General features: G+C 41.6%; 1 protein-coding gene, 1 non-coding gene and 1 pseudogene across 3 annotated transcripts; 1 reads left to right on the top strand and 2 right to left on the bottom strand.

The window, feature by feature from the left end:
• Nucleotides 1-36,777: 36,777 nt before the first annotated feature.
• On the top strand, nt 36,778-99,794 carry Efhb (EF hand domain family, member B). Of its 2 annotated transcripts, none has more exon segments than NM_001106879.1 (13): nt 36,778-37,664; nt 43,772-43,834; nt 44,903-45,046; nt 46,648-46,828; nt 48,052-48,162; nt 58,200-58,329; nt 72,576-72,659; nt 73,429-73,496; nt 77,340-77,494; nt 86,115-86,322; nt 97,229-97,444; nt 97,954-98,135; nt 99,567-99,791. In NM_001106879.1, coding segments are annotated over 13 exon segments (2,559 nt in total). In that variant the 5' UTR covers nt 36,778-36,818; the 3' UTR covers nt 99,738-99,791.
• Nucleotides 87,536-87,670, bottom strand: LOC120094882 (small nucleolar RNA SNORA70). Its single transcript, XR_015630012.1, has one exon. It is a non-coding gene; the product is annotated as a small nucleolar RNA SNORA70 (small nucleolar RNA).
• Nucleotides 89,503-90,072, bottom strand: LOC103690615 (transmembrane protein 234-like; annotated as a pseudogene).
• Nucleotides 99,795-129,221: the final 29,427 nt, after the last annotated feature.

Genomic DNA, 129,221 nt, shown 5'->3' with positions numbered 1-129,221 from the left:
CAGAAAGGTGAGGTTCCCAGTCTCTCTGTGGCCTATGTTTATAGTTTTATTGTATGCCAAAGGATCTTCAGTTAAACCTTAAACTCAAGATTTTTAAGGTTCACAGGGATAAAGCTGTAAAATCCTAATCTTATAAAACTTACTTCCTGTAAACTGTTAAAGATAATTAAGACATGCAAGTTAATAATCACCTTATAAATGTTTGATCAAAGTCTTTAATGTGATCAGAACTATGTTTGTAGTTATGCTATATACAAATATAATATATTTTAAAGGGACAAGATTTATTCAGCCTTCTGTTATATTTTCAAGGTTAAGCCTAAAGCCATTAACTAAAACAGTAAAGTTTTTTTTAAAAAAATCATATATATTTAATAGATGGTCCTCAAATTCCTCAGAGATCTGCTGAATATCAGATTTAAATTGTTTAATTAAAAAAAAAAAAGGTCCTATGACAGAATGCAGCTCCTAGGGGACAATGCTAAGTTACGGGCTATTTCTCTGATGCTGGTGAAATGAGCCAATTCAAGGCAGACTAGAGCGTGTGTGTGTGTGTGCGCGTGTGTGTGCGCGTGTGTGTGTGCGCGCGCGCGCATGCAGAGAGAAGGAGAGGCTAAAATGTCTGGAAGAGCCTCTGGGGAAAAGGCAGCCCAGCTGCTGATCTGGAAAGTTCAGGGTTGGGGGCAGGGTTTGCTAGGTAAGGACTAAAGGATGCTGGAAAATCTGGAAGTCAGGTCTGCTTTGGTAGACCTACTCTGCTCCACCAAGGAGGACCATCAGTCCTTTGTCCCAAGATCTGAAACTAAGGTTTTTAAAGAAGACAATGAGGCATAAATGACTCTCAACAAAATGAAGACATGACTGCTCCAGCGTATGGTTGAGGAGGTTTTCATTGTTAGTATGAGTGAAGGTACAGTCAGAGGCGTCTGCAAGAGAGCATGAAGAGAAGGAAGTAGACTGAACATGACCAGCAGACTGGACTGATCCACTATGGGGAAGGGAGTAGGAGGAAGATACAAACAGATACAAGAGAGCACATGGTCAAAATGGCAGGGCTATACAGGAATCAAAAGCTGGAGGAAGGAAAGTAAAGCCAATGGGCTGGAGAGGTTAATGTGAGAGCCAGGTAAGGAGCTGAGAGGGGCCATAGCTGAGTGGAGCTAGCACACACTAGTAGACATCCCAGTTAGCCACTTGTCCTAGGTTTATTTTGGACCTGACACACTCCACCTGGATTCTGGTAATGTGAATCACTGGGCAAATAACTAGCCCATGACTCACCTGCCACCAGGACCCTGCCTAGACTGTGGACACTGTTGGGTTGACCGACCTACTCTGCTCCACCAAGGTAGGCAGGTTTCTCAAGTTCTTCCTCCACAGGAAAATCTCCCAGAGATTCTGGGTCTGGCAGCTGAAGGCCAATGCTGTCCTGATTTGTGGTAGCTGGCACTGTGACAGCTGAAGACTGACTGACCCCAATGAAACTATCTGGAAGCCTAGGGAAACTGTTTAGGTGGGGGGTATGTCTCTGCCATTTTAGCTGATACAGAGGCCAGCACCTCTGATGGGGTTGATGGCTACTGCAGTATTCTTGTTTTAGTAAGAGCAAGCAAACCAGTTCCTCTCTGTAAGGCTGCAGCTGCCTGGCAGTTAATTTCATGTTCAACAATTAAGACTTGCTTTTCTCTATAGTCGTCAGGTCTCCTATGGAGACTGAAAGATAAATTCACAAAATGGATTTCAATGTAACTTTTTTTTTTACTAGTCATTTGTTTAAAAGCACTTCCTCTGAAATGACTGCTTTCAGTAATCAACCACTTATGTCTCATGATAATTGTTGGGACAGAAAAAAAAAAAGGTTGAAATGCTAAATTTACTAAGAAAGTAAATTTAGGGATGTAAATATAAGCCGTAAAGGTCTAGATGTGAAAGCTTCAGTAAGTTATGAGGGTCCAAGAAAGTGATTTAAAGTATGCAAAAATTTGAAATATTTCAGTTCTTTCCCTCTTATGGTATTGTTATACTAAAATTCCAAAAGGTTAATCAGTGGACTTCTGATAAACTATCAGTCAAGCCTTTGTGAAGCACAGACTACTGTTATCCTAGTCCCAAGCTAAAAATTTAAATTTCTTTGTCTTCTTATCATGCTGAACAGATCTCTGTCAGATGTATATATAGAGCCATCTAGACAGAGAAAAGAATATTCATGCTTTTAATCCAAAAACATAGCTTTTGCTATTACTAAACGTGTGAGGCTACTGATTTTTCTACAATGAGGATTTCAGTACAAATTGTAAACAGTGGTGATAATGGTATATCTAAAATTTTATCTTTTTGTAAACTTAAAAAGTCTCGTATGCTTCAGGTAGTCAAGAATTGGATCTAGGTCAAACACACTCCAGATAAATATTCTCATTAATCAACAGCTTTCAATCTACTCTCTATTCCTGAGGGTGGATGTCTTGTGTCCTGTGCCACCCACCACACTCTGCTTTCTCCCTCTGTCCCTCTGTCCGCTTCATCTAGTCTTGGGACTATTTCTGTACCTTAACTACCAGTAGTCCAGGTCTGCAAGTTTCAGATGTACGCCAAAGATAAAGATTGTCCTCCTTAACTTTACTTTCTGTCCCTAGTCTATATCTCTCCCAACAGATTTCCAATCAACTGAAGATGGTAAACTGCTCCAAATCAGAACCAGTGAGGCGTGAACTCGCTGGAAACAGATGCAAACTAGATGTGCATCTAGTGAAACAGATATCCCCCAGCCTCCTCTCTCCCTTCCATGCCTTTGACCAACACTCCTGTCTTCCTGAGTCCCTGACAATATTGCCCAAATTTCAGCTAAAAAGCAGAAGAGATCTCACCTTATCAACAAATGTCAGGTCCTGAAGAAACTTAGGACAAATGGCTAACTGTGGTGCCTATTAGCATCCCAAAGTGTCCACCTGGTCTCCATACGCCCTCAGTACCAGTAGCTCCTTTCAGTTCTTCTCACTCCCGGCCCCACCCTAAACCCATCTAGCCTGCTTTGCTTCTCCCCAGCTCCCCAAGACAGGGTTTCTCTGTATAGTCCTCACTGCCTTGAAACCTGCTCTGTAAACCAGGGTAGCCTCGAACTCACAGAGATACACCTTCCTCTGCCTCCCAAGGGCTGAAATTAAAGGCCTGTGCCACTAATGCCCAACTGCCCCTAGCTTCTGATTCCTGTATAACCCTGCCATTCTTGGTTCTCTTGCTCCTGTGCTCTTGGCTCTTGGTCTGCTTCCTCTCTCTCCTCCTCATCCTTCTCCTTCTTCTCCCCCTTCTTCCCCCCACCCTTACTTCTCTGTCTCTCTCTCTCTCTGTTTCTCTCTTTTTCTCCCCCATATGTCCCCAGCCAGCCTCTCATCTTCCCTCCCTCTTCCTCTTCCCTCTCTCCCTTCCCTTCTCACCAACAAACTTTTATATTAAATCTGGCCTTATTTGTCAGAGGAAATGCCTTGACATGGTCTGCCCAGGTGCTCTCTTCAACTGCACCATTGCCACTGTTTTATAAAACACAATACTCTCCCTCTCCCCATCTCTCCTCTTATGGTCCAGTTCAGTCTACTAGTCATGTTTCGTCCACAATTCTCTCTGCTCTGGACTCTTTCAGATGCCTCTAGCTGTGCCCTTTCTCATATCTACAATAAAACCCTTCTCCTCAACCATCCCTTGGAGCAGCCATGTCCTCTTTTTATTCAGGAGTTATGGACAAATGTGAGCCAATATGTAGGTTGTACCCCAGTGCTCTGTAAAACAAATACTCTGAAACATCGAATCATGTCTTTAGCCCCCTGAATCTACTTAATGCTGCAAGTTTGTGTAAGGGCTTATGACCTCATCCTAAAACATGAGCGGCTGTGAATTTTACATAGCTCCTTAGCTATAACTAGACCTTCATGAGTCTGTCCTCCAATCATGCTGGACTTTTGGCTGAACGGATCTTGTTGCAGGTGTTGTGCATGCAGTCATAGCAGCTATGAGTTCATTTGTGAGACATCTCTGTCATGTCTGGAAAACCCTGTTTCTTTGACACGGACCTGGGGAGAGCTATCCTGTGATTGCTCATTCCATGTTGTGCAATGGAGATGATTTGAACCCTTGAACAGCTCAGATCAACTCCCTGTGTATTAAAGGGCAGAATGTGTCATATATAAATCTGTGTGGCAGTTTATCCTAAGGGCTTGTTCTAATATACTAGTCATGTTAATAGCTTGTAACAACTACAGGAGGAATCAGGAAAGAGGATAGATGTATCACATCAGCTTTGTCATGTCAACAGCATGTGGCAAACACAAATCTATTTTCTAAACTTGCTTCTACTTGGTGACACATTAACAGTCATCTAGTCTCGGCACTTACTTCAGCATCTTTTCCAACTCTTTTCTTTCCCTCATAAACCATCATCCATTTTTATTACTAAAATGTAATTCCCAGACTTCCTTTAATCCCAATGTGTGGTCCATGTTGGTGTTCAGATGAACTGGAATTAACATGTACTCATGCCTTTTAAGCACATTCCTGACACGTTTGCCAGGCACGCTCTGACACAAATATGTTTGTCACTATCTTATTAATTGCTAATGGAGCCAATCCCTAAACTCTGATTTTATTTGCATTTTCTTCATTCTAGTTCTTTAAAAAGTTGTAAGTTACTTTAGTGTCTGTGTGAGAACACGCATGCCGTGCTGCGTGTGTGGAGATCAGACGGCAGCCTGTAGGAGTTGATTCTCTCCTTCTGCCTTGTGGGCCTTGGACATCAAGTTTAGGCCATCAGGATTGATGGCATTACCCCCCTCGCGTTGGCTATTCCTGGTTGTCATTTGACTACCTCTGAAATGAACCACAATCCGGAAATAGAACCTATGGTCCAGATCTTGAGACACAGGCTTCTGACCCAGATCTTGACATGAAGATCTTGAGGCATAGCGACCTTGAAAAGCTTAGACCCAGGCAAGGTAGTACACGTACATCTTTAATCCCAGGAGACAGGAAAACAGATCTCTGAGTTCAAGGCCAGCCCAGGACAGAGCAAGTCCCAAATCCAGATGTATTAGTCAGGATTTTCTAGAGTTGTAAAACTTATGGGTAGTCTCTATATAGTAAGGGAATTTGTTGATGACTTACAGTCTGTAGTCCAACTCCCCAACAATGGCCACCAGCAGCTGTGAATGGAAGTCCAAGGATCTAGCAGTTGCTCAGTCCCACAAGGCAGGTAGGTGAAGAATCTTCCTCCTTCCAATGTCCTTATGTAGGTCACCAGCAGAAGGTGTGTCCCAGATTAAAGGTATGTACCACCATGCCTGGGTCTGGGACTTGATTTGTCCCAGATGACCTTGAACTCAGAGATCTCCTGCCCTAGTCTCCTGGGATTCATAGCCACCCTACCTCAAGATCTCTGTGCCAAGATCCAGGCCAGAAACTTGTATCTCCCAGCCTCAAGATCAGGATCATGGGTGAGCCTTCCAGTTCTGGATTGTAGTTCATTCCAAATATAGGCAAGTTGACAACCAGGAATAGCCACTACACCAGGCCTGGTGGTACACACCTTTAATCTTGGCCATATCTTCTGCTGGAGGCCTACATAAGGACATTGGAAGAAGGAAGGCTCTTTCTGCTTCATCTGCTTGCACTTGCTTGCCAGCACATCTGTTGGAAACTACTTCAGGATTCCAGCTTGTACAGAAGGGCAGCTGAGAACAGCCTCATGGGACTGAGAAACTACTAGTTTCTTGGACTTCTCATTCATAGCTGTCCATTGTTGGGTTAGTTGGACTGCAGACTGTAAGCCATTACAATAAATTCCCTTAATCTATAGAGACACTCCATACGTTCTGTGACTCTAGAGAACTCTGACTGATATTCCCGAATCATATACGGGTCCTCTGTTTTCTATCCCTATAGCTTCCATCTCCACAGATTTGCTTTGTGCTCTTCCTGTGCATTTCCGCTCTTTGGATATATACCTGTGTTCTCGTGTCTTTGCTCTTTGCTCTCTTTGCTTTCTACCTGCAACACTGGTGCTGTCCATCACTTCTGTCTACCTCAGGCAATATACCAGTTTCTTAGAAAGTGTTCGAGGAAACTTCTATTGGACTTACTTAGTGTAATCTACAGAAAGAGAAACTCGCTACAGAGATTTACTGTCTATAATGATTCTGCATCTGCCACATTTTGTAATTAGTTTTTCCTTAGTCCTTCATTTCCTTATGACTATAAAGTTTTTAAGGTCAGACTCTTTATCATAATATATATATATATATATATATATATATATATATATATATATATATAGTCCAACGCCAGTGGAAAGTGGAACCACTCTTTCTCCTGCCTCAGCCTGCATGTTTCAGATCACACAGCCCAGTGCTCCCCACCTCTGCCTACACCAGAGGAAGTCAAATAGTTGGTTGCTGACAGGTTAAACTTCCTCTCTCCTTATAAGGTCAAGTTCAGCAAGCACCTGGAATTCTTCCTTATGCAAATGAGGCATCCTCAGCCTCAACCATCACCCAATAACTCCCACACACCACAAAGGTTCAAAGTCTTTGTCCCCACCCCAATAAACCAGTTGTTTCCAGAAGCCTGCCTCCCAAGAGTCTGTTTCTTGTCTAAGCACATTGTTCTTGCACTGCTCTGCTTCACCTCTCAGGATCCACCTGGTGATCCCCAATTGTAATATTATTTTTATTGTTACTTCATAAATAATTTTGCTACTGTTATGATAAGTAATGTAAATATTTGTGTTTTCTGATGGTCTTAGGTGACCTGTATGAAAGGATCGTTTGACCCCCAAAAGGATATGACCCATAAGTTGAGAACCACAGTTCTATCTGATGATTTTGTCTTTTAATTCTTTTAAGAATACACTCTGTATGTAACAATTTAGTAAGAATATCTACCTGGAAGTGTGCTGACCTATTGGCTAGCACTTTCAAAGATCTAGTATTTATTTAGTGTATTGGTGATATCAGGAATTAGACCAGGGGCTTTCACATGTTTCTCATGGGTTCTGTCTAGTGGTGATTTTAAAGAAAGTGGAATGCCATAGTAAGACTTTGCTGTGGGGTGTTGGGGATTTAGCTCAGTGGTAGAGCGCTTGCCTAGCAAGCACAAGGCCCTGGGTTCGGTCCTCAGCTCCAGGGTCCTCAGACTTTGCTGTTAGGTTGCCACTGATCCCATGCTACCATCCCTACCTGTTTTTCCTCTCCTGAGCATAGATAACTGGAGAAAACTGATAATTACTCATAGTTTAGTATATAATGTGGAATTCTACTAATTAATAGAAATTGTTAAAGCAAGATACAAAATGGATGGGCCTCATTACAGTTGTAATGACTAAAAATAATGTGCACAGTATCCATATTGCCTTCCACTCTCCAGACCCAGGATCACAAGTTCCCCGGTGTCTGTCTATCAACCACTCATAGCTTCCATATCATCTCCATAGTTCTCTTCAAGGTATCTTCTTTATTTCATTTTATTGTTTTGGAACAAGGTCTTACTATGTAGCTCTGGCTGTCCCAGAGCTCTCTATGTAGACCAGGCTAGCCTTGAACTTACAGAGATACTCCTGCCTCTTCCTCCCAAATGCTGCACCCCTCTGCCCAGCTTTTTTATTTTTCTTCAGTCCCTGTTTATCAGAAGAACTAATCTTTGTATATATGGAAATGAACGGTTGCATTTATTTTTATTGTTTTGAAACTGTTTTTACTAGGAAGCCAAAGCTGGCCTGAACACTCAAGATTCTCCTGTTTCTTACTTCAAACAGCATTGGGATTATTAGAGATGTGCTATCATGCGAGTTTACCATTTGTCTATTGAGACAGCTTCAAGTGTATAATTTAAACTTACCTGTAACTCCCCCCCCCCATCTTTCCATTTTTACTTTCGTAGAGCTGAGATTAAAGGTATGAGCCACCATGCCCAATTGACTCACTTTCATTTTTAAAAATTTTTTTTGTGACAATATTTGAGCCCAGGGTCCTTCACATGCTAGTCACCCTACAACTGAGTTAAGCTTTTCTGTATTTTTATTTTATTTCTAGGCAACTCATTTGTGTAACACACAACAAATGGCATGGAGGTTGTCTTAGTTAGGGTTTTACTGCTGTGAAGGGACACCGTAATCAAGGCAAGTCTTATACAGACAACATTTAATTGGGGCTGGCTTACAGGTTCAGAGGTTTGGTCCCTTATCGTCAAGGCAGGAGCATGGCAGCATCCAGGCAGGCATGGTGCAGGCATAGCTAAGAGTTCAACATCTTCATCTGAAGGCTGCTAATGGAAAACCGACTTCCAGGCATCTAGGGTGAGGGTCTTAAAGCCCATGCCCACAGTGACACACCTACTCCAACAAGACCATGCCTCCTAATAGTGCCACTCCCTCGGCTAAGCATATACAAACCATCAGAGAGGTTAATGTAGATTGTCAACAAGAAAGGATCTAGGATCTAGAATCATCTAGGTAACAAGGGTATATACCAATCTGTAAGGAATTACCTTAATTGAACTACCCTATATATTTTGGCAGCAGTCTCTGGCTAGTGTCTTGGGCTACATAAAAAGGAGAAAGCGTGTTGAACACCAGCATGGATCACTCTCTGTCTCTGTTGCTTTTCTATGGCTGTGACAAAACATCACGACTAAGGCAGCTTATAAAAGAAGGCATTTAATTTAGGGCTCACAGTTCCAGAGGATTGTAGTCCATGGCTCGATGACCACCAGGGCCATTATGGTGAGGAGCATGGTAGCAGACAGGAAGCCATGGTGCTGGAGCAGTGGCCGAGAGCTTAAATCTAACCCAAAAGTGGGTGGTGAAGAGGGAGGTAACTGAGAATAACGTGAGTGTTTGAAGCCTCACAGCCCACCCTGAAGGACACACCTCCTGGAACTCGGCCACGCCTCCTAATTCTTCCCAAAGGGCTCCACCACACACAGTTGTTACACCACACTCTCTTCCTCCTGACTGTGGATGTAATGCAGTCAGCTATTACAGGCCTCTGTGCCTTCATTTTTCTGCAATGATCGTACCCTGGACTTGTGAGCTAAAATAAATACTTTCTTCTCTAAGTTGCTTGTGTCAGATATTTTATCACAGCACTGAAGGAAATAATTTAGACATTTAATTTTGTAAGCCAGAAAACAAAGCAATGGTAAGAAGGGCTATTAATACTGGAGGTTGGGGCAAAGGAAATGGCTCAGCACAAGAACGCATGCAGGTATACCCAAAAGATGCTCCAACATACAACAAAGACACATGCTCCACTATGTTCATAACAGCCTTATTTATAATAGCCAGAAGCTGGAAAGAACCCAGATGCCCTTCAACAGAGGAATGGATACAGAAAATGTGGTGCATCTACACAATGGAATACTACTCAGCTATCAGAAATAATGACTTCATAAAATTCATAGGCAAATCGATGGAACTAGAAAATATCATCCTGAGTGAGGTAATCAAATCACAGAAAAACACACATGGTATGCACTCATTGATAAGTGGCTATTAGCCCAAATGCTGGAATTACCCAAGATGCACAGACCACATGAAACTCAAGAAGGATGACCAAAATGCAGATGCTTCACTCTTTCTTTAAAAGGGGAACAAAAATACCCATAGAAGGGGATAGGGAGGCAAAGTTTAGAACAGAGACTGAAGGAACGGCCATTCAGAGCCTGCCCCACATGTGGCCCATACAGTCAACAAAACTAGATAAGATGGATGAAGTTAAGAAGTGCAGACTGACAGGAACCAGATATAGATCTGTCCAGAGAGACACAGCCAGAATGTGTCAAATACAGAGGCAAATGCCAGCATCAAACTACTGAACTGAGAACGGGACCCCTGTGGGAGGAATCAGAGAAAGGACTGAAAGAGCTGCAAGGGATTGCAACCCCATAAGAACAACAATGCCAATAACCAGAGCTTCCAGGGACAAAAGCACTACTCAAAGAATGACCCTGGCTCCAAATTCATATGTAGCAGTGAATAGCCTTGTTGGGGCATCAGTGGAAGGGGAAGCCCTTGGTCCTGCCAAGGCTGGACTCCCAGCGTATGAGATTGTTGTGGGGGGCGGTAATGGGGGGTGACTGGGAAAGAGAACACCCATATAGAAGAGGAGGGGAAGGGGTTGGGGGGGCTGATGGCCTGGAAACTGGGAAGGGAATAACATTTGAAATGTAAATAAGAAATACCCAATTTAATAAAAATGAGGAAAAACATATACCAAAAGTAAAAAAATAAGGGGGGGGGGAGGATATTCACAGGAGGAAATAGGAAGACAAAGTTTGGAGCAGAGACTGAAGGGAATGGCCATTCAGAGCCTCCTCCACCTGAGGATTCAGCATGTATGTATGTATGTATGTATGTATGTATGTATGTATATATATATATATATACAGCCACCAAAACTAGACAATATTGATGAAACCAAGAAGTGCATGCAAACAGGAGCCTGATATACCTCTCTCCTGAGAGGCTCAGCCAGAGCATGACAGATACAGAGGTGAATGCTAGCAGCAAACCATTGAACTGAGAATGGGGTCCCCGTTGGAGGAATTAGAGAAAGGATTGAAGGAGCGGAAGGGGCTTGCAACCCCATAAGAACAACAATGCCAACCAACCAGAGCTCCCAGGGACTAAATCACCATCCAAAGAGTACACATGGACAGACCCATGGCTCCAGCTGCATATGTAGCAGAGGATGGCTTTGTTGGGCACCAATGGGAGGAGAGGCCCTTGGTTCTGCCAAGACTGGACCCCCAGTGTAGGGGAATGTCAGGGCAGGGAGGCAGGGAGGGGGGGTGGTTGGGGAGGGAGAACACCCTAATAGAAGAAGGGGGAGGGGAGGTGGGATGGGGGCTTATGGACTGGAAACCGGGAAAGGGAATAACATTTGAAATACAAATAAAGAATATTCAACAGGGGTTGGGGATTTAGCTCAGTGGTAGAGCGCTTGCCTAGCAAGTGCAAGGCCCTGGGTTCGGTCCCCAGCTCCAAAAAAAAAAAAAAAAAAAAAAAAAAAAATCAATAAAAAAAAAAAAAGAATGCATGCAAGCATGAGGGTATGAGCTCTAATACCAGCACTCCAAAGTGAAAAGCTGAGGGGTTTTTGTTGTTTTGTCATTTGTTTGTTTTTGTATTTGTTTTTTTTGCACATTTGCCTACAATCCCGGAACCAAGGGAGGCATAAACAGGAAGATCCTAGGGCTTCCTAGCTGCAAACCTAGTTTCAGGTTCAGTGAGAGATCCTGTCTATAGGGCATGGGATAGTGATAGAGCAGGATACTTGATGTCCTCCTTATTTCCTCTATGGGTACACACACACTGCACACAAGCAGAACATTAACTGGTCATGTTTAAAGCTATTGGTAAGAGTTTGAATATAACTATGTTAGACTTTATGTTTGGTAAGAGCAACACCTTGGGTTCAAATGTCACTTACTAAGAGGATGACTAAGCCTGTGCGGTCCTAAAGTGCTTTCTTCTGTGAAAAGCTTCCTGTTCTCTTCATAATTCTTTTTTTAAAAAAATTCTCATTATTTATTTATTTATTTAATGTATGTGCATATACTGTCACCATCTTTAGACACAGCAAAAGAGGGAATCGGGGTCCATTAGAGATGGTTATGAGCCACCAGGTGGTTCCTGGGAATTGAACTCAGGACCTCTGGAAGAGCAGTTGGTGCCCTTAACCACTGAGCCATCTCTTCTGCCCTTCTTCACAGTTCCTAAGACTATCTATCTGAAGTGCTTTTATTAGTTTAGTTGATATTTTCCCATTCCAACTAGAACATAAATCCAATGAGATAGTAATAATATTATCTTGATTCCCAGTACTGAAAAAAGTTGAGACTCAATATATATTTGTAGAATGAATGAGTAAATGAACCTTTAGAAAAGCACATACTGAGTTACAGATTGTCAAGTCATTTAATAACTGGAGGGGGGGAGACATTTATACTGATGATCTAGAACGTTCTGAAATAAGATGCAGGAATGGGGGATCATAGCTGAAATCCCAGTAACTGGGGGACTAAGGGAGGCAGATCTGGAGGTCAAGACCAGTCTCAATTATATATTAACTTCACTGGCCTGGGTTGGTTGAAACCCTATCTTAATGTGGAGCAGTGATGGTGGTGCATGCCTTTAATTCCAGTACTTGGGAGGCAGATGTAGGCAGATCTCTGAGGTCAAGGCCAGTCTGGTCTACCAAATGAATTCCAGGACAGCCTGAGCTACACAGAGAAAACCTGTCTCAAATAGCCAAAACCAAACCAAATCAAACCAAAAACCCCACAAAGTACTCCCCCCAAACAAACCAAAACAACAACAAAACAAACAAGAAGAAAGAACCATATCTCAAAAACAAACAATAAAAAGGTGGGGAAGGCGAGGAAGATGGCTCAGTGGTTAAGAGCAGGCACAGCTTTTTTTTTTTTTTTTTTTTTTTTTCTTTTCTTTTTTTCAGAGCTGGGGACCGAACCCAGGGCCTTGCGCTTGCTAGGCAAGTGCTCTACCACTGAGCCAAATCCTCAACCCTTTTTTCCTTTTTTAAAAACTTTTATTGAGAATAGATTCTTTCTGGGTGGTAGTGGCATACAATCATTAATCCCAGCACTCAGGAAGGAAAGCCAGGCAGATCTCTGAGTTTGAAGCCAGCATGTTCTATAGAGTGAGTTCTACGACATTCAGGGCTACACAGAGAAACCCTGTTTTGAAAACAAAGAAACAAACCAAAGACATAGACTCTTTTCTCATACAATATATCCTGATTATAGTTTCACCCCCTGTACTCCTCCCAGCCATTTCCCACCTCTTACCTTGCAGATACACTCTGTCTCTCATTGGAAAAAACAAAACAAAAACAAGACAAAACAAAGCAAAAACAAACAAACAAACAAACAAACAAAAAACAAACCAACAGGCTTCTAGCCAATAACAACTAAACATTAGAAAATAAAATAAACTGGGGTTGGGGATTTAGCTCAGTGGTAGAGCGCTTGCCTAGGAAGCGCAAGGCCCTGGGTGCAAGGCCCTGGGTTCGGTCCCCAGCTCCGAAAAAAAGAAAAAAAAATAAAATAAACTAAGATGAAACACTTATCCCACTGAGGATGGACAAGGCAACCCACAGAAGGAAGAGAGCCCCAAGAGTAGGCACAAGAATCAGAGACCAACTTGTTATACACTCAGGGGTCCATAAAAATGCTAAGCTGAAAGCTATGATAGCTTTCATACGTACACTCATAAATCCATAGCTGAAAACTATGAAGACCATGTGGGGCAGCCCTGTGCGTGCTGCTTCACTCTCTGAGTTCATATGAACTCTGCTCACGTTGACTTAAAGGCCCTGCTCTCCCGGTGTTCTCCCTCCCCTCTGGCTCTTATACTTTTTTCTACCTTCTCTTCTTTGGGGAAGAGAATCCTAAACTCTGAGGAGAAGGATTTGATGAAGACACCCCATTTAGAGCTGTGTGTTCCAAGGTCTCTTTCTCTTTCTGCACAATGTCTGGCTGTTGGTCTCTGCATCTGTTCCTGTCTGCTAGAGGAGGAAGCTTCTGTGATGATGACGGAATAGTGCACACATCTATGAGTACAGAAGAATGTCATTAGGAAGCATTTCATTGATACTTTTTTTTAGGCCAGTAGTGTTTGGTTTTACCCTAGTTTTCTGGGATATCTAGTCTAGTATAGTCTGGTTCTTGGTCACTCAAACAGTGTCAGGTATGAGTTCTGTCTCATGGAACACATGGGCTTTAAGTCAAACCAGGCATTAGTTGGCTACTCCCACAAGTTCTTGTGCCACCATTGTCCTAACATGTATTACAAGTAGGAGAGACTGTAGGTCAAAAGTTTTGTGGCTAGGTGTGTGTCCACATTTCTCTTTTGGTAGCCTTCGGAGTATCTTCCCACATTAACAAAACTAAAATACAGGGGTAAAGGCTCCATGTAGGCACCAGTTCAGCCTCTCCATGTTCAGTGAGTAGTGTGGGTATTATCATCAGCAATGGGGCCTCTCTGTCATTTTGTGGAGAGCAACCCCATTATCCTGGCAACAGCCTGCATTGTTTGGGGATTCCCATGGGACTCCCTCGGCCAACAACTCAATTGAATGAAACCCAGTTCTGTTACTGGAAGCTTCGTTTGGGGACCAGCTGGGGTTCCAGATACCTCATCATTAGGAGACCTCATTAGCATTGGCTTCATGTATTTTAAGGAGGTTTCTGCTGTACTAGGTTTCCATACCATCCCTCAAAAGCTTCTCTGTTTCAACTGTCTCTCCTCATATCCCCTCCATCAACCTCCAGTTCCCTCCCACTCTTCACCTGATGCTCCCATTTCTGCCTCCCTCCCTCAGTCCACCTGTAAAATCTATTGTATTTGCCCCTCCTAGGGGATCCATGTGTCCCCTTAGTCTGTTCCATATCTAATCTCTCTGGGTCTATGGCTTATAGGATGGTTATCATTATTTAAGGGAATTTTCTTTAATTTATATATATATATATATATATATATATATATATATATATATATATAATTTTTTTTTTTGAGCTGGGGACCGAACCCAGGGCCTTGCGCTTGCTAGGCAAGCGCTCTACCACTGAGCTAAATCCCCAACCCTGGGAATTTTCTTTAATTAAGTGTACCTGGTTTTGGTTTTATGTCGAGGTCTTTGATCCATTTGGAATTGAGTTTTGTGTATTGTGAAAAGTATGCATCTATTTGCATTCTTTTACATGCAGACATCCAGTTTGACCAGCACCATTTGCTAAAAATATTCTCTTTTTTTCCCAATGCATATTTCTGGCTTCTTTATCAAAATGTGTTCATAGGTGTGTGGATTTATGACTGGGTCTTCAGTTGGATCCCATTGATCAATGTGTCTGTTTTTATAGCAATACCATGCTGTTTTTATAACTATAGCTCTATAATACAACCTGAAATCAGAAATGGTGATATTTCCAGCAGTTATTGTATTGTTCAGTATTCTATTAGCTATCCTGTTTTTTTAATTTTTAAATTTAAATTTAAATTTTTACCTTTTTTTTTTTGTTTTTCTATATGAAGTTGAGTACTATTCTTTTAAGGTCTGTGAAGAATAATCCTGGAATTTTGATGGTATTGCATTGACTCTGTAGATTACTTTTGCTGGGATGGTCATTTTTACTATGTTAATTCTATGGCTCCATGAGCAATAGAGATATTTCCATCTTCTGATACCTTCTTCAATTTCTTTCTTCAAAGACTTAAACTTTGTATTTAAACAAGTCTTCTACTTACATGATTAGAGTTCCCCTGAGATATCTTATCTGAAGCTATTGTGAAAGTGTTCTTTCTCTGATTTCTTTCTCAACTCATTTGTCATTTATATATAGGAAGGCTCATTGATTTTGAACCATGATTTTGGTTCATTTTGTATTCATCTACTTTGTGAATCCTTATCAGCTGTTGATTCTTAGTTGAATTTTTAGGGTCATTGATGTATACTATCATATCATCTGTAACTAAAGATACTTTGACTTCTTTCTTTTCAAATTGTATCCCCTTGATCTCCTTTAGTTGTCTAATTGCTGTAGATAAAACTTCAAGTGATATATTGTATACATATCAAGAGAGTAGACAACTGTGTCTTGTTCCTGCTGTTAGTGGAATTGTTTTGAGTTTTTCTCCATTTAATTTGATGTTGGCTCTAGGCTTGCTGTAAACTGGTTTTATTATGCTGCAGCATATCTGTTTTATCCCTAATCTCTCCAAGACTTTTATCGTGAAAGGGTTGGATTTAGTCAAAGGCCTTTTCTGCATCTAATGAGATGACCATGTGATGTTTTTTTCTTTTAGTTTGTTTATATGGTGGATTATATTTACTGGTTTTCATGTATTGAAACATCCCTGAGTCTCTGGCATAAGGCCTAGTTGATCATGATGGATGATCTTTTTGATGTTCTTGGATTCCATTTGTGTTTTATTGAGAAATTTTGCATCTATCTTTTTAAGGGAAGATGGTCTGTAATTCTCTTTCTTTCTTGGGATCTTTCTTGGGTATCAGGGTGATTGTAGTCTCATAAAATTAATTGGGCAATGTTCCTAGTGATTTTATTCTGATATTAACTGTTTTTAAAAATTTGATAGAATACTGCACTAAAACCATCTGGCCTTGGACCTTTTGTTGTTGTAGTGATGGTGGTGGTGGTGTTAAGTTTTAAACCTCGGGCAAAAGGCTGAAGTGCTTATTTAACATATTAAAGTAGACTTGGCCTCCAGGTTATCCCAGCATGCTTTAGTACTTGTTACAAGGTATGGCAGGCATACCCAAACATCAAGCATAAACTCTCCAGTCTTTCCCCCAGAGGCTCTACCCTACATAGTCCAGACATTTGGCTACCTGCTTTCTTTTGCTCCTTTTGTAACTGCTGTACCTTGGTTCCCCTCTCTCCCTTCCCTCCTCTTCCCACATGATTCAGGGCTATGACTCTTAACATTCTGTCTAAGCTCCACCCCCACAGCTACCTGGCAACAGCCAGGTATGCTCTGCCCCACAGTTGCCCGACAACAGTCACCTGTGCCTGATTATAAAGGGGGCTGCTTGCTCTTTGCCCTTCTCTTTGCTCCCTTGCTCTTCCCCTCTTCCTCTTTGTCCCTTCTTTCCCCATTCCCCTCACTCTTCCCTCCACGTGCTCATGGCCAGCCTCTACTCTTCTCCTCTTCTCCTCTTCTTCTCTCACTAAATCTTTCCACGTGGTATCGTGTTGGTTTGGTGTGTCTGTCTGGACACAAGCAGAGATTTAAACCCCAAAATGACCACTGGACTTTCCCTTGTGTCTGCCTCTAGCTATGCTCTCCCACATATCTATACTAGTAGGTATTTCCTCCACCACACCTTGGAGCAGTCATGTCTTTTCCTTTCCTTTTTATTTTTATTTTTCCATTCAGGTTGTGTAAAATGAATTAATATTTTTTAAGATTTGTTTATTTATTCTATATAAGTACATTGTAGCTGTCTTCAGATACACCAGAAGAGGGCATCTCATTACAGATGGTTGTGAGCCACCATGTGGTTGCTGGGATTTGAACTCAGGTCCTCTGGAAGAGCAGTCAGTGCTCCTAACCACTGAGCCATCTTTCCAGCCCAAAATGAATTAATTTTAATGTAAATGTATGTAGTAAATTAATCCAGAGGCTGTGTTTCTTTTCCTTTGCTAGTCCTAAATAACCACACAGAGAAACCAAGATTTATTTCAGGCTGCACCTCAATATTTGGGCAGTTAAATGATTTATAATAACCCCTGTGCTACTCTGTCTACTTCCCAGCCCCATGCCATGATTCTTTTTTTTTTTAAAGATTTATTCATTTATTATATACAAGTACACTGTAGCTGTCTTCAGACACACTAGAAGAGGGGATCAGATCTCTTTACAGATGGTTGTGAGCCACCATGTGGTTGCTGGGAATTGAACTCAGGACCTCTGGAAGAGCAGTCAGTGCTCTTAACCACTGAGCCATCTCTCCAGCCCCGCATGCCATGATTCTTGCATATTATTATTGAACTGGATCTTTGGGTTGCAGATGTTTTCTTTTCTTTTCTTTTCTTTTTTTCTTTTTCTCTTTTTTCTTTTTTTTGGAGCTGGGGACCAAACCCAGGGCCTTGAGCTTGCTAGGCAAGCGCTCTACCACTGAGCTAAATCCCCGACCCCGCAGATGTTTTTTTCTTATGGTGTCTTCTCCAACCTTTTCCTCATGGAGATCTGATCTGAAACTCCTCCTGTTTTTCACCTTCCCCTGACTGGTGGAAGCCCTGTCCTATTTTCTGCCCAGCCACTGGGTGATCAGGATTTATACACCAGGCAGAGAATAAATGGAAAGAATCATTTACATAAACAGGAGATTCTTGATATAACCGTTATCATCCCATGTCTGGATTGAAACAGGATATAAAGGCAGAGAAATTGGCATTTAAATAACACAAGGATAACCTTTACACACTACACAAAACATTATGCCTATGAGGTTGGATAAATTTTAATGGCTACTTCTATTTCACTGGAGGTTATAGATCTGTTTTAAGTTGCTTATCTGATTGTGATTTAACTTTGGTAAGTAGCACCTTTCAAGAAAATTATTGCAAGAATGAGAGACCCACCCACCACAATGCCACATGGTACAGGCAGAAAAGACACCCAGAGGCCCACAAGCTCAGATGGGAGAGAGAGAAGCAGGACAGCTTGAGTATTATGAAAAGAGACAGAGCTAGAGATGTGAGGGCTACAAAGAATAGCCTGTCCACCTTCTGAGGCCATGGCGAAGTTCCAGCTCATGCTGCAGCTGAGAGGTAGTCTGGGTCTGCGGCCATGGAAACCATGGCTTTAAAAACCATGAGGACATCCCTGGTCTGGGCTGCAGTCTGGGACCCCATCAATGCCCAAGGGCTGTGCAAAGATGACCCTGTCCCTCACCCGCTGCAGTTCTTGGGAGCTGGCTTTGCCTGGGCAGCACGATAGGCTGCCAGCCCACCAGCTCTCCTGCACCTATACCACCAGTGTGAGCTCCAACACTGCCAAGGCTAGCTCACCCAGTGACGCAGCTTGCAAGGGCTTGCAGGGTCCGCTCACCCGCTCCCATGCCCAACTAGGGTCTGCTCTACTGTGCTGCCCTGTGTTGAGGTGTGGGGCCCATTCTCCTGAATGTTGCAGCCAGCAAGGGACTACGCCAGATCTCCTCCCTCCTTTGACGGTAGGGGCACTGATAAGCTGGCCTTCAGTACCTGAGTATGGGAAAGCTGGCCCTGCTCCTTGCCAGCTACAGCACTGGTGATATTGGTGCTGGAGATCTGGAGGGCTGACCAACTCAGCTACCGCCCAGGCCCAGATCCCCCAAATCTACCTTATCTATAGTTTCTTGGAGCCGGCGAAAGGGCCTGCCCTGCAGATCCAAAGCTTCAGGATCTCTGTGACACAGGACAATAACAGAATATCTGAAAGGAATCCTGGTGAGGACCCAGTGTTGATGGTGTAGCAGAAGCGGTCTCGAACCAGACCAATATTCATTGTAATGAACATTTGCAAATAAAGACGTGTGGACTAAAGGGCACACTGTGGGCTTGTGATACACCACAGCTTTCGTGACGAGATGTTTTCTATGCTTTGTTTCATTTTGATTTAAAAAAAATATTTTGCAAAGGAGGTTGCAAGGGCAGAGGGCAGATCTGAGAGAATTAGGGAAATGAGTGGGATTGGGGTGCAGAATGTGAATGAAACTCACAAAGAATCAATAAAAGAGTTTTAAAAAAAAAGGAAAGTTATCCATTTGATTTAGATTTTTCCATTTCGGTGGAGTACAGGTTTTAAAGTATGTCGTTATGATTCCTTGTCTGTTGTTATGGTCCCCCTTTTCTTTCCCTTCTTCTTTTGTTTAAATCATTATTACATTATTTTATTTATTTACTTTCCAAAAGTTGCCCCCCTTCTCATTTCTCCCTCCTCCAGTTCTTCAAACCACTCCCCCCACCTCCGAGAGGGTGCTCCCCCGCCCACGCTCTCATCCCCACGTCATCCCTACCAGCATCCCTCCTCCCTGGGGCATCAAGTTTCTCCAGGATTGAGTGTATCTTCTCCCACTGAGGCCAGACAAGGCCTTTGCTACTCACGTTCCTGAGTCCATGAACTGCTCATGTGTGCTCCTTGGTTTCTGGCTTAGTCTCTCAGAGATCTGAGGGGTCCAGGTTAACAGCGACTTGGTCTTCCTATGGGGTTGCCATCTCCTTCAGCTCCTTCCTTTAACTCTTCCGCATTGGTCCCTGACCTCAGTCAGGGATGCTTGGCTGTTAAGAATCAGCATTTGTCTCAGTCAGTTGCTGGTAGAGGCCCTCCGAGGACAGTCATGCCAGGTTCCCGTCTGCGCTCACAATGTGGGCTCAGTAATAGTGTCAGAATTTGGTTTGCACGCATGCCCGGGTTGGGCTGGCCACTGGGTAGTCATTCTTTCAGTCTGTGCTCCATTTTTGTCTCTGCATTTCCTTTAGACAGGAACAATTCTGGGTTAAAAATTTTGAAGATAGGTGGGTGCCCCCCCCCGCCTCAATTGGGGGCCATGTCTATCTACTGGAGGTGGTCTCTTTCGGTTCCATTTCCCCACTGTTGGACATTTAAGCTAATGTCATCCCCAATGAGTCCTGGTAGCCTCCCATATCCCAGGTCTCTCAGACTTGTAGAGGTTCTCCCTGACCCCTAACCCTCACTGATGCATATTTTGATTCATTCTCTTGGCCCTCTGGGCATCCCTCCTGTCTTTCCCCACTATTCCGAACTTTTGGCTAATATCTACTTATCAGCGAGTATATACCACGCATATTCTTTAGGGTCTGGGTTATCTCACTCAGATGATATTTTCTAGTTCCATCCATTTTCCTATGAATTTCATGTAGTCATTGTTTTTTAATATCTGAGTAGTACTCCGTTGTGTAAATGAACTACAATTTCTGTACCCATTTTTGGTTGAGGGACATCAGGGTTGTTTCTAGCTATTCCAAATAAGGCTGCTATGAACATAGTGGAGCATGTGTCCTTGTGGTATGGTGGAATATCTTTTGGGTATATTGCCAGTAGTAGTATAGCTGGGTCTTCAGGTGGATCTATTTCCAATTTTCTGAGGCACCGGGAGATTGATTTCTAGAGAGATTGTACCAGTTTGCAATCCCATCAGCAATGGAGGAGTGTTCCTCTTTCTCCACTTCCTTGCCAGCATGTACTGTCGCTTGGGGTTTTGATCTTAGTCCATTGGTGTAAGGTGGACTCTCAGGGTTGTTTTGATTTGCATTTCCCTGATGATTGAGGATTTTGAACATTTCTTTAAGTGCTTCTCAGCCATTCAAGATTCCTCTGTTGAGAATTCTCTGTCTAGCTCTGGACCCCATTTTTAAATTGGGTTATTTGATTATTTGGAACCTAATTTCTTGAGTTCTTTGTATATTTTGGATATTATCTCTCTAACAGATGTAAGGTTAGTGAAGATCTTTTCTTAGTTTGTAGGTTGCCGTTTTGTCCTATTGACAGTGTCCTTTGCCCTACAGAAGTTTTCATGAGGTCTCATTTGTCAATAGTTGATCTTAGAGCCTTAGCCATTGGTGATCTGTTGAGGAAATTTTCCCTTGTGCCAATGTGATTGAGGCTATTTCCCACTTTCCCTTCTATTAAATCCAGTATATCTTGTTTATGTAGAGGTCCTTGATCTACTTGGACTTGAGCTTTGTACAAGGAGATAAATGTGGATCAATTTGCATTCTTCTACATGCAAATCTTGGCCCATGCCAGGACAGACAACATGAAGACACCATGGTTCCACGTGGAGATGTTTAATGAGAGAAGAGTGGGGGTGGAGCTTAGACAGAATACCAACACAAACTACTAGTTAGATCAACATCATTTGTTGAAGATGGTTTCCTTTTTACCCACTGTATGGTTCTGGGGTTTGGTTTCTTTGTCAAAGATATGTAGGTTTATTTTTGGGTCTTCAGTTCTCTTCCACTGACCGCCCTGTCTGTCTCTGTACCAATACCATGGGGTTTTTATCACCATTCCTCTGTAGTTCAGCTTGAGGTAATGGATGGGGATTCCCCCAGATGTTCTTTTATTGCTGAGAGTTGTTTTTGCTATCCTTGTTTTTTTTTTTTCCATATGAAATTGAGAATTGCTCCTTCCACGTCTGTGAAGGATTGTGTTGGAATTTAAACGGGGGTTGCATTGAATCTGTAGGTTGCTTTTAGTAGGATGGTCATTCTTATCATGTTAATTCTTTCAGTCCTTGAGCATGGGGGAGTCTCTCCATTTTCTGAGGTCTTCTTCCATTTTTTTCTTCAGAGACCTCAAGTGCTTGTCATGCAGATTTCACGTGCTTAGAGTTATACCAAGATATTTTATATTATTTGTTACTATTGTGAAGGGTGTTGTTTCCTTATTTTTTATTGGATAATATTTCCTTATTTTTTATTTATTTATATTTCAAATATCATCCCTTTTCCTAGTTTCCCAGCCTATAAAACCCCTATTCCATCCCCGCCTCCCTTCTTCTATGGCAGAACCAAGGGCTTTTCCTCCCATTGGTGCCTAACAAGGCCATCGTCTACTTCATATGCGGCTGGAGCCGTGGGTCTGTCCATGTGTACTCTTTGGATGGTGGTTTAGTCCCTGGGAGCTCTGGTTGGTTGGCATTGTTGCTCTTATTGGGTTGCAAACCCCTTCAGCTCCTTCAATCCTTTCTCTAAATCCTCCAAGAGGGAATCTCAGAGTTGTTTTAATTTGCATTTCCCTGACAACTAAGGATGTTGAACATTTCTTTAGGTGCTTCTCAGCCTTGCTTCCCTAATTTCTTTCTGAGCCTGTTTATCCTTTGTGTAGAGGAAGGCTGCTGATTTGTTTGAGTTAATTTTATATCCAGCCACTTTGCTGAAGTTGTTTATCAGCTGTAGTAGTTTTCTGGTTGAATTTTTAGGGTCTCTTATGTATGCTATCATATCATCTGCAAATAGTGATACCTTGACTTCTTTTGCAATTGTATCCACTTGATCTTCTTTTGTTGTCTTATTGCCCTAGCTAGAACTTCAAGTACTATATTGAATAGGTAAGGAGAGAGTGGGCAGCCTTGTTTTGTCCCTGATTTTAATGGGATTGTTTCAAGTTTCTCTCCATTTAATATTGGCTGTTGGTTTGCTGTATATTGCTTTTATTATGTTTAGGTATGGGCCTTGAATTCCTTATCTTTCCAATACTTTTAACATGAATGGGTGCTATATTTTGTCAAAGGCTTTTTCAGCATCTAATGAGATGGTCGTGTAGTTTTTTTCTTTTAGTTTGTTTATATAGTGGATTATGTTGATGGATTTGCATATATTGAACCATTCCTGCATGCCTGGGATGAAGCCTACTTGATCATGATGGGTGATCATTTTGATGTGTTCTTGGATTCTGTGTGTAAGGATTTTATTGAGCATTTTTGCATCGATATACATTAGTGAAATTAGTCTAAGTTTTTTTTTTTTTGGGCTGGGTCTTTGTGTGATTTAGGTATCAGAATAGCTGTGGGCTTCATAGAATGCATCAGGTAGTGTTCCCTCTGCTTCTATTTTGCGGAGTAGTTTGAGAAGTATTAGCTCTTCTGTGAAGGTCTGGTAGAATTCCGTATTAAAACCATCTGGGCCTGGGCTTCTTTCAGTGGAGTGCTTTTAATGTCTGCTTCTATTTTCTTAAGGGCTAAGGGACTATTCATATAGTATTTTTTTTTAAGATTTATTTATTTTTAGTTATATGGGTACACTGCAGCTGTCTTCAGACACACACTAGAAGAGTGCACCAGTTCCCTTTATAGATTGTTGTGAGCCACCAGGTGGTTGTGAGCCACCATGTGGTTGCTGGAAATGGAACTCAGGACCTCTGGAAGAGCAGTCAGTGCTCTTAACTGCTGAGTCACCTCTCCAGCCCCTATTTATAGAGTTTACCTGCTCTTGATTTAACTTTGTTATGTGTTATCTGTCTAGAAAATCATCCATTTTATCTAAATTTCCCAGTTTTGTTAAGTATAGGCTTTTGTGGTAAGACCTGATTAGTTTTTTGAATTTCCTGTTTCTTTTATTATATCTCCCTTGTCATTTCTGATTTTGGTAATTTGGATACTGTCTCTGTGTCGTTTAGTTAGTTTGGCTAAGGATTTATCTATCTTGTCACTCTGGCAGCTAAAACACTCCTGCAGCATCTTGTAGAAAAACACAAACATGCCCTCTTCACTGTGTGAAACACCTGATCAGGATCATAACATGTGCCAGTAAGTGGATCCTTCCATTTCACCTACGCACAAGGATGCCTAGCTGTAGGGTGCCATAGACATTCAGCAGAGAGTTCCTTGGTGTCCAAATTTTTAAATTTAAAATAAAAAGAGCATGATTTAAATAATTGTGTGGTGCATGGGAATATAACTCTCCTTTTTTATTTTATGAAGATATTGGTTTTTTTAAGTTTTTATTTATTTATTTTTATTCATTTTTAATTGCATATTTTCTTCATCTACATTTCAAACATTAATCCCCTTCCTGGTTTCCCCTCTGGAAACACCCACCCTATCCTCCCAACCCTGCCTCCATGTGGATACTCCCCCACCCACGCACTCTCTCCCACCTCCTCACCCTGGCATTCCCCTATACTGGGGCATCCAGCCTTCACAGGACCAAGGGCCTCTCCTCTGATTGATGCTGACAAGATCAGAAGATATTGTTTAAAGTTTTATAATACCTGTTGCACAATACCTTGTCCTTGAGGATTATAAGGAATCCCAGTAATATGGGTAATATTAAATTGTCAATAAAACATCTCAAATGCTTGACTGCAATAGACAATTTCATTACCTGTTTTAATCTGATTTGGAACATCAACCATAGAGAAACAATTTAGGCAATGAGTAATTACACTTTATGTTGCTTCTCCTGTTAAAACAGTTGCAACTAGAAAGCCTGAAAAGGTGTCAATAGTTGGTCACATGTACATATTTTAATTTTCCAAAATCAGAAATATGAGTAACATCTATTTGCTATAATTGATTAGGTATAAGCCCTAGAGGATCAATACCATTATGTGGTATAGGAAGAAACTGAAGATGCCGAGGATAAATATTTACAATTTGACTTGTACATTCTCTAGAAATACCAAATCATTGTCGTAAGCTATTACTATTTTGATGATGTAAAGAATGAGATTATAATCTTCCTAGTATACAAATCTGCTGTGGCACCACCCAAATTCAGTATGAGCTCTTAAATATCCTATAAAGTTAAAAACAGTACATTCTCTTAAATTGAGTTGTATTTGCATAAATAATTGCAAAATTTGAGAATTAGCAGTATCTAAAAAAGGAACAATTTCAAGCAATTGCAAACCATAAGCAATATATTATCTCTCGGTATACAAATTGAAAGCTTCATTTTTCAACATTTCAAAAACAGTGGCTACAGCACATAATTCAATAATCTGTGTTGAAGCAGGGGGAAACTCAAGAGAATGGACATGTGATCCAATTACATGTGCTGCCTTCTCATTAGATGAGCCATCTATAAACACAGTAAGTGCATTTTATATGCATGTGTAAATCTACAAAAAACATGCCTAGAGGCAAACTGAAACAACTTGTCTTTTGGATGATTATCAATTTTGCCTGAAAATTTTGCACATGTGGTAGGCCAAATATCAGTATTCTGCAATAACCAATTTAATTGTTGTCTATCCTACAATTCTGTGGTAAAACCCCTTCAGAGGGATCAGCTAATAAAATACCATCCATATAATGAATAATACACACTGGAAGATTCACAGTCCTAACTTCTTGTAATGAAGAAGCGATACATTTTTTACATAATGTAGGGCTATTAGCCATTCCTTTGCAAAACTTTTCAATGATATCACTTTATGGGCTCTCCAAAATTACAAGCAAGCTCACTAAATGCAAACCTTTTGCAACCACCAGGATGTAAAGAAACAGTATAAAAACAATCCTTCAAATCCATAATAATTCTATATGCATATCCTGAAATGGCAACTGGAGTAAGCAAGCCAAGTTGTAATGCTCTCACAAGTTCCATAGCCTCATCAACCATTAACAAATCCTGCAACAATCTCTAACTGATTGATTTTTTTCTTAATTACAAATATGTGTGAGTTAGAATCCTGAGTTCATGATTGAACTACAAACTGCAGCCAATGGAACACTGTCAGTTTAGCCGCAATCTTCAAGTTTCCCTTGTAACACCAGAGCACAACCACAACTTTGGAAAGCAAGACTCAACCTCCAACAAACAAAACAGTCTTTCCAAAATCAATACCAAATGCCTCACCCTCATGCTAAGTTTGACTATCAGTTCCTGCACACGAACAGAGAACAATGCAGCCTTCAAAACCACACCAAAGAGACACCACCCTAAATGCTATCTTTTATAAGTCTGGTTTCAACCAGAGCTCCCAGGGCCTAAACTACTATCCAAAAGACTACACATGGACAGACCCATGGCTCCAGCTGCATATGTAGCACAGGATGGGCTTGTTGGGCATTAATGGGAGGAGAAGCCCTTGGTCTTGACAAGGCTGGATTCCCCAGTGCAGGGAAATGTCAGGTGGGGTGGGAAGGGGGAACACCCTCATAGAAGAAGGTGAGCGGGGCGGGATAGGGGGCTTATGGCTGGGAAACTGGGAAAGGGAATAACTTTTGAAATGGAAATAAAAAGTATCCAATAAAAAATATTGTACAAGGAAAAAAAATAAAGTATATACTGTTGAGGTAGAAATCTTGGCCTGCACCCGGACAAAGCACACCAAGCCAACATGGTTCCACGTGGAAAGGTTTAATGAGAGAAGAAGAGTAGAAGGGGGAATAAGTAAAAGAGGCCAGCCATGGGCATGTGGAGGGAAGGGGGTTGGGGTGGGGAGAGAAGGGACAGGGACAGAGAGGGCATGAGAGCAGAGAAGAGAAGAGAAGAATAAGAGAGTGAGGAGGGGCAAGCAACCCCTTATATAGTGTCAGGTACAGCTGGCTGTTGCCAGGCAACTGTGAGGGTGGAGCTTAGACAGAATACCAACATATACTATACTATATAACATAACAATATAAAGTAAAATGATAGCATATACTATCTTTTTTTTTTTCAAATTCAAAAGAAAAGTCTGGTTTGTAGGACAAGAATTACACAAAATATTACCCAATTTAGAGGTATCTTTAGAGACCTGTTTCCCTGGGTTGGCTCATGTCACATGTTGTTGTCTAGAATGACTCCGACCTTGAGTTACAAGTTTTAATCGAGCTTTCTGTTATCAATGTTAGAAATTTTTAGTCATATCCAATAACTTATAAGCCAATACTCTATATACAAGACATACAGGAAATACTTATACTTTTTAAACCAGTCAGAAACAGAAATGAAGTGGCTACACACATCTTATATATTTAGACCAAACACAATTTTCTTACTTTTTCTAGATGTAATTTCAAGAGGAGCACCTTGTTACCTGCTAAACCCATTAATCACAGTCAGAGATTTTTCTAGGAGAAACAGCCCTCAGCTTCCTTACCATAGAAGCAGAGTAGCAGCTGGCCCCTTTAAGAGCGGCTTGTGCAAACAATCAGCCTCTGGCAGGGTTTCTCCAGCCATGCTAGACTCCTTGCTACAGGTGCAGGGCTCCGAAGGCCGATTGAGACTGCCCCCCTCCCCCCTTTGAAACTTGTTAAAACTAAATCAAGGGGTGAACAACCAGCAGATAGTTTTAACCATTTTTTCTTTTGAACATGAAACGCAGAGCAACAATCAATCAAACAACAAAATGAAAACACAGACAAGGACAGATTGGTGCACCAAGGACAGACAATAGACACAGAGGGAAAAGAACTAGATATCCCACCAAAGGGACCGCAAACCAGAATGTAAGCATTCCTCCAGTAGGAGCCAGAGGAAGCAGGATGTCTGTCGACCTCCTCCTGTCCCTAGAAGGGCTCTGAAATAGATTACATGTGTTTTCCTTCGCCTTGGCCAAAGCATCTCCAGAAAGGCGGGGAGGACTGCTTTTCTCAAACCCATTCTCACTCTCAAGTTGAGAGACTAAACTATCTCTAATTGAGATACAGAGACTTGAAGCATCTATGAGAATTATCCTCGCTCCTCTAGATTTTTAGCATATCTCTAAACCCATACACAGAAAGCATTTTACCAGTACCCTGTCCCTTTTTACAAGGTTTATTTACTGCTGGCCTGTAGAGGGCCGCAATAACATTCGCCACCACAAGATGGCTCTGGCTTCCACTGTGCCCCACGTGGAAAGCCGGGATAGCTTTGCCATTACAAGATGGCGCTGGCTTCCGCCGCGCCAGCCGACTTCCTTTCAGGAAGTTAACTGTGTGCGCATGTGTAAGAGTGCCTTCGTGCCAGGTCTTTGCCCACTCTGGGGCGTGCCTAATGAGATCATGGGTAAGCGACCAATCAGGTGTGGATGCGCCGTGTTAGGGTGTATATAAGCCGCGCCATGCCGGCGCCCCCGGCCCTCTCTTTAAGATTTAATAAACGTTTTAGCTGCAGTAGGATTCGTGTGTCCCTGCGTGTTCTTGCTGGCGAGATAGCGCGGGACACTGGCCCACGTCTTCCTTCGCACATGCTTTCAATTCTTGTGGTGTCCTTCACTGTCACTTACTGGAGCTCCAATATCGAGGTACCATTTGACCAAGCCGGCTCATTCAGTCAACAGGTTCTCCAGGGCAGGAGTGAGGATTAAAAAGAGAAAAGATGATTACATAACATTATAACATGACTCCAGGCAGTTTTGATTTTCTTCTATGATTTTGTTGAAAATATTCTCTGTTCCTTGGAGTTGGAACACCTTACATTGTTGGATTCCTATAATTCTTAGGTTTGGTCTTTTCAATGTGTCCTGGATTTTCTGATCTTTTGGGTTAGGAGTTTTTTACACTTTGTATTTTTTTTTTTTTTTTTGACTGTTATGTCAAAATCTTCTGTGGCATCTTCTATGCCTGAGATTCTTTCTTCTATCTTTTGTATTTTGTTGGCCATCCTTGCATCTGTCGCTTCTGATCTCTTCCCTAGGTTTTCCATTTCCAGGGTTGCTTCCATTTGGGATTTCTTTTGTTTCTAGTTCCATTTTTAGGTCTTGAACCACTTCGTTCAATTCCTTCATCTGTTTTATTTTGTTTTCATGTACTTATTTAAGGGGTTTATGTGTTTCCTCTTTAAGGGCTTCTACGTGTTTGTCTGTGTTTTCCTGTATTTCTTCCAGTGAGTTATTTATAGTAAAAGTCTCTGTTATCATGAGATGGGTTTTTAGATCAGCAGCATGGTTTTCTGCTGTGTTGAGGTATCCAGGGCTTGCTATGGTGGGAGAACTGGGTTCTGATGGTGCCAAGTAGTATTGGTTTCCATCGCTTATATTCTTGTGCTTGCCTCTTGCTGTCTGGTTATCTCGTGCTAACTGGCCCGTGTTTCTCTGTCTGGAGCCTGTCTTGGTAGCTGTGGGGTTGGAAGAGGGGTAGACACGCAAAGCTGCCCTGGCCTTTTTAGAAAATCTTTAATTCTTTTTTTCCTTTACCTTTTGGCCTGTTTTTCATTCAGTAGAGTTGGTCAGTTCCCATGAGTTTACAAGCTCTCTGTTATTGTTGAAATCCAGCTTTAGTCACAGTAATCTGATAGAAAGCAGGGAGTTATCTCCATTCTTTTGTATTTGTTGAGGGTTATTTTGTGTCTGAGTATGTGGTCAATTTTGGAGAACATTCCATGAGGTGCAGAAGAAAGTGTATTATTATGTTTTAGTGAAATAGTCGTCAAACATCTATAGCAGAATTTTAACAGAGTTAAAATTTTCTTCAGGATGAATTCCAGAGTGATGGCACCTAGGCTTTGAAGTAGCCTTTTAAAAATAGTCAGTGGTTGTTATCTGAAGTTTATGGAATTACTCTTCTGAAATATTCATAGAGCCTTTGCATAATGTAGTCCTCAGACATACTTGGCAAATCAGGAAGTCTTGTATGGCTGAGAATTGCTTAGGTAATGTTTCCCTTAACAACTCCTAGATCAGATTAGAGATTTTGGTATGTGGAAAATAGACATACTAAAAGTGCCTTTTGTATAACAATAGTCTCTGTAAAGCAGGTTTGGAATTTGGTCCTTCAGAGTCTGATACCTGCTACTAAGAAGCCTAACTTCATCCTGCAGTGTCTCCAAAACACCGAGAAATATGTTATTGGTTTATATAAGTCAGTTAACTCCAGCATTTCTGTGTTTAGTTTCTACCTGGATGACTTGCTCATTGGTGAGAACAGAATATCAAAGTCTTCCACGGTCAGTGTGTGAGGGTCAATATGTAACTTAAGCGACAGTAGTGTTCCTTTTTTGTTTCCCATCCTCCCTCTCTCCTCCCTCCTCCCCTCTATCTTCCTTTCTATCTCCCTTTCTTCTTCTCCTTTGTCGTTCTTGTCGCTTCTTCCTCCTCCCTTCCTTCTTTAAAAACATCTCCTAGAATCTTCTATGTAAACCACACCAGACTCAAACTCATTAAAAATCCTCCTGCCTCTGCTTCCCAAGTGCTGAGACTAAAGGCGTGCATCATCATGTCCAGCAGTTTCATTTCCTTTAAGTATGTAGCGTTCGTTCCTTTCTCTTCTGACAAGTTTTGGTTTGAAGTCTATTTTGTTAGATATTACAGTCTAACTAATTAACAAATATTAAAATACAACACCAGCTTGCTTTCTGGAATATTTTCTTGGAATATTTTTTTTTCCAACCCTTTACCCTGAGGTAATGTTTATCTTTCATGTTGAGGTAAGCTTCTTGAATGCGTTCTGCTTTCACATTCTGTTACTCCCTGTTTTTTTATTGGAGAATGGAGACCATTGATATTGAGAGATATCAATGACCAATGACTGATAATTTCTTTTATTTTGGTGTGTGTGTATTTCTCTTCTTTTGATTTTGTTAAAGAATTTCTTTTTTTTTAAAGGTTTATTTTATGTATTTGAGTACACTGTAGCTGTCTTCAGACACACCAGAAGAGGGCATCAGATCTCATTACAGATGGTTGTGAGCCACCATGTGGTTGCTGGGAATTGAACTCAGGACCTCTGGGAGAGCAGTCAGTGCTCTAACCACTGAGCCATGTCTCCAGCCCCCTCTTTTGATTTTGTTAATCTAGGATTGTTTCTTTATTGTATTTTCATGACTATAGTTATACTCCTTATGTTGGAGTTTTCCTTTTAGCACCTTCTGTAGGGTTAAATTTGTATATAAATATTGTTTAAATTTGGCTTTATCATGGAATATTTTTTTTCTTACTGGTTTTGAAGACAGAGTCTCTAGGGCTCTGGCTATCTTTTTTTTTTTTTTTTTTACTTTTTTTTGGAGCAGCTGGGGACCGAACCCAGGGCTCTGGCTATCTTGGAACTCATTCTGTAGTCCACGCTGGCGTCATACAGATCTGTTTGTCTCTGTCTCCTGAGCACTGGATTTAAAGGCATGCACTGGCACCACTCAGCTACCATGGAATATAATTTTATCCATCTATGGTTAATGAAAGTTTGGGTCAGTATCTTAGCTATCATCTGTGGTCTCTCATCTGAGTCTGCAGCACATCTGTCCAGGCCCTTCTGGCTTTTAGAGTGTGTGTTTGTGGTTCTGTTGCTGTGAAGAGAAATCATGACCATGGCAACTCTTCTAAAGGAAAATATTTAATTGAGCTGGCCTACAGATCACAGGTTCATCATAGCATCATTATCAGCATAGCAGGGAACATGGCAGCATGCAGGCAGAACATGGTGCTGGAGAAGGATCTGAGAGAGTTCTACATCTTGATGTGAAGGTAGCAGAGGGAGACTGTGTACCATATTGAGCATAACTTGAACATATGACACCTCGAGTACCCCCCTCAGTGACATACTTACTCTAACAAGGTCATTATCTCCTTATAGTGCTACTCCCTGTGGGTCAAGCATTCAAACATGTAGGGGCTATTTTTGGTCTATTTTATTGAGTTCTTAATACTTCTATCTCCCTTTTACCCTTATTCCACCCTAATTCCTCCCAACCCCTCAATACTATAGGAGAGAAAGAAGGTTAGAAAGGGTATATCTCTGTAGGCTACTTCCTGTTTATTAGAAGTGTTCAGTCCTCGAGGCAAGTTCAACCTTCGTCATCAGGATAGCTCCAATTTCTCCTCATCTCTCTGCTCTCAAACACTTGGCAAACCACAATAGCAACCAGAAGCAGCAGTGGGGAGCAGCAGCTGCCTTCAGGGTTCTAGCATTTGTACTCTCTCCAGAGTCTCCAGAATTTAACTATCTGCAGCTGGCAAAGATTATGCCCCTGCTAGGGCTCAAGGCAAATCATAATCACCTGCTGCGAATCAGCCTTTTATTTTACACCTGGAATTGAAACAAAAACATATTGACATAACATATCTGAGTTTTTAAAGAAAGCAAAACTCTCATTACACAAATACATGAGTCTATGACGGCCATCCCTATTAAACCTTCAGAGTCTCCATTGAACAGTCAGGTATAATTCTAATAGGTCGAATATATTACTTTGTCTTTATCCCTTTCAGCTTTCAATACTCTTTCTTTGTTCTATACGTTTTAAGGAGACTTTCTTTTCTGGTCCAATTTATTCGATGTTCTTTAAGCTTCTTGTATCTTTATAGGTATCCTTTTCTTTGTTAGGGAATTTTTCCTCTGTGATTTTTTTGAAAATATTTTCTGGGCTTTTAAGCTGGGATTCTTCTCTTTCTACTATTCCTATAGGTTTGTTTCACCTTTTCATAGTAGCCCAGATTTCCTGGATGTTTTGTGTCAGGAGATTTTTAGATTTAAATGGTCTTATTTGATCAGTGTATTTCTTCTATTGTATCTTCAATGGCCGAGATTCTCTATTCTATCTCTGTATTCTGTTGGTAAAGCTCACCTGTGTATATAGTTTCTGTTCAAATTCCTAAAATTTTAATCTCCTGAGTTCTCTGAGTTTTGGTGTTCTTTATTGATTCTATTTCCTTTTTCAGGGATTGAATAGCTTTATTTATTTTCTTCTACTGTTTGTGTTTTCCTGGAGTTCCCTAAGAGATTTATTAATTTACTCTTTAAGAACCTCTACCATATTCATATACAGTTTTAGATTTTTCTTCTTGTGCTATAGCTGCATTGATATCTCCAGGCTCTGCTGTGGTAGGAGAGCTGGCTCTGGTGGAAACATACTGGCCCGGCTGACATTGTGTTTTTACAATGGCTTCTAGGCATCCGGAAGTGGGATAATTACAGGATGAGGTGCTAATTTCTTGATTTGTTTTGGTTGGGTATGTGTTTTGGTCCTTGTTTTTTGTTTCCCCTCTGGATTTTTGGGGCGTATGATGGTTGTGTGTTGTCTGCTAGTAAATATCATTTGGACAACAAAGGAGGCTGACTTTAAGATTCCCTGCTGTACCTTTACAGGTTGTTATGAATGTTCTTAAGGGATGGATGTGTACAGGGCTTTGTATGTTTAGGCGGGCAATTATATCTTATCAATTGGGTCAAAGGTTGTTGTGTTGTGTGTTCTTTCATGTAGCGATTTAAGTGTAAGAAAGAGTGGGGCTGCTAGAGACATTGGGCTGCTACGGAAATGAGATGTGTGCTTCTGGCAAGATATCTACCAGGTATCATGGGGCATTGTGGTGTAGACCTAGTGGGGGATTAAATGACAATGATTTAGTTTTATGTTTCTATGACTACAGATAAAGCTGCCTTTGAACTTGCAATTGTCCTGTCTCTCTTCCGAGTGCTCTGACTACAGGCTTGTGTCACTATGCCTAAACCTCAAACTTTAACATACACTTTTGAATACAACCTGAGACCTAGTCTGTAAGGTCTTTGAGCTGTTTCTATAGGAAAAAGATATTTCTATATTATTTAGGTATTTTACATTTTTAAAAATTTTTTAAATTTTTAAATTTTAAATTTTAATTTTTAAAATTTTTAGGTATAGAATTTAGGTATTTTAATTTTTTAAAATTATATTTCCATTTGCTTGGTGGTGGGGGTGGAGATCAGAGAAGAACTCTAACGAGGGAGTCAATATATGAGCCTTGGTGACTGAACTGAGATTGTCAGGTTTGGCGAAGGTGCTTTCCACTGAGCAATCTGGCCCTTCAAGTCATTCTTTAGAGCTGGAGATTTTCCTCAGTAGAAGAGAGGTTACCTGTCATGCCTGAGGTTCAGGATCGATGCACAATGTCAATGGTAGGGAGAATGGGTGTTTATGTGTGATGTGTGTGTGTGTATTTCAGTTAGGGTTTTAATGCTGTGAACAGACACCATGACCAAGGCAACTCTTATAAAGGACATTTATTTGGGGCCGACTTACAGGCTCAGAGATTCAGTCCTTTATCATCAAGGCAGGAGCTTAGCTGTATCCAGGCAGGCATGGTGCAGGAAGAGCTGAGAGTTCTACATTTTCATCTGAAGGCAGCTAGCCCACACCCCCAGTGACACGCCTACTTCAACTGGGCCACACTTCCAAATAGTGCCACTCCCTGAGCCAAGCACATACAAACCATCACATTCTACTCCCTAACCCCCATAGGCTTGTTCAAACACAGGAGCCTATGGGGGCTATATCTAGCCATAGCATAATAAAAAGTACATTTAGTCCAATTTCCAAAGTCCTCATTTTCTATTCTATAGCAGCCTCAGCAATGGTAAAAGTCTAAACTTCAAAGTCTCTTCTGAGATCCATCCAATCGCTTTACTGTAATCCCCAAAGCAAGACAGGAAACCACCTGGGCAAACTTTAAACTCGGCATCTCCATGTCTGATGTCAAAGCAGTTTTTAGATCTCCAACTCCTTTTTCATCGTTGTTGACTGCAGCAAACTTCTCTTCCTGGGCTGTTTCCACTCCCTGTTAGCAGCTTTCCTCAGCAGATAGCCTATGGCTCTGGTATCTTGAAAATCTTGGGGTCTCCAAGTTAGTTTCAGTGTTACAGCTTATTGTTTCAATGTTTGAGATGGCTCCTCCAAAGGGTTGGTGTCACTTCTCAAGCTCTGCCCTCTGTAGCCCTCTAACCTTAGGTTGATCCACTCCACCCCCATTGCTGTTCTTGGTGATCAGCCCATGGTACTGGCATCTCCCATGTGGTGGGGTCTTCCTCTGCACCTAGACTTCATCAATAGTCTCTGATAGCTGTCTTCATGGTGCCAAGACTCAAATCCTTTGCACGACCCCTTCAGTTCTGGGATGTGAACAACAGCTAAGGCTACACCTTCACCAGTGGCCTCTCACAATGCCAAGCCTCAGCTGCATTCCTTTATGACTTCTTTATGTCTTCAAAATCAGTATTGCCTGGGTGACATATTAACAAGTACAGCTGCAGCACAAGGTACAACGTTGGCTATCGCTGGAACACAGTTGCTTTGTGCTCTCAGAAAATACCTCCCAGAAGATTTCACCTCAGTCATGCTGGTCTCTTCTTAATCACCTCTAACTTCTTAGCTCCAGCTGACCAGCATCAATTTTCCCAGCAGTCCCCTCTATTTTTCACTCTAAAGCCAGAGCTGCCGAGTTCTGCTGCTTTCTGGGGCTGGAACATGGCTCCCTTTATTCCGTTACCAGCTTTCTGTTTTCCAACTCCCTTTCTGCCTAAGCTTGGCTTTCCTGAAACTTTGCTCCATAGATTGACCTTGAACTCGAGAGACCAGCATGTGTGTCTCCTAAACACTGGGGTTAAAGGTGTAGACCAACAAGCATCAATTTAAATTTTTCTTCACCTAGAACATGTTCTAGGCTGTCCTGGAACTCAGAGGTCTTCCTGTCTTTGCCATGTGGGATTAAAGGTATGTACCACCCGTGCCTGGATCTAAATTTAGCTGGGTAGGATCTTGCCCCAAAGTCCCACTGCCTTAATTTGTGATTTCCTTGAACACAGGATTCAGCTCCATTTCACTTCCTGGTGCCCCTTCGATCTGCAAAGATATATTTTGTATTTTTCCACTTCTCAGCTTGCTATGCTTGTTTAAAATGCTCTTCATGAGACTTAACCAGAGAAGAAAGTCTATGACAGGCATTTCTGAGACTTTCTTCGTTAATGTAATTAATCTGAGTCTCTTCACCTTAGCCTTAGGCAGACTCTTCAAACAAGGACAAAAAGTAGCCACATTCTTCCCCAAAACACCACAAAAATAGTCTCTAGGCTGCATATTGGAATTCTCTACTGAAACCTATATGATTCAAATCACTCTTGAGTAACAAAGTCTTCCATAGGATAGCCCATTCTGAGACAGGGTTTAACTAAGTGGCCTTTGCTGGCCTGGAGCTCCTTTGTAGACCAGGTTAGCCTGGAACTCACAGAGATCCTCTTGTCTTTCTGCCTCTGAATGCTGAAATTATAGGAATGAGATAATAGCTCTGCCCACTCCAGATTCTTTAGCATTAAAATAACTCCAAGCGCTGTGGGCAAGGAAAGACCTAGAAGGAATGGTCTCCTCAAGATGATTTTCTTTCAGACCACCAGTGAAGATGCTGATGGCCATCAGAGCTGAATCAGTCTCTGGGTGTCCGTATCTCCTTCCCTTCCTCTTTCCCTGTTTCTTTTACCTCAGGCTGGCATTGGACGCGTGGCTATCCTCCTGCTTCAACCTCCTGAGTTCTGCAACTACACTATGCCTCACTTAGTCTACTAAAACTTTAAATATGAGTACACAACTGGGAAACGGAAGAGAACTTGGCAAACATCAGGTTTAGTATCCATCTGAATGTGTGAGGGAGAATTTAGGGATTGGGGTGAGCACAGATACTGAGGAGATGGCTTAGCCATGGAAAGCTTTCTCCAGGGCCCACAACTATCTGACTTTTATGACTTCTGCACCCTCTCTCTCTTTCTTCTTTCTCTCTCTCTCTCTCTCTCTCTCTCTCTCTCTCTCTCTCTCTCTCACACACACACACACACACACACACACACACACACACACACACACAAATGAAAATAATATTGAGAGAGAGAGAGAGAGAGGTAGAACGAGCGAGGGGGCAGAGGAGAGAAAGAGACAGAGAGACTGAGACAGAAAGGGAGCGCGAAACAAAACCGGGAATCTGGGGAAGGAGTGAAACCTACAGAGCGACTGCCAATGAGAGATGGGTGGGGCGGGTTACGGGAAGAATTGCTCGCCAAGCCCCGCCCCAAGTCTGTTTCCCAGGTAACGGGGTAAACAGACTCCATCTACTCTCCGGCAGGAAGCAATCTGCAGGGAGTACCGGGAGCATGTGTTCATTTGTGAGATTGGGATCCCCCAAAGCTTTGCAAACTTCAGATTCTCCATTAGAGATGAGTTCCCTGAGAAGGACGAGAGCACCTGAAATCTCGGAACTTGGACTCACCCAAGAACAAAAGGACGATATAAGAGACAGAGTAGGTAGGGAATCAAAATCTCCCACAGAGCTGGGGTTCGAATTGAGACTAGAACAAGATCGAAGATGGAGGGAGAGGATGGCATCATCAGAACCAAAATCGCCACCTTACCATGCACTTGGAGTAGGATTAGAAAGACAGACTATTTCTGCGACGCCCACAGAGATGGGTAATTTAGGACTTCACAAGGGCTCTGCTTTCCAAGGATCAAAACCTCTGGGTATGTTACCAGGAAGAGTGGGGTCAGAAAACAAGGGCCTCCCACCTTGCCTTCGCTATGGAGGAACACTACACCCTCCTTTGGGCACAGTCCATGCAAGTCCACAGGCCGCAGGGAGCACAAGGAGGCCTCTTCCCTGTGGTTCTGCCTGGACGGATGCTGTAGTGGAAAAGCAGCCTGTGGGTTTGGAACTGAGAAAAGAACTGGAAAAAGAGCCCACCTGTGTTATGGTGAAACCCTACCCAGAGATACCCCCTAAGGAGGTAGATATTGGGTTGCCACAAACCCAGGATTCAGATGAAGCCAAGAATACAGAGCCTCTGATAGGTTTAGTAAGAGAACCTTATGAGTGTCCAATTGCTCAACAACCAGAAGAGAAAAAGGAGCCTATCAGCACTGAACCCGGAGTGGAACCTCCAGGGAACATCAGACCCATATATTCAGGGAAATTCTTTGATCGAGCGCCTTCTTGGCCAACTGTAAGTCCATGTTATTTGTGTGTGTGTGTGTGTGTGTGTGTGTGTGTGTGTGTGTGTGTTTTAGGGTTTCCTCTTGAATTCATGGATAGTCATGTCTTTACAGAGATGATGTGAGACTGGTTTGTTTGTAGACACAAACAGCAGTTTTGTTGGGATTCTGTCTTAGTTAGGGTTGCTATTGTTATGCTAAAACACCATGAGCAAAGGCAAGTTGGAGAGAAAAGGATTTATTCAGCGTATACTTTCACAACACAGTTCCTCATCAGAGGAAGTCAGGATAGGAACTCAGGCAGGACAGAGACCTAGAGGCAGGAGCTGACGTAGGCCATCGACAGTGTTGGTTGCTTATTGACTTGCTCTTCATGGCCTGCTCAGCCTGCTTTCTTATAGAACCCAGGACCATCAGCACAGGGATGGCACCACCCATAATCTGGGATTTCCCCTGAAAAATCACTAATTAAGAAAAATGCCAGGGTTGGGGATTTAGCTCAGTGGTAGAGCGCTTGCCTAGCAAGCACAAGGCCCTGGGTTCGGTCCCCAGCTCCGAAAAAAAGAAAAAAGAAGAAGAAGAAGAAGAAGAAAAAAAAAGAAAAATGCCCTACAGGGTTGCCCACAGTTGAGGTTCCCTCCCCTTTAATGACTCTGGCTTGTGTCAAATTGACATAAAACTAGTCAGCACATATTATTCTTTTGTTTGTTTGTTATTTTTTTTGAAGATTTTTATTTATTTTATGTATGTGAGTACAGTGTAGAGTGAGTACACTGTAGCTGTCTTCAGACACACCAGAAGAAGGTTTTGGATCCCATTACAGATGGTTGTGAGCCACCATGTGGGTACTGGGAATTGAACTCAGGACCTCTGGAAGAGCAGTTGGAGCTCTTAACCACTAAGCCATCTCTCTAGCCCATATTATGCTTCTTAAAAAAGTGTAATTATTATTAATAATGAGGTAATTATATTGCTGCTGTTTTGTGTGAAACAGGGTTTCTCTGGGTAGCCCTGGTTCTCCTGGACAACTCAGAGACCCACATACTTCTGCCTCCAGAGCGCTGGGATTAAAGGCATGAGCCACCACTGCCCAGCAGCAGTGCAAATTCTAACCCCTTTGCTACTGGACTCTGCAGAAATTCCTTAGATGCCTTCTGATTCCCTGCATTCTTTCCTAGGTGTTAGTTTGCTGCTGTTTACACCTTCTCTCCATCTTTGAGTTTTGTTTTCTCTCCACTCCCCATTTCCTCAACCCTCTCGCACAGTGACATTATAAAGATTTCTAACGTTCATTTGGTGAGTAGGGAGAGGCCTTTCTCTCATGTTCATTATTCACTCGGTATTGCCTGTCTTTCAGCGAACTCCTGTAGTCATCACTTGGTTAGGGTTAGGGTTAGGGTTAGGGTTAGGGTTAGGGTTAGGGTTAGGGTTAGGGTTAGGGTTAGGGTCAAGCACTTGGGTGGGCAAGACAGAGAGATTGTCATGAATCCCATGCTAACTTGGACTATCAGGTGAGACCCTGCTCAGAAACCAAAACCAAAACAACCAAACCAAAAATAAAAGGAAGGTGTCAGTCTACAAATCAGCGGAAGACTGACTGTTGGCATGCAATGAAGGTTTGCATTCTAGCCATCTGCCTTAGTTAGGGTTTTACTGCTGTGCACAGAGACCATGACCAAGGCAACTCTTATAAGGACAACATTTAATTGGGGGTGGCTTACAGGTTCAGAGGCTCAGTCTATTATCATGAAGTTGGATGCATGGCAAGTGTGGTACAGCAGGAGCTGAGCTTCTCCTATCTCTACCCAAAGGCAGTCAGGAGAAGACTGACTTCCAGGCAGCTAGGTCGAGGTCTTAAAGCCCACACCCTCAGTGGCACACTTCCTCAAACAGGGCCACATCTACTCCAGTAAGGCCACACCTCCAGATAGTGCGTCTTCCTGGGCCGAGCGTATTGAAACCACCACAGTCCTGCTGCTTCCACTCCTCCGTGATTTTTGGGTACAGTAAATAAACCACAGGATAACCAAAACTGTTCCTGCTTCACTTGTGTTCTTGAGACGAGGTATTGTGTTATAGAACCCAGACTGTTCTCACACATGCTTCACCCCAAAGAAGAAATTGCTTTGTTGGGGTCCAGGAGTCACCCCCCACAAACTACCCAAACACTGATCTCAGTTAGACACACACCTAAGACTGATCGATCTAAGCTGTTGCTCAGAATTTGGGGGGCTAAGGCTACAACCCCGAACATTTTTCTTATAGAGGCTAAAACCACAAAGCCCACAATGAGCTCATATGCAAGCACTGAAAGTGCTGCCCGGTGGTCAGCCCTGACTCTCGCCACTTTAGACATAATAGTTCATATTAACGTCCAATTTGACGGCTTCTGCATGAAGCTTATAGTTGTGGAATTTCTTAAGATTAACAAATCTCCTAACATACAGAGCACAACAGGTGTGTGGTCAGCATGACCCGGAACTCAGTCAAGTTATTTCTCTGCACCAATGACTGGTGGCCATATTACAGCAACAATAGGAAATAGCTGGCAGCTATGGAGCAAAATGGCTACTATTATACCAGGGAGGTCCGACCTCAACAACTTTGTTTCTTTTGAGACAAGATCTGTTTATGTATTTCAGGCTGGCCTTGAACTCTCCATCCTCTTGAACTAGGGTCATCAGAACTCAGAGCTAGATGGGACTAGGATTGTTCAGTGAAGAGATTTTTTTTTTTTTTTTTAATTTTCAAGACGAAGTTTTTCCGTGTAGCTTTGCCTGTCCTGGACCAGGGTAGCCTTGAATTCAAAGATTTGCTTGCCTCTACCTCCTGAGTTCTGGGACTAAAGGTATGTGCTACAACCACCCAATTAAGAGGATTTTTATTGTTTATGTTTGAGACAGGCTTCTATATAGTCCAGGATGATCTTGAACTCCAATCCTCCTGTTTCAGCCTTAAATCTCTTTTGCTTCAGGGACCCTGAGGCATTCTGTGCTTAAGTTCAAAGATAAAACTACCAAGGAGCATATATGAATCCTGCAGAGTTTTGTCTGGGTGCAATGGACTTTTGTTCTCCTTGGTTCTGCGTTTGTCCTTTTGAACTGTCTTGAACCACTCTGCTTTGTGGTTTGCCAGCAGATTACCCCAACCACTGCTTCTCCTCTTGGGTGTGCCTGTTCTTATTTCTGGATTAGTTCTGTGGTTTACGGCTTCTGATCTGGTCTCAAACACATGTATTCTGGCCGTTGGCTTCTGTGCTGACTATGCCAAATTGACACAAGCTACAATTATCTGAAAGGAGGGGACCTCAATTTAAAGATGCAGCTGTAAGGCATTTTCTTAGATAGTGATTGATGGCAGAGGGCCCAACCCATGGCCTCTCCTTCAGCTCCTGCCTCCATGTTCCTGACCTGTTTGAGTTCCTGTCCTGATTTCTTGGATAATGATCAGCAATAAGGAAGTATAAATGGAAATAAACTCTGCAACTTGTTTTTTGGTCATGCTGTTTCACTGAAGCAACAAAACCATAACAAAGACAGCCTCCAAAGAGCATGGTTCTAAAATGTCTACTACTGCCACCTCCCACTCTTCCAACACAATTTATCCTTCCTTCCTTTTTTTTTCTATTTTACTTTTACTTTTTAATGTTTTTTTGAAGCAGAGTCTCATCTTACACTGAAGTGAAGGCTAGCCTGGGACTTGCCTGGAACTCACAGTGATGCTCCTGCTTCAGCCTTCCCAGTTGTCAAGATTATAGTTATGAGGTACCATGTAAACATCTCTCTCTCTCTCTCTCTCTCTCTCTCTCTCTCTCTCTCTCTCTCTCTGTCTCTCCCCCTTGCCCTTCTATCCCTCTCTTCCTCTCTCTGTAGCTCATGATAACTTTAAATTGGTGAGCTTTCTGCCTTAGCTTCTTGGAGTGTCAAAGAGACAGTGACTAGTTGGGTGATGTCTTAGGGTTTCATTGCTGTAAAATGTGACAAATGCAAATCTTATAAAAATGTTAATTGGGGCTTGCAGTGTCAGAGGTTCAGTCCATTGTCGTCATGGAAGAAAGCTTGGCAGTGTGCAAGCAGACATGGCGCTGGAGGAGCTGAGAGTTCTGCACGTTGATCATAAGGCAGCCAGAGGAGCTTGAGCATAAGAAACCCCAAGGCTCATCCCTACAGTGACATATTTCCTCCAACAAGGTCATACCTACTCCAACAAGGTTGTACCTACTCCAAACAGGCCATGCTTCCTGGTAATGTCATTCACTGTGGGACAAACATTAAAATACATGAATCTCTGGGGGCCAAACCTATTCGAACCTCTTCAGATAGGGTGGCTCTTGCCTGTGATCCCTGCTTTCAGGAGGCTGAGGCAGGAGGATTGTTGCCACAAATTCAAGCTAGCCTGGATATAGAATGAGAAAGTGTCTCAAAAACGAAAGAAAATGAAGTGAAGCAAAAAACAGTTAGCAGTGTTTAAAACAGGGCTGATAAAGCCAATAGAGAGCAGAGTTCTCCATCCTTCCGTGAGTTTTCCACAAAATTTCATGCTATACACAGTTATTTCAACATTAAAATTTTTTCGTTCATTTAGTAATCAAACATTTTACTACAAATGCAAATGTAATGGAGTGTGGAGTCTGGGCCACCACAGAGTTGGGATGTGTGTTTCTGGCATGGAAACCTGCCTCAGGAACTAGATAGGTAGAGAGATTGCTGCCAGGCTCAGAGAGAGGCCTTTGGCAGTGTGGCATGGGATGGAGCAGAGCAGGTGAGACGCTATGCTGACTGAGAATTAAGATCTCCAGCAGATACCTTGGTGCACCGTGGTGCCAGACCTGTGAGGTAAAAGACAACATTACTTTTTTTATGTTTTGCATTTTTACAACAACAACAAGGTTTTTTTTTTTTTTTTTTTTTTTTTTTTTTTTTTTTTTTTAAAGACAGGGTCTTATGACTCTCGGGCTAGTCTTGGACTTTCTGTGTAGCTGAAGATGACTTTATCTAGTTCTCCTACCTTTCCCTGCTGACATTGCCGGTGTGTACCACCTTGCCTGGCTTGTGCAGCGCTGGTACTCAAACCCAGGACTTCACGCACGTCTGACTAACTCTCTACCAACTGAGCTATGTCTCTAAGTCCCTGATCTCTTTATTTGTTTTGAACAAGATTTTGCTGTTGTAACTCCTGCTGGCCTTGAACTCTTGGGAATTCCCCTGTCTCAGACTCTGGAGTCTGGGACTATAGGAATGATCCATCATACTTAGTTCCCAATTCTTTCAATTTTTAAAAGTGCGCATTATAGAAATTTTTAAATGTGCACATCATAGAAATATCAGCCACTTTGAAATAGATAAAGGGGGTAGATATGTGTTGTGTTTCTGGGAGTACATTCTTTCTAGCTTTGCTATGAGCAAGGGAAGGACAGGTAAAACCCAAGGTACGAGTAAGTGGGCAAAGCCGAGTACTATTGGAATCATTCTCTCTAGGAGCTGGGCTACAAGTGATATGCTAGTAAGGATAAGCATATTTTCTGGGTTTCTGTGAGAGTTTGTTCATTATAGAGGCTGACACTGGTAGTGTGATTTAGGGACCAACTTGGGCTCCATAAGAAGATCTGTATCTTAAAAAAAACCAAATTTGTTTGAAACACAGAGATGTATTTCATATATTTGAAAATGAAATAGTAAAACAGTGAAAAACGTTAGGATTGTTTGTGGCCAGTCTTGTTAATGCTTGTAATCCCAGCACTAAAGTGGCAGAGGCAGGAGGATTGCCATAAATTTGAGTGAAATCCTGTCACAAAAAAGAAAAAAAAAGGCCTGTTGACATTGCACACACCTGTAATCTCAGCACTAGGGAGGTGGCAGGCAAGGATTAGGAGTTCAAGGCCATCCTGTCCTACCAAGCCAGTTCCAGACCCAAGCAAACCAGAAAAAGAAACAGTGTTTCCAACAAGTAAGCATTTCGTAATGTCACAGAACTACTGGGTGCCTTTCTGCTATTTGTTTACTATCTATTCAATTGTTCCTTTATTTTATTTTAGTAGCATTTGTAGCATTTGAACCACATTCCATTCTCTAACAATGCTTTCTTCGCTCTGAAATGATCAATGTCTTTTCCCTTCAAGGCCGGAAAAGTTAAGCCGGTTGGATACAGAGTTGCAAATTGTTTGACTGAAAAGCTTCCCAGGGTGAGCACTTCCCAGCCTTTCTGTTTGTCCGTTAAATATGAGTGATAGGAGACTAGACTCGCAGCTTTCCCCATAAAAGAGTGCATACATGTAATGTCAGTTTTGAACCTTTACTATATTTTTTGTGATGTCTATTGATTTTGTCCAAGAAAATGAAAATTAAAATATACATATCTTTTAGTTTACCAAAAATTCTAGGATTCAATGTATTTCAGTAGGAATTATGGGAGGTTTGTACAACCTGTATGTTTTCTGGCGGTGGGGTGGGGATGTCTGTTTGACTATATGCCACACGACTGTGGGTATCCATGGAGGTCAGGAAAGGGCATGGGATTTTTGGAGCTAGAGTGATAGGTGGTTAAATGTGAGCCACCGGTGCGGGGGCGGAGAACCTAACTCAGGGCCCCTAGAAAAGAAGCAAGTGCTCCTGTAACCACCTAGCTTTTGCCAGTCTCCTAAATTATATTCTTTTTTCTTTTTAAAGATTTATTTATTTATTCCATGAGTACACTGTAGCTGTCTTCAGACGCACCAGAAGAGGGCATCAGATCCCATTACAGATGGCTGTGAGCCACCATGTGGTTGCTGGGATTTGAACTCAGGACCCCTGGAAGAGCAGTCAGTTCAGTGCTCTTAGGCACTGACACATCTCATTTCTCTAGCCCTTTAATTATAGTCTTAAAAGTGTTTTAAAATTAATTGTTATTTTACGTGTATGAGTGCTTTGCTTGTAATTATGACTGTGTACCAGGTGCATACCCACAGAGGTCAGAACGAATCATCACCCCCCCTCCCCCCAACTTGAGTTACAGAGTTATGAGCAAACATGTGGGTGCTGGAACTGAGCCTGGGTCCTCTTGCAAGAGCAACAAGTGCTCTTATGTACTGAGCCATCTTGTCAGCCTCTCAAACTATAATATTTAAAGCATTTTATATCTGTTAGTAAACACATTTTAGAGGGTGTGTCCTAGTTTTCGGATGCAGGAAGCCTCCGCTGCCTAGGGAAGCCGAACTGATATATTGAAACTCGAGCTTCATGTTTCTCTTTTCATGTTTCACTTTTCCCAGCTTATGACTCCCCCAGAGGCAAAGAAGTATTTCAACTTCAGATATCCACCTCCTGGAGCAGAAAGAATATTTTATGGCAGAGCAAATGATCCCCAAATCGCACCTTATTTGACACATGGGATGAGACCTAAAGGATTAGTAACGGTAAACCTTTCTTTTTCTTCCTCTAGTAATCTTTAGTATACCAAGTTAGAAAGTCGCACAAATGAAGGTGTAAGTGAAATTCATAATTCCCCTGGGTGTCTTTCCTCACTCTGGCTTCTAAAAACAGTAGTCTTAAGCAATGGCTCGAGTGTGTGAAGGAAGTAACTAAGAGTGTGGGAAGGAAGCAGCAGTTCAAGCCCCAGATTTCACTGATCTTCGATGGAATGAGACTGTGGCATCCCATTTTCCCAGTATAGACAAATGTCATACCTTATTAGCCATTAAGAGAGCAGGGCTGCTCCTCTTGCCCCAAGGCCCTACAGAGAGGGTGTGTGTGTGTGTGTGTGTGTGTGTGTGTGTGTGTGTGTGTGTGTGTGTGATATACGTGTAGGCGTGCATGTAGGGACTCAGGACAACTTTGTAGAGCTGATTCTCTCCTTTTTACGTGGGTTCTGGGATTAAAGTTACACTGGCAGGCTCATGTCTCAGTACCTTGCTGATTCATGTCTCGGGTCTTTTTTTTTGTTTTTGAGACAATGTTCCATGCCCAGTATCTATCTATTTTTTTTTTCTTCCTGTCTATCTCTCCCCTGCTCCTCCCCCTTTTTTGTTATTTTTGTTTTTGTTTTTTTGTTTTTGTTGTTTTTTGTTTGAGGCCATGGCTATCCTGGAACTTGCTTTATAGACTAGGAATTTGCCTTGAACTCAGATCCACCTGCCCCTGCCTCCAAAGTTCTGGGATTAAAGGCATGTGGCACCATGCCCATTGCTTTCTATCATTTTAATCTTTTGCTATTCAAAATTTTTATTCTGTAGTCCAGGTTGGCCTCAACCCACCTGCTTCTGATTCCTAAAAGGTGCTGGGATTACAGTACTGTGTCATTAAGTCCAGTCTGGATCGCGTATGTTTGAGAGAGTTGGTGGAAGTGATTTGTGTTCTGTGCTTCTCATACCTGCTGTTCTTGAGTATGTGCATCAATAATCTGGAAACTGCTTCCATAAGCCTTTTGGCACCACTGTAGGAAAGTTTCGTTTATCTCTGTGTCTGTGTGTATATGTGTGTCAGAAAGAGTGTGTGTGTGTGTGTGTGTCTGTGTGTGTATCTACCTATGTATCTATGTATCTGTGTATGTATGTATGTATGTGTATGTATATATGTATGTATTTATGTAGGTAGGTAGGGTATGTATGTTGACCTACCTACCTATCTATCTACTTACTTGATGCTGGGGATAGAACCCGTGGTCCTGTATCTGTTAGGCAAATGCTCTATTGCTGAACTGTATCTCTAGGCCTTTCCCCCTGGCTTTGTGGCTTGCACTTACAGTCTTATGAGCATTCCACTCTCCATCCGGTCTTGCACGCTCTCTGTGGTCTATGCCTGGCTGCAGCTTCAGACCCCCAGGAGCTGGGATACAGTTCTAGCTGAAAGCTCTGCGTCCGCTTTGTTAAATTTTTCCTTACTGATTTTGACTGCACATTAGAAGATGAGCAAAGTTGATGATGATGGGAAAATATAACTTTATATTTTCCTCTCATTAGAATTTTAGTTTCTTTACATATACTTGTTTTGACACATGGACATTGTATAATTTCTTTAGATGAGCTCATTGATAAACCCACAGCCCATTACCACGTTTCAACAGAAAGTTAAAGACAAAAAAGAATCTATATACTTTAGCCATCAACGAGCACCATTGGGAAAATCTCATGATCAAACACCAGGATTGCCTAAAGGAATGGATGTGATCAACACAACATTAGGGACACCAACTATCAGAGGTAATAAAAATAAAGGGCAGGAAGGTGTGGGGAAATATGTCTTATGAAATTGGACTAAATATGTCACTGGTAGATTTTCTGTTGGCAGTGTGAAGGATTGTTAACTATGAAAGATGAACATAGTCTTCACACGTGGTCTGTGGTCTGCTTGGGCCATGCTCTCCTTCTAGCTGGTCCTCTCTGCCTCCTAACTTGCATTTATTTTTGCTTTCAGTTTTCCCCTTTTATTTGAGCCTCTAATTTTTTTCTACTTAGTCTGTATCTTGATATGGTACTTGGAGAGTGATACAAACACAAACACACACACACACACACACACACACACACTCACACACACACACACACGGGGGGGGGGGTGAGGGGGCTGAAGTTCTCCATGTAAAAGTAAAAGGATGGTATCATAGTGGAATCTCTCTTCCTTTCTTCTTATGTTCCTCCCTCTCTCCCTCCCTCCCTCCCTCCCTCTCTCCCTTCCTTCCTTCCGTCATTGTCATTTTTTCTTTCTTTTTAGGTTATTTTCTGATACTTACTCTCTATATCAATGGACATAATGATTCACATATCAAAAGAAATATTGTTTCTGTTTGTTTCATTGAATCCAGAAAGCAAAACAGGCCATTATTACCTCCATTGGAACCCTCTGAGAGAAAACTTCCTGGGATTTACTGTGGGTTTATTTTGCTTGCTATCTATCTATCTATCTATCTATCTATCTATCTATCTATCTATCTATCTATCTATCTATTTTTTTCTTTTCTTTTTTTAGGAGCTGGGGACCGAACCCAGGGCCTTGCGCTTGCTAGGCAAGCGCTCTACCACTGAGCTAAATCCCCAACCCCCTTTGCTATTTATTTATCTCGCTTCTCTCTCTCTCTCCTCCCCCTCCTCCTCTTCCTCTTCTCCCTTCCCCTCTCCCTTCTCTTCTCCTCTTCTCTCCTCTCCCTCCCTGCCCCTCTTTTAGGGTAGGTTCACATGTAGCCTAGGCTGGCCTCAAATTCACTATGGTCACCCAGGCCGGCTTTGAAGTCCTGGTCTTTCTCCCTTCACCATGTCTAGCTCGTCTTGTTTTTGCTGATAGATATTTGTTTATATTGGCTATGTGATCTTCTAGGCATTCTGTGTAGCTTATGAACTCATCATACCAAACTTTTCATTGGCTGTAGTTTATATAAACAATAAATAGCCAGGAGTCCTTAATATTGATCTTGTTGATTCTTCTTCAGAGCTGTCTGTTCGTGACGTTGTGAATCCATCAAAATCCTTCGAAGATGTGTTTAAAGAAGGACAGGAAGGACATGATTTGTACACTATCTCTCACAATGATTATTTTGCAGGTAAGTCTTGCTCAGTATAAAGTGGGGCTGAGGATATGAGATCCTCAAATTTGTCAAGAAAAGCACAGAGCATAATGTTCATGAAGTTGGACACCTCATGGATGATGCAGTTGATCCATACATGGCAATTTGCCAGTATTGTAGAACACATAGACAGATGCATCGAATTCTTAAAATAGAGAACTAGTTAGGCATGATAGTAGGTGATTGTAGTCCCAGCTCTTAGGAGGTGGAAGGAAGATTGTGGGTTTGAGGTTAGCATGGTGTACACACCGAAGCTGTATATTTAAAAAGAAGAATGCAGGCGAGCTAACAAGCAAGCAAGCAAGTGCACAGGCCTCTAATCCCAGCACTCTGGAGGCCAAGGAAAACGAATCTCTGTGAGTTCTAGGCCACCCTGAGCTATGTAGTGAGACCCTGCCTCAAAAATATGTAAATGAACAAATACATAAATACATAAATAAATGAATGAAAAGAAATAGTTGAGTATATCGACTCATTGCTATAGTCTCAGCATTCAGGAGCTGAGGTAGGAGGCTGAGGTAGGAGGAGTGTGCCAGAAGTTTGAGGCCACTCTCTCCTACAGAGCAAATTCTAGTTCCTTCTTAGCCAGAGTGAAATCTTGCCTCAAGACCACAAAAACAATAAAATAAATGCAGACATATATATATTATTAAAATGAAAAATCATAGTGAGATGATTCATTGGGTAAGGGAGTTAGTTTACCACGCAAACCTGACTACCAGCATTTAATCCCCCAAACCTACATAAAACAAAATGAAGCAAAACAAACAAAATACTGATGACCAAAGTTTAATCGCCAGAACCCACATGACACTGTTGAGAGAGCAGAAGATGGAAAGTTGTTTTCTGCCCTCTGCATGTGCACTGTGGTACACTTCCCAACTCACAGGTACAACAATAATAAAGTATGTCAGCTGAGAAAGAGGAAATGTTATGTGGCCTTATTTTATTTAGTGGCTTTTAGCTTTAGAGATTACTATACTTACTAGAATGTCAGCACTACCCCTTACCACGTGTAAGAATCTTCATTGCCTAGGATGCTCTTGAACTCTTAGACTTAAGTAATCCTTCCTTCTCAAACCCCCACCTAGCTAGGACTAGAAGTACGCAACACCAATCCTAGCCAAGTGTGTAGAATTATATATTACACAGGTTAGGATCAAATTTTAGTTCACTTATTTCCTGTCTTAGACCTTGAGTAGTTTACATGTCTGATCATTAACCCGTCTTAGTTCTTGAGTAGCATGGTGACCTTGTGAGAGTCGAGTACATGCAAATATGCTTAGTTTGGTGCTTATCAGCTACTAAGAGGTCTTGTCTAATGGCACTGCAGCACTAGAATGATTTTAAGGATCAATTTAAATTTTATAGTGCTGTAAAATACATCTGAATGAAAAATATGTGAATGTAGTCTTGATAGACAAACGAAATGATTAGATTCTGATTTGGGTCTTAAGAAAGCCTTGTCTGGAATCTGCCATTCTCTTCTTTCTCATCTAATCTCTGCTGGTTTCTACACTCCTTAATGTGTTTCCAAGGATGGATAGTCTCTACCTCTGTCTCCAACTGCTGCTGTCCTTGGTCACTTGAACAGAGTAACCTTCTCATGCCCGTGACTTCTTGTCTCTCCTTATGACTCCTTCCTTATCTTTCTCCCTCTGCTTCCCTGACCTGCCTTCCTTTATACTTTCTGCACTCCCACAGTTTTTATGAAAATAACATTCTGTCTAAAATTTAGTGTGTAGCTGAAGGCTACCTTGACCTGACATTCCTGTCCCCAGCTCTCAAGTGAGGTGATTATAGGAATGTGCCACTATACCTGGTTTCGTCAGAATGTTTACTTTGGAGCTGGGCATGATGACTTATGCAGGAGGATACTAGGAGTTCCAGGCTACTCTTGGCTACAGAAGACCATGTTTCAGAATATCAAGAACCTATAGCAAAACAGCAACAACAAAAGACGACCATCACTAGATGTGTGTGTGTTTGTGTGTGCGTGCGAGCACCCATGTGAATTGGTGAATGCTTAAAAACTATTTAGAATAGGGCTGAACACATTGTTTAGTGGGTAAAGTGCTTGTTGCACAAGAATGAGGAATTGTTTCAGAACCCACATAAAGCTGGGTAGCGTATTATGTGGCTGTAATTCCAGTTCGGAGAGTTCCTGAAAGAACTGGCCAGAGAGCCTAGCTATGCGTTGGCAGAAAATATCAAAGAAACCCTGTTTTAACAAGGTAGAAGGAGAAGACCAACATGCCACCCGAGGGTGTCCTGTGACCTTCACATGCATACTGACACAGCACACCTACATGCAGGAATACATGCACATATACATGCACACACATCATACACATGCATCACATGTGCCCTACACAGAACAACTCTAATGGCTCACTTTCCATCTTCTTCTTCATCGCCCCTTTGTCCTTTCTCCCACAATTAACCTTCTCCTGTCGGAGGTGGGAAAGAACAGCTCTAGTGGACAATGATGAGGCTAAAATTGTCTTTACTTGCTGATTTTTATGGAAGGTTCATAGCCTTTTGAACATTTCACTATCTACATTTTCTTTCTCTCTTTCTTTCTTGGTGCTGAGGCATAAACTCATTGTAGAGAATTTGGATACTAAAAATGAAGAAAAATCAAATGTTACCGTGTAACACCATTAGCTCAAGATAACTACAGTTGATAAGCTGAACATTTTTCTAGCTTTCATCCATTGAATTTCACTGAAGCATCTAGGTTTAGAAAAATAGAATCTGACCCTTCATGGTTAACATTTAAGACTAGTTAGTTAAGCTACTAGAGCCAATGGCTCAGTGGTTGAAAGTGTGCACTGTTCTTGCAGGCCAGAGTTTGGTTACCATCACCCACATCGTTAGTTCACAACCACTTGTAACTCTAGTCCCAAGGGGATCCTTCCCTTATCTGACATCCAGGGCCACCTGCCTTCACGTGCCCTTACTCCCACATAGATACATAATTAAAATTAATAAAAATAAGTTTCCCGTGATGTCATGCTCGCTGCCAGGGGCCAGCCTCAGGAGGGGTCTTCTTTGTCATTTTTTCTTGAGGCAGCAGAGCAGCGAGAGCATCCGCAGACTTGGTCTTATGAGATACGGGGGTAAGACTTTGTATTACGAGATATTTAGGGTTGCTGTATAATAAAAAGTTTACTGATCTAAGTCTAAGTTACCTTGCTACTGTAGCTGACCTGTCTTCTGTGTTCTTCTGAGGCCAGAAACTGCAGTCTCTGGCACTTAGCACCTCTTCCTAAAACAGCAAAGGATTAGGTAAACAGCTTTTGTACTATCTCAGCAGGAACTGCTGGGCTCTAACTTTCAGCCTGCTAGTCAGAAGTCGCAGGAAGAAAGAGGGACACTTAGAAAAGTGTTTATAGGGGTTGGGGATTTAGCTCAGTGGTAGAGCGCTTGCCTAGCAAGCACAAGGCCCTGGGTTCGGTCCCCAGCTCCAAAAAAAAAGAAAAAAAGAAAAAAGAAAAAAGAAAAGTGTTTATAGTGTTTAGTACTAAGTTGTAAAACGTTTCCTATGAAAGCTATCTAAGGGAAAAAGCGGAAAGATCCTAAGTGTGTGTGTGTGTGTGTGTGTGTGTGTGTGTGTGTGTGTGTGTGTGTGTGTGTTGGAAATTCTTCTAAGTGGAGAGAGGAAAAAAATTCTAGTAAGGGAAAAATACTACTCTCCTTCCTCGTCTCTTTGTCCTCAGTACTCATACATCTTTCAGAATACATGATCACATGTTAAAAAGTTTATCACAAAAAAAAAAAGTTCATCACAAGTTCACACACAAAAATCAAACCATAAATTTGAAATAGAAGTTTACAATAGAGAATGTTTACATGCGTATCCACTAGAAGTAATCTGGCTAAACATTCATCTCACTTGTCCTGAGACCTCATCCAGAGACTTGTCTCAGCTCCGCAGGTTCACTGAGGGTTTAAAGCCATGACTGTTATTAGTGAAGTTTTGTATAGATAAACCCAATCAATGTTTTATCTTCTGTCCTAGCACCTATAATAAATCGTTAGTCCCCTTTTTCTGACCTTTGGTTAATTGTTTTACAAGCTCTTGGAAAGTGCTCTAAGTAGGAGAAAGTCTGGTCACTATCTAAGAGCAATTAACTGGTGACACTTGGGAGACTGGCAGAGTTCTCACTGCAGATTTGACTATCAGAAAAAGACTTGATAGCAGTCCCACTATAAAAGTGCTCAATGATCACTGATGTAATTTTAGGAATTTTTGTAGGATCATCATTAAGACTTAAGGAGAAGAAGACTTAAATAGATGACTATTTGTCTATATAGCATCAATACAAGACAGTACATCTTTGTAGATCTGCAGAGATCTGCTCCAAAGAGGTGTGCTATTACTTAGTGATTGTTATATATGTTTAATAATAACAGGAGAAGCATATTAATCCTAGCAATTAGCAATTGGGTGGCAGAAGCAGGAGGAACTTAGAGTTCAAAGCAAGCGTGAACTACATAGTGAGTTCCAGGGCAGTCAGAGCTACATGGTAAGACCATGTCTCAATAATAAACAGGCAGGCAAGCAAGCAAGCAGATGAAGCTCAAAATGCGTTGCTTTAAATAGTATGCCAGCGACAATGTTCAGTGGCAACAGGATCCGTAAAGTCTTTAAAATGCACTTACTTAACCACTGCTGAAATGACAGATACTTCTTGAATAAATACAAACTATATAGAAATAAATAGTATTGAGAAGGATTTCTCACAGTATTCTAGTAAGGGAAAAATTCCCTTTTCTTCCTTTTTTTCTTTTTCTGTTTTGAGACAGAGGCTCCCATCTGGTTCAGGTCAGCTCCAAACAAACTTTAGAGTTGGCATCGAATTCTCTTGCCTCGGCCTCCCAAATACTGAGATATATGGTGTATACCACCATGCCTGGTTCATGTATGTACTTTAGTGTACAATAGAGATGTATAAATATTTCTATATACTCCCACTTGATTTGTTTTGTCTCTTGATATTTTGTAATATTTTCCATATTAGTATCTATATCAGGTTTTTCATTAATTTTTGTTGAAAGTAATTTTTTTCATACAGTGTATTCTGATCACAATTTCCCTTCCTTCAGATCATCCTTACTACCTCACCCATCAAACACGATGCCTTCTTTATCTATATATTTAGAAAACAGGCAAATACAAAAACCAAAATCCAGAATAAAAGAAAATAATAAAAAATAAGCAAAAGAAATGCACACACACACACACACACACACACACACACACACACACAAACACACACACCCCATAAAAACAGAAAATTGTAAAACATAATGTTCAAGCAAAAGACACTAAGATAAAAAATACTCAAGCAAGCTAATGTAAGATAAAGGGTCTACAAAAACACAATGAGTTCATTTCGTTTTGTTTGGCCAATCTTCAACTGGGCCTGCTTTTGAGTGTGGTCTATATATCCAGTAAGACTCCACTGGAGAAGGCCATTTTTTCCCTTTGTAAATGGTTGTCAATTGGAGGTAATTTCTTGGTTAGGGATGAGAACTCATGTCCACCTCCACCTCTTTATCCTGGAGCGGATCTTTCTTGAACCTGTGCAGGCTTTGTGCATGCTATCCCAGTCTCTATGAGTTCACATGTCCGTCAGTCCTGTTGTGCCTTGGTGTCATCCATCCCTGCAGACTCTTATGATCTTTCAGCCTCCTCTTCTACGTAGATCACCAAGCCCTGAGGAGAAGGGTTTGCGGAAGACATCCCATTTAGGCCTGTGTTCCAAAGTCTCACTCTCTGAATATCGCCCATTTGTGGGTCTCCATATGAGTGCCCACTTACTGAAGAGGAAGCCTGATAATGGCTGGGTGAGATACCCGTCTATGGATATGGATGATGTCACCAGGAGCTATTTTATTGCTTGGTTTCCTCTTAGGCCAATGGCCTACCCAGCCTCATGTTCTCGGCCACTTGTGCAGTGTCAGGCCTGGGTTCTACCTCATGGAGTGGCCTTTTATCCGCTCAGGTGCTGGTGGGTTCCTACCACGAGTATTCTGCTACTGTTGCACTAGGGTATTGTGCGTGCAAGGCAGCACTGTAACTCTCAGGGTTTGTAGCTCAGTTTCTGTTTGTAGGTTGATGTCTGTATTTAGGTGAGGGCTGGCACAAATTAGGTCAAGGCCATGATTGGACAGTAAAACAGTAAGGTGTGGACGAAATTTTGGTAAGGCGCGAGAGAAGGGAAAGTGAGAGAATCAAGATGGAGACAGAGAAGGACGACCCAGATCCGGGTGGTCTTAAATGGCCATGGGTAGTTATACATATTTCTTAAGGGATGGACTTCTATAGGTAAATTTGTCTTATCTAGGTGGCCGGTTAATATCTTTATCAATTGCTCGGGAGTTTATTGTGTGAATGTATTGGGGACTGAGGATTTAACATATAAATCTGATCGCTAAGTTACAATTTACTGAGTCTTGATTTTACCGGGTAGTTGGGAATTTATACTTTACCAGGGAGCAGTTGCTGGGAATGTGGGCAGAGTCTGTGGCCATGAGCTCTGATAGGCCAGCTGCTGCTGGACTTTTAGAGCCCTGATTTTAGGTTTTATAGCCCTCTGGTGCCAGATCTAACTCTAGGGAGCAGCGTAGCAAGGTGCCATGCTGGAATGGCTTGTGGACCGCCTAGGTCAGAGAATACTTGGGGGCAGTGTGGAGTCTCTGGGATGAATTATTGTTAGTTCTTTATGGCCCCACGGTGCCAGAACTAACACCAGGGAGCGACCACCCGGGTTAGAGAGTACCAGGGGGCCAGTGTGGAGCAGTGACAAGCTGGAACTGGCTGTCGATGAGATACGGATACCCCACAGTGCCATGTGCCCTTAGCTGGCGCTAGCGTGGGTTAAAAAGTTCAGATTTTTAAAATATTTGCCACAACAGCTGTTTGCCTTTCTTTTTGGGCAGCGTGCAGAGTGCCTTCTAGTACCGTGAATACTAGCTAGAAGGGCTAAAGGCTTCTTGGTAACCACCAGCTCCATTTCTCCGTGTTCTGTGAGTTGTGTATATGTTGACTTCAGAAACTGGGCATTACTGTCAGTTTGTGGAGAGCAACCAATAACCTTGGCAATAGCATGGGTTGTTTGGGGGTTTCTTTGGGGGTCCCTTTGGGCAACAACACAGTAGATGTAACCCATCACTGGAATTGAGGGTTTCATTTGGTGACAAGGGATGTCCAGTTGGTCTCTAATTGGTGATATCATTTATATTTCTTTCATATATTGTATGTATTTTAAGAAGCTTCTACTGTGTTAGATTTTTATATGACCCCTCAAATATCTCTTTAATGTCAGTTGTTCTTTTCTTACCCCTTTTCTCAGTGCCTCCATTTAATTCACCCATTGAGATCTCTTCTTATGTACCCATAAGTATATATTCTATTTCCATGTCCTTGGAAGATCCTTTTCTCCCTCAATTTCTTAGTTTATACTGTACCTCAGTGATTATGTGGACAGTAACTTGATTACTGAAGACTTAACATCTAAACTATAAAAAGTGACTACATGACATATTTGTCTTTTTGGATCTTTTCTCTAACTCCACCAACGTATTCAAGAATGTCATGATTTCATATTTTTAACTGCTTGGTAATACTCCATTGTATACATGAATCGCATTTTCTTTATCCATTCATCCACTGATGGACATCTAGACTGTTTCCAGTCTCTGGGCATTATGAATTGAGCAGCACTGAACATAGACAAGCAAATACCTTTGTAGTAAGATATAGAGTCCTTTGCGTATAACGCCCAAGAGTTGCATCACTGGATCTACGGGTAAATCTATTTCCTGCCTCCTAAGGAATTACCACATTGATTTCCATAATGGCTGTACAAGTTTGCACTCCCATCAACAACAGCTGAATGTTCCCCTTCCCCCACCCCTTCCCTCACAGATGACAACCCTGCATAAGTTATCATTTGTTTTATTGATCTTGGCCATTTGTTGGTATAATATGGAGTTTCAAAGTTGTTTTGATCTGTATTTCCCTGATGGCTAAGGTTATTGAGCGTCTCTTTGTTTATTGACCATTTATGTTTCATCTTTGATGGATGTTGTGCTTTTATAGTTCAATTTTTAATTGGGTTGCTTCCTTGATGTCCAGTTTTTTTTTAGTTCTTTATGTATTTTAGCTATTGACCCATTATCTGATGTTGTACTTACCTTTTTCTATTGTATAGCCTGCTCCTTTTTTTTTTTAAAGATTTATTTATTTTTTATATATGTCACTGTCACTGTCTTCAGACATACCAGAAGAGGGCATCAGATCCCATTACAGATGGTTGTGAGCCACCATGTGGTTGCTGGGAATTGAACTCAGGACCTCTGGAAGAGCAGTCAGTGCTCTAACCACTGAGCCATCTCTTTAGTCCCCTGCTCCTTTGTTTGAATGCTACTGCCCTTTGCCATAGAGAAGGTTCCCAATTTCACGAGGTCCTGTTTATTAATTGTTGTTTTTAGTGCCTGTGCTATTCATGTTCTGTTTCAGAACGTCTTTTCTATTCAGTTTGCCCAGCATTATTTGTTGAAGATGCTGTCATTTTTCTTGTGCGTATTCTGGCTTCTTTATCAAATATCAGGTATCCACATGTATATGGGATTGTATCTGGGTCTTCAATTCCATTCCATTGACCAACATGTCTGTTTTTATACAAGTACCATGCTACTTTTCATTACTATAGCTCTGTAGTACAACTTGAGATTGGTGGTATACCCTGTGTAGTTCTTTTATTATTAAGGGTTGTTTTAGGTATCCTTTTCTTTCGTGTGTGTGTGTGTGTGTGTGTGTGTGTGTGTGTGTGTGTGTGTGTTTCCATATGAAGCTGAAAATTGTTCTTTCAAGATCCATGGAGAATTGTGTTAAAGTTTTGATGGGCATTGCATTGAATTTGTGCATTGCTTTTGGTAAAATTGCTGTATCACTATATAAACTCTACTGATCTGAGCATGAGATCTTTCCATCCTTTAATGTCTTCAATTTATTTCCTTAATATCTTAAAGTTTTTATTATATGTCTTTTACTTTTTTGCTTAGAGCAAGGTGTGTGTGTGTGTGTGTGTGTGTGTGTGTGTGTGTGTGTGTGTAAAGTGTTTTCCATACTTCTTTCTCAGTCTGTTTGTCCTTGGTAAATGGGAAGGGTACTGATTTTTTTGTATTTTACTACTTTGTTAAAAGCTTTTGTCACCTGTAAAAGGTTCCTGGTGGAGATTTTAGGGTATTTTATTTATAAAATCATATTATCTGCAAATAATGCTACTTCCCCATTTCTTCTAAGTTTTCTAGCATTTGGAATGTAAGTTTCTGAAGAAAACCGAGAAACTTTTTCCCAAATTATACTATACTTAAATATGCCTACGATAAACTGTCCAGCGTCAGACTGTAGATGTTTTTTACCAACCCTGAGTAATGAGGCATTTTGAACCAGATCTCCTTGCCTCATGTGGGCAGTCATTCTGTCGGCTCTGGTAGTCACAGATTGCCCCCTCCCTGGTTATTTTTGTATATTGATTTTCATATCCTTCAGCTTCCCTGAATTCATTTATTAATCTTACCAGTTTTGGGTGGTGTCTATGGTTTTTTTGTTTGTTTGTTTGCTTGAGTTTTCCAGGTTTGTTTGTTTCCTTTTCTTTCTGAGACTTGATCTCACTATGTGGTTCAGGTAGGCCTGGAATTCACCATCCACTTCTCGGCTTCCTATGTACTGAGATTAAAGACATAAGCTACCATATCTTACAAACAAGAACACAAAGAGCTCTGTATGTAACATTCCGTGGTGTCCCAGCATGTGCGGGTGAGGCCTTTGTTACCTGCAGCCGAGTCTGCACAGCTACCTGTATGGGTACATTCCAGTCTTGTCCCACAAATCCTGTGCCAACGAGAAAACAGTGTGCTCTCTTTAAAATAAAGATTTTTTTTTTCTGTGTATGGCTTAACTCAGAAGTCTTATTCCCTGCTCCTACCACCCACAGGAGAAGCAAAGAACCGAAAGTATAACCCAGCAAGTTTCCATAGATTTAACTTGTATGGAGTCCCGACACCTCACTGTAATGATGGGCGCACCATGGCTAAAACTTTACATTGGCTCCATGAACTACAAATGTAAGTGTGAGCGTACCTGGTTCAGAAGTAAGTCTTAGAGATTTAGCATTTGAACTTAAGGAACTACCTATTTAAAGTTTATTTTTAAGAGATACTAAATATGTTGGCACAGTTTAGCATAACGATAATAGAAAAAATAGATCATGCAATGTCTTCATTTCTAACACACATTCTCTCTGTTTACCCCAAAGGTTTATGCTGTTCTGAAGTTACTTCATGACTTGGTGTTTTTTTAAAATTATTTATTATTTATTTATTTAGGTGACAGGGTTTTACTCTGAAGCCTATAGTAGCTAAGAATTTGTGTCCGTCTTCTTGCCTCAGCCTCCCAGTGTTGGACTTTATTTACTTTTTGTTGTTGCTTTAGGTCTTATTTTCATTCTTAAGTGTGTGTGTGCACATGTGAGTGTAGGTGCACCTAACAGGCTGAAACATCATCTTCTCCTGGAGCAAGAGTTACAAGTGAGCCACCCGTGGGTATGAGGAATTCAAGTCAGGTCCTTTGCGATGGCTGTCTCTCCAGCTTCTGTGGCTTTATAGATATGCTCTTTGAATGTTAACCTCGTTGACCCAGAACACACTATATATCCCAGGCTAGCCACGACCTGTGGCCAACCTCCTGGCTGTCTCTCAAGTGCTGGGGTTATAGGTCTGAGCCACCGTGCCAGGATTGGCATTGAGATCTAATAATTTACTTGGGCATCTTGAGCCTTTGCCCTTAATATTTGCAGATTTTGACCTTTTCTTTTGAGTGTGTATGTGTGTGAGAGAGAGTGTGTGTGTGAGGGTGTATGTTGTGTGGGTGTATATGAGATGTGTTTATATACTGTCTAACTGGCCTCAAACTTGCTGAGTAGCTTAGGCTGGGCTCTTAACTCATGCTTCTCTTAGAAGCCTGAGTTCTGGGGAAAATTGGAATTTCTTATTTCTTCATTCTCTATATAGCTTCTTCCTTAGAATTTTCATTTTTTATTGGATATATTTTAAAATTTATTTACATTTCAAATGATCCTCTTTCCTGGTTTCCCATCCATACACTCCCTATCCTACCCCCTCCCCCTTCTTCTATAAGGGTGTTCCCCCTCCCCAAACACCTACTCCTTCCCACCTCCCCGCCCTGACATTCCCCTGCACTAGGGGGTCAAGCATTGGCAGGACCAAGGGCTTCTCCTCCCATTGGTGCCCAACAATGCCGTCCTCTGCTACATATGCAGCTGGAGCCATGGGTCTGTCTATGTGTACTCTTTGGATGGTAGTTTAATCCCTGGGGGCTCTGGTTGGTTGGTATTGTTGTTCTTGTGGGGTTGTAAACCCCTTCAGTTCCTTCAATCCTTTTTCTCTAACTCTTCAATGGGGACCCCAATGGGTCCTTAGTTTTTCACTTACTATGTTATTTTTTATTCTAAGCCAACACATGAATTAATGCCAAAGGCCCTGAGTTTGATTGGGAGTAACACACACACACACACACACACACACACACACACACACACACACAGAGGCCCCGCTAATACGTATCCTTAGAAGTTCAGAGGTGGTCTGTGTGTGATGGCTTATATCTGTCAACCAGGTACTCAAGCCTGAGGCAGAAAGATGGTAGTGAGTTGGCATGCCAGTCTGGGTTATAGTGTGAGCCTCCTCCTCCTAAATGGAGAGTTTCTTATCCTCCTTGATCTCTTGTTAACTTGAGACACAAACACATCACTGTGAAGCCACAACCTTTCTCTTGTTCATCTCCAAGATCTCATATTAATATAAACATCACAATATAAAACAATTTACAAACCTGAAAAAGTCTTAAAAACTCAAACACTTAAAAAAATCCGAAGTCTATTCTAAAATCAAAAGTCTCTCAACTTTGGGTTCATATCTAAACAAACAAACAAACAAACAAACAAACAAATAAATGCATACTTTCTTATTTCAAGAAGGAAGAAGCAGGACACAATCACAATTGGGTCAAAATAAAACCAAACTCAACCATATAAACCATGTATGTGCCCAGCATTTGGGATTCATATATGCTCTTCTGGGCTTCTTCAAGGGCCTCAGGCTCCTGCTCCAGATCCACCCTCTGCATCATATATGGTTTGTCTCCTCAGCTCTGGCTGACTCCTCTCCATAACTGCTTGGTGGTTGTCCCTTGGCACTGGCATCTCAGAATGCTGGGGTTTTCTGTGGCGACAGGGCTTCACATACACCAGTAGCTTTTCTTGGGCTCTCTTCATGGCACAGGGCCTTAAACTTCCCCATAACCTTCACAATGGCCTCTCCCGTCCTCTCACAAAGCAAAACTTCAGTTGCTCCCCATGACCCTTTCATGCCTTCAAAACCAGTACCACTCTCCTGGTGGCAGCCCATGGTAAAGGACATGGATGAAGGAAACTGCTTTTTGCCTGCTTGCCCTCACTCTTGCTAGCAAGATCATCTACTCTTGCTGTTGCACTCCTTCACTGGTATTAAAACCAATCTCTAAGGGATTCCAACAGAGACCGAAGGTCAGCATCTCTCCAGGAATCCTCCAGGACTCCAGGACCGGATTGGTATTGCTGGACAACTGTCTGATTCTCAGTTTTCCAAGCACAATACAGGCATTGTTTGCTCACCCAGACTACATCCTGCAAACCAATCTAATGACATCCCTATATATAATACCTGGGGGACTCTTATACATAACAAAGTTTGGCTGCCATCGTAAGATCCAAATTTGGCTCCCTCTGGAGCCCAGGTTCTATGTGTTGACTCTAGGAGGCATTTCCCAGAAGATTTCGCCACAGCGATGGTCGTTTCCTAGTTCCCACAAACTTTTCAGCTTCAGCTGACCAGCATCAATAGTCCCGGCAAAGTAAAGGTTTTACTTCAGTGGTTCTGGTATCATGTTAATTATAGCTTATTCTTCAGTCTCAGCTAATGAGAACCATAGATTCTTAACTTAAAATGGCAAATGATCCTGATAGAGCTATTTAAGGACTCTTAATTTTCCCTCTAAAAACATCACAAGCATCATCTGCATTACTCTTAACATTTTTATATTCCAAACTGCCAGCAGAACAAATCAATGTTTGAACACTCAGTGATCTTTCTAGCCCAAAGTACCAACTCCCCGTCTCCCAACCTCCAAATACCCTCCATGGTCAGGTATTTCACAACAATACTCCACTTCTGGTATCAATTTTTGTCCTATCTAGTGGTATTATTGTTGCTATGAAATACCATGACTAAAAGCTAATTGAGGAGGAGAGGTTTATTTGGTTTACAAACCCAGAGTCACAGTCCATTGAGGAAGGCCCAGGAATTCAAACTGGATAGAAACCTGGAGGCAGGAGCTTGTGGAGACTCCGTAGAGAAGTGCTGCTTCCTGTTTTCTCCCTCTGGCTTGCTCAGCCTGCTTTCTTATAGAGCCACCAGCCCAGGGATTGCACCACTTACAATGGGTTTGGCCTGCCGCAATAAATCACTAATTAAGAACGTGCTCTACGGGGTTATCTACAACCTGATCTTATGGAAATATTTTTTTAATTGAGGCTTCCCCCTCTAACTCTAGCTTATATCAAGTTGACATAAAGCTATCTACCACACTCCTTTGTGTTGGGGTTCTCTATAGGAATTGATATGGGTGTTAATAGATTGGCTTATAGGTTCTAGTCTGGATGGGCGAACAATGCCTGTATTGTGCTTGGAAAACTGAGAATCAGACAGTTGTCCAGCAATACCAATCTGGTCCTGGAGTCCTGGAGGATTCCTGGAGAGATGTTGACCTTCAGTCCCTGTTGGAATCCCATAGAGATTGGTTTTAATACCAGTGAAGGAATGCAGCAGCAAGAGTAGATGATCTTGCTAGCAAGAGTGAGGGCAAGCAGGCAAAGATCAGTTTCCTTCGTCCATGTCCTTTTATATGGGCTGCCACCAGGAGGTTGGCCCAGATTTAGGGTAGGTCTTTCTGCTTCAAATAATTTGATAAAAAAATTCTTCACAGGGGTGTCAGCAGTTTCCATTGTAGTAGATTGTACATTTAGCTAAGTTGACAAACAAGATTAGTTATCATACTTTCCCATCCAAAAAATAAAGGATAAGAATAAAAGGAGGAGGAAGGGGGAAGAGGAAGAGGAAGAAGAAGGAAAAGGAAGATGAGTAGAAGGAAAGAGACCAGAGGAAGTAAGGATAATCATGATGATGATCATGATGATCGTGAGGAGGAGGAGGAGGAGGGGGAGGAGGAGGAGGAGGAGGAGGAGGAAGGGGGAGGAGGAGGAAGAAAATGTTCAGAGGGAGGCTGGCCGCTGAAGCGGAAAGGCATGCAGAAGAGATGTTCCAAAGACGGATGTAGGCAGAGGATGGAGAGAGGCTGCTCTAACCAAGGATACCCAGCAATGCCAGCAGCCACCAACAGGCACGGGGGTCGCGGGGAGCAAGAAATGGTTTCTCCTTTGGAGAAAATGTGAGGGTGCCATCCTCTGCTCCCTAGTTCCACAGCTGCTTAGAGAGCTGTGAGAGAACACATTGCCATTGTCTGAAGTTGTGGTAACTTGTAGCATCCACACAGTGGCAGTATGGCTTTCCAGTGTGTCACGGAAGACCTGGCTTTACACTGAGCACGAGACTTTCTGTAGCCCTAAACCACTTGCACTTCCATTGGCATCCAACTGCCTACTTGTCTGCTTCACTCCCGGGGTGCCCAATCACTGCCGGCAAGCTGCTCTGGGGAGGCAAAACACAGTCCGTAATAGAGGTCCGAGTCTGTGTTTCCCCAAGTGAGAAACAGCAGGGTCTGAGACAGGAGCTGTGGTTCCCAGTCTCCTGTGTATCCAGGTGCCGCTAGCCTGCCGCTGGGAGTGAAAATTGGTGGAGGGTCCTCAGGGTGTCTACTTACCAGGAAGAAGGGGAAGGCTGAGAACAGGACAGGGGCAGAATCCAGTCTGTTTCCAAGAGACTGCGGAGAGTAAGGAGGGCTGAAAGAGGGAAGACCTTCTCCAGGAGATTTAGGCTCAGCTCATTACAAGAAAGTCCTCCCCTGACCCCACAGCCCCACAGCCCCACAGCCATCATTGATAAAGGAGATGATGTCCAAACGGTTTTACTTGATGGCAAATGTGAATGCATACACCGCACTCAGGGTGAAACTGGGATTAAATACCTTTTTGCCGGAAAGAATACATAAGAAAGAAAGCTCATTGGCGCCTATCTAGATAACTCATAGGTATGGAGAACTCCAGGTTTTTTGTTTGTTTGTTTTTAACTTTTTTCTTTTATTGGGTATTTTTTAAATTTACATTTCAAATTTCCCAGTTTCCCCTCCAGCAACTCACTATCCTATCTCCTCTTCTCCCTCTATGAGGGTGTTCCCCACTCACCCACTTATTCCTTCCCACCTCCCTGCCCTGACATTCCCTTACATTGGGGCATTGAGGTTGACAGGACCAAGGGCCTCTCCTCCATTTGATCCCTGACGAGGCTGTCCTCTGCTACATATGCAGCTGGAGCCATAGGTCCAACCCTGTGTACTCTTGGGATGGTGGTTTAGTCCCTGGGAGCTCTGGTTGGTTGATATTGTTGGTCTTCTTATGGGATTGCAAACCCCTTTAGCTACTTCAGTCCTTTCTCTAACTCCTCCATTGAGGACCGTGTTCTCAGTTGAATGGTTGGCTGTGAGCATCTGGCTCTATATTTGTAAGGCTCTGGCAGAGCCTTTCAGGAGACAACTATATCAGGCTCCTGCCAGCATGAACTTCTTGGCTTCAGCAATATTGTCTGGGTTTGGTGGCTGTATGTATATGGGCTGGATCACCAGGTGGGACAGGCTCTGAATGGCTGTACCTTCAGTCTCTTCAGACTCAAAGTCTCTAAACTTTGTCTCCATATCTCCTCCTGTGAATATTTTTGTTCCCCTGTTTAAGGAGTGAAGCATCCACACTTTGGTCTTCCTTCTTCTTGAGCTTCATGTGCTCTATGAATTGTATCTTGGTTATTCCCAGCTTTTGGGCTAATATCCACTTATCAGTGAGTGCATACCATGTGTGTTTTTCTGTGATTCACATAGGATGATATTTTCTACTTCAATCCATTTGCCTATGAATTTCATGAAGTGATTATTTTTTTTTTATTAACTTGAGTATTTCTTATATACATTTCGAGTGTTATTCCCTTTCCCGGTTTCCGGGCAAACATCCCCCTCCCCGCTCCCCTTCCTTATGGGTGTTCCCCTCCCAACCCTCCCCCCCATTGCCGCCCTACCCCCCATAGTCTAGTTCACTGGGGGTTCAGTCTTAGCAGGACCCAGGGCTTCCCCTTCCACTGGTGCTCTTACTAGGATATTCATTGCTACCTATGGGGTCAGAGTCCAGGGTCAGTCCATGTATAGTCTTTAGGTAGTGGCTTAGTCCCTGGAAGCTCTGGTTGCTTGACATTGTTGTACATATGGGGTCTCGAGCCCCTTCAAGCTCTTCCAGTTCTTTCTCTGATTCATGAAGTGATTATTTTTGATAGCTGAGTAGTACTCCATTGTGTAGATATACCACATTTTCTGTATCCATTCCTCTGTTGAAGGGCATCTGGGTTCTTTCCAGCTTCTGGCTATTGTAAATAAGGCTGCTATGAATATAATGGAGCATGTGTCCTTGTTATATGTTGGAACATCTTATGGGTATATGCCTAGAGGTGGTATAGCTGGATCCTCAGGTAGTACTATGTCTAATTTACTCAGAAACCAATAGACTAATTTCCAGAGTGGTTGTGCCAGTTTGCAATCCAGTCAATAGTGGAGGAGTGTTTCTCTTTCTCCAGAAGCTGGGACCAGTACCATTTGTTGAAAATGCTGTCTTTTTTCCATTGGATGGTTTTAGCTCCTTTGTCAAAACAAGTGAGCATAGGTGTGAGGGTTCATTTCTGGGTCTTCAATTCTATTCTATTGATCTACCTGACTGTCTCTTTACCAATACCATACAGTTTTTTTTTTTATCACTATTGTTTTGTAATACAGCTCAAGGTCAGGAATAGTGATTCCCCCAGAAGTTCTTTTATTGTTGAGGATAGTTTTCACTAACCTGGATTTTTTGTTATTCCAAATGAATTTGCAAATTGCTCTTTCTAACTCTATGAAGAATTGAGTTGGAATTTTGATCTGGATTGCAGTGAATCTATAGATTGATTTTGGCAATATGGCCATTTTTACTACATTAATCCTGCCAATCCATGAGCATGGGAGATCTTTCCATCTTCTGAGATCTTCAATTTCTTTCTTCAGAGACTTGAAGTTCTTGTCATTCAGATATTTCACTTACTTGGTTAGAGTTACATCGAGTATAATGGTGTATTTTATATTATTTGTGACTATTGTGAAGGGTGTCATTTTCTGAATTTCTTCCTCAGCCTGTTTATCTTTTGAGTAGAGGAATGATACTGATTTGTTTGAGTTAATTTTATATCCAGCCACTTTGCTGAAATTGTTCATCAGGTTTAGGAGTTCTGTGGTGAAATTTTTGGGGTTACTTAAGTATACTATCATATCATCTGCAAGTAGTGATGTTTTGTCTTCTTCTTTTCAAATTTGTATCCCTTTGACCTTTTGTTTTCTGACTGCTCTGGCTAGGACTTAAAGTCCTATATTGAATAAGTAGGGAGAGAGTGTGCAGTCTTGTTTAGTCCCTGATTTTAGTGGGATTGCTTCAAGTTTCTCTCCATTTAGTTTGATGTTGGCTACTGGTTTGTTGTATGCTGCTTTTACTGTGGTTAGGTAAGGGTCTTGAATTCCAGATCTTTCCAAGACTTTTACTATGAGGTGGTGTTGAATTTTGTCAAATGCTTACTCGGCATCTAATGAAATGATCACGTGTTTTTTTTTTCTTTGAGTTTGTTTATATAGTGGATTACATTGATGGATATTCACAGATTGAACCATCCCTGCATCTCAGGGATGAAGTCTACTTGATCATGATGGATGATTGTTTTGAGGTGTTCTTAGATTTGGGTTTTGAGAATTTTTTGAGTATTTTTACGTCGATATTCATAAAGAAAATTAGTCTGAAGTTCTTCTTCGTTGGGTCTTTGTGTGGTTTAGGTATAAGCGTAATTGTGGCTTCACAGAAGGACTTGGGTAGTGTTCTTTCTGTTTCTAGTTTGTGGAATAGTTTGGATAGTATTGGTGTGAGGTCTTCTCTGAAGGTCTGAAAAAATTCTGCACTAAACCCATCTCTTCCTGGGCTTTTGTTGGTTGGCAAACTTTTAACGACTGCTTCTATTTCTTTAGGAATTATGGGACTGTTTGGATTATTTATCTGATCCTGATTTAACTTTGGTACCTGTCTAGAAAATTGTCTATTTCATCCAGATTTTCCAGTTATGTTGAATATAGGCTTTTGTTAGTAGCATCTGATGATTTTTTGAATTTCCTCAGTTTCTGTTGTTATATCTCCATTTTCACTTCTGATTTTGTTAATTTAGATACTGTCTCTGTGTCATTTTGTTTGCCTAAGCATTTATCTATCTTGTTGATAGACAAACAGCTCCTGGTTTGTTGATTCTTTGTATAGTAGTTTTGTTTCTTGCTTGATTTCAGCCCTGAGCTTGAGTATTTCCTGCTGTTTATCCCTTTTAGGTGTATTTGCTTCTTTTTGTTCTAGAGCTTTTAGGTGTGTTGTCAAACTGCTAATGTATGCTTTCTTCAATTTCTGTTTGGAGGCACTCAGAGCTATGAGTTTTCCTCTTAGCACTGCTTTTGTTGTGTCCCATAAGTTTGGGTATGCTATGCTTTCATTTTCATTAAATTCTAAGAAGTCTTTAATTTCTTTCTTTATTTCTTCCTTGACCAAGTTGTCATTGAGTAGAGCATTGTTCAGCTTCCATGTGTATGTGGGCTTTCTGTCATTTTTGTTGTTATTGAAGACCAGTGTTAGTCCAGGGTGATCTGATAGGATGTATGGGATTATTTCAGTCTTCTTGTATCTGTTGTGGTCTGTTTTGTGACTGGTTATGTGGTCCATTTTGGAGAAGGTACCATGAGGTGCTGAGAAGAAGGTATATTCTTTAGTTTTAGGATGAAATGTTCTATAGATATCTGTTAAATACATTTGGTTCCCAATTTCTCTTAGTTTCACTGTGTCTCTTTTTAGTTTCTGCCCACCATCTGTCCATTGATAAAAGTGGGTTTTGATGTCTCCCACTATTATTTTGTGAGATGCAATGTGTGCTTTGAGATTTAGTAAAGTTTCTTTTTTGAATGTGAGTGCCATTGCATTTGGAATATAGATATTCAGATTTGAGAATTCATCTTGGTGAATTTTTCCTGTGATGAATATGAAGTGTCCTTCCTCATCTTTTCTGATAATTTTTGGTTGAAAGTTGATTTTATTCAGTATTAGAATGGCTACTCCAGCTCATTTCTTGGAACCCTTTGCTTGCAAATTTTTTTCCCAGACTTTTACTCTGCGTAAGTGTCTGAATTTGTTCTTGAGGTGTGTTTCTTGTATGCTGCAAAATGTTGGATCGTGTTTATGTATCCAATCTATTAATCTATGTCTTTTTATTGGGGAATTGAGTACATTGATGTTGAGAGATATTAGGGATCAATGATTGTTGTTTTCTATTATTTTTGCTGTTACAAGTGAAGTTATGTTTGTGTGACTATCTTCTTTTGGGTTAGTTGAAAAAACATTACTTTCTTGCTTTTTCTAGGATGTAGTTTCCCTCCTTGTGTTGGAGTTTTCTATTATCCTTTGTAGGGCTGTGTTTGTGGAAAGATATTGTGTAAATTTGGTTTTAGGATGAAGTAACTTGGTTTCTCCATCTATGGCAATTAAGAGTTTTGCTGTATATAGTACCTGGGTGGCATTTGCTTCTTTCAGGGCCTGTATGACATCTGCTAAGGATCTTCTGGCTTTCACAGAAGTCTGGTGTAATTCTTATAGGTCTGCCTTTATCTGTTACTTGACCTTTTCCCCTTATTATTTTTAATATTCTTTCTTCGTTTTGTGCATTTGGAGTTATGACTATTATGTGACAGGAGAATTTCTTTTCTGATCCAATATGTTTGGAGTTCTGTAGGCTTCTTCTTTCTTTAGGTTAGGGAAGTTTTCTTCTATAATTATGTTGAAGATAGTTGTTGTCCCTTTAAGTTGGAAATCTTCACTCTCTTCTGTTCTTATCATCCTTAGGTTTGACCTTCTCAGTTGTCTTGGATTTCCTGGATGCTTTGGTTTAGGATCTTTTTGCATTTTGCACTTTCTGTGACTGTTGTGTCAATTCGTTCTATGGTATCTTCTGCTGAGATTCTCTCTTCTATCTCTTGTATTCTGTTGGTGATGCTTGTTTCTATGCGTCCTGATTTCTTTCCTAGGTTTTCTATCTCCCAGTTGTCTTTCTTTGTGAATTCTTTATTGTTTTTATTTCCATTTTTAGATCCTGGATGATTTTGTTCAATTCCATCACCTATTTGTTTGCGTTTCCCTATAATTCTTTAAGAGATTTTTGTGTTTTCTGTTTTAAGGGCTTCTACCTGTGTTCTTCTATATATATTTTTTTTAAGATTTATTTATTTATTATATATAAGCACACTGTAGCTGTCTTCAGATACACCAGAAGAGGGCATCAGATCTCTTTACGGATGGTTGTGAGCCACCATGTGGTTGCTGGGAATTGAACTCAGGACCTCTGGAAGAGTAGTCTGGTGCTCTTAACCACTGAGCCATCTCTCCAGCCCCCTCTTTTATATTTTTTAAAGGGAGTTATTTATGTCCTTCTTAAAGTCCTCTAACATCATCATGAGGTGTGATTTTAATTGGGAATCTTGCTTTTCCAGTGTGTTGGGGTATACAGTACTTGCTCTGGTGGGAGAACTGGGTTCTGATGGTGCTAAGTGGCCTTGGTTTCTGTTGCTTAGGTTCTTGCACTTGCCTCTTGCCATCTGGTTATCTCTGGTGTTAGCTGGTCTTGCTGTCTCTGACAGACACTTGACTGTCCTGCAAGTCTATGTGTCAACACTCCTGGGAGACCAGCTCTCTCCTGGGGGGATTTGGGTACTGAGAGCTGTGGCACAGAAGTAAACTGGATGGATCCTGTCCTAGATTGCTTGTCAGTTCTTGTGTCCTAAGGTCTCTGGGGGCGTTCCTTGGAGTAGAAATGGTGGTCTCATCTGTGCTCTCAGGTGTGTCAGCACTCTTGGGAGGCTAGCTCTCTCTTGGCGGTTTCTTGGTACAGAGACTGTGGCACAGGGCCATCTCTTCGTGGAGAAGGAAACCGGAAGTTTCCTGACCCACACTGCTCCTTGTTCCTGTGTCCTGCGGGATCTGGGTGGTCATCTGGGCTACCTCTTGGACCAGGTATTTTAGCAGAAGTTGTGGTCTCATCTGTGCTCTCAGGTGTGTCAACACTCTTAGGAGACCAGCTCTTTCCTTATGGATCTGGTTACCGAGAGCTGTGGTACAGGGTTAGCTCCTGGAGCAGATAAAATCCAGACGCTGGCCGAAGTCTAGCTTTTTTAATTCCTTTTTTTTTTTTCTTTTTTTCCGGAGCTGAGGACCGAACCCAGGGCCTTGTGCTTGCTAGGCAAGCGCTCTACCACTGAGCTAAATCCCCAACCCCGAAGTCTAGCTTTTTATTGGTATATGATCAATTGTTATGTCCTCTCAGTGTGAGGTCATGGTTAGGTAGTTTGGCAGGGATTTGGCCCCATGCCTGCTATTCTCAATCCTGTGATTTCTCAGATGTGAGCCTGTGTAACCTTACCAGTTCTTCTGTCTGTTCTGTCTGAGGCATAGTCCACTTGCCCCACACCTACTCTTCTGCTAGTGTTTCGAAAATAACAACAGTCTTAGCCACAAAGGAAAAGTCTCAAAAAAAATTCTCTATATTATTAATTCAATCCTATCTTGGACATTATGGGGTAGGAGTAGTTAAGTTCACAGATGAAGACTTTGACGCCAGTTATTTGCCTAACGTCATGTAGGCTAGAACCTGGCAGATTGACTGCAGCAGCTATTCCTACTCCTGCATAGGCCTGGGGACTCTCTTAAAAATCTCTGAGAACTGAATTTGGGTCTTCTGTAAGAGCAACAAGTGCTCTTACCTGTACTCTCTCTCCAGCCCTGCTTTCCATAATTGTGAACATTGTGTGGGTTGGCTCCTTAATAGTGATTCTTTAATTGAGATACAAGGGCATACGCATGTTGGGAACGGGAGGGATATTCGAAGACACATCAGCCTGATGGGTTCTTTTCTGAGTGGAGCTGGTGTTCTTGACCTTGTCATAGAAAAGAATTTCAGTATAACTTAGGTGTGAGAAGCAGACTTTGAGTTTATTACAAGAGATTAAAACATTTAAAAAAATTGTGGTATTTATGTGTGTTGTCTGTGGAATGTGGGGTGTGTGTGTGTGTGTGTGTGTGTGTGTGTGTGTGTGTGCGTGTGTGTGTGTGCATGCTCAGAAGTAGTATAGGTGTGTAAGGCTATCCAGGTACATGTGGAGGTCAGAGGAGGACATTTTCAGGTATTGTCCTCTCTCAGTTTCCACCTTAGTCCTTGGAGACAGCATCTTTCACTGAAATAGAAAGTCACCATTATTTTTGGCGGGCTAGCTGTCCAGAGGGCGCTCATAGGACCTATCTCTCCACCCCTTGCCCAATGTTCATGAAAGGCACTCATGATCAGACCAAGCTTTTTCTTGTTTGGGAGTTGGGAATTTGAAGCCAGATCCTCATGTTTTTAACCTTTGAGCTAACTCTGTAGCCCCTAAGAAGATACTTTATCATAAATATAAACATGAGTTAGTAGAAAAAGAGGCTCACAGGAAAAAAAAGGAAGGTCAGTACATCCAGGTGAGGGCATGGCCTTCTCAGGAAAGAATCTTGACTATGTGTCTTAATATTTGTATATGTGACTTTGGTAGATTCTGAAGTTCTACCTGGAAGGGTTGCTAACTAAGGGACTGTTTATCTCTCTCCCTTTTCCTCCAGTAAGAGAGATCATGGGATCGTGGGGGAACAATGAGTAGGACAACAGCGGATAAAGTAAAAGCAAGGTTACAAAGAGTGTTCAAGGAAGAAAACTGTGGTTTTGTTTAAACATTTACTCATGTACATAGTGTGTGTATGATATGTGCAGAAATCTTGTGGTGAGCTTGCTCCCTAGACATATTTTCATGTAAACATTTATAGTTTTCTTAGTGACATTCTTTGAAATAAGCCGTTTAAACTGGTATAGGAGAAAGGCCTTAAGATTGGCTTATCTATTTTCAACAGTCTAAGTGAGAGAGGAGTAAGACTGCATACTGTTAGACCTTGAGTGTGGTTTCCTATTACTTTAACATTCTTATTTGAGACATCTCTATATAAAAGGAACTTGGATGCTATGTAGTCAAGATTCACAGCACATGCTGCTAACTTGTGCTGGAATGCTCCATTCTTAGCCAGGAAAAGACTTCACAACCAGACTGTGGAGTGGCGAGTACCCTTCCCCACAACATATGTTCCACATTCCTCATCTTTCTGTCCTGTCTGAAAATATTTTTATGATTTTTTTTATTCATATTGGCAAAGTGTTTTCTTTTGCTTGCCCTCCCTTTCTCTTTTCTTATGCTGAGAATTGAAATGAGTCTAATGCATTCCAGGCAAGTGTTTGTCCACTGAGCTGTGTCTCCAGACTGGACAAGTGTCTGACTGAGGTGCCTGTTATCATAGCAGAGTCTTCAGGCCTCTAGGCACACTCAATACCTTTTGCTCCTTTTAGATCTTCTCACGAAGACCCCACTGTAAACCTCTGCAGCTCATGGGCTTCCCTTAACCCAACTTTCGATTCCTGTATAACCTTGCCATTTCGACCATGTGCTCTCTTGGCCTCCTCTCTCTTGGTCTCCTTAGCCTGAACTCTCTTCTTTCCCTTTCTCCTCCCATAGACTGGTTTAGTCTGTGGTTCACATTTAGTCCACTACCTTCTCTCCCTGGTGTGGGCTCTTCCAGATGCCTCTGGCTATACTCTTCCTCATATTTACAATAAAAATGTTCTGCTCAACCATACCTTGAATTGGTCATACCCCACTTTATACACAGACCATGCTGTATTAACAACCAAAAGAATTTTTATTACAAAGCATGTGATAGAAACATCAATATGTGAAGTATTAAATATGGAATATCTTTTGAGACTTGTTTACTGAGGGTGCCGAGATACCATGATCCTTTTCGTTGTGTTTATATTTTGCAGCCAATGGCATTTAAATAATAAATAATGACAATAACACCTGTTTATTTCTCATTTTTTAGGGAAAGAGGAGCAAAAATTGTATCCAAAAGAGCTGATGATTTTGAAGAAAAATTTCAACACAGACTTGGAAGAGTTTTAGACCCGTGAGTTTGAGCTTGAGGCCTCGCCATCTCTCGCTTCCATCTGGTCATCAGGGTAGGCTTGGTGGCACGCACCTGTGATCTTAGTCCTGGGAAGTAGGAGTAGGACAGTCAGGAGCTCAAGATCACACCCTTAGCTATGTTATTGAATTGAGGGTTACACTGAAAAACCAAATGTTGGTTTGTGTCTTACCAAATTGTTTTTATTGAACATGAAAATAATAATTATATATTTCATCAATGGAGTACTCTCATGGCCTATAGCATTCAGACTTCCAGGAAACCAGTGACTTGTATGCATCTGGAGAAGGCACAGGAGAGAATTCTGTATAATTTTTTTCCTTTCCTTTTCTTTTTCTTTTTATTGGTTATTTTATTTATTTATGCTTCAAATGTTATCCCCCTTCCCGGTTTCCCCTCTAAAAACCCCTATCCCATCTCCCTCCCACCCTGCTTCCTGGGGGAGCACCCTCACAAAACTTTATTTCTGGGATATCAGAAAAATTATTTTGCCTCTTTTTGCTTTGAATTTCTCTCTCTCTCTCTCTCTCTCTCTCTCTCTCTCTCTCTCTCTCTCTCTCTCTCTCTCTCAGTCTGCAAGGAAAACCTTCAGCCGCTGTTAATACAAATGGACACCAGGCTCTTGTGATGCCTTACCTTTGGTTTTCCCAGTGTGTCTATAGGAAAGTCTGTGGTTTGCTAAGCACCTAAGGCAAACAACTTTGAGCTTTTGGTGGTCAGGACTTTAACTAGAATTTGCTTTCTCCTATAGCATTGCTGAAACTATGAATGTTCCCCCAGGGCACACATTTGGAGCTTGCCTCCAGCCTGAAGAATATGGTAAATATGTGAATTTCTTTCTTGACAAATAAACCCAACCCCATTAAAGGAGTGACTTTCTTAGACAAGAATATCTTTTTCTGTTACCCACAATGCTTTAGCCTGTATTGGAACATATGAATTAACCCCCAACTCCCCATCCCCCCTAAAGAGCGGCAGGTGCTGGGCTCTTGTTACTGTCCAGCTTGCTGCCCCTGGAAACATAGTCTCATTTCTGTCTCTAGAAGGTTATGCTCTTATCTTCACCATGGATATAGATACACGTGTACACATCTATATATGCATTTTTTTCTGTTGTGCTGAAGATGAACCTTGGGCCTTGTGTATTCTAAGCACAGCACTGTATCACCAAGCTACATGTCAAGCCCCTTGAAGCTTCAGATGTTAAAGATTAAAGCTTTATAGCATTAATGGTATATAAGAATTCTTTTCATATTATGTTTGAACTAATACAGTTTGAAGACTTTATAATTAATACCTTAAGTTGACTTTTACTTAGAAAATAAATATAAACTTATTAACTCAGTGAGCTAAGGCAGCTTTTTAATTTAATTTGAATACAATACTTATGTCATGATATGACAGATTCTTGGTGCTTTCTAAAGATGCAAAATCTGGGCTAGCAAGATGGCTCAGTGTCAAACTTGAAAACCTGAGTTTGGTCCCTGGGACCCATATAGAGGAAGGAGCGAGTCAACTCCCAAGGGTTGTTCTTTGGCCTTCCCATGAGTGCTATGGTACACTTGAGAACCTGTGTGAGTCCTTATGCTTTGTGCACATGGCGCCTATACACATGTGTTCCTGGAGGTCAGAGAAATTAGTTACAGAGGGTTGTGAGCCATCTGATGTAGGTACTGGGAATAGATATAAATATACATATAAATATTTCATATTTATATAATATTAATATTATTAATATAGCAACACTATACATTAAACTATATATTTATATAATTATGTTAATATATGATGTTATATAAAATATTAATTATATTTTGTATGTAAAACATTAAAATAAGAAAATAGTTAAATGTTTTAATATTAAATTAAATATTAGTTAAACATAAATAAGAAAAATACAGATTTTTTTTAGGCCACATAACAAGTGTACAGAATCAGAAAATATTTTATTGTTTGCTTTTGAGGTAGTATATCAGGCTGGTTTCTGATTTGCTGTGTCTTATCTAGACCTCCCAATCCAGGATTACAGGGAGGGAGCACCATGCACAGCATGGGACACAGATTTAAACAATTTAAACTCTAATGTATCCTACTTAGACGTGGTGGTTCATTCTGTGATCCCAGCATTTGAGAGACTGAGACAGGATGATTGCTTCAAGCCTGATGCATCTCAGTGTTCGTTCGAGTGAAAGACCATGTTTAAAAAAAATGTTTTTGGTTATCGTCTGTTTTTTACAGTGCTGGGGATTGAACCCAGGGCTTTGAACAATGTAAACAAAGGACCTACATTCTTATACCAGAGACATCTTGTTTCAAAAATGAGATACACAGACACACACAGACACACACAGAAAGAGAGAGAGAGAGAGAGAGAGAGAGAGAGAGAGAGAGAGATATCATAAGCACTCTGTTGTTGTACAACCACATAATTAAGAGCTGCTCTCATCAGCCAGCCAGCAAGTCATCAACCTAGCCATAGGTAGCAGAGGACTTGTATAAGGAGGTCTCTGTTCTAGCTCATGTTTTAATTACAAACAAACAAAAATTTCTCATGGGTGACCTCCAACTTGCTATATCCCTAAGACAGGTCTTGAACTTATAACTCTCCTGCCACCACCATCCACATACTGGGATTACAGGCTGTGCCAACATGCTGAGCTTTTTTTTTTTTTTTTTTTTTTTTTTTTTTTTTTTTTGATTCAGTTTCATTGCTTAGCCCAGGCTAGCCTTGGATATATATTAGTTTGCTTTCTATTGCTATGATAAACACGAGGACCACTTTTGCTGTGGAAAGCTCAACTGCTGAGGAAAGCCAGGGCAGGAACTCAGGTCAAGAACCTGGAAACAACCTGAAGCAGAGCCCAGAGAGGAATATTTCTTACTGCCTCACTCCCCAAGGTTTGCTCAGCCTGCTTTCTTACACAGCACAAAGCCACCCACCCAGAGATGGTACCACCTGCAGTGGGCCGGGCCCTCTCACAGAATGTCCCACAGGCTTGCCTTCAGGTCAGTCTAGGGAGACAAGTTCTCAGGATTTTTCCTCTTACAAATACCTTTAGCTTGTGTCAAATTGACAAAACATTACCCAGGACAAGGTAGGTGTGGGCTTCGCACTTGGCTAAGACCGTCTTTGTTTTATAAATAATATAGAATAGAAAGGGCTGGAGCAGAGCTGAATGTAGAGCATGCCCAGCAAGCTTGTGACTGGGTGGAGTCCTCAGTAACGTAAACATAAAACAAGTGACATACTTCGAAAGGGAACAAATATATTAATTAGTTTACTGGATTGCACCGATTTTCTTTCTTTTCTCTTGAGATAGGGTCTTACAGAATTCAGGCTAGCTTGAAACTCAGTATGTAGCCTAGTGATCTTCCTCACTCAGCCTTGTGAGTACTGGGATTACATACATGGTTCATAATGCCGAGTAGATTTTTCTTTTCATGACCAGAGCCATGGTGGTGGGGAGATGGCTCCGTAGTACGAATATTTGCTGTATAAGCCTGAGGATCTGAGTTTGAATCCCTAGCCCCTGTATAGACAGCCAGGAATGGCTGTCCATGTTTGTAACTCCAGCATTAGGGCTCAGGGATCAGTAGGTCATAGGAGTTTACTGACTTGATAATGTGAGCTGCCTGCACCCTGAAAGACCTTGGCTTGAGGCAAGAGATGGAAAATAATAGAGGAAGACACCCAAAGTTCTCCAGTCTCTCGCACGCAGTTACATGGATGTGCACATGTGTGCACACCTGTGTATGTAATTGTACCCTCATATAAACAAATGAACGAACAAACAAACAAATCAGAAATAGTAGCTTGTTGTATTACTTTTTAATGAATCCTGACATGAGGTTGCTTCCCCATGTGTATGAAGGACACACAGCCTTTATATTTTAGCACGTCCTAGGCAGCTGGGCAGCTGCCTATCCTCCATGTTGTTAGAATCTAACTCCCACAGACAATTCCAATTTACTACTTACTAATTCTAGGTTCCATCTTGGCTGCTCTAGACCCAGTCAAGCAGCACTCTGGGCCTCGTCCTCTTGGTCCCCTTACATGGTGGCTCTGCTTCTCTCCCCTGCCCATACCTCAGGCATGACTTCTCTCTTTCCTCTCTCCACACTCTTGTAAGGCATGGCTGACCTCCCCCTCATCCTTCCTAGAGGTCCCAAGCCTGGGAAACCTAAAACCCCTCCTCTCTCTTCTCCCCAGGTATTGTCTGCCACATCCTTATTTACCCATCAGAATTAAGTGGAGGTGGAAACTTTGTGTATACCCTCTTGTGCACACTAATGTGGGGGTCACAAGCATTAGAATTCAAGCAGCTACAGTAACTTCCAAGAGTCAATTGCTTTATGCTCCTTTTTACACGCAGACATATTTTGTATAATATCACAGCGAGTGAGCATGTTGTGCACAATGGTAATCCCAGCATTTAGGAGACTGAAAGGATTGCTATGAGTTCAACGAGGCCAGCCTGGGCTACATGAGACCGCATGGGCTACATGGGAGAAGTGCCAGCACTAGACATAACTGTCTTGTTTGTTCATTCCTAGAGGCTACTAGGTCTCTCTGCCTTGGTCCCTCTCTGCCTCTGTTTCTCTCTTAAAACTCTGTGGCCATAGTTTATGTTCACATACAAGACTCCTCCTTTTCTTCAATAGGAGCTGGTGATCTCATCCATTACAGAGGCCCAGATGAATATCTCCGTGGGAAGGACCGCCAGAGAGCCCTGGTTGCGGCTGCTCGCCACCACTTGAAGAAATTTAATCACCAGCACTTTGACACTTTGCTGATGGCTTTCAGGCACTATGACAAGGCCAGTAGTCTCACAGAATGAGGGGTTCTGATGCACAGACAAACCTCAGCAGACTGGCGCAGATGGGGGTGGTGGGTCAGCAAACTGCGGGTTCCATGCAACTCTTTACTTGTCCTTTAAAGAGATGTTCACTTGAAACACAGCCATGACTTCCAGGTTTAAAGCATGGTCAATGACTACACATAAGCAGAACGGAGTAAATCTCTGTTCTGAGAGCAAGGATACGTGGATCTCTGTGGATCTCTGTGGATCTCTGGGGAACGGTGGACATTCTCAAAACCAAGTTTTGGTGTTTTCACATTGTACCTTCAGTGTGCATCCAACTCACTCATAGAATGCTATTGCCTTGGAGAGCAGGGGCTAGTATCCATCCAAAAGGTGCAGGATCAGTCGGTATGTATGTATGTATGTATGTATGTATGTATGTATGTATGTATTTATTTATCTATTTATTTTGAGATAGGGTCTTTTGTAGTCCAGGCAGGCCCTCAGACCCTGGTGTAGCACATAATAGGAATGAACTTTCTATCCTTTGCTTCTTCCTCCAAAATGTCAGGATTAAAGGCCTGGCCACCATATCTTGGTTCTTGGAATTTAGCCACTGGTTTGTACGTACCATTTAAACACTATGCCAATGAGTTGTATCTATAGGCCAAGATCAATTAATTTTTAAACTACTGTAAATGTAATTTATTCATTTAGTTTTGGTGCTGGGGATTGAACCCAAGGGTTTATACATGCTAAGTATATGATGTCCTTTGAGCTGCACCCCCAGTTCCTCGAATGTGCATTTTTCTGCCCTCCTTTTCAGGAAGCTCAGAACCCATTGAGTAATTTCACAGTCGATTTTGTGAGCACTTGAATTTTTCCCATTGTTACTTTGCTTTGATTTTCCTCTACTCCCATTTGTATCTCATTGTACATGGTTTTCTAGGCAGTTTAGAAACCATCTAAAGTAGATTTAAAAAGATGATTATTCTTTTTTTCTTTGTCATATATATATATTTCATCTTTATTAACTTGGGTATTTCTCTTTTTTTTTCCATCTTTATTAACTTGAGTATTTCTTATTTACATTTCAATTGTTATTCCCCTTCCCGGTTTCCGGGCCAACATCTCCCTAACCCCTCCCCTTCCCCTTCTCAATGGGTGTTCCCCTCCCCATCCTCCCCCCATTACCGCCCTCCCCCCAACAATCATGTTCACTGGGGCTTCAGTCTTGGCAGGACCAAGGGCTTCCCCTTCCACTGGTGCTCTTACTAGGCTATTCATTGCTACCTATGAGGTTGGAGTCCAGGGTCAGTCCATGTATAGTCTTTGGGTAGTGGCTTAGTCCCTGGAAGCTCTGGTTGGTTGGCATTGTTGTTCACATGGGGTCTCAAGCCCCTTCAAGCTCTTCGAGTCCTTTCTCTGATTCCTTCAATGGGGGTCCCATTCTCAGTTCAGTGGTTTAATCATGGCATTCACCTATATATTTGCTGTATTCTGGCTGTGTCTCTCAGGAGAGATCTACATCCGGTTCCCATCAGCCTGCACTTCTTTGCTTCATCCATCTTATCTAGTTTGGTGGCTGTATATGTATGGGCCACATGTGGGGCAGGCTCTGAATGGGTGTTCCTTCTGCCTCTGTTTTAAACTTTGCCTCCCTATTCCCTCCCAAGGGTATTCTTGTTCCCCTTTTAAGGAAGGAGTGAAGCATTCGCATTTTGGTCATCCTTCTTGAGTTTCATGTGTTCTTTGCATCTAGGGTAATTTGAGCATTTGGGCCAATATCAACTTATCAATGAGTGCATACCATGTGTGTTTTTCTGTGATTAGGTTACCTCACTCAGGATGATATTCTCCAGTTCCATCCATTTGCCTATGAATTTCATAAAGTCATTGTTTTTGATAGCTGAGTAATATTCCATTGTGAAGATGTACCACATTTTCTGTATCCATTCCTCTGTTGAAGGGCATCTGGGTTCTTTCCAGCTTCTGGCTATTATAAATAAGGCTGCTATGAACATAGTGGAGTACGTGTCGTTGTTATATGTTGGGGCATCTTTTAGGTATATGCCTAAGAGAGGTATAGCTGGGTCCTCAGGTAGTTCAATGTCCAATTATCTGAGGAACCTCCAGACTGATTTCCAGAATGGTTGTACCAGTCTGCAATCCCACCAACAATGGAGGAGTGTTCCTCTTTCTCCACATCTTCGCCAGCATTTGCTGTCACCTGAGTTTTTGATCTTAGCCATTATCACTGGTGTGAGGTGAAATCTCAGGGTTGTTTTGATTTGCATTTCCCTTATGACTAAAGATGTTGAACATTTCTTTAGGTGTTTCTCAGCCATTTGGCATTCCTCAGCTGTGAATTCTTTGTTTAGCTCTGAACCCCATTTTTTAATAGGGTTATTTGTCTCCTTGCAGTCTACCTTCTTGAGTTCTTTGTGTATTTTGGATATAAGCCCTCTATCAGTTGTAGGATTGGTAAAGATCTTTTCCCAATCTGTTTGTTGCCGTTTTGTCCTAACCACAGGGTCCTTTGCCTTACAGAAGCTTTGCAGTTTTATGAGATCCCATTTGTCAATTCTTGATCTTAGAGCATAAGCCATTGGTGTTTTGTTCAAGAAATTTTCTCCAGTGCCCATGTGTTGGAGATGCTTCCCCACTTTTTCTTCTATTAGTTTGAGTGTATCTGGTTTGATGTGGAGGTCCTTGATCCACTTGGACTTAAGCTTTGTACACGGTGATAAGCATGGATCGATTTGCATTCTTCTACATGCTGACCTCCAGTTGAACCAGCACATTTGCTGAACATGCTATCTTTTTTTCCATTGGATGGTTTTGGCTCCTTTGTCAAAAATCAAGTGATCATAGGTGTGTGGGTTCATTTCTGGGTCTTCAATTCTATCACTGTCTGTCTATCTGTCTGTCTCTGTACCAATACCATGCAGTTTTTATCACTGTTGCTCTGTAATACTGCTTGAGTTCAGGGATAGTGATTCCCCCAGAAGTCCTTTTATTGTTGAGGATAGTTTTAGCTATCCTGGGTTTTTTGTTAACCCAGATGAATTTGGAAATTGTTCTGTCTAACTCTCTGAATAATTGGATTGGTATTTTGATGGGGATTGCATTGAATCTGTAGATCGCTTTTGGTAAAATGGCCATTTTTACTATATTAATCCTGCCAATCCATGAGCATGGGAGATCTTTCCATCTTCTGAGGTCTTCTTTAATTTCTTCCTTCAGAGGCTTGAAGTTCTTATCATACAGATCTTTCACTTGCTTGGTTAAAGTCACACCGATGTATTTTATATTATTTGGGACTATTATGAATGGTGTCGTTTCCCTAATTTCTTTTTCGGCTTGTTTCTCTTTTGTGTAGAGGAAGGCTACTGATTTATTTGAGTTAATTTTATACCCAGCCACTTTGCTGAAGGTGTTTATCAGCTTTAGTGGTTCTCTGGTGGAACTTTTGGGATCACTTAAATATACTATCATATCATCTGCAAATAGTGATATTTTGACTTCTTCTTTTCCAATCTTTATCCCTTTGATCTCCTTTTGTTGTCTGATTGCTCTGGCTAGAACTTCAAGAACTATATTGAATAAGTAGGGAGAGAGGCCTTGTCTAGTCCCCGATTTTAGTGGGATTGCTTCAAGTTTCTCTCCATTTAGTTTAATGTTAGCAACTGGTTTGCTGTATATGGCTTTTACTATGTTTAGGTATGGGCCTTGAATTCCTGTTCCTTCCAGGACTTTTATCATGAAGGGGTGTTGAATTTTGTCAAATGCTTTCTCAGCATCTAATGAAATGATCATGTGGTTTTGTTCTTTCAGTTTGTTTATATGATGGATCACATTGATGGTTTTCTGTATATTAAACCATCCCTGCAAGCCTGGGATGAAGCCTACTTGGTCATGGTGGATGATTGTTTTGATGTGCTCTTGTAGGATCCAGGGATCAAACTTATGTATTAGGTCTGACATGAAAGTACTTTTGCCACAGAGCTCCTTTGATGGACCTACCAACCATTTCAGAATGAGTTTCATATCAATACAAGCTCAGGATGTGTGCTGATACAGAGAATCACCATCATTTTAAATTATGAATTTAGCTTTTATTCAAAATTAAATAAGCAAAAATTTAAAGAGTATTTGTATACATTATTGACATAAAAAGAAGTTAATTACAGAATCTAGAATCTAGGGCAGCATGAATACAAACCATGGCACAGCATAGTATTCTGAGATATGAATAAGGTCAAACTAAGATTTGTATCAAGGGAAAAAAAAACCAAAGCAAACCTTAAAGGCCTTTGGAAAACCTTGAAAAATCTTAGTTGTGCATTAATCTTCTCTTCTCCAGATATTTAATATAATAAGTAATTTCCTAAGTACATAGATCTTGTCAAGCTATAAGATACAAATTGTGTGTGTGTATGTACATGAGAGAGAGAGAGAGAGAGAGAGAGAGAGAGAGAGAGAGAGAGAAAGAGATACCTTCATTTCATCTCTCATATTGACCTTGAATCCTGAGTCTTCTTACCTCCTAAGCAGGTGGCAACATATCTGCCTTGCATCTGCCCCTATTCCTCTCTCTCCTTCTACCCCTCCTTCTCTCTCCCCCTTCTTCCCACCCGTCTCAGTACTAGGCTCTACTACTGAGCTCCATCCACCTTTACCCCAGAAATCACAGTCTTTATGTGAGAGGCAGAGAGAAAAAAATGAGCAGAGTAATTTTAAAATGAGAATAAAGGAATATTCCCACCTTCAATCCTGTGCTGGGCATGATGTTTGAAAAGTTACACTTCACCTTTTTCATTTTAAAAATTAATTTAAAATGTCCATTACTCACTAAGTTATTTAGGAACAGCTGCTTTAGTTTTAGGCCTGGGAATTGTGTACGTGTGTGCTAATGAGTAAAACTCTTCTCACTATCAAAAAAGCATATCACTTAAGTTTGTGTTAATTCCAGGCATATGTATTAGACTTTAATTGTAGTATTCCATGGCTGAGGCAGGAGAATAAAGGTTTTGAGGGATGTTTAGGGTTGTCTAGCAAACCTCTGTTTTGTCTTTGTCCTTGATCCTCCATAAGGAAGTTGGGACAACCACATAGACAACAACAGATATCAATAAGCCTCTACTCAGTTGCACTTTCCCTCAAAAAGCATTAAAAAATGTTGGTCTAAGTGAGTTAATGTAGCAGCACACACCGTTAATCCCAGCACTGAGTAGGCAGGCACAGGCAGATCTCAGGTGAGTGTGAGGTCAGACTGGTCTATACAGTAAGTTCTAGGATAGCTAGGACAACTTAGACTGTGTCTCAAACAAACCGAAGAACAAACAAAAAAGGCAGGGGGAGGGGGAGAAAAGAAAATGTAAGTGGGACTGGAAAGATGGCTCTGTGGTCTTATAGAAGACCTGACTTCACTTTGCAGGACCTGCAATAGGTGGCTCACAATTACTTGTACCTCCAGCCCCAGGGAGTCAATTGATGCTGTGGTCTTGGCTCACTGAGCACCTACCTGCACCGACATGAAGCTTCCCCCACATGGACACATACATGAAATTAAAATTAAATTAAAAAGGAGGAAATATACTCGATGGTTTGGTTTTTAATGAAACTACTGGGTATCTGTAGTTAATTTCAAGATGATTTTCAATATGAAAATACGGAAGCTGGAATAAGCACATTAAACAACTTACATACACACACACAGAGAAAGATAGAGACAGAGACAGAGATAAAAATGGAGGTAGACGGACAGCCTCCGCACCCCAACCATGTACAGACTTGTTTACATGGGGTTACATGTAACGCAGCTTGCCCTTGGATTTTGAGCCTTCTACTACTGCTTCCCAAGTTGAAATTACAAGCATGTACTACTACACTTGACTCAAATGTGTTGTAATGGATGTTTTTATGGTAGTATTGGGATGGAACTCAGGTATCATACCTCCTAGACAAGTGTTTAGCCAAAAAACTACACTCCAGCTCCGTTTCAGTCAATTCTAAAAAGCTCATGAACATGAGTAGCAGGATCTACTGTACTGGCTAGTCTTATTTCAACTCGACACAAGCTAGAATTGTCTCAAAGATGGGAACCTCAATTGAGAAAATACCTCCATAAGATAAAGGACATTTTCTTAGTTAGCAATTGATGTGGGAGGGCCCATCCCATTGTGGGCGGTACCATGTCTGGGCTGGTGGTCCTGGGTTCTATAAGAAAGCAGGCTGAGCAAGGCAAACTGTGGATATTCTTGGCTTATAAGATTGATTCTATTATTCATTGATTGCCTATTGCCATTAAGCATCCTTTTGGATAATGTGCAGACTTTCTCTTTAGGAGACTTAGAATCTGAAGATGTTAACAGTTAATTTGGATGGCAGTATTATGTTCCAGCTGGCTTGAGAGAGCAAACTAGCAAGTTTGCAACCCTGGTGCCTAAGCCCCAACATTTGGGAGCCAGAGAGAGACAGGGAGATTCATGTTAGAGGCTAGCTTGGGTGAGACCCTGTCTAGAAAACCAAGACGTAAACAATAGCAAATGGACAAAACAGCCATTCTCCTTAAAAAATGAAATCAGGACTTCTTTATACTACACCTGCCGGAGAGCCAGCCATTAAATACACATAGCACAGCACTGGGGTAGGAAAGATAAGAGCTCAGAGGGACTCACAGTTGCAACTGGTGATTTTGGCTGTTAGCTACTATTGTCCCTGTAATTCATGAAGCCAATTCTAAGTCATGTTCTCTGACAGCCCCCTACCCCATGGTCAGCTTTCCTTGAGCTTTGAGTGACATGATGATTATTTGGAGTTTAAAGAAGACAAAGTGCCTGTGATTTCAGTGGAGACAAGCCTGGTATTAGGCAGAAAGGTTGTCATTATTGACAGCATCCATTCAGCTTTCTGGACTTTGTGATTCTGTCATAGCTTCCATACTGTTTTTCTGGCTTGGTATCAGGTTCATGATTTTTGGTCAACTTGGGCTTGCTGTAGAGTCGTTTTATAAAGGAGTTCATATTAATCCATGCAATTTATAACTCCATTGTCAAGGCAATATATGTTAACATTAGCAGGCATAGGGAACTTCCCCAGGGCCATGCTAATCTATTTGCAGTTCACCGGGTCAGTCTCATTGGGCCGTTTCTTCAGGGGTTTACCTTCAGTGACATTGCAAAGTCAACTCTGGCCAGCTATAGCCCCAGTAATACTCAACGATTCATTTATAAGTAGTTTCTCCTGACAGATTCTCTCCCCTAAATCTCCCTAAGGGGACAACATAATTGTACATTCATTTTTCTCCTTTTATTTTATTTTATTATTATTATTTTTTAGTTTGTGGGATAGAAGTCAGGGCCTCCCACACTCGGGCAAGCACTCTCCTCTGGATCTATATCCCAAGTCCAGTGCTTACCTAGAGTATCTAGAATTCACTGCCCAAAGCACCAACCCACCACCAGGAGCAGAGGAACAAAATAAAATCTGCAAGTCCTTAGCACCATCTCTGAGTGCGTCTAAAGCTGGCTTAAAGGGAAGCACCAGGGGCTGAGTGGATAAGATGTCCTAGCTAATAACTTTCTTCCTTAAAAGGCACAAATTCTCTGCCCTTCCACCCCCACCCACCATCTCCCAAGTGAACCAGCCAAATTTCTCTTTACTCTCTCATCAATTTCCCTTCAATAACACTTAGTCTAGGAACATCTGCCTTTAACTATTATGTGAAAGGAGACTGGGGGTGGGGGCACGGGGGGGGGACTTCCTTCTTTGGAAGAATGAATCTTAACACTGTCGCAATGGGAGTGGACTTGAGGGGTCGGTGGTTTCTCGCTCTTGTGAGTGCGAGTGGTAGCCAACAAAACCACGCCTCCCTACACTTTGCTTTGTAATCTTACTCTGTTTTTCTTCATTATGGAGCAATAATGTAGAGGATCATTCACTGCCCCGGTGAGACACACAGAAGGTGTTAAAAACTCTGTCAGCATGAAACGTGGTAATGAGCTTGTCAGACACGCACAACATTGCTCAACTGAAATGCCAAGCATGTTTTATGACTATGCCGGCTACGTCTCAGTGTAAACAGTGTGGTTTCACGGGTATGATTAAGCAGGGTGTTTGAGAACAAGCCTCCATCCCAGCACTTGGGAGGTAGAGGTATAAGGACCACAATTCAGGGCCCATTCTCAGTTAGGTAGCTGATCTTGAGCTGACTTGGACTACATGAGACATTGCCTCAAAACAACAATCAAATACCAAAATGAATGAATGCATGAATGCATGAATGAATGAATGAATGAATGAATAAAATAGAGGGAGAAAAAAGGGGACTAAAATAAGTGGGGGTTGGGAGCACAGCTCACACATGTTTAGTATGTGCAAGGGTCTGGATTCAGTCTCCAGAACCAACAAGGAAAAGGAACTGAATGTATTGTATTCTGCTTATACCAGGGTCACAAACTATCAAGCGCGTCTATCAGATTGACTCAAGGAGGATAACTCTTGCTTTACGTACATGGTATTTGATTCCTCTCGGTGGATGGGGGAATTTGCTGAGTGCACTTGCTAGAGCTGTTTATTTCCATTTTTATCAGAGTCTACACTCATCTTACCTTTGCTTACTGGTTGACAGAAGGGAGATGGGGTAATTGACAGAGCAGAACTGCATGAAGCTTGTGTCCAGGCCAACCTGCATCTGGACAAGATGCTCCTGGACCATCTCTTTGACTACTGTGATGTGGATCAGGATGGCCTGATTAACTACCTGGAATTTGCCAATTTCCTTACCTGGAAAGACAGAATACCTCTCACCGAGTATGAGAAGAGGGTCGTCATTAAAGGTATTTAATTCTTGACAGCTTGCTGAATTCTTAAGTAGATTTTTATATTTCATAGTTTTTAGGCTCTCAACCAACTTTAATATCATGTGTCCTGGTTAGTTTCGACAGTCAATTCAACATAGCCCAGGGTCATCTGAGGGAATCTTACCTGGGGGATTGTCCAGATCAGATTCTGTGAGAGATTGCCTTGAATGATGATTCCTGGAAGAGGACCCAGTCCACTGTGGGCAGCACCATCCCTAGATAGGTGGGTCTGGCCTGTATGAGGGGCTGGAGAGATGGTTCAGTGATGAAGCATGTTTACTGCTCTCACAGAGGAGCTGGGTTCAAGTCCCAGCGTTCACAACAGTGGCTAACAGCTCTGTGGAACTCTAGTTCCAGGGAATTCACTGCCTCCTGCCTGTACAGGTCCTGCATGAATGTGATGCACTAAACCCATGCAGCCCCACACACATACACACAGTAAAAATAAAAATAAGTCTTTTGTTGAAAAGACAGCCTGAGGGAGAGAAAACGGGAAACTGTTCCTCCATAGTATCGGTTTCATTTCTGCTTCAGTTCAGTTCAGGCCCAACTTCCCTCAGTGGTGACCTGAGACCTGGAGTAAGCCAAATGAACACTTTCCCCCTTCAAGTTGCTTCTGGTCATGATATTTATCACAGCAACGTAAAGGGAACTGGACAGACTGTATACAGTTTTGCTTGTGCAGAGGATGTGTGTGGAATGGAAGGAACGAATTTGACCGCACTCAGGGTGGTGGGAATATATGGCTGAGGGGCAGGGCAGCAATGAGAGTTCCCCCTTTAGTTATGTGTGAGCTTTGTTAGTGAACACGATTGTTGGGGTGCATCATTAAGCAGCCGTCATGAGTGTAGGCTAGCCACGTGTCCAGAGACAGCGACTGGGGAAAGATTTGATGCCTCTGCCTTGGAGATCCCTCCTCAGCTGGTGTGTCTTCAAATTCACCTGCGTTAAACTTGGCAAAAGCCCACTTCTTTCAATGGGGATGTTCTGGTGACCAGAGAATGTCGACGTGACCCTGAACAGGGCTTCAGTCACATGCTTCTTATTCTTAACTTAGAAAGAGAGAAATGGTGCCTGGGTAGTCAGAACCAGGGCCACTGTGTCCTGGGGCTTCCTAAAGCTTCCCCACATTCCTTTCTTGAGCCTAGATTGGAGACAGTGGGGTGCCAGGGATGACTATCCTCCAGAAAACTGTCTTGAAGGTACCCTAGGGCAGTTCACATAAACAATAGGCTGCATGTATTCCCCAAAATGTTGCTGTTTGCAGCCATTGTACATTGGAGGTATGAGGAGGGGAACCTGATTGGCTTCCTTCTGGCTGCAGAGGAAACTTACTTTATAAAAAAGTTTTAAAATCAGCATATATTAATTATGCACAGTAATGGGTTTCATTGTGACATCATATATGATAATAATGTATTAATGGTATATGCCTATTACCCTTTCATTCACCCCCTTATTCCCACTAACCCCTCCTTTCCCAACCAGAGGTTTACTTTTCAATGTATGGTCTTGTGTCATTTGATATTGGGACTATGTGTTTAAAAATTAAAAGTATTACCTAGAATCTCAAAATACCATAGATCCTCATAAAGGAATTTGAAAACCTCACCATAGTCCATATTCAAGAAATTAAGAATATTTGATTTGTAAGTTTTTATGTAGGAGCTGGAAAGATGGTTCAGCGGTTAAGAACACTGGATACTCTTTTAGAAGAACTGAGTTCAATTTCCAGCACTTACAGGCTCACAGCTGTTTGTAACGCCGGTTCTAGGGCATCTGACAGACACCCTTTCCCGTATACACAGGGGTCAGGCATGCACGTGACACACAGATATACATGTAGAAATATACAATAAAGTATAAATAAATATTTTTTTGCACAAAAAATTAAGTGTGGTGGAACACAACTGTTTTTCCAACACTGAGGAAGCAGAAGCAAGGGGATTATGAGTTTGAGGCTGGTCTGAGCTATATAGAGACCGTGTCTCAAAAAATGTCCCCAAACCAGGTCACTACAACACCAAAATTCCCACAAAAATAAAATGTTATAGTCTTTTGTTTGTTTGGTTTGTATTTATTTATTTATTTATTTATTTATTTATTTATTTATTTATTTTTCCAGAGCTGAGGACCGAACCCAGGGCCTTGCGCTTGCTAGGCAAGCACTCTACCACTGAGCTAAGTCCTCAACCCCCTGTTTGTTTGGTTTTTAAAGACAGGGTTTCTTTGTGTAGCCTTGTTACCCTAGAACTCTGAAGACCAGGCTGTTCTCAAACTCACAGAGATCTGTCTGCCTCTGTCTCTTGAGTGCTGGGATTAAAGATGGGTGCCACCACTGTGTGGCTAACATTACAGTCTTAACTTTCTCCTTTTAACTTTTTTTCTTTTATTATTGTTGTTTGCTGTAGATTTATTGAAAACTGCTACTGGCCAGCTTTTTGCTACAGCTAGGCGCTGCTCAGCCACGGCTGTCTACTTACTTGAGGGACTGGCAGTTGAGCATTTAACCCAGCGCCAGCTTGGTTTTCTTCCACCTGACATTCTGATGTAGCCCCTCTCCCGCGAATCAGAGCTGTGGAGGCTCCCAGACATTCCTGGTTGAGACTGCTGCCAGCGCTCTCCATGTAGGAGGCGCTGTGTGGATGCTGACAGTCTAGAGCAGGTCAGGTAATGGAGGCCGGGTAACAGCTGCCTGAGGTGGCAGCAGGAAGACACGATGGCTGCTGGGGCAGAGGCAGCTGAGGGTGGCTGTAAAGGCTCCAGTGCGAAATCCTTTTAATGTTTTGTTTTTCTTTTTGATTTTTCAAGACAGGGTTTCACTGTATAGCCCTAGCTGTCCTGGAACTCGCTCTATAGACCAGGCTAGCCTCAAACTCACAGAGATTTACCTGCCTCTGCCTCCTGCCTCCTGAGTGCTGGGATTAAAGGCGTGGTCCGCCATGCCTGGCTCCAGGGCTAAATCTCAACAGTGGAACCCACTGAAGGTTACAGAACCTCCCCAGTGCTGTCCTTTGTCTGGCTTTTTGAGGCAGGGTTTCTGTGGAGCCTTGGCTATCATGGGAAGGCACTTTGGACGGTGTACTTCTTATTGTGACCCCTGAGGTAGATGTGATCTGAGATGAGAGAAGCAAACTGTGCCAGCAACCTCAGTGCCTAGCGTCGGCTGAGCTCAGCGGAGCTGAAGGTTCGGGGTTGGCCCTGGGTCTTGATCACCGAGCTTGTGCTCCCTGTGACGGTGAGCACCATGCCAGCCACGGCTTCTTTTCCACCAATATCTTCTCCAAGGACTTTCCCAACAATCAGTGTGAAGACGATGGCCAGAGAGTTACAGATAGGCACAGCTAAAGTCAGATCTGTTGATGCCAACGGGAAATAGTAGAGAAGGGAACCACTCTGATTGAGGAGGAAGGGCATCAGGTACTCAGTATTCAGGAAGAGAATCTTCATCTCCCTCACCCGGCTCATGTCCGCTCATGTCGGCTCCTGCTGCAGGCGGTAGGAGGCCCGCTTCAGCCGAAGCTGCGGGCCACCCCACAGTGCAGCCGCAAGCACCTGCCCAGAAAGCAAAAGGTCCTTTTTACATTTTGTTTTGAGAGAGTTTCACTAACTTGCCTAGATTTGCTAAGTAACTCAAGCAGATCTTGAATTTGCAATCTTCCTGATTCAGCCTGAGTACCTGGAATTACAGGTCTATCTATGCTCTCAGGCCTGGTGATCCCTACCTTTGATTAAAGTTTTATTTTCTCCATATTTATATGTTATCTTCCTGTATCACTAAAAATAAGAGAAAAGGTTTTTTAAATGTAGCCCTGGTTGGTTTGCAACTCAAATTTAAAACCGGCCAGCCCATGAATTATCAATGATCTGTCTTTGGCTCCCAAGTGCATGGATTAGAGGTGTATATCTCTTCTCTCCCACTTCTCTTTTTTAGTTTTATTTTTCTTGGATATTTTATGACTTACATTTCAATGTTATCCTCTTTCCCCCTCCCCCATACCTCCTCCCTCCTCCACCTGCATCTATGAGGATGCTCCCATTCCCACCCACCCACTCCAATCTCAACGCCCTGGCATTAACCTACATTGGGGAAACAAGACTTCACAGGACCAAGGGCCTTTCCTCCTATTGATGCTGGACAATGCCATCCTCTGCTACATATGTGGATGGAGTCATGGGTCCCTCCGTGTGTACTCATTGCTTGGTGGTTTAGTCCCTGGGAGCTCTTGCCGGGTCTGTTTGGTTGATATTATTGTCCTTCCTATGGTGTTGCAAACCCCTTCAGCTCCTTCAGTCTTTTCTCTAACTCCTCCATTGGGATTTCCTTGTTCAGTCCAATGGTTAGCTGCAAGCATCCTCATTTGTATCAGTAGAGCTCTGGCAGAGCCTCAGTCTCCCCCATTTCTTGATTATTGATTTATGTTTTGTAACAGGGTCTCCCTCTATTGTTCCTGTTGGCCTAGAATTCAGCCTTCTGAGATAGGAGTTATAGATAGGAGTTATAGGTATGTTCTGGCGTGCTTGGCTTATTGATCTTTTTTTTCCACCAAATATTTGAAAGTATTTCTTTTATTTATTATTTTTTAATTTTTTTGAGATTTTTATTTAGTTTTATGTATGTGGGGTTTTATTTCTGCATGTATGTTTGGTACCAATTTGTGCAGTGCCCATGGATATCAGAAGAGGTTTTGGATCTCTTGGAAGTGTAGATGCAGATGTTTATAAACCACCATGTGGATCCTGGGACTCAAACCCAGGTCCACTTGAAGAGCAGTCAGTGTTCTTTTTTTTTTTTTTTAATTTTTTATTATGTATTTCTTTACTTATATTTCAAAGGTTATTCCTCTTCCTGGTTTCCTGTGCATAAGCCCCCCTTCCCTTCCTCCCCCCTCCCCGTATGGGTGTTCCTCCTATACATCCCCCTTATTTCCCTCCCTCATATTCCCCTGCACTGGGGGTCCAACCTTGGCAGGACCAAGGGTTTCCCCTTCTACTGGCGCCCCAACAAGGCTGTTCTCCGCTACATATGCAGTTGGAGCCCTGGGTCAGAAGTATTTCTTTTATATTTTCTATTTTCTGCATTTTTCTTTTTCTTCTGTCCTGTCTATGTCTTTTGAGGCAAGGTCTCTGGTAGCCCATTTGTGTCCCAAACATTCTATGTAGCTCAGGCAACTCAAAACTCCTGACTTTTCTGCTGCTTCCTCCTGAGTGCTGGAATTGTACACATGTGACTATGCCTATCTGTCTTACCTCCCTCCCCTCGTCCTTTCTTCTTGTATGAATTTGAGATTTTTAAAATTCACTTTTATTTAAAATTATGTATATATGTGTGTGTTTCTTCACGTAGGTATGTGTTCAAAGTGCTTGAGGAGCTAAGAGGGTGTCAAGTCCTCTGGATCTGGAGTTACAGGCAGATGAGTCTTCTGATGTGGTAATGGGAAGAAAGGGAAGTCCTCTGTAAGAGCGAACAAACTCTTAACCACTGAGCCATCTCTCCAGGCCCTTGTGTTTTTGGTGGTTGTATTTTTTGTTTTGTTCTTAAAGGACAGTTTAGCTCTGGTCTTGAACAAACAGCAGTCTTTCTGCCTCAGTCTCTCAAGTGTTGGGAATATAGGCAAACCCAGCTAATTTTTGTTTTTGGCTTACACATTCTTTTCATACTTGCTTTATGTATAAGTGTTTTGCCTGCATGTAAGTATGTGCGTCATGTACTTGCCTGGTTTTCCTTGGAGACTCCCCTGGGACTGGAGTTACAGATGGGGTAAGCTTCCATGTAGGTGCTTGGTCTTGAACCTGGATCCTCTGAACGAGCAAAAGTACCATTAACTGATGAACATCTCTCCAGCATCTTATTTCTTGTTTCTATTATATTAGCTCTGACTTATTTTTACATTTTTCTGAGATGGTCTTGTAGAGGTCAAGAGTGTCACCATCTATGCAGAGATTTATCATTGGTAATCAGAACCACATCCCTTGCTTTGATCTATGACATGGACAGAGCGCTGTAAAGCCTCTCTGTCCCTTAGAGATTCTGTAATGGCTACGTTGCAGTCAGTGCTCAGATCTATAGCATTTTACCGAGAGTCAGGTTTGGCCTGGGCAGACAGCACTAGTGATCCACAGCCTTTGTGATCAGCTGCCACAAGACCCAAGGGAGGGAGTTTCTTTCTGCTTCTTTGTTCCGACTTTTAATATTGTCACATCAGTTTATATTAAGCATTGAGCTATCAGAGGAGTAGAAGAGGCCCAAGGGCATAGTTCTGCCCAACCTGTGTCCAAAATAATCATCAGTGCACCATTTTTATTGTTTAATGTAGCTTTTAGAACTATTGTGTTGCTGGGTGCCTGTGACCTTAGCACTTGGGAAGCAGAAGAAGGAAGGTAGCTGTGAGTTTGAGACCTGTCTGATAGGATGGTGAATTCCTAGCCAGTCAGGTATACACTGGAAAACTGTCACAACAAACAAAAAAGCAAATAATTGCCTAGTCTGGTTATACACCTATATCCCCACCATTTGGGACATAAGACACAAGAGGATTAGAAGCTTGTCAGCCTCTGCTACAGGTTAGCCTGGGCTACCTAAGATCCTAGCTTAAAATAAACAAAACCAAACAACAATTTAGTCTTCAGATTTCTCTGGAATGAACAGATTCTTTTGTGGTTTCTACAACTCTATCTTCAGTTCTACCTAACCCCCATATGTGTTCTGATTCCCTAAACCTTCCTTCACTCTGAAATTTAGGTTCTTTCAGATATTTTAAAAGCAGTAGAGGTAATTTTCTCAATACCATCCCTCAAAAGCTTTCTAACTCTATCTCCTTTTTTATGAATGTTGTTGTCTTGGGAACAAGTTTGCTTTCCCTTGCTTTTCTAGATGATTGCAGTTTTATTTTTCCAATGTACGGTTTTATCAGCCGAGGCTAGGAGGTACTCGAGAGTTACTTTGAAGGTTATAATTTGTCTGGTAAATAACAGTACTGCCTTGGCTTCCATTTCAGCACCTGATTACCAGAATTAACTTTAAAGAGTGTCTCTCCTCTAGAAGTAACTATTTTCACTTTTATTCCTGGGTTGGCCTGTCATTCTGTAAGGTCAAAACTACCCCCGTCCCCACTTTGCCTTTTATGGAGAGTGGACCCTTTCTATATGGGGCACCATTCTTTTTAGCCATGGAGAATGCTATGGGACACTTTCTCACTGCCAACACCTCACCAAACAAAGTTGTTTCCACCGTCTCAGAAACAGAGGGGCAACATTTTTTCTTTTCTTTTTTGTTTCCTTCTTGATGTTTTCCGTTATATTTTTGTTGTATTTGTGTGTGTGTGTGTGTGTGTGTGTGTGTGTGTGTGTATGTATGGGTCAGTGACTAACTTGTGGGAGTTGCCTTTCTTTTTCTCATGCGGGTCCTAGGGAGAGAATATGGTTGTCAGGCCTGGAGGCAAGACCTTTACCTGATGGCTTATGCATCTCCCTGGCCCTTTACTTTTTAATTTAATTTAAATTTTAGGCAAAGTCCCACTGTGTAGCCCAGGCTGGTCCTACATGTGGCAACCCTCTTAACTCTGGTCCTTAAGTGCTAGGATTATAAGTAGGAGCCAACTTTCTTGGTACGAGTGATGGTATTTAAGAGAAAGGAAAGGATTGCTTTCAAACCAAGCAGTTCTAAAAACAGTTCCTTTATTTTTATGTTTATCTTCTCATTAATCACCATAACAACCATTATTAACATTGCGATTCCTTGCTTCATTCTGGATTATACACATGTACTCTTATGTCTAGTCTCTTGATTTTGGAGTCAGGGATGCGTGCACTCAGTGGTCCAGGCTGGATCCTCCTGTTGGGTTCCTCAGTGTGGATTACATGTATGCTCCACAATGTCCAACGTATCCCTGATATTTGATCCATCTATCCACCCTTCCTTCCCTCCTTCCTCCCTTCCTTCCTTCCTTCCTTCCTTCCTTCCTTCCTTCCTTCCTTCCTTCCTTCCCCCCCTCCTTCTCTCACTGTCTCCTCTTATTCTCCGTTCCTTGTCTCTCTCCTTTCAGGCCCTTCCGTCCTTCCTTTCTACTCCCCACTCCCCTCTTACCCTTCCCTCTCCTGTTCCCCTCCTTCCTCCCCCTTTTGTTTGAGACAAGGTCTGTCTTTGTTGTCCAGACTTAACCCTGGACTTATAGCACTCCTGTATCAGCCTCACAGTGCAGTGGGATTATAGCCAGCGTCACCTGGAGTGTCATGTTATCAGGAAAGTTTTTTGGGGTGGGCAGTGGGAGGGTGGTAGGAGACAATTGAGATATAAACTACCCATGTAGCCAAGGTTGGCACTGAACATCACGAACCTCCTGTTTTCCCTTCCTCTGCTGTCAGTAGAATTCTTGAGGATTTTATTTTCCAGATTTTAGTGCACAAATTTAAGGTGGTAGCCGGTTGGTTCAGAGAAGCTCAGAATTTTTTTTGGCGGAGGGTTAGGGTTAGGGTTAGGGTTAGGGTTAGGGTTAGGGTGTTCTTCCTTATTTCCCTCCCTCCCTCCTTTCTTTGTTTTTTTTTTTTTTTTCTGGTTTTCTGGTTTTGTTTTTGAGTCAAAGTTTGTTGTAATTTATTCCAGGCTGTTTTAGAATTTACCACCCCTTGCCTCAGCTGCCCTAGTGCTGGGATTATAGGTCTGTATCACCATGCCCTCGTTTTTATATACCACATTTTGTGTCACAGTTGGCTTTTGGGGCACAGGGGAAAGTACTGTAAGACCATCTTTCAGTTTTACGGCCAACAACTTTTCAAACTGCAGTTTTCTGCGATTAGGTTTGTGTATATGTCTCTCTCTGTTTCTCTGTCTCTCTGTCTCTCCCTCCCTCTCTTTGTCTCTGTCTCTGTCTCTCTCCCTCCTTCCCTCCCTCCCTCCCTCGCTCTCGCCCTCTCGCTCTCTCGTTCTCTCGCTCTTTCGCCCTCTCGCTCTCTCGCCCTCTCGCTCTCTCGCTCTCTCGCTCTCTTGCTCTCTCGCTCTCTCGCTCTCTTGCTCTCTCGCTCTCTCACACACACATCAGGGTGTCTGGGTAGCGGCTTTGTACCTTCCAAGGCAAGGGAGCCGCACATAACTGTAGATTCAGGGGGAACAACAGTTCCTTTACAACCCCTGCATGCATTTCCCAAGGTTCTTCTACGGCTGTGGAAAATCACAGTGCCCTCTAGTGGTGTCTGTGGATAGCTCGTGCGTTGAAGGGAAGTCTTAGCTTCCTTAAGTGCTCATAAAATCACTCTGCAGATTCAGTTCTACCGCATGTTTTTCTCATCCTTTGGCAAAGGGCTTGGTCCCAGATGCTAACCACACATACTTCCGCTGAGCCACCCATAGCCCTGGGCTTTTCTTTGCACACTAACTTGTAGGAAGTTACTTTGAGGTGGGGTCGGGGTGGAGCAGCTCACAATATGTTTTTAATTTCTTCTCTGGATGGGGCACGCTCTGCCTTCCCAGTCCAAATAAATGTCCGGGGTATCTTTTTACCTTTTTTTTTACATGGCGGTTGGAAAGATGGTTTGGTGGTATAGAGCAATTGTTGCTCATGCAGAGGACCCAGGATTCCCAGTATCCACATGGTGGCTCACAACCATCAGTAACTACAGTTCTGGGGGATCTGATGCTTCTTCTGGTTTCTGACAGCAACAGTCACACACCTGATATCCACACACATACACAGGCAAAAACCCCAAAACTAAACAAAACAACTAAACAAACAAAAAACAATGACAAGCCCCCAAAACACCAACCCCCAAACCTCAAAAACCCCATACAAACAAAATACATAAATCTAAAAAATAATTTCTTATAACACTTATTGTGTGTGTGTGCGTGCGTGTATGTGTACGTGTGTGAATGTGCGTGTGCGTGTGTGAATATGTGTGTGCATGTGTATGCATGCGTGAATGTGTGTGCATGTGTGTGTGCACGTGTATGCATGTGTGAATGTGTGTCTGTGCATGTGTGAATGTGTGTGTGCCTGTGTGCATGTGTGTGTGTTCGTGCGTGTGTGCATGTGTGTGTGTATGTGTGTGTGTGTGTGTGCATGCACACATGCATATGCTCACAATGTGTGTCACAGTACATACAAGGAGATAGAGGACAACATACAACAGTTTATCTTCCCAGCATGCTGTCAGGCTTGGTGGCAAGTACCTTTACCCACTGAGCCACCTCCCCAGCTAGTGTGTGGAATTGCTCTTCCAAGCATGTCTTTCATCGCCACCTAGGGCTCATCTTAGGGAAATCGGTATAGTTCAAGCCCAACAGGGGGCTAAGCTCGAGGGAAAGGGAGAACGGAGGAAAAAGTTCAGTGGTGGAGCACTTACGTAGCTTCCATGAGGTTCTGGGTTGTACTGTGGCACTGAAAGAAAAAAAAAGGTTCTCTGTTTTTGGTTCTCAGACTGGAAAGGTTTTTATGCTGTAAAGAAAACGGAGTAGCAGAAAGTGATGCACGGCCATATTGGGATTACACCTGACATTGTCCTGAACTCGCTGTTCCACAGCGGAGGGAGTATTGGCATTGGGGATCTGCTTCATGAACGCTCAGTTCCACTGTTAGGAAAAGGCTACAAAGGAAGTTCATTGTGATTATTACTATTATTGTTGTTATTAGTGTGTGTATGTATACATATATGGGGCTGCACATATCATAGTGCACATGTGAAGGGCAGTGGACATCTTGAGGGGGTCAGTTCATTCCTTCTACCATGTAGGACCCAGGGCTATAATCTAGGTTTGTCAGGCTTGGTGGCAAGTGGCAAGTGCCTTTCCCTGCTGAGCCAAATAAGCCAGCTTGTTACAGGACATCAGACACCGAGAACTGACATCTTACTGTATCTTCTTGTCTCCTCTTTCGGGTTTTTCTTAAAGGTAAAAAAACAGACTGTGAAAATGTTACGGAGACTAGTATCGTGGGAGAAACTGATCCGAGTCTTCTGGTAAATCCTGAAGACATTGTCCCCAAAGAACCAGGAAGTTCAGAAGAGATTGTCCGGACAATCCTGAGACCAGGTGACAAAGTTTCTGACCAGTATAAGACAACTTCTTCTGAGATCAACGCTGTTGTTGGAGCTGTTCCTTCTATATGTAAGCATGCCTCACTCCTTGTCCAGTTAAACGATCTGCACACCCAGAAGTGCACTGTTCATTGTGTGTCCTTGCAGGTTCCTAGCCACTCTCTGCATTAGACTCTAAGTTTCTCAAGGTCTTGGACTTTTAAGTTTAACTGTGTATTGTAAGCACTCTGAGGTCTCAAAGGTAAGTTTGACCTCTTATGATGGCCCACGTAAAAATGTAATCCTATATTAATAGAACCGAGACTCTCATGGATGAGAATGTTGAATGCTTTCCCAAGCTCTACTTGGACTTCTGTGTTCAATTATTATTCTCTTGCCCCAGCTGCCCGTGTCCTTGGAACCAAGGTGCACCCTGCAGTGCTGTCTCCACTCCTTTTTATACAGTCTTTGGATCTTAGCTTAAGCACATTGGTGTTTAGCCCAGCTATATTTCAAGAGGTTAGTGATCATCTGTGACTGGTGGCTACTGTGCTACAGCTGGGTTTCAGAGTGCCTTTTTTTCCCTCATTGATGACCTAGGTTACCCCATCTATGGTGTTCCAACCATTCGCTCTGACATCCCCGCTCCCCGTATTCGTCGAGTCAGTGACATGAATAACTACGGTGAAGAAGGCAATGCCTACGCCTTGCTGCACCCCTCCATCTTCTCGCAGAAAGGTGTATTCGAGAGAGACTTCTTCAAAACCAGGTCCAAGGAAGAGGTACAGAGATTGCCTCAAACTTTGGACTTGCCAATGATCATCATTATTATCCTGACCACTTTTGCTACTGTGCTTTGTTCTCCAAGATGGCATTTCACAGGTTGCCCTGCTCTGGCCTGACACTCACTGTGTAGCCCAGATGGCCTATAGCGTTTGGTGGTTTTCCTGTCTCGGCTTCCCAAAGCACTGGGATTGCAGGCCTGAACAAACACACTTTACTAGTGTTTTATTGATTTGTTTTGAGCTTTGCTAGGTAGCCCAGGCTGGACTTGAAATCATGATCCTCCTGATTCCTCTTCCTGAGTTCGGAAATTAAATATTGCTTCTAGACCGATCCATGTTATCAGTCATCATCATTAATCATCATCGTTAATTTTATCATCATCTTGTGTGGTTGAGGCCAGCCTCCAAATCAGCTGCATAGCTGAGGCTGCTTTTGAACTTCTGATCCTCCTGCCTCCGCCTCCTGAGCGCAGGTGTGTGCCTGGTACTTGTGGTGCTGGGGCTCAGATCCAGGGTTTGCGCATGGGAGGCAAGAGCTGAGCCCCAGCCCTAGCCTTAGCCCCAGCCCATGACTATCATTTTTGACTTCTCAGAATTATAGCTTGTATTTTTTTTTTGGTTCATTTTTTCGGAGCTGGGGACCGAACCCAGGGCCTTGCGCTTCCTAGGTAAGCGCTCTACTACTGAGCTAAATCCCCAGCCCCAAATAGCTTGTATATATTATCTACTTCTCTGCCCCCTTCACTATGTATGTCAGGTAGACTTTCAACTCAAGAGCATCTTCCTGCCTCTGCCTCCCCAGTGCTGTGATGAGAATCACAATGACCATGTCCACCTGCTTCTCTTCACTTAAATTTACTTAATTTTCATTTTGGGAGTTAGATTTTTAAAAATATGTATGTATGTATGTATGTATGTATGTATGTATGTATGTATATGTGTGTGCCTATGTATTTTATGTATGCTTCAATGGCTGAGTATGTGTGGATGTCAGAAGAAAACTTGTGGGAGTTGGTTCTTTCCTTCCATTATCTGGGATTAGGGAATCAAATTAAGGTCTTGGCAGCGATCACCTTCACTCCTTCATTTTGTTTTTAAAAAATAAAAATAAAAAGTAAGAGTGAGCACAGGATTATCTCAGATTTACTATGGAGCCCAGGCTGGCTTTAAATGTCAGCCTCCCCGGTGTGGAAGCCACAGGCATGCACTCCCATGATGCCTGAAGAGTACAATTTTGATATCTGTTCATTCTATATTGTATAGAAACATATGCTATGTGAACACATGTACTTTTGGAGAGGACCAGTGACTGTCATAGTAAATGTTAAAAAGTTTTTTAAAATACATATTTTACTTTATGAACTTAAAATTTAAAATACAAAATTTAAAACCTAAATCTTGGTCTGGACTTAAATTCATTGTTTCTAGATTTCAGATATATTAACTAACATTGGAGTCAAGCTTACTGAAGAAGAATTCGAAAACGTATGGAATCTTGCTTCACAAAAACATCAGCAAGGAGAAGTTTGTGTTGAAACCATCAGGAATGTTCTAGATGAACTGCACGCAGACCTCTTTAAGTGTAAAACGGCCATGTAATATTTTTGGGAACTTACACATTTAAGCAAAAGAGATTAAATTTATATTCATGTAAAATATCCTGGTTTTCTGTTATGTTGGAACTTGGCTGTCACTTTGGCGTCACTCCTGTGCCCGTGTATACGACTTCATCTCCTTGTGAATTTGAAAACCTCTAAGGACTTAAAAAGTGCTGTAAGAGCCTTCTGCCTCACAGTGGTCACAGCTTAGAGTGATGATGAACGTTAACAATGTTTGGCAGGCCTAAGAATTCCACACATTTAAGTACATCCACAATTGCACAATGGCCACTAGCATATTATCTTCTTAAAATTTTTTCACCTCTCTCTGCTTCCTGCCTGTAGATGGATTCTGAATGCTGTTAATTCAAGACCACCCTGGGCTACATAAGCAACTTCCTGGCCAAATCTAGGCTACCAAGTGAGACCCTGTTTCAAAAAGAAAAACAGAAAAAAAATTTTTGGAGAAATTTAAGAACCACAGAAAACACATATAAGTTGTAGTACCCAGCAGTACACAGTGGTGTGCTGGAATTTGCCCTTCACAGTCCACAGAGGTCAAGAGTGAGTCTCTCTCTCCAGGATTGCATTCATTGGTAGCTTGTTATGAGCTGTGGTAAGATCATTCTATTAAGTAAAACACCAAAATCTATCGCCTTCAGCCCTGCACCAGGTGTTAAAAATTTATCAGACCACTTATACAGCTGCTTATGTGTCTGTTCCTCACCTGTCCATTCACCAGGCCATACGTGTGTCAGAGCAAGTTGCCTGTATTGTGCTTTGCCTCTCAATACAAAGAAAAACACAGGAAAATGGTACAGGATCTCTTCCCCACTTTCCCCTCCCTCCCTCTTTCCCTCTTTCCCTCCTTCCCTCCCTCCCTCTCTCCCTCCTTCCCTCCCTCCCTCCCTCTTTCCCTCTTTCCCTCCTTCCCTCCCTCCCTCTCTCCTTCCTTCCCTTCCTCCCTCCCTCTTTCCCTCCTTTCCTCTTTTCCTCCCTCCCTTCCTCTTAAGGTGCTAAGCCAGGACCTTTTGTACACCTACATTGCCAATGGCCACAAGACCACAACCCTAACTCTCACCGTGGAAGTTCCAAAATTGGGAAGACCCTGATATATTAGTCAGAGTTCTCTAGAGCAACAACTTACAGAGTAAATCTATCCCTATATACAGAAGGAGGATTTACTGGAATGACTGCACTCCAGCTAACCCGACAGCGACTGGCTATGAACAGAAAGTCCAAGAATCCTGACGAATTAGGTTGTAGTGCCAGGAAAGGAAAGGACTTGCTAGCAAGGTGAGCAGGCAAAGAGCAAAGGCTTCCTTCTTCCTTGTTCTTATACAGGCTTTTATCTGAAGGTGTGGCCTCAAGAGTTAGATAACCGGCATGTGTCATCCTACCTTAAAAGATACAACTTAGAAGTGTATCTACCTATTTCAAATTATTTGTCAGATTATAATATAATTACATTATTTCATTCTTCTCTTTCTTCCCTGCTGCCTTTCAAATTTATGACCTCTCTCCCATTAGTTATTACATGAACATATGAATATTTTTAAATATAACCTGTTCAGTCTGAATAATGTGTGTTTTCAGGGATTATTAACTGGTGTTGGATAAACAATTGGTGTGCTCTTCCCTGGGAGGACTTTTCTCCTGCTCTGAGCATCTTAGTGGCCCATAGATTTTTGTGTGGATTCTATACTTGTGGTCTTTCTTAGCATGTGTATTGCTGTCCTTCTTCAGCTCAAAATGAGCATAGACTTTAATACCGGAAATTCTGTCAGGTTGTTGAGAAAATAATGCTAAAAAATTGAATCGCTAGCCTATGGCTGCAAGTAGATCTTCCCATCATAAGGAGAGTGGAAGCTGGACAGAGAGGAAGCAGAATTTATGTATTCTGAGGACCACAAAAATTGTCCTCTGGATGGCAAAGCCATTTTAAATCCCCTATCTCACTTTTAGTAGCTAGCTCTATCTCTGTATATTTTAGCTGTACAAAACAATTTGTTATTTTTCGTTAAGTTTGTTATTGACTAATAACAATTATTTAGCAATTTCTTTCTCAGTTATTTTGAATTATAATTTGTCCCAGTTGATAAAAAAAAGTGTACTTTTTGTCATGTTTACCTACTAGATTATGGTTAAAAACCATAAAGACAAAATCTTGTGGCTGAAAAGACAGCGCAGTCAATATTGTGGTGTGAGTTTGAAAACCTAGTACCAGGGAGTGGGGGACGGGAGGACCCTGGAGCCAACCTGATCAGTAAGCTGTGGTCCGGAAAGTGGCTCTGCCTCAACATAGAGTAGATAGCACCTGGGGAGCAGCAGCCGAGTTGACTCCTGGCTTCTACGTGCATTTACATGTATGTGTGATCTTTTCCTTCCCCTGTCTCTCTTTCTCTCTCCCCTCCTCCTCTCCCTTCCTCCCTCCCTTCCTCCCTGTCCTACCTGCTTCAAGGCAAGGTCTTATTCTGTAGCCTAGGCTAACTTGGAACTCACCATGTACCCCAGGGTTGGCCTTGACCTGAGAGGAATTCTCCTTCTTAGCCTCTGGGGTGCTGAGATTACCAGCATGAACTACCATATTCAACTTCCTTTATTCTTTTCATTAAAATGTTATCAGGGCTAGCATAATACCTCAGTGGTTAAAGCTTTTAGACATACAGAACTAGAGACTTGAGTTTGATTTCTGGAACCCATGTAAAGTTGAAAGAAGAGAACTCACTCCACAAGCTTGTCCTCTGATCTACATATGTGGGCCATGGCACGTGTGGCATCCTACTATGCGCACACACAATAATACATTTTCAATTATTATTTCTGAATGTACTTGCTTGGACCTCTGATTTCAGCATTAAGAGACTGAAACAGGTGGACTAGAGAGATAGTGGTTGAGAACACTGGCTACTCATCCAGAGGTCCTGAGTTAAAGTCCCAGCAACCACGTGATGGCTCACAGCCATTTGTAATGGAATCTGATGCCCTCTTCTAGTATGCAGTTGTATATACAGATAAAGCACTCAAATATATAAAATAAATAAATAAATTTTTTTTTTGAGAGAGAGAGAGAGAGAGAGAGGGAGAGAGAGAGAGAGAGAGTGAAACAGGAAGACTGAGTTCAAGGTCAACTTGGGCTGAATAGACATGCGGTCTCAACAAAACAGTGTGAAGTGAAGCAAATCCTTCCCATCCCCTTTCCCACTTCCCTTCCCTCATTTCCTTTCTCTTTTTTTCTTCCCTTTCTTCCTCCTTCATTCTTTCCTCCTGCCCTTTCCTTTATGGAGAACTGATTTTATATAGTCCAGACTGGCCTTGAACTTGCTGAGTAGTGAGGATGACCTTGAACTCCTAATTCTCCTGCTTCAGTCTCTTGAAATTGCACGTGTGTGCCATACATCTTCCTGATTTCTTGACTGTCTTGTTATGTAGCTTGGACGGGCCTCAAACTCATGATCCTCCTGCCTCAGTCTCACGAGGATGCTTCCTTGCCAGGCTCCCATGAGTCTGACTAAGTCTTGACAACCTATAATGAGCTGGTGTTAAACTGCCAGACTAGGGTGTATCTAGTGTTTTAACTAGAATTTACGGTTAAGTTGTACCTGGTACTACAGAGTTCAAATTCACTGGGGAAGACAAAGACTCACTGTGATTATAATTAGCTGTTTTGTTTTGTTTTTTTAAATTTAAGCTACAGCTGTCCTTAGTTCCCATGGCTGGATTTGGAACTAGGGCCCAGCTGCAAGGGGAGAGACTTTAAAAGGCAGGTTAACAATTACTATTCCTGTAGAATTTACAGCTATGTGTGGAGTTGCTTCACTTCCCCTACACACAGCCATAAATAGAGTTTACAGAAACTAGAGCGAGCGGTTAATCATTTCATAACTGTTTTACAATTTTGGGGAGCAGGCGAGGAGTCAAAGTTGCTAGGAGCTTGTCTTTTAGGAATTCAGAATGGGTGCCTAGAACAAAATGGAATTTTCCTCAGCCATCACATCGGCAGCCCCTTCTTTCTGTCTAAGACCTGTTTGTTGTTGGTGCCTGGTAGAAGTCTGACCAGAAATCTCTCCATGCCTCCGTGGGTTGTCTTTATTTATGTCCTATACATTGAGACTTTCTAATTTATCTTTAGTTAAGATCAATATCTTTGCTCTTTGTTGATGTCTTATGTTTGCAGATGCAAGCTTGAAGAAGCAATCTTTGACTTGTGACTCCAGCTAACATGGGCTGTGGTCACCTTTGACCAGGGCTTGGCGAAGTGTCAATGGCCTGATGGAAATGAGCCTCAGTGTACTCTTGGAGTACTGATGAGACCCTGCTCTGACTGTACACATACTTAGGCTGTGACAAGGTACAGAGTGAAGGGAACTTGAATTTTTTTTTCAAACAGAATATGAACACCTTGCCACTCATGCCTTTTGCCTTTGAATTAATAAAGAAGAGAAAACTACAATTTCAATCAAGTTTCATGCCTCCCATGGTTTCTAACTCATCATTTAGTTATTTCCGTGCTATTTGCTGCAATGGCACACCCTTTCCAAACTGTATTCATTCTGATACACGGTGCTGATTTCTTGATTTTAATTGCAGCCAATCATAGTCTCCAGCATGGCAATTCTGCCAACTCCATGCTTCACTTATTTTAACAGCAGAACATTAATGATTTTGGTTCACCAATCAGACCCCTCCTGGGAGCAAACTGGGAGCACTGGGTATGAGTAATGACTCTGCTATTCCCTGGGTTTATGACCTCGTAAAGACATTTAACCTTAAAAGCTGTGACCTTTCAAAATGGGGAGAACTGAGGAGTTGTCAATTTGTGAGTTTGTTTAGATGACTGTGGAGAGGTGTGTTAAGTACCCAGCCTTGTTTTAGCTCTATAAAGGATCATCGACTTGTAGATAACATTTTGTCCTCCATGCTAACTAGCCCCTACTCTTTGGCTTGTCTTCATCTCTGCCAGTCTTATTTTATTAGAAGACATTTATTGTGGACTTAGATAAATTTGACAATTCTCACTGCTTTCCTGCTCAACTTGTTTTAGGTCTTAAAATCAACTTTTTATTTTATTTATTTCTTTTTGTTAAAGAGGTACTTAAACTTTTTATTCAACTTGTGTGTGTGTGTGTGTGTGTGTGTGTGTGTGTGTGTGTGTGTGTGTGTTTGTACACGTACTTGTCTGTAGAGGTCAGGGGACAACTTGTTGAACTTGTTGGAGTCATTTCTCTCTTTCCATCATTGTAGGTCTTAAAGATTGAACTCAAGTCACCAGTCTTTGCATCTAATGTCTTTACTCTCTGAGACCTCTCACTACCTCTAATTAATAATATTTTAAAAGATTTAAGCAAAAGACACACAGGGCTAGAGGTGGAGCTTGCTGGAGCTTGGTTGATACAGTTTACATATTTATCTTTAAAAATTAACTTTTTGAGATGCAGTGTCAGGCAGCTCGGGCTGACCCTGAATTCATCATGCAGGCAAGGCTGGCCTGAACTTATGAGCTCTCCGCCTCCACCTGTTTTAAAGGCATTTATTATTTATTTTATACGCATTAGTGTTTTGCTTAGATGCATGTCTGTGTAGTACACTCATTCAATACCCACTTAGGCCAGAAGAGGACATCGGATCCCCTGGAACTGGAGTTACAGTGAGTTGTGACTCATCTCTCAAGTCCCTCTATTCCTTTCTTACGTAGTAGTTCAAAATCTAATTTTGCCATTGTAGTTCTAGAGGAAAATCACATGCTTTTTCTGTGAATTCAGATCCTCATGTACCTTTATAAGATAGTAATCATTCTACATTTTCTATAACTAGCTGTAAGTGATCCTCTGGTCCTCTGCTCTTGATAGTAGAATTTTCCTGAGGACATAATATAAATTAGACTTAGCCCATTATCTGTAACATTGTGCCTTCTCAAAAAGTGCAAGGAAATTGGGGGAAACATCCTGATTAAACAGTAATACCTTTAGAGGACTGGAAAAGTAAAGAATGCCATTCACGTAGGTGGAAAAGTTAACTCTCCTCTGTTTTTCTGTGTGTACACTGGGAAACTTTTTCATTTAGGAATTTATAGTAGTGCCAGCAGACATTTAGTGAGTCCTTAGCCAAGTGAAGAGTTGAGAAGCAGGGAAATGTCATGTGGACAAGCAAAGATGAAATCTGACAGTGTAGACAGTTGTCTCTGGCAACCTTGACAAGGGCTCTAACACCTGCAGAGGTAGCCACTGTTTCAAGCAAATGGGCTAATGAAAGATAATTTTGCCTCTTAGTGAAAGTAAGCCCAGAATAAACTCTTCAACAGGCTTTAAAGAAGGAAGACAATGACTTCCATGTATTATCTAGAAGTGTTAGAGTCGGCTTGGTGTGGGAAGGTCTCCGAAGGCCAGAGAGAAAGAAGTCGTAATACAGGAGCCACAGAAAGAGTCTGAGGATGGGAAAAGACACTGGGTTGCATGAGAAAGAGATGAGAAGGCAGATGGCATCAGAACCAACACACTTACCATCTGAGAGAAGGTAAAAATGAGAGTAAGGGGGCATGAGGAAGAAGTGCGTGTCTCAGTAGGTAGCATTTTGCTCAAGAAAACAAACCAGAATGCTAGACCTCTCCTGTATGTGATCATGCGGATGGTCACTCAATTTTGGATTTTTTATTGTTTATTTCTTCTCTCTTTTTATTTTATCTTTTTTTTTTTTTTGAGACGGAGCAGCCCAGGCTGACCTTGAACTGCTGTATAGCCAGCCACAAATAACGTAAATTCCCATTATGCCAGCATCTGCCTTTCAAGTGTCGGCGTTACAGACCCAAGCCACCATGCACATGTTAGATTTGGAGAAGTGATCTTGTTGGGATGGCATTTTGTATGCAGATGGTGAAAAAGAGGGGACAAATGAGTCGAGTTCACACAAAGGGCACTACTGGAGTGATCTTCCAGGGAACAAAGGTGTGTAAGGAAGAACTTTGTAAGTAAAGTGACACCAGTGATATCAAGTGAAATGGTAGGCCAGTGGTTTGGACAGTTCCAGTGATGCTAACAAGAAAGTCATTTGACAAAAGCCCATGGCATTTGCACATGCGTTTCTGGAGTTTGAATAGTGGCTGGTTATCACAGCATTTTGGGCATGACAAGTGTGCATGACAGAAGAACATGGAGAAAAGGATTAATGAAGAGAAATTTATGGAGTCCTAATGGATGCTCACAGTGAGAGAGAGAGAGAGAGAGAGAGAGAGAGAGAGAGAGAGAGAGAAGAGAAGAGAAGAGAAGAGAAGAGAAGAGAAGAGAAGAGGGAAAGGAGAGACAGAGACAACGAGGACAGGGAAGGAAGAGAGAGGGAGGGAATGAAAGGGAGAGAAGAAAAGACAGGGAAAGCAGAGAAATGGAGAGAGGTAGAGAAAATGTGGGGGGAGAAGTGGTAGAAAGTGATGCAGGGAGGGGAGACAGGAGAGGGTGGAAAGAGGGAGAGAGATGCAGACAGGGAGAGGGATGCCAGGAGAAAAAGGGTCAGAGGAGGATGGAGGATAGGGAGAAACATATCTAAACCAATAATTCATATTGTATTTAAATTATGAGAAAATGTGACTTTAGAAAAAGTGCATATACATATTTTGTCATCTAATATACAGTCCCTCACCCACAAATACATTTCTAGACTAGCTGAATATGAAAATTAACTCTAACCCTAAACATTTAGTCCATAGGTAGATTTACTGTAGATCCCTATTGTTCCTCGTTTCCTCCTTCCTTCCCTGCCGGTCCCTGTCTCTCCCTCTTCCCCTTATTATGCATGTCTATATGATTACTTATTAATTATCTACTTTGGGTCAATTCTTTTTTGGAAGAATCCTCTTCTCTGAATGGAAGGCCAAAGAGGAGAGAAGTGTTTCTCTATTTCTAACAGTAGAGGGCACCCTAGCATTTCCTAACTTATCAATGAACCTTAGTTGACTGTACCGAATGGATGCAGTCAGCTCAATTTACTTTCTGACAAAAAGAGAATGCTTAACCCAGAGGAAGGAGACCCCTTCACGTCACACACAAGAAAATTCAGAGTGATCCATGAAAGTCAATTATTTATTGGTAGTAATTAATGTGAGAATGAACATTTAAAATAAAGTACAGGGGGACTTTATTTACTTTGCTCAAGTCCCCCTATGTACAGGGGAACTTCCTTCCTTCCTTCCTTCCTTCCTTCCTTCCTTCCTTCCTTCCTTCCTTCCTTCCTTCCTTCTTCTTTCTTTCTTTCTTTCTTTCTTTCTTTCTTTCTTTCTTTCTTTCTTTCGCACAGTTCCATGTAGCTGGGGCTGGCCTGGAATTCATTATTCCAGACCAGGCTGGCCTTGAACTCACAATCCTTCTGCATTAATTTTCCTGAATGCTTTGAAATAATGTTTTATAGCACTTGGGACAGCCTTGTTAATAGTAAAATTCATCAAACTGACAGAACCTCCAAGAAACCACTGGCTAACAATGAATTCTTTTTATAACATACTAACAATATGGGAAACTTGCTAGAAATGTTATGTGGGACAGTTAAGGGTACTTTCATTTTATGTAATAATCAGTCATGAAAATCCACAGTGGCAGGCATGAAGAGCCGGGCTAGCGAGAGGTTAACGCTCCAATCATAAACTAGAAGGGCATTTTTTTTCTCTGATGAAACATTTACAGTAATAAACCTGTAAAAAATAATGGGATCTATTTAAAGCTCATTTATTTCCCAGCTAAGTGGCAATTTCCCATCACTCAAAATGCTAATACTTTGCCCTGAAGCCCTGGGGATAAGCCATCTCATGTATGTTCATTAAAAAAAAAAAACTGGCTAAAATAAGCAGGTGATTCTGTTTTAATAATATCTGTCCTGCCAGCAATAAGACAGTCTCAGTTGGAAATAAATACATCAACAAACAGATTTTCTTTAAAGCACACAGGGTCTCATAGCATTCCCAAATTAGCCAATTAGCACGATGCTATTGGAAGAGCTAATTAAGAAGTGTGTTTGGAGTAGGAAATGTTTCCTTCGAGTCACCTGGAGCTCAGCCCGTATTCCACCTGTAACCTCGCTCCTCCATACCCCTTCTGTACACAGGGCGGAGAGCTATATTCAGTCCATCGTGGAGGGAACTCAGATGCCACAGCAATATGAAACTCATCAGTGTACGCTTATTCTTTAAACCAGGCACTCCCTACAGCTAGCTGTATTAGTAAGGATTCACTGGAGGAACAGAACCAATGGAAAGGAAAGAGGATATGTAAGAATTTCTTGTCATTCACAGTAAAATAGCAACACTGTCACCCCTGAGAGCCTGAAAACCTGGTGGTAGCTGCTTGGTTTTGAGGCCAGTGCCTCAGCAGTTGGGAGAGTTCCCATAGAAGCTGTCACTCAACGGGGCAGCTGAGTACCTGGAAGTCATTCAGTCCACTAGGCTGGTTGCTTCAGGATTCCAATCTGTGCCCAAACCCTGGCAGGTTTCTAAAGATCAGTGGTGGTTCTTTGTCAACAACGAAAATGTGGAAGTGCTGGTCTGATGGCAGTGAAGGAATTATCACCATCAGCGACCAGGACATATTAACTCAGTGGCATGACAGGAGGCCAAAGCAACAAAAAGATGAGATTATCTGTCTTCTGCTACACTTGTTTCATCTGGGCTGCTACCAGAAGGTGCCACACACCATCAGCAGGGGTGGCTCTGTATCAGCCTGGCAATCAGAACACTTTAGGTGAGGCTCCCTATCAGATGTTCTGATTTGAGACAAGTTGACCATAATAGCCTCTAAGTCAGAGGTGGCTAACTAGTAACTTACGTATACTGCCTTTTTCTAGAGATCACCCAGTGGTTTGTTCTGTTGGACATATTTTTATGATTAGGGTACTTTTTTTTTTCATGGCAAATTGTCCTTGACCTCCTTACTTGTGTCCCTACACATACATACTGACACATACACACACAAAATAAATGCATCACTGTTACAAACAAAAAACAAAACAAAACCCAGTGCAGGGGAATATGGGTGGGGCAGTAAGGGGGATGTACGGGGGGAATACCTGTATGGCTCATGTTCTGGTTGGATGAATCTTTAGGCTTGTTTGGAATATGGGAAGTAGCCAAGCCCTGAGACCTGCACAGGAGGATGACTTATCTTTGTACCCTCAAGATCTTGAGTGTTGAGTACCCTGCTAGAGGACACCAAAGCACACTGCAACTTTAGTTCTCAATCTCTACAGTAGTGACGGACAGGTGGGTTGATGAGTGGATCCACCCAATGTCTTCAGGCTCAGAAGTCTCTATTTTCTCCTTATCGAAAATGGATTTTTTTCATGCTATATTCTGATTATGGTTTTCTCTCTCCTGCTTCCTCTGAGATCCTTCCCACCTCTCTTTCATCTGAATACATATCATTTCTGTCCTTAGAAGACAAACAGGCATCTAAAAATAATAATAAAATAAATCAGTATAAAATGAACACAAACAAACACACAAAACAATCAAATAAGAGCCAAAGAAAAAACAGAAAAAACACATATAGATGCAGGATCACATATATTCATATACATAGGAATCCCATAAAACACAAAACCATAGTATATATGCGAAGGACTTGTAAGGTTAAAAATAAAACATAACTCAAAACATTATGAGACAAAGAACTTCCAAAGATGACAATTTTATGTAGGCCATCTACTCCTGGGCATGGGGTCTGCCCTTAAGAATGGTTTGTCTTGTACATCTACTATGGAAATTTCCATCCTTAGAAAGCTGGCAACCAATTTACCCACCCCCCAACATCAAAAGAAGGGACACACACACACACAGATACACACACACACACACACACACACACACACACACACACACCACCACCACCACCAACAACAACAACAACAACAACAAAATGACAGGAAATAACAATCACTGGTCATTAATATCCCAATAACAATAGACAATTCCTCAATAAAATGACACAGGCTAACAATAAACATGAAAACAGGACCTCCCATTATGCGACAGCATACAAGAAACACACCACAGCCACAAAGATAAACATTACCTCAGAGTAAAAGGCTGAAAAAAAGTTTTGCCAAGCACATGGACACAAGAAGCAAGCAGAAGTACACAATCTAATATCTAATAAAATAGACTTTTAACCAAAATTAATCAAAAGAGATAGGGAAAGATTCTTTATGCTTATCAAAGGAAATATCCATCAAGATGACATCTCAATTCTGAAAATATATGCCCAATATGCAAGGGTAACCATATTTGTAAAAGAAACTTTACTAAAGCTTAAATTGCACATTGAACCACACACATCAATAATGGGAGACTTCAATACCACACTCTCACCAATGAGAAGCTAAATAGAGAAATAATAAAACTTAGGTAGTGCATCAAGAGGATCTAACAGATATCTTTATAACATTTCACCAAACAAAAGAGAATATGCCTTCCCAGCACCTCACAGATATTTCTTCAAAATTGATCATATAGTTAGTCACAAAGCAAGTCTCAACAGATAGAAGAAAACTGAAATAACTCCTTATAGCTTATCAGACCATCATGGGTTATATCTGTACTTCAACAACAACAGAAACAACAGAAAGCCTACGCATTAATGGACATTGAACAATCCTCTACTCAGTGAGCACCAGGTCAGGGAAGAAATAAAGAAGTTAAAAACTTTCTAGAATTCAATGAAAATGGAAAAGAAATTGGAGAGATATCATACCTGAAACCTCAAGAACAAAAAAAGAAAAAGCAAACACACCCAAGAGGAGTAGAAGACAGGAAAAAGGCAAACTCAGGGCTGAAATCAGTAAATTAGAAACAAAGAGAACGATCCAAAGAATCAATGAAATCCAGAGCTGGACTTTTGAGAAAATAAAAAAAAATAGACAAACCCTTAGCTAAACTAGCTGTTTGGCTGTTGGTGTCTGTATCTGTCTGAGTCAGTTACTGGGTGGAGCTTCTTAGAGGACAACATGCTCTTGTCTGCAAGCATAACAACAGAGTATCATAATAGTGTTAGGGATTGGTGCTTGCCCACGGGATGGGTTGGTCCTGTTATTAGTTGGCCATTCCCTCAGTCTCTGCTCCATCCCATGCCTGCATTTCTTGTAGACAGGATAAATTTGGGGTTGAAAATTGTGTGGGTAGGTGGGTGTTTCTATTGCTCCACTGGGGTTCCTGTCTGGCTACAGGAGGTGGCCTCTTCAGGTTCCATATCCCTGATGTAGTGAGTCACAGCTAAGGCCATCCCCATTGATTCTTGGGCACTTCCCTTATCCCAGGTCTCTGCCTCATTCTGGAGATGCTTCCACCTCCTCACCCCAGTCAGTTGATTTCCATTCACTTCACGGCCATCTTTCCATCTCTCCTGTCTTTCCCCATACCTGATCCTGAACCCCCCTCTCCCATACCCACCCCCCTCCTCTCCCTCCCAGTTCCCTTCTTCCATTTGCCTCTTAGAACTATTGTATTCTGTCTTCTAAATGAGAGTCAAGCTTTCGTGCTTGAGCCTTCATTCTTGTTTAGCTTTTTTGGGTCAGTGTAGTGTAACATGGTATCTGTGTTTTACAGCTAATATTCACTCACGAGTATATACCATCCGTGTCCTTTTGAGACTGGGTTAGTACACTCAGGATGATACTCTCAAGTTCTATCCATTTGCCTGCAAAATTCATGATGTCTTGTTTTTTTAATAGCTGAATAGTATTCTATTGTGTAGACGTACCACATTTTCTTTATCCATTCGTCAGTCGAGGGCCACCAAGGTTGGTTGTTCCCTGCTTCCATTACTAATAAAGCTGCTAGGAATAAAGTTGAGCAAGTCTCTTTGTAATATGTTGGAGCATCTTTTGGGTATATGCCCAGGAGTGGTACAGCTGGGTCTTGATCTACCAGACTTTCAAAAAAGAGCTAATGCCAAATACTCCTCAAACTAGTCCACAAAACTGGAAAAGGAGAAACACTGCCAAACTCATTCTAAGAGGCCACAGTAACCCTGATACCTAAACCACACAAACACTCAACAAAGAGGGTAAATCTCAGACCATTTCTTCTTATGAACATTGATCCAAAAATACTCAATAAAATACTCTGTAACAGAATCTAGGAGCATTTCAAAAATATATCCACCTTGATCAAGTAGGTTTTATCCCTGGGAGAGTTCAATATATGAAAATCCATTGATGTAACCTACCATATAAACAAATTGAATGAAAAAAACCACACATGATCATATATTAGATGCTACAAAACCTTTGACAAAATGTAACACTCCTTCATGTTTGAGTGATCAGGGATACAAGTTGTATATCTAAACACACAACATACAGCAAGTCAACAACCAACATTAAATTAACTGGAGAGAAACTTAAAGCAATTCCACTAAAATTGGAGTCATGCCAAGGCTGCTCCTCTCTCCAAATCTGTTCAATATAGTATTTGAACTTCTAGTTAAAGCAGTAAGACAACTAAAGGAGACCAAGGGAATACAAATTAGGAAGGAAGAAGTCAAAGTATTGCTATTCACAAATGATATTATAGTATTCATAAATTTTACCAGAGAACTCTTACAGCTGAAAAACACCTTCAGCAAAGTTTCTAGATACCAAATCATCTCAAACCAAAACCAAAACAAAACAACTATAACAAAAACCAGGAGCCCTCCATTACACAAACAATATATAGGCTAAGAAAAAATTTAGGGAAACAAGACCCTTTATGATAACCATAAATAATATAAAATATGTTGGTGTAACATTAACAAAGCAAATGAAAATCTGTGTAACAATAACTTAAATCTATGAAGAGAAAAATTGAGGAAGATATCAGAAGATGGAATGATCTCCCCTGCCCCCTGTCTCCAAGAGAATGTTCCCACCCTGCACCCTGGAGGTCTCCCCATTCCCTGTGGCCTCAGTTTTCTCTAGGGTTAGGTGCGTCTTTTCTCACTGCAGCCAGATCAGGCAGTACGTTGTTGTATATGTCGGGGGCGTGGGACCAACTTGCGTATGCTGCTTGGTTGGTGTCTCAGTGTCTGAGAGACCTTAGGGGTCCAGGTTAGTTGAGACTTCTGGTCTTCCTGTGGGGTCTTCTCACTGTGTCCTGGATTTCCTGGATGTTTTGGGTTAGGAGCTTTTTGCACTTTGTATTTTCTTTGACTGTTATTTCAAAATCTTCTGTGGCATCTTCTACACCGGAGATTCTCTCTTCTATCTCTTGTCTTCTGTTGGTGATACATGTTACTCCTGATCTCTTCCCTAGGTTTTCCATGTCCAGGGTTGCTTCCATTTGTGATTTCTTTATTGTTTCTACTTCCATTTTTTAGGTCTGGGACAGTCTTTTTCAATTCCTTCACCTGTTTTATTGTGTTGCCTTCCCCATCCTCCCCCCATTACTGCCCTCCCCTCCAATTATCACAGTCACTGCGGGGTTCAGTCTTGGCAGGCCAAGGACTGCCCCTTCCACTGGTGCTCTTACTAGGATATTCATTGCTACCTATGAGGTCAGAGTCCAGGGTCAGTCCATGTATAGTCTTTAGGTATTGGCTTAGTCCCTGGAAGCTCTGGTTGCTTGGCATTGTTGTACATATGGGGTCTCGAGCCCCTTCAAGCTCTTCCAGTTCTTTCTCTGATTCCTTCAACGGGGGTCCTGTTCTCAGTTCAGTGGTTTGCTGCTGGCATTCGCCTCTGTATTTGCTGTATTCTGGCTGTGTCTCTCAGGAGCAATCTACATCTGGCTCCTGTCGGTCTGCACTTCTTTGCTTCATCCATCTTGTCTAATTGGGTGGCTGTATATGTATGGGCCACATGTGTGGCTGGCTCTGAATGGATGTTCCTTCTGTGTCTGTTTTAATCTTTGCCTCTCTATTCCCTCTGAAGGGTATTCTTGTTCCCCTTTTAAAGAAGGAGAGAAGCATTCGCATTTTGGTCATCCATCTTGAGTTTCATGTGTTCTGTGCATCTAGGGTAATTCGAGAATTTGGGCTAATATCCACTTATTTTTTTTTTATAGTTTTATTTTTTTTATTAACTTGAGTATTTCTTATATACATTTCGAGTGTTATTCCCTTTCCCGGTTTCCGGGCAAACATCCCCCTCCCCCCTCCCCTTCTTTATGGGTGTTCCCCTCCCCATCCTCCCCCCATTACTGCCCTCCCCCCATTGCCGCCCTCCCCCCAACAATCTAGTTCACTGGGGGTTCAGTCTTAGCAGGACTCAGGGCTTCCCCTTCCACTGGTGTTCTTACTAGGATATTCACTGCTACCTATGAGGTCAGAGTCCAGGGTCAGTCCATGTATAGTCTTTAGGTAGTGTCTTAGTCCCTGGAAGCTCTAGTTGCTTGGCATTGTTGTACATATGGGGTCTCGAGCCCCTTCAAGCTCTTCCAGTTTTTTCTCTGATTCCTTCAACAGGGGTCCTATTCTCAGTTCAGTGGTTTGCTGCTGGCATTCACCTCTGTATTTGCTGTATTCTGGCTTTGTCTCTCAGGAGCAATCTACATCCGGCTCCTGTCGGCCTGCACTTCTTTGCTTCATCCATCTTGTCTAATTGGATGGCTGTATATGTATGGGCCACATGTGGGGCAGGATCTGAATGGGTGTTCCTTCTGTGTCTGTTTTAATCTTTGCCTCTCTATTCCCTGCCAAGGGTATTCTTGTTCCCCTTTTAAAGAAAGAGTGAAACATTCACATTTTGATCATCCGTCTTGAGTTTCATTTGTTCTAGGCATCTAGGGTAATTCAAGCATTTTGGCTAATAGCCACTTATCAATGAGTGCATACCATGTATGTCTTTCTGTGATTGGGTTAGCTCACTCAGGATGATATTTTCCAGTTCCAACCATTTGCCTACGAATTTCATAAAGTCATTGTTTTTGATAGATGAGTAATATTTCATTGTGTAGATGTACCACATTTTCTGTATCCATTCCTCTGTTGAAGGGCATCTGGGTTCTTTCCAGCTTCTGGTTAATATAAATAAGGCTTCTATGAACATAGTGGAGCATGTGTCTTTGTTAAATGTTGGAGCATCACTGGGTATATGCCCAAGAGAGTTATATCTGGGTCCTCAGGTAGTTCAATGTCCAATTATCTGAGGAACCTCCAGACTGATTTCCAGAATGGTTGTACCAGTCTGCAATCCCACCAACAATGGAGGAGTGTTCCTCTTTCTCCACATCCTCGCCAGCATCTGTTGTCACCTGAGTTTTTGATCTTAGCCATTCTGACTGATAGAATCTCAGGGTTGTTTTGATTTGCATTTCCCTTATGACTAAAGATGTTGAACATTTCTTTAGGTGTTTCTCAGCCATTCGGCATTCCTCAGCTGTGAATTCTTTGTTTAGCTCTGAACCCCATTTTTTAAAATAGGGTTATTTGTCTGTCTGCCATCTAACTTCATGAGTTCTTTGTATATTTTGGATATAAGGCCTCTATCAGTTGTAGGATTGGTAAAGATCTTTTCCCAATCTGTTGGTTGTCGTTTTGTCCTAACCACAGTGTCCTTTGCCTTACAGAAGCTTTGTAGTTTTATGAGATCCCATTTGTCAATTCTTGATCTTAGAGCATAAGCCATTGGTGTTTTGTTCAGGGAATTTTCTCCAGTGCTCCTGTGTTCGAGATTCTTCCCCACTTTTTCTTCTATTAGTTTTCTAGAGTGTATCTGGTTTGATGTGGAGGTCCTTGATCCCCTTGGACTTAAGCTTTGTACAGGGTGACAAGAATGGATCGATTTGCATTCTTCTACATGCTGACCTCCAGTTGAACCAGCACCATTTGTTGAAAATGCTCTTTTTTCCATTGGATGGTTTTGGCTCCTTTGTCAAAAATCAAGTGACCATAGGTGTGTGGATTCATTTCTGGGTCTTCAATTCTATCACTGTCTGTCTATCTGTCTGTCTCTGTACCAATACCGTACAGTATTACAGTTGCTCTGTAATACTGCTTGAGTTCAGGGATAGTGATTCCCCCGGAAGTCTTTTTATTGTTGAGGATAGTTTTAGCTATCCTGGGTTTTTTGTTATTCCAGATGAATTTGCAAATTGTTCTGCCTAACTCTAAGAAGAATTGGGTTGGAATTTTGACGGAGAGTGCATTGGATCTGTAGATCGATTTTGGTAAAATGGCCATTTTTACTATATTAATCCTGCCAATCCATGAGCATGGGAGATCTTTCCATCTTCTGAGATCTTCTTCGATTTCTTTCTTCAGAGGCTTGAAGTTCTTTTCATACAGATCTTTCACTTGCTTGGTTAAAGTCACACCGATGTATTTTATATTTTTTGGGACTATTATGAAGGGTGTCATTTCCCTAATTGCTTTCTCTGCTTGTTTCTCTTTTGTGTAGAGTAAGGCTACTGATTTGTTTGCATTAATTTTATACTCAGCCACTTTGCTGAATGTGTTTATCAGGTTGAGTCATTCTCTGGTGGAACTTTTGGGATCATTTAAGTATACAATCATATCGTCTGCAAATAGTGATATTTTGACTTCTTCCTTTCCCATCTGTATCCCTTTGATCTCCTTTTGTTGTCTGATTGCTGTGGCTAGGACTTCAAGAACTATATAGAATAAGTAGGGAGAGAGTGGGCAGCCTTGCCTAGTCCCTGATTTTAGTGGGATTGCTTCAAATTTCTTTCCATTTAGTTTAATATTAGCTACTGGTTTGCTGTATATGGCTTTTACTATGTTTAGGTATGGGCCTTGAATTCCCTTTCTTTCCAGGACTTTTATCATGAAGGGGTGTTGAATTTTGTCAAATGCTTTCTCAGCATCTAATGAAATGATCGTGTGGTTTTTATCTTTGAGTTTGTTTATATAGTGCATTACATTGATGGATTTTCATATATTAAACCATCCCTGCATCCCTGGGATGAAGCCTACGTGATCATGATGGATGATCGTTTTGATGTGTTGTTGGATTCAGTTTGCAAGAATTTTATTGAGTATTTTTGCATCAATATTCTTAAGGGAAATTGGTCTGAAGTTCTGTTTCTTTGCTGGGTCTTTGTGTAGTTTTGGTATAAGAATAATTGTGGGTTCCTAGAAGGAATTTGGTAGTTCTCCATCTGTTTCTATTTTGTGGAATATATGGACAGTATTGGTATGAGGTCTTCTATGAAGGTCTGATAGAATTTTGCATTGAACCTATCTGGACCTGGGCTCTTTTTGGTTGGGAGACTTTTAATAACTGCTTCTATTTCTTTAGGAGTTATGGGGTTGTTTAGATGGTTTACTTGTTCCTGATTTAACTTTGGTACTTGATATGTGTCTAGAAAATTGTCCATTTCCTCCAATTTTCCAGTTTCGTTGAATATAGGCTTTTGTAGTAGGATTTGATAGTTTTAAAATTTTCTTCAGATTCTGTTGTTATATCTCCCTTTTCATTTCTGATTTTCTTAATTTGGATACATTGTCTGTGACCTCTGGTTAGCCAGGCTAAAGGTTTACCTATCTTGTTGATTTTCTCAAAGAACCAGTTCCTGCTTTTGTTGAGTCTTTGTATGTCCTTTTTGTTTCTACTTGGTTGATTTCAGCTCTGAGTTTGGTTACTTCCTGCCTTCTACTTCTCTTGGGTTTATTTATTTCTTTTTGTTCTAGAGCTTTTAGGTGTGCTGTCAAGCTGCTGACATATGCTCTCTCCTGTTTCTTTTTGCAGGCACTCATAGCTATGGGTTTCCTCTTAATACTGCTTTCATAGTGTCCCATAATTTTGGGAATGTTGTATCTTCATTTTCATTAAATTCTGAGAAGTCTTTAATTTCTTTCTTTATTTCTTCTTTGACCAAGTTGTCATCACGTAGAGCATTGTTCAACTTCCATGTATATGTGGTCTTTATGTCATGTCATTATTGTTGTTATTGAAGTCTTAGTGTGTGGTGATCTTATAGGATGCATGGGATTATTTCTATCTTCCTGTATCTGTTGAGGCCTGTTTTGTGACTGATTATATGGTAAATTTTTGAGAAAGTTCCATGAGGTGCTGAGAAGAAGGTATATCCTTTTGTTTTAGGATGGAATGTTCTATAAATATATGTTAAATCCATTTGGTTCATAACTTGTTAGTTTCTCTTCAGCTCTGTTTAATTTCTGTTTCCATGATCTATTCAGTGATGAGAGTGGTATGTTGAAATCTACTATTATTGTGTGAGGTGCAATGTGTGCTTTGAGCTTTAGTAAGGTTTCTTTTATGTATGTAGGTATCCTTGTATTTGGAGCATAGATATTTAGGATTGAGAGTTCATCTTGGTGGATTTTTCCTTTGATGAATATGAAGTGTCCTTTCTTATCTTTTAAAATGACTTTTGGTTAAAAGTCAATTTTATTTGATATTAGAATATTATCTCCAGCTTGTTTCTTAGGGCCATTTGCTTGGAAAATTGTTTCCCAGCCATTTACTCTGAGGTAGTGTCTGTCTTTGTCTCTGAGGTGTGTTTCCTTCATGCAGCAAAATGCAGGGTCCTCTTTATGTATCCAGTCTCATCTATGTCTTTTTATTGGGGAATTGAGTCCATTAATATTGAGAGTTATTAAGGAATAGTGATTGTCGCTTCCTGTTATTTTCGTTGTTAGAGGTGGAATTAAGTTTGTCTCTCTTTTGGTTTCATTGCAAGGAAATTATATTCTTGCTTTCTTATGGTGTAATTTCTCTCCTTGTGTTGGAATTTTCCATCTATTATCCTTTGCAGGGCTGGATTTGTAGAAAGATATTGCGTAAATTTGGTTTTGTCATGGAATATCTTGGTTTCTCTGCCTATGTTAATTGAAAGTTTTGCTGGATACAGTGACTTGGGCTGGCATTTGTGTTCTCTTAGGTTCTGTATGATATTTGTCCAGGATCTTCTGGCTTTCATAGTCTCTGGTGAGAAGTCTGGTGTAGTTCTTATAGGTCTGCATTTGTATGTCACTTGAAAAGCAGTAAGGGAAAAACCCTTACTGCTTTTAATATTCTTTCTTTGTTTTGTGTATTTGCTGTTTTGACTATTATGTGATGGGAGGAATTTCTTTTCTGGTTCAATCTATTTGGAGTTCTGTAGGCTTCTTGGATGTTTATGGGCATCTCTTTCTTTAGGTTAGAGAAGTTTTCTTCTATGATTTTGTTGAATATATTTACTTGCCCTTTAAGTTTGGAGTCTTCACTTTCTTTTATGCCCATTATCTGTTGGTTTGATCTTCTCATTGTGTCCTGGGTTTTCTGTATGTTTTGGGCTAGGAGCTTTTTGTATTTTACATCATCTTTGACAGTTGCTTCAATGTTTTCTATGGTATCTTCTGCCCCTGAGATTCTCTCTTCTATCTCTTGTATTCTGTTGGTGATGCTTGTGTCTATGGCTCCTTGTCTCTTCTTTCAGTTTTCTATATCCAGGGTTGTCTCTCTTTGTGCTTTCTTTATTGTTTCTATTTCCATTTTCAATTCCTTCTCCTGTTTGGTTGTGTTTTCCTCTAATTTTTTTCAGGGATTTTGTGTTTCCTCTCTAAGGACTTCTATTGTTTACTTGTGCTTTCCTGACTTTCACTAAGGTAGTTCTTTATGTCTGTCTTAAAGTCCTCCATCATTATCAAAAAATATAATTTCAAATCTAAATCTTGCTTTTCTGGTGTGTTTTGGATATCTAGTATTTTCATTGGTGGGAGTACTGGGCTCTGATGATGCCAAGGAGTCTTGGTTTCTGTTGCTTATTTTCCTGCACTTGCCTCTAGCCATTGGGTTGTTTCTGGTGTTTGCTTGTCTTGCTGTTTCTCAGAGCGACTTGGCCCTGCTGTAGGCCTCTGTGTCAGCTCTCCTGTAGAACTGTTTTCCTGTTTTCTTTCAGCCTTTCCTGAGAACAGATGCTCCGATTTCAGGTGTGTTGGACCTCCTGAAGACTGTCTTCCAGCTCTAGGCCCTGCCAGGAATCAAAGGGTCCTGCCCCTGATTGTTGCTTTAGGTCCTTGCACCCAGTGGGCATAGTTGACATTATGTGATTCCCTTTTGGGTCTGGACTGTGGGCAGAGGGTATTCTCTTCTGACTTCTCAGGAGTATCCACACTTCTGAGGTTCCAGCTCTCTCCCCCATGGGATTTGGGTGCAGGGAGCTGTTTGGTCAGTTCAATTCTGTCCTGGACACAGACCAGAACTGCAGGTACCGGCAGCTGTCTGTTCCTATATCTCTGTGTCCAGAGGTACTGTGCAGTTTCCCCTTGGACCAGGGATGTGGTTAGAGGTGTGCAGAGGTGGCAGTCTGTCCTGAGGCCTCAGGATGTCTGCACTCCTGGGTGGTCTGATCTCTTCCCCATGGGATTTGGGTGCAGGGAATTGTGGGATGGTATCAGTTCACTTCCGGGCAGAGCCAGGAACAGGAAGTGCCCTGACCCAGAGGACTTTTTCCTCTGTGTATCCTGAATCCACCAGGCAGGTCACTTGGTAGCAGAAAAGTGGGTCTTATCTCTGCTCTCAGCTGTGGCAGTGCTCCTGGAGACTGTCTTCCAGATCTAGGCACCGGCAGGAATCAAAGGGTCCTTCCCCTGATTGCTTGTTTAGGTCCTTACACCCAACGGGCACAGTTGGCACTATGCAATTCCCTCTTGGGTCTGGACAATGGGCAGAGGGTATTTTCCTCTGACTTCTCAGGAGTATCCATACTTATGAGGTTCCATCTCTCTCCCCCATGGGATTTGGGTACAGGGAGCTGTTTGGCCAGATCAATTTGGTCCTGGGTGCAGACCAAAACCGCAGTACAGGCAGGCAGCTGTCTGTTCCTATATCCCTGTGTCCAGAGGCACTGTGCAATTTCCCCTTGGACCAGGGATGTGGTCTGAGGTATGCAGAGGTGGCAGTCTTGTCCTGAGGCCTCAGGATGTCTGCACTCCTGGGTGGTCCGATTTCTTCCCCACAGGATTCCGCTCTCTTCCCCATGGGATTCGAGCATTTCTTTATGTACTTCTTAGCCATTTTATAGTCCTCAGCTGAGAATTCTTTGTTTAGCTCTGTACCACATTTTTTAATAGGATTATTTGATTCTCTGGAGTCTGACTTCTTGAGTTCTTTGAATATTTTCTACATTAGCCCTCTGTCAGATATAAGCAATCCTAAAGATCTTTTCCTAATATGTTGGTTGCCGTTTTTGTCCTATTGACAGTGTCTTTTGATTTACAGAAACTGCGATTTTATGAGGTCCCATTTGTCGATTCTTGATCTTAGAGCATAAGCCATTGATGTTTTGTTCAGGAAAAATTTCTCAGTGCCCAAGTGATTCAGACTCTTCCCCACTTTTCTTCTCATAGTTTGAGTGTATCTATCTGGTTTAATGTGGAGGTCCTTGATGCACTTGAACTTAAACTTTGTACAGGGTGATAAGAATGGGTCAATTTGTATTCTTCTACATGCTGACCTCCAGTTAAGCCAGCACCATTTGTTGAAAAATGCTATCTTTTTTCCATTGGATGATTTATCAGGTTTAGGAGTTCTCTGGTGCAACTTTTGGGGTCATTAAGTATACTATCATATCAACTGCAAATAGTGATATTTTGACTTCTTCCTTTCCAATTTGTATTCCTTTCACCTCCTTTTGTTGTCTGATTGCTCTGGCTAGGACCGAGAATTGAGGCTTGGCATCATGAAGTGAGCATAGGAGAGGCTATTGGTGATGTCAGTCTATAGAGCAAGTTTCAGAACAGCCAAGCTTAGGTAGTGAAGGAGCTGAAAAACAGACATCTGGTGATATGTAATAGAAAAGGGGGCCATATTCTAGTTCCTGCAAGTAGCAGAACATGGCAGCTTCATCCATGTGGCCCTGGCCTTAGAGTAAAAATTAGAGGGGACTACTGGGACTATTGATACTGGTTGGCTGGAGCTAAGAAATTAGCAGTGATTAAGATGAGACCACTGTCACAGACCTGCATGCCTGTCTTCTAAGCACTGGGATTAAAGGTGTGGGCCATCAAACCTGGATTTAAATTTTTCTTTACTTAGAACTTGCTCTGTTCTAGGTTGGACTTGAACTCAGAGATCTTGTCTTTGCCTCCTGGGATTAAAGTCTTGTACTATCATGCCTGAATCTAAATTTAACTGGGTGGAATCTTGCCACAAGGTCATTACTCCCAAAATCTGTTATCTCCTAGAACACAGGATTCAGCTCCATTTCACTTCCTGGGGTTTCTTTAATACTCAAACCATATATTTTATATTATCTTTTCTAAGCTTGCTACACTTGTTCAAAATGCTCTTCATGAGACTTAACCAGAGAATGAAGTCTCTGTTGGGCTTTTTTCAGACTTCCTTTGTCAATGCAATTAATAAAAATCTCTTTACCTTAGCTTCAGGTAGACTCTTCAGACAAGGGCAAAAAGCAGCCACATTTTCGCCAAAATACCACAGAAGCAATATTTACACCATCTTCTGAAATTCTTCTCCTCTGAAATCTCTTGGGCCAGGTCAGCACAGTTCAAATTACTCCCAGCAACAAAGTCTTCCATATTCCTAGTAGGATGACCCATTAAGCCCCATTTAAAGCATTCCACTGCTTTCTGAATCCTATGTCCCAAAATTCACATTCTTCCAAATAAAAGCATGGGTAGGCCTATCACAGAAACACCCCAGTCCCTGGTATCAATTTCTATCTTAGTTAGGGTTTTACTGCTGTGAACAGACACCATGACCAAAGCAAGTCTTATAAAGGACAACATACACACACACACATACACACACACACACACACACACACACACACACACACACACACACACACACATTTGGCCTGCTTTACAGGTTCAGACTGTCAGTCTATTATCATCAAGGTGGGAGCATGAAAGCATATAGGCAAGCATAGTGCAGGCAGTGTTGAGAGTTCTACATCTTCATCTGAAGGCTTCGAGTGGAAGACCCACTTCTAGGCAGATAGCATAAGTGTCTTAAGCCACAGCGATACACCGACTCCAACAAGGCCACACCTCCTAATAGTTCCACTCCCTGGCCCAAGTCTATACAAACCATCACACATAACAAGACATTATGTGGAGAGCAAGTCTAGATTGGAGCTCTTTATCAAATCTGTCCCCTCAGTGATCAGGGAATCCTGAAGAAGAGGAGGCAAAAAGATTGTAAAAGTCAGAGGAGATACAGAGCATTATCAGAATACTCTCTTCTGTATCAACTAAACAGGGTCTACCTGGGTCTATACCATATATATATATATATATCTGTATATATATATATCTGTATATATATGTAACTTAGTGCTTTTGTGGAACTCCTGACTGAGAACGAGTGGGTCTCTGATTCTTTTGTCTGCTCTTGAGACTCTCCTGTTGGCTTGTCAGGTCTAACTTCAGCATGAAAGGTTTTGCTTCATCTTATTACATTCTATTTTGTCATATTTGGTTGTTATCTTTTAGAAGCCTGCTATTTTCTTATGAGAGCAGAAATGTGTCCCCACCAGCGGGGACCCAGTTATTCAGGGTCCCGAAGGGGCGCTACCCTTGGGCCTAAATGGGGGGCGAGAGAAGAAGGAGACCAAGCAAGATTCTGTTGTCAAGGTCTCGTTTATTGGGATGAACGTTACAACTTTTAAGGCTTTCAGGTAGGGGGAGTGACCTTTGTGAAACATGAAGGAGGAGGAGATGAGGGTATAGGCAGTGATAGCTGGAGGCAAAGAGGTCAGGCGATGAGGTCAGGTGGTGGAGACACTGGGTGTTGACTGAGGAGATAACTGGTATCTGCTCGAGCTGAGGCATCCCTTGAATGTTATCTTCCTGTGCTGTAAATTCATGGGAGAGGCTTTGTCCAACAATCTTAAGACTTATGGCAGTCATCTTAGGGGTGGGTATCTGTGGCCAAACAGCCCAGAGTCACCTAGTCACTTTGAGCCATGCAGTCAAAAAGCGGCTAGGCCCAAATCCAATATGGCTCCGTGCAGAAATGGAGTGGATGTGGAGGAGAGGGGAGGAGGGTGAGGAACTGGGAGAAACAGAAGTAGAGGAAACTATAATCAGAATATATCATATGAGAAGTGAATCTATTTTTAATTAAAAAATAAGGTGGAGAGTAATAAAGCAAGACACCTGAGTTTGACGTTTGACATCTACATGCATGTACACACATGACAATTGTTATTGTTTTAGTAACTTTAAAAGCTTGATCTGAAGTTAGAGTTTGTGGGCTTTTTTTTTATACTTTTTAAATTTTGGTGGCAGATCTTGGGATCTTTAAGTTGTCAGGCAGGGACTTATAAACAGTAAAATGAGAGTATGATACTTATGTGTAGATTTCTTTCCTACCAGCCAGGAGGAGAGATATTAGAGAAGATAATGGAAGGTTTCAAGAGATCATTTATGTACACAGGAGATTTATCAACTAATGAAGCTGGTTGACAGGATGCAGAGGAATTGAGGGAACCAAGGGATCTGAGTTATCACCTAAGATCCCTTGAATCAATACTTAGGCAACTGTGCTGCTCATGGAAGGACAGATGGCTTCCAGCTAGAGGGTATGGGAAAAAGATATAGACTATTCTTTAAGGATTCAAAGTGGCTGTTAACAGATTATCTTTTGGAACTGGGCACTAGGTCAGGGGCAGTGTGTATCATCATGTGTTAGGTCTTGGGTTCAATTCTAATATACAAAAGAACACTAAAACATGAGCTTCCATCAGACAAATGTGCCCTTCAGAGTTGAGGAATATAGATGGAAATAACTAAGTTACTGAATTCAACATCAATAAAAGAAAAATTATTGGTAATCTCTTTACGATGTTATTGAGAGAAACCCATCATGATTTAATGATTGCCTATGTCAAAAATGTTTAACTTGAATTAATTAGTTTAAGCACTATTAAAAATGTCATTTACATGTGTGTGTGTGTGTGTGTGTGTGTGTGTGTGTGTGTGTGTGTGTGTGTGAAGGTACATCTATCATGGCATGTTTATAGAAGTCAGAGGACAATGTGGAGTCAGTACTCTCCTTCTACCTTTGCGTGGGTTGCAGGAATTTGCATTTAAGTTGCCATGATGCATGACAAGCACCTTTATTTGCCATCTCATTGGTCTCCTGATTTCCCTTTTACTCCCCCCCCTATTTTTCCTTTCACATCCATGATGATGCTAATTCCCCCTTAAAAAAACCACTTAATTTATTTCACTTATTTAATGAAAATACACTGTGTTGATATAAATGCGGTTTCATTTTAGGCTCTTTAAAACTTGAAGAACTGGGGGTTGGGGATTTAGCTCAGTGGTAGAGCGCTTGCCTAGCAAGCGCAAGGCCCTGGGTTCGGTCCCCAGCTCCGAAAAAAAGAAAGAAAAAAAAAAAACTTGAAGAACTGGCTGGGCCTCGTGTATTCTGAGAACATTTGAAAAGCCCAATGTGTAAATAGGTTTATAAAGTAAGTAAGGATATTGAAACAGAGTGATTAAATCTCAAGTATATTGTGATACAACAAACATGCTTTTAATGAAACATTAAAATGGTACCTTATTTGTAGGTTTAACTGTCATAGTTGAAAGTAATGAGCATAAATTAGCAGAAATGTTTGGGGAACTTGCCATACTCCAGATGTGACATGGAAATTGCTGCTTTTCTATTTCTATAGTCTTTACGTGCTGCAAATAATTCTGGGGCTTATAAACTATATTCACAACAGAAGAATGAGTTAAACTTCAGTTAGATGTTCAAAAGTCGAAGTGTAGTTTTTTTTTTTCTTCATTTAATAGGTCTACTTGCTACAGGTTCAGAACTTTTGGTGGAAGAATTCCGTATCCAGTAAATAAACAGTGTAGGGTGTCACATATTCAAAGCTTCCATGATCACAGCTTGCCTTTAAGGAGAAATGAAATGTTTTACTTTGTTGGCAGAAGAAAGCACAAAAACTACAAAGGGTTCAGGGAGGATGTGATTCCACATTGGACATTTTATGAAAGAGCACAGTAGGACCTCAACACTATGATAATGTTGGGTGGCAAAACTGCTTTAAATCAATAAAAGTATAAAAAAACCTCAAATCTTGAAAAAAAAAAAAGGTTGAATTGTGTCGCGGTTTAGATGACAAACGTTACCCTCTTAGTTCATGTGTTTAGCACTTTGTCCCTATAACTTTTAAAAGTAGGTATCACCTTTGCCTTACAGTAGGCCCAGTCTCCTTTCTCTCTCTCTTTGCTTCTTGGTGGTTATGAGCGGCCTAACTCCCTGAGCTCCTATTGTGAATTTCATCTTCTCTATAGATACAAAAGCAGCTGTAAGCTAAACCCCTGAAATTGAGCCAAACCAAACTTTTCTAGCCTTTAAGTTGGTCTTTACCTTGTGCTACAATATCCTGAAAAATTAATGCGATAGCTACTCTTGGTTGTCAACTTGACTACATCTAGAATTAACTAAAACAAAATTGGCTGAGTATGCCTGTGATTTTTTTCCCCTTAATTAAATCACTTGAGGTGGGAAGATATATCTTTAATCCAGATCTTTAGAGATGGGACAATCCATCTTTAACCTTCAGTCCTTCTGGTGGCAACCTATTGCCACCTGTTTGCTCTTTCACTGAGAAATTCATTCTTCAAAGGCATCAGTGCCCACTCTTTGGGATACCGGTGTGCACTGACAAGCAGATGAGACATCTAGATAGCTTGTGGATTCTTGGAACTTCTATTGGAAGATAGCCATTTTTGGACTAGCTAAGCCTCAGCCTGTAAGCCATTCTAATAAATCACCTTTATATACACATAATACTTAAACATATATAAATATGTAAGAAATACACACACATATACATATGTACATGCACATGTATGCACTTGTGTGCATGTGTGCAAACACACACACACATACACACACACACAGAAAGAGAGAGAGAGAGAGAGAGAGAGAGAGAGAGAGAGAGAGAGAGAGAGAGAGAGAGAGATTCATTCTGTAAGTTCTATTCCTCTAGAGAACTCTGACTAATCCATCAATTTAAGGAAGAGGAGGTTTATTCGGCTCACAAGGTCAGATTATAGCCATCATTGCAGGAAAGTCATGGCAGCAGGGACTTGAAGTAACTGATCACACTGATCCACAGTCAAGAGAAGAGAGCAATGAATACATGCTCATATTCAGCTTGCTTTCTTCACTCTCATAGAGCATAGAATCCTCTACACAGGAAGTGCTGACACTTAGAGAGTGCTTGTCCTTTCTTAATTGACATAAATATGATAACCCTTTATAGTTATATTCACAGACCAATCTAATTTAGGAAATATCTCTTTGAGACTCTTTCTCCCTGATGATGATTCCCTGGATAGATTTATGTCAAGTTGATGAATAAAACTTACGACTACAGATAGATTTCTTCAGCAACCATGAGTTGAGTAACAGATTAATTTAAAGGATAGAAAGTAAGGGACCAAACTGAATTCTCACAAATAGAAAAATCATTTCTTTCACATAGTGTGATTTGGGAACTCTGAAGATGTCAACACCCTTTCTTCTCTAAATGTCTTTAAAAAAAACATTGTAGTCTTTGGGATGTGTTGGATGTTGAGTCTAATCTTTCCTCCTCCTCCTCATCCTCCTCTTCTTCCTCCTCCTCCTTTTCCTTTTTTTTTTTTTTTTGGCAGATCTTTTCACTTTTTTCTTTTTTTTTTTCTTCTTTAAAATCAGATATATTTATTTACATTTCAAATGTTATCCCCTTTCCCGGTTTCCTGTCCATAAGCCCCCTATTCCCTCCCCCTCCCCCATAAGGGTGTTCCTCCCATCTACTCCCTCTTACCACCACCTTCCAACATTCCCCTGCACTGGGGGTCCAACCTTGGCAGGACCAAGGGCTTCTCTTTCCACTGGTGCCCAACAAGGCCATCCTCTGCTATATATGCAGTTGGAGCTCTGGGTCAGTCCATGTGTAGTCTTTAGGTAGTGGCTTAGTCCCTGGAAACTCTGGTTGTTGGGTATTGTTGTTCTTATGGGGTTGCAAGACCCTTCAGTGCTTTCAGTCCTTTCTCTAATTCCTCCAACGGGGGTCCCATTCTCAGTGCAGTGGTTTACTACTAGCATTTGCCTCTGTATTTTGACATGCTCTGACACATATATATGGGCCACATGTGGGGCAAGCTCTGAATGGCCGTTCCTTCAATCTCTGCTCTAAACTTTGCCTCTGTACCCCGTTCTATGAATATTTTTGTTCCCCTTTATAAGAAGGAGTGAAGCATCCACATTTTGGTCATCCTTTTTGAGCTTCATGTGGTCTGTGAATTGCATTTGGGTAATTTGAGCTTTTGGGCTAATAGCCACTTATCTGTGAGTGCATACCATGTGTGTTTTTCTGTGATTGGGTTACCTCACTCAGGATATTTTCCAGTTCACTCCATTTGCCTATGAATTTCATGAAGTCATTGTTTTTGATAACTGTGTAGTACTCCATTGTGTAGATGTACCACATTTTCTGAATCCATTCCTCTGTTGAAGGGAATCTGGGCTCTTTCCAGCTTCTGGCTATTGTAAATAAGACTGCTATGAACATAGTGGAGCATATGTCTTTGTTATA

This window comes from Rattus norvegicus, chromosome 9 (genome assembly GCF_021556685.1).
Source record: "Rattus norvegicus strain SHRSP/BbbUtx chromosome 9, alternate assembly SHRSP_T2T, whole genome shotgun sequence".
Lineage (NCBI taxonomy): Eukaryota > Metazoa > Chordata > Mammalia > Rodentia > Muridae > Rattus > Rattus norvegicus.
The sequence above is the reverse complement of the archived record's forward strand: the minus strand, read 5'-3'. Positions and strand labels throughout refer to the sequence as shown.

Coding starts and splice junctions, on each gene's coding strand:
- Efhb (XM_087565078.1), top strand. CDS start 44,906: ATGACTCCCCCAGAGGCAAAGAAGTATTTCAACTTCAGATATCCACCT. Junction 45,047..46,647: donor GACCTAAAGGATTAGTAACG/GTAAACCTTTCT, acceptor TAATTTCTTTAG/ATGAGCTCATTGATAAACCC. Junction 46,829..48,051: donor AGGGACACCAACTATCAGAG/GTAATAAAAATA, acceptor ATTCTTCTTCAG/AGCTGTCTGTTCGTGACGTT.